The sequence below is a fragment of the Bufo gargarizans genome, chromosome 7 (assembly GCF_014858855.1).
Source record: "Bufo gargarizans isolate SCDJY-AF-19 chromosome 7, ASM1485885v1, whole genome shotgun sequence".
In the NCBI taxonomy this organism is placed as follows: Eukaryota; Metazoa; Chordata; class Amphibia; order Anura; family Bufonidae; genus Bufo; species Bufo gargarizans.
The window spans coordinates 129,099,788-129,243,966 of record NC_058086.1 but is presented as its reverse complement, the minus strand read 5'-3'; the positions used below and the strand labels follow the sequence as shown (position 1 = coordinate 129,243,966).

The window sequence follows — 144,179 nt, the reverse complement described above, 5'->3', positions numbered from 1 at the left end:
TAGGTGCATCAGAGCACAGATTTTTTAGAAACTGGAGAAGAACTCACAAAAAATGTGTTTTAGGTCTCCAAATACTGCACCCGTGTCAGAGAGACAGATACAGGAAGAGTCACCTGGGGAGACAGAAGCCATTCCTAGTCTACGTTCTCTGGTAAATATATTTAATAGAACTCAGCGAAATACTATTTTATTCTCTTTGGGTGCGTACATAAGGGAGGGTAAGCTGTAAATCTGCACCATATCTGACAGAATTCCGCCTCCCAAATGGTTTGGATTTTGTTGTGGAATTCATAGCGTAAGTGGTGCAGGATTGCCGCAGATTTCAACCACTTCATTGCAAAAGGGTGATGGCCGCAGCAGAAATCCGCTGCATACATTGATATGCTGCAGATTTAAGATCTAAACAGCAGGTCAGGGTATTTGCAGGAATTTTCCACAGCATATGGATGTGAATTTTTTAAATCTTCTACAGTATATGCTGTATTTTCTGCACGTATTTATGCCGTATCCGCTCTGTGTGGTCATATCCTGGTCATATCCTTTAGGCCTCATGCACACGACCGTGGTGTGTTTTGCGGTCTGCAAAGCGTGGATTCGCAAACACGGATGGCGTCCGTGCGCGTTCTGCAATTTGTGGACAGGACGGACAGCCTTCAATATAAATGCCTATTCTTGTCCGCAAAGCGCGGACGAGAATAGGACATGTTATATTTTTTTAGCTGGGCCACAGAACGGAGCAACGTTTTTCTTTTGCGGCCCCATTGAAGTGAATGGGTCCGCATCCGAGCCGCCAAAATGGCGGCTCGGATGCGGACCAAAACAACGGGTGTGTGCAGGAGGCATTAAGTTGATTTACAAGACAAAAATTTCAATGTGTTATTTTTTATTTTGCCTAATTAGTAGAAAATAAATACAAAAACATTGTCTCCTGAAATAAGTAGTTTCTCTTTTTACTATAATAGGAAGTCTACAAATGTAAATGATGAAAGGATGAAATCTAGTGATTAGTTTATTAGCTGCACGTAAACTAATTAGGGGGAATGCTCATTAGGGGAACAGTACAAATGTTACTTGCTGTCTTGCAAATCTGTCCGTTAATCTGTTTTTGCATAAATAAAAATGTGGTTGGACATTTGACTTGGAAGACGGAAGGATCACCATGTATCAAACAGCCTTAGAGCTACTGTGACAAGCTCCCTTGTCTTATAATACTTCAGTCAGATGTCAGAGATATAAGGTCCATCCCTTACTTCATCTGCAAGATCAGCAAGCAGTGGCGTACATAGAGAAGCAAGGGCCCCCCACACAGGACAGAAGGGTTTCCGCCTATACCCCTTTCAATGAGCCTTGGGCCAATTTCCCACTGCCTCATTTGCTAAAAGTTGTTCCTTTAGAGGGAAGAGTCCTGACCAAATTTTCACTCCTAGTAGAAGAGGAGATGATCCCAACTAAGACTGGGCCCCCTCTTGCCCTGGGCCAAACAGCAGTCGCATGGTCTGCCGCTATGGTAGTTACGCCCCTGTTTGCAAAGAAGCATTCAGTCCATTGTAAAAGTCTCAAAAGAGGCGACTTCTGAGTGTGTTCTTTGTATATTTTATAAGGAAGACTACTAGATTTAGTTTGCCGTGAAAGTAATATAGCTGCACGCCAACCAAGAAGGATAGTGGAGACCCCAGCTCCCCGCTGTAAAGTGCAAAGGTTTCCCTATAGCACTCCCTGAGGGAAAATGATGCAGTGCACTATTCTGATTTTCCATGTCTTATAAATCTGTCTTTCTATTTATGCTTTTATTTGTTGTCACCGTCAGTGTTTGCATCCTGTTCCTTCTACTGGAATTGTAGTCCATGCACAAGACCCAGCACTCAATGACCACAGCACTGTAAATCGGTAAGCTGTTATATTTTGTTAACATGGCTAAGTAACTATTAAATCGTTAAATAGGCCTGAAAAGTCCTTAAAGGGGTTGTCTCATCATATGCCCCCATTGTCTGATAGGTGTCGACAGACCAAAGTGGTGGCGTCCCCAATGCACGGGCAACATCCGTGCAGATACGCAGACGGATCCTGACCCATTCAACTGGAATGGGTCCGTAATCCGTCCGCACAGCAGAAAAATAGAACATTTTCTATTTATTTGCAGTGCCGAGGCACGGACAGAAAACCCACAGAAGCACTCAAGTGAATAGGTCCGCATCTGTGATGCAGGGTGCACACGGACGGTGCCCGTGTATTGCGAATCGCCTGTTTACAGGCCGCAATACAGGCAGCGGCCGTTTACATGAGCCCTTATTCACACAGTCAGAGTTCGGTCATCGATTTCCATGAGTGATTGTGAACCAAAACCAGATGCAGGTCTAAACAGAACAGCTGCAGAGGTTTCCATTATATCTTATCTCTGTGTAGCCTCCAGTCCTGGTTTTGACAATCACTGATGGCAATCACTGACCACAACACGGACATGTGAATTAGGCCTTAGTGATAATTATGTGATCATGAGCAGAAGTGAGAGCTGCATTTACAGCTTGTCCATCAATTGATTGGCAGCACACTAGTGCGGAACTACCTCCGTAGCAGCTGCAGCGGGCTTGCAGTAGCAGGGGGGCTCAGGCTGTTAGGCCAGTACACACCCACACTAGTGATTACTGGTTTTGTACCCAGGCAAGGCCCATGCCTCATTCCCTGGCCATTCTCTCCCCAGCAGGAGCGATGCAGTAAGACAGTGGGTGGGGGGTTATATGGCAAGCGTGTGCAGTCTTGACTAGTCACGGGGGGCATTCAAAAATTTGCTATGGGACCCAGCCTTTTCTAGTTATGTCTCTGGCTGCCAATTTAAAAATGTTTGTTCCCAATAATCGGCCCGTGTAAAGGGGCCTTTTGTCTCAATGAGAATTGCTGCATGCAATTTAAAATTTATCAGCTGGCCCATAGCAAAATAATACAACATAATAGTTTTAAGCAGTACATTTTGATAACCAGTGCAAATGTTTACAGTAGGTGCTATGCATTCCAGTATGTAGCCTTTCCCAAACCAGGAACATAATTCCAGGGAGGAAATGTTCACAGTTTCGTCTGAAGCTTTGCAATGTGCATGATAAGCTTAGGCTTGTAAGCAGCTCCTCGACCATGGAAACCCATTTCATGGAGCTCCTAATGCCCATTTCTGGTCACTTCCAGAGGCCATCTGTAGGTCTTGCAGTGAGTGATGCAGCAGGGGAAAGGCCATAGACATAGTTCAGCACTACGGCTCTGTAGGTCTACATGGTCTACCACTTTGTGGCCATTGTCTGCAGTTAACCGGGGCAGATCTAGCAGATCTGAAATTATGCAAACTGGCTTCAGTACCACTACCACTGAGACTGCATGGTTGTGTGCTTGATGTTATGCAAGTGTTGAGGCTAAAACACCTAAACTAATTTGTTAGGAAGGACAGTCGCATACTTTTGCCCATATAGAGTATACTGACTTGCAATAAATGTTGTTTGTCCTATAATGAAAGAAAACTACAGAAAATCAGCAGTATGTGGCAATATTACTTTAGGAGCTACAGATACATATTATAATTGAGAAGGCTAGATATCAGGAACAGATGGAAAGGAGATGCAATTTTGACTTCAGAATCTAAGATAGTGAATGAGTCATGTAAGCGATCTACAATTCCTGATTTTCAGTGTCCACCAGCTGGCCAGAGAGGAAACTTCTGTGACCTCCGATGACATTGCTCCTCTAACACCGAGTGGCCAACCCTGCGAACTCATGGCTCAAAGTAAGTTGGTAAAATATTACATATTTAGAAAAAGAATATAATAACATAGAATTAAAATAAGTTCATGTGAAAGGTTCATTGCCAAAATTTTTATGACTCTCTCAATACTCTGACTATGGATTTTGGAGATACATACACAGGATGCAGACACAACCCATCAAATAATTGGGAAGACTTTCAGTCACATACATTTCTGCAACAAATCTGTCAAAAACAACAACATCAACTGTCCTCTCTTTGATTCCATAAAGGGGTTTATACCCCGAAACGCATCGTCTATGTGATATTGTAAATATCTGTAAAGGACTATTAGTATATTATAACCCCATCAATTTTGAACCACATCATTCCTACTCAGAAGCTGCCAGCGCCAAGCAAGATGTCATTCCTTTTGTAATTGTGTTTATGGTAACATACTGTTAGGGCATAAAAACTGACATGTATTTTTGCCATGAAACTCAAGGAGTTCAGTTTCTGCCCTGGTTTGCGGTTTGCACAGCGGCAGTGTCTGCCCAAATGGGCTAAGCCAAATTTGACTACACAAACCCTGCAGTGTCCATGCGGAAATTGCAGCAAGAATTGAAATGTTAGCTTTATTTTTTACACCGTAGAATTTAATTGCCTGGAAAAAAAAAATACTAAACCACTACGCACTAATGGTGAATTTCTTTATTGAAAACAGTGGGAAGCATATTGGAAACTTTTTTTTTTAAATACAGTACAGACCAAAAGTTTGGACACACCTTCTCATTCAAAGAGTTTTCTTTATTTCCATGACTATGGAAATTGTAGATTCACACTGAAGGCATCAAAACTATGAATTAACACATGTGGAATTATATACTTATCAAAAAAGTATGAAACAACTGAAAATATGTCATATTCTAGGTTCTTCAAAGTAGCCACCTTTTGCTTTGATTACTGCTTTGCACACTCTTGGCATTCTCTTGATGAGCTTCAAGGGGTAGTCACCTGAAATGGTTTTCACTTCATAGGTGTGCCCTGTCAGGTTTAATAAGTGGGATTTCTTGCCTTATAAATGGGGTTGGGACCATCAGTTGCGTTGTGGAGAAGTCAGGTGGATACACAGCTGATAGTCCTACTGAATAGACTGTTAGAATTTGTATTATGGCAAGAAAAAAGCAGCTAAGTAAAGAAAAACGAGTGGCCATCATTACTTTAAGAAATGAAGGTCAGTCAGTCCGAAAAATTGGGAAAACTTTGAAAGTGTCCCCAAGTCACTTCTGCTGCGGAGGATAAGTTCATCCGAGTCACCAGCCTCAGAAATCGCAGGTTAACAGCAGCTCAGATTAGAGACCAGGTCAATGCCACACAGAGTTCTAGCAGCAGACACATCTCTAGAACAACTGTTAAGAGGAGACTGTGTGAATCAGGCCTTCATGGTAGAATATCTGCTAGGAAACCACTGCTAAGGACAGGCAACAAGCAGAAGAGACTTGTTTGGGCTAAAGAACACAAGGAATGGACATTAGACCAGTGGAAATCTGTACTTTGGTCTGATGAGTCCAAATTTGATATCTTTGGTTCCAACCACCGTGTCTTTGTGCGACGCAGAAAAGGTGAACGGATGGACTCTACATGCCTGGTTCCCACCGTCAAGCATGGAGGAGGAGGTGTGATGGTGTGGGGGTGCTTTGCTGGTGACACTGTTGGGGATTTATTCAAAATTGAAGGCATACTGAACCAGCATGGCTACCACAGCATCTTGCAGCGGCATGCTATTCCATCCGGTTTGCGTTTAGTTGGACCATCATTTATTTTTCAACAGGACAATGACCCCAAACACACCTCCAGGCTGTGTAAGGGCTATTTGACCATGAAGTAGAGTGATGGGGTGCTGCGCCAGATGACCTGGCCTCCACAGTCACCGGACCTGAACCCAATCGAGATGGTTTGGGGTGAGCTGGACCGCAGAGTGAAGGCAAAAGGGCCAACAAGTGCTAAGCATCTGTGGGAACTCCTTCAAGGCTGTTGGAAGACCATTTCAGGTGACTACCTCTTGAAGCTCATCAAGAGAATGCCAAGAGTGTGCAAAGCAGTAATCAAAGCAAAAGGTGGCTACTTTGAAGAACCGCTAGAATATGACATATTTTCAGTTGTTTCACACTTTTTTGTTATGTATATAATTCCACATGTGTTAATTCATAGTTTTGATGCCTTTAGTGTGAATCTACAATTTTCATAGTCATGAAAATAAAGAAAACTCTTTGAATGAGAAGGTGTGTCTGTACTGTATGTCAGCATAGAAAATGCACCAAAGTCTGTATGAACAAATGTCATGTGAATATAATGTTAGACAACTTTCACAATAGTGTATTTTGCCATCAGTATCACATTCAGATCTGTTATGCAGAAGTATTTACAGGCCTGTATAAAATATTCACATACAGTATTTTAAAAAAGACGTATGTACTACTTTCATCCGTTTTGTGGATTTCATGCCAAGTGGCTACAATGGCCATTAATTTCACATTAAGGTGGCTTTTGATCCACTGGGGTACATTGACTGGACACCACATATAACGTGATGTAGCTGGGAACATCATGTCAGCTTAGAGCTTTGACATAGACCCAAGCAACATTGGACTGGGCAGTACGTTAGAACCTTCATTCATTTCACAACTAGGGATCAGTAACACCATGTTTTGCTGCTGATTCTTTTTTTTCTAGTCAAATCCAGGACTGATTCAAAACTGAGGATGGATATAAAGCTTCCCTTTGTACCTTCCGTTAGGATAAAAAAAAAAAGGAGAACGTTTCATGAATTGCATTAGTCTAGTGTTGCCCAAAACATTCACATTTAAAGCGGATACACACAGTCTGTGGTGCACTAAAATATACAAATATAAATCTATGAACCATAACAGTTGTCGACTTTTTATGTCTTTTTTTGATAGTAAAAAATATTTTTAGACTCTTTTTCCCAGGTGGAGTGTCCTGAAGACTGGATTTTGGCTGAACATTCAGAGTTTGTTGAGGAAAGACAAATAACAGAAAAACTAAAGAAAGATATTGGAGGGCACCCTCTATACATAAGGTATTACTAAGCAGTTGCCAACATGGGATGGAGTCACAGTAGAAGTCCTAGGCGAGGTGACAAGTGGTTAATACATCAGTGATTAATCATGAGCTCAGCTATTGTTAAGTGGATATTTTCTTCATATCATGACAGGTGAGCCATCTATATTTTATTTCCTATGGAACTGCAGGTTCTGCCACATACAGTTTCAACTTGACAATTGTTCTTATGAGAAACCAGAATTCAACGTTTCCTTTATGATGGGTTTCCATGTTCAGGTCTTTTAATGAAATTTTTGAAGCCAAAACCAGCAATGAATTCACAAAGAAAAGAGCTGATATTTATGTATACGTGTCCTCAGTTCATGATCCGTCCTTGGCTTTATTTAAAAAAATGCATGAAAAAATTCTAAATGTAGAAACCCAGCCTTATAGAAGTCAAATTATTGCAGGAAAATACATATGGTTAAATGGAGCTTGGCCACAGTATTGCTGCTACAATAATCGGCATTGCCGTACAATTTTACATCTTATAAATACAGTAACTAGACTGACTTACTTTGTCCCAATATACAACCACTGCTGCATTCACAAATCTGTTGGAAACAGTTTACGGGATTTTGGTTAGATAACGGAACTGCCAGATCCAGCACATAACTGAAAGTAATGGCCCAGAAAAACTCCATTGACTATAATGGAGTCTGTTGTGTTTCCGTTAAGGAGCCCCGCATTTTACCCCAAAAAAGTACAGCATGCACTGTTGATTAAGGAATCTGCAACATAGGTTCCTAGCAGAGTCTATACTGTTAAGTGGTGTTTTACATTTTGTAAAAATTAAAATTTCTTCATAAGGACTCACTGAAAAGCCAAATACCAGACGCCCCTTCAGCACTACCTCCTGGTACCCACGATGAAGACCATGCTGTATATGGATGCCACATTAATTTTCTATAAATATTGTCTCTCTTTCCAAGGCTTGTTAAAAGTCAGATTTTGACTCCTAGAGAGCCACTTCCACAAGCTGATGCTAGAAAGATGGCTCCCAATCCCTTTCCTTTGGAGATACGTCTTTGCATACTATAAATAGTGTGTAATAATACATTTAGAGCCATGATACTTTGAGGTAGCATTTTGTGGAAAGGGACATATTAAAGCAGATTGTACTTTGCCTTTCCAAATATCTAGCAGCTGTATACATGTGTTACACTGTGTAATGTTCTACACTGTTTCATGTAGCTACCAGGAAGATGACATGAGAAAAACTCAAGGAAGCTTCAGAGCACCGAAAAATCTGTCAATTTTTGTTCAAGAAAAGGCTTTAAATCTGGATTTGGGACACTGTAAGTTGTGATAAGCGGTCAATTGTCTGTTATGTTAAACATAAATGTGGATATACAAAAAATGTACCAAATAGGTACCATTGTATTACAGAGGACAGACCACAATTCTGCCACTTCCGGCACCAATCCTGAGTTACAGTACATACAGTATATATATATATATAAAAAAAATAAAAATAATATATATATATATATATATATATATATATATATTCAGTGCAAACTGGTGCACAACATAAGTTTACAATTCACAACATATACAGCCAGGTCCATAAATATTGAGACATCGACACAATTCTAACATATTTGGCTCTATACACCACCACAATGGATTTGAAATTAAATGAATAAAATGAGCTTTAACTGCAGACTGTCAGCTTTAATTTGAGGGTATTTACATCCAAATCAGGTGAACGGTGTAGGAATTGCAACAGTTTGCATATGTGCCTCCCACTTGTTAAGGGACCAAAAGTAATGGGACAATTGGCTTCTCAGCTGTTCCATGGCCAGGTGTGTGTTATTCCCTCATTATCCCAATTACAATGAGCAGATAAAAGGTCCAGAGTTAATTTCAAGTGTGCTATTTGCATTTGGAATCTGTTGCTGTCAACTCTCAAGATGAGATCCAAAGAGCTGTCACTATCAGTGAAGCAAGCCATCATTAGGCTGAAAAAACAAAACAAACCCATCAGAAAGATAGCAAAAACATTAGGTGTGGCCAAAACAACAGTTTGGAACATTCTTAAAAAGAAGGGACGCACCAGTGAGCTCAGCAACACCAAAAGACCAAAAGGAAAACAACTGTGGTGGATGACCAAATAATTATTTCCCTGGTGAAGAAAACACCCTTTACAACAGTTGGTCAGATCAATAACACTCTCCAGGGCGTAGGTGTATGTGTGTCAAAGTCAACAATCAAGAGAAGACTTCACCAGAGTGAATACAGAAGGTTCACCACAAGATGTAAACCATTGGTGAGCCTTAAAAACAGGAAGGCCAGATTAGAGTTTGCCAAACGACATCTAAAAAAGCCTTCACAGTTCAGGAACAACCAAGATCAACTTGTACCAGAGTGATGGGAAGAGAAGAGTATGGAGAAGAAAGGAACTGCTCATGATCCTAAGCATTCCACCACATCAGTGAAGCATGATGGTGGTGGTAGTGTCTTTGCGTGGCCATGTATGGCTGCTAATGGAACTGGTTCTCTTGTTTCTATTGATGATGTGACTGCTGACAAAAGCAGCAGGATGAATTCTGAAGTGTTTCGGGCAATATTATCTGCTCATATTCAGCCAAATGATTCAGAACTCATTGGACGGCGCTTCACAGTGCAGATGGACAATGACCCAAAGCATACTGCAAAAACAACCAAAGAGTTTTTTAAGGGAAAGAAGTGGAATGTAATGCAATGGCCAAGTCAATCACCTGACCTGAATCCGACTGAGCATGCATTTCACTTGCTGAAGACAAAACTGAATGAAAAATGCCCCAAGAACAAGCAGGAACTGAAGACAGTTGCAGTAGAGGCCTGGCAGAGCATCACCAGGGATGAAACCCAGCGTCTGGTGAAGTCTATGCGTTGCAGACTTCAGCCTGTAATTGACAGCAAATGATTTGCAACCAACTATTAAAAAGTGAAAGTTTGATTTATGATTATTATTATTCTGTCCCATTACTTTTGGTCCCTGAACAAGTAGGAGGCACATATGGAAACTGTTGTCATCCGTACTCCATTCACCTGATTTGGATGTAAATACCCTCAAATTAAAGCTGACAGTCTGCAATTAAAGCACATCATGTTTGTTTCATTTCAAATCCATTGTGGTGGTGTATAGAGCCAGAAATGTTAGAATGTTGTCGATGTCCCAATATTTATGGACCTGACTGTACAAAAAAACAACCTCCTCCCTCTCTAAACCCCTTAGATACAGCAGTCAGCATTGACAGTGGCATCTAAGAGGTTAATCTGCTGGCATTATGAGCTTTCAGTGGTGCCGGCATGTTCACCAGGGTCCTGGCTGTCAGTATCAGCCAGGGCCCTGTTTCTGATTAGGCAAGCACAGCTGTACACATATGTCTGGAAGGGGTTACACTTAAACATTATGCCATCATCAGCAAAATCCATCATCAAGGGGACCGGCTGAACAGTCTAATGTGTATTGGGGCCTCCTGACTCTCACTCAAAAGATGACGTTAGGAATAGAAGCGCCTGATTCTTTTCACCTAACACCCTATCTTTTCTGAAGGTTACTGTCAGTGGCTTTGTCCTCCCTTCCTACTGAAAACACTTACATGCTTGGCCTAACCGAGCATATATACGTATATATGGAAGAAATTCTTTTTGTCTTTAATAGTTTTATGCACCACTTCCAGCTATGTCAGTAATATAATGTGAAATGATGTGACAACTCTGGCCTTTAGTATGTTACCTGTTTGCTGACTGAATGCAGTGAACCACATCAAAGGCAATGTGCTGGAAATCTTAAATGCAAGGCCCATCCTATATAGCAAAGGTCACTTTACTTTAGATTGCCACTAATGTTCTTGATAGGAGGCTGTTTGTGGGGCCATAGTTAAATATCTGGTCAATAAATACAATCAACATCATTGTAAAGCAATAAGGCTAGAGCTCAATGGATTTATACAAACTTGATGCAGTGACAAGACAAGCTTAGCCAAGGAATAGGCTTCAAAACTTTCCCTGAGGATATACAACATTTCAAACAATTCAGGGAAGCGGCCACCATCATTAGGTTGCACATCAAACACAGACCAGCTTAACAGGGTCGTGTCATTCGAACAATGTTGCTGGTTACCAATATACACTTAGGGTTAAAGTTTTGGTGCTGGCGACACATCCCAGGTCACAATCACAGGAGTAGTCTCATAGCAGCCGCTGGAATGACACTAGCTGGTATCACCTGGACAAGGTACAAAACTGATGGTCAGAAGTCAGGGCTGGCAGAGTTCAGACAATAAAGTAGACAGACAGAAGGTCAGGACAAGCCAGGTCACAAACAGAAGAAGCCAGGGTCACTGCACACACATGCTAGTAGTAATAATAGAAGACCCAGGGATGGGATCCACATCGGCTAGGTGAGAAGAGGGAATGCAGGGAGAGAGGACGACTGGCAGATCTGAGAGGACACTGGGCAGAGCAGCAGGTAAGTCAAGGAGAGCAGTGGTAGGTGAGAGTGGGATGCTGCTAGGCTGTTACATAAGATATGAACTGATGTTAACTGCTTGATTTACAGTCATCAGCGGAGTGTTCCTTCTCCTTTATAAGTAGATAGAGCCAAGAATCCTGACTTCTATAGTTAATAATGTTAACAGGGTATTTGGTCTCTCTATTTATAAGGTTCATCCCATCAGATTGGATTAAAGGGCATCTGTAAGCAGATTTGTACCTATAAAACTGGCTGCTGACCTGTTTCATGTGCACTTGGCAGCTGAAGGCATCTGTGTTGGTTTCATGTCCATATGTATCTGTATTGCTGAGAAAAGTGATGTTTTAATATATGCAAATGAGCCTCTAGGAGCAATGGGGGGTGTTGCCGTTTCTCCTAGAGGCTCTGCTCTCTCTGCAGCTGCTGCGGACTCTGCACTTTGATTGAAAGGACCAGGAAGGTGTGATGACTATTTCACTTCCTGGCCCTGTCAATCAAAGTACTACATGCACTATCGTTCATTGGATTAACCATTATATATAATGCTACATTTATCCTACAGTGTTTTTAAGATTTAGATATTCCTTCAGTTGTTTTGACTTCCAATACTGGATATACCATCATACTGATCAATGCGGATCTTCATATTGTAGTGTTTTTATGAGATATGTCTCTGTGTTCTTCTCTAGCTAATGGGACACAACGTTCTTTGAACTCTGAGTGGCTGATGTCTTCAAATTCTGGTTTGTTCCAGTGCAGATCAAAAAGCCCCATAAGCGACAAGCCTCATTTGTATGAAGGTATAGAGTGATTTTAAAGAGGCCTCATAATAACTTCCTATAACAATTTTGAAACTGGATTTTACAAACAATGTTCTCCATCCAATTGTTTTTAGCATCATCAAGCTTATTCTGGAAGAAATCTAGCAATGGAAGAGTGCGTACTGCTGAAAGACACAGTAAATTGCCAAACCCTGAAACAGTTATGAAGGGTAAAATTCTTGCTACAACTTTACAATACAACTTCTTATTTTTCTATAATTTGTATAACATTTGAATATGCTTATATTTGTACACAGAATATCCTAACCAGAAGTCATTGTGGCCATCTAAACTTCCTCTATGTGCACAGAAACAGAGCAGTCTACATCACATACGGAATGGTATCAGCCACTGTATCCCATCCAGCAGGTCAGCTGTCTCCTCATGTAAACATCATTTCATGATGTCTCCAACATGTAAACGTATTATTGTCCAATTATCTGCCAATATATCTAATCTATCTGCTAGAGTTGAGTATAATGGGAACTGGCGATCATCCAGCTGCTCCCTGGCATAAATTCTGGGATTCTGCCAGATTCCCACCGGATCCCCTTATAGTCTGTCGGTTGTGGCGGATGCAGCACTATCCGGCTATGCCATATCCGGAGAACTATGGCAGGCTTTTCCCCTGCCAGAACAGCCTTCTGGATTGCTTAAGCACTAATGTGAAACTAGCCTAAGCTAATTTCCTTTCTCTAACGCTAAGGCTAGGGCTTGGTAATGCAATGTTATACTGTAGTTGTGCGACAATAGCATCCCCATATAACCATTGCTTTGGCTGTTTTTCAGATCCAGTGGGCAATCTTCTGTTTCCAACCATGCCGTTTTGGCCAACTCTACTATATCAACCTTACAAAGAAAAAGATGGAGGAATATCAAGCCAAACAATCTGGATTACAGAGACAACATGGTAATAGATTTTTTTAAACTATGAGAACAGGCTGCAGTAGTATCTGAAAAGATCACGTATAGTACAGTGCATGTAACCACCATGTACAGGTCCTTCTAAAAAAATTTGCATATTGTGATAAAGTTCATTATTTTCTGTAATGTACTGATAAACATTAGACTTTCATATATTTTAGATTCATTACACACAACTGAAGTAGTTCAAGCCTTTTATTGTTTTAATATTGATGATTTTGGCATACAGCTCATAAAAACCCTAAAAAAATTAGCATATTTCATCCGACCAATAAAAGAAAAGTGTTTTTAATACAAAAAAAAGTCAACCTTCAAATAATTATGTTCAGTTATGCACTCAATACCTGGTCGGGAATCCTTTTGCAGAAATGACTGCTTCAATGCGGCGTGGCATGGAGGCAATCAGCCTGTGGCACTGCTGAGGTGTTATGGAGGCCCAGGATGCTTCGATAGCGGCCTTAAGCTCATCCAGAGTGTTGGGTCTTGCGTCTCTCAACTTTCTCTTCCCAATATCCCACAGATTCTCTATGGGGTTCAGGTCAGGAGAGTTGGCAGGCCAATTGAGCACAGTAATACCATGGTCAGTAAACCATTTACCAGTGGTTTTGGCACTGTGAGCAGGTGCCAGGTCGTGCTGAAAAATGAAATCTTCATCTCCATAAAGCTTTTCAGCAGATGGAAGCATGAAGTGCTCCAAAATCTCCTGATAGCTAGCTGCATTGACCCTGCCCTTGATAAAACACAGTGGACCAACACCAGCAGCTGACATGGCCCCCCAGACCATCACTGACTGTGGGTACTTGACACTGGACTTCAGGCATTTTGGCATTTCCCTCTCCCCAGTCTTCCTGTAGACTCCAAATTTGCTTTCATCCGAAAAAAGTACTTTGGACCACTGAGCAACAGTCTAGTGCTGCTTCTCTGTAGCCCAGGTAAGGTGCTTCTGCCGCTGTTTCTGGTTCAAAAGTGGCTTGACCTGGGGAATGCGGCACCTGTAGCCCATTTTCTGCACACGCCTGTACACAGTGGCTCTGGATGTTTCTACTCCAGACTCAGTCCACTGCTTCCGCAGGTCCCCCAAGGTCTGGAATCGGTCCTTCTCCACAATCTTCCTCAGGGTCCGGTCACCTCTTCTCGTTGTGCAGCGTTTTCTGCCACACTTTTTCCTTCCCACAGACTTCCCACTGAGGTGCCTTGATACAGCACTCTGGGAACAGCCTATTCGTTCAGAAATTTATTTCTGTCTTACCCTCTTGCTTGAGGGTGTCAATGATGGCCTTCTGGACAGCAGTCAGGTCGGCAGTCAAACCCATGATTGCGGTTTTGAGTAATGAACCAGGCTGGGAGTTTTTAAAAGCCTCAGGAATCTTTTGCAGGTTTTTAGAGTTAATTAGTTGATTCAGATGATTAGGTTAATAGCTCGTTTAGAGAACCTTTTCATGATATGCTAAATTTTTTAGATAGGAATTTTGGGTTTTCATGAGCTGTATGCCAAAATCATCAATATTAAAACAATAAAAGGCTTGAACTACTTCAGTTGTGTGTAATGAATCTAAAATATATGAAAGTCTAATGTTTATCAGTACATTACAGAAAATAATGAACTTTATCACAATATGCTATTTTTTTTTTAGAAGGACCTGTATAGGAACTTAGTTTCAACTATGACTATAACCTTTGACTATGGTGGGTGTGCTTGACTGGTGGGAGGCAGATGATGGTGGCTGGGCCTTCTGCAAGGATGCAGGAGAAGACTGGCGGGCCCAGGCCGCTGTAACAAGGACAGAGGGGTGAGTGGAGTGGTGCCCATGCCGCCTGGGAAAGCAGTGGGTATGGGCCACTGATATAACAATGGGAATTTATTATTCACACAATAGGGGGTCACAAATGCAGTCAATGATTGGATGACCAATCATGTTTTTAGAAAGGGACAGTGAAGAAGAGACCATGGACCTACGTAGCATCAGAACTGGAGTGCTGGGGGGTCTGTGAAGTGAATATGACTTTTACATTATTATTTTTTTCAGTGTTGTGAGCCAAGAAATATTGAGTAGACGTTGTAGAAGTCCAGTGCATATATTTCTGGTTTCGTTCTTACAAGTATCTGTTACGTAAATATGATAAAATATGAATTACAGTATGTGCTCTTGTTATGTTTCTGTGCAGATCTTGAATTATGTTTTGGATAATGCTTTGAGAACAGCTAAGAACATGCAAAAAACTACCGAGAGGATGGCGCAGAAACTGGCTACAGATTTGGTTAATCCCACTTCTCATCGCAGCTCCTTCAGCATGTAAAATAACAGCAACCTTTTATATGCAAAGCTAGAGGAATGACGCTGCTTTAAAAGATGACTCTCTGTATGAGCCACCGTCAGTTGTCCTCCTTCTTTGCCCCTTCATTCCAAAAAATAAGTCATAACTTAACTGGGCTATCCACGAACAAAACTAATGTGTTGTCATAGTACATTGTGAAACACCGGTATTAAAGAGAAGCCAACAGAATGAATCCTATTTAGATTGGATTTCCCTGACGAAATTAACCTGATTTACCAAAAGGGATCTCAGAAGAGGCCTGATTAGCTTCATCCAGAAGTAATGACACTTTGTCTTGCATATCGGAAGTTGCCACAATCCATACATGACAGACTTGTATACAGCTCCACAACTGTCCTATTCCTCTGAATGGGGCTTGCAGAAATCCATATTCTTGCCCTCAAAACAACCACATTCAGATAAACAGGAGTGATTTTCAGTCATAGAAATTTCTGAAATATCTGCTACGTGTTAATAACCCCCTAAATTTGCATGAGCAGTGGTCAGGGCAGTCTGAATATATGCACTGTACATTCATTTACAAATGGATGTCCATACAGAATGGTCCCTAAATCTAGACTGCATTAATTTGTGCATTACAAAAGACAGGACTGGAATTTCTACACTGTACATATAGTTATGCATTAAGGGTTTTTTCCGGGATTTGAATATTGATGACCTATCCTCAGGATAGGTCATCAATATCAGATCGTAGGGACCCAGCACCCCTGCCGATCAGCTGTTTGAAGAGAAGGCTGTGCTTCATTGTTTACCGTTGACATTAAGTGTATAGGAATGAGCCGTCCCATTGAAGTATATAGGACGGCTTGTAATTACACCTGCTAGCCGCTGCAATGTCGACGAAGGACAGGTAAACAATGAATGGAAGGCAGCGCTCACATGGAGAGCGCACTTCTCTTCACACAGCTGATCAGCCTGGGTGCCGGGTCCCTACCATCTGATATTGATGACCTATGCTGAGGATAGGTCAGGTCATCAATATTAAAATCCAGGAAAACCCCTTTAATAATTTATATTGTTGTTATTTGTTGTGTATATTTTTGTGCATTTATTGTATTGTACGTGCTGTCACAGTGATATAAATGGCCTTCCATTTCTTCTAATCTTACAGTAACTGATTACATTGCCACTTTCCAGGTCTTGAAGTTTCTGGCACTGTGTCTGCCATACTCAATAGCACTGAATGCTGGTGCCTTACTCACGATACTTTGCTAGCAGAGGGTTCTTGTTAGTTATGCTCTGCTGAGAGATCAGGTCACAGTTGACCATAGAGGTCTATGGAAATGAGAAAAAGAAGACTAGCTGCTATGATGTCTCCCATATACAACACATAGAAAAAACAGGAGCTCCTGATCCCCTATCTGAAGCACTCTCTCAGTAGCAGCAGCAGCATGTAGGACATAGTACATCAGTAAAGAGTAGTGTATCTCAGAATCCAACACTGGGGTGAGATATAAAACTTAGTAGATCCTTTAGCAGAGTCTCTGTTTGCCTCTTTGCCTCTGTCTCACTATTCCTCCTTCCCTGACCATAGAATTCAATGGGCAGAATGTAACCTGATCTTCCAGTGAAGGTGAAAAGCTGTCACCTCTCTAGAGATGGATTTATAAGTGAATTCAGAGTGAGAGAACAGTTCAGGAGGTGGAGAGGAAAGGAGCCAGGTAACTGTAGGGAAAGGTATTTTTCTCTAATAAGATACATTACAAAGTCTATTTTCATGTACTGTTGATTAATATAAAGTTCTTTAAAATTGGAGGTAGACTCTAATACTAAAGCTATTTTCACACTGGCGTTTTGGTTTTCCGTTTACAAGATCCATTCAGGGCTCTCACAAGTGATCCAAAACGGATCAGGTTTGCCCTAATGCATTCTGAATGGAAAAGGATCCGCTCAGAATGCATCAGTTTGCCTCTGTTCCGCTTTGGTGGCGGACACCAAATCGCTGTTTGCAGCATTTTAGTGTCCGTTTGACGAAACTGAGCCAAACAGATCCGTTCTCACACACAATGTAAGTCAATGGGGACGGATCAGTGACACAATCTGGCACAATAGAAAATGGATCCGTCCTCCATTGACTTTGAATGGTGTTCAAGATGGATCCGTCCTGGCTATGTTAAAGATAATACAAACGTTCTGAACGGATGCAGACGGTTGTATTATCTGAACGGATCCGTCTGTGCAGATCCATGACGGATCCGCACCAAACGCGAGTGTGAAAGTAACGTAAGCAGTGCTGCCACCTCAATCAAGTGATGTTGTGAAGCAGCGCTACCTCTTCACACAGGTGATTGTCGAGAATGCCAGGAGTTGGACCAATGCCGATCTGATATTGATGACCTATTTTTGACAGCACAACCCTTTTAAGCTTTCTGAGACTTAAGTCTGTGAACATTTTTGGAATAAGGAATTAAAGGGATTAGGGCATTTTTATCTTCATACTCACTTGGGTTCCAACGCTGTGCTCGAACAAACCAGAAGTAAAATGCATTTTATGGCTGGTTTATTGGAGCACAGCGTCGAAACGCAAATGAGTATGAAGATACAAATGCCATAATCAGCGTAATTTACACTATACACCACTTACTCTAGTTTGGGTTGTGTTTCGAAGCCGACATATTCCCCTTAATCCTACAGTATTATAAAGTTTTATACGAATCGACTTTGGATGTTTCATCCAAAGTCGATTCGCTCATCCCTAGTGTTAATATTAAAAATGAACATTTTATTGTAGTGGTAAGTTGTTTTACGTTGTAATGTATCCAGGTGGGCACAAGAGGGCAATGATGATACAGAAACAGAAGGGATTTTTCTAGGACTCCATAAATAAACTTATTTAATAGAAAGAGTAATAGAGAACTACAGTCGTGGCCAAAAGTTTTGAGAATTACATAAATATTGGAAATTGGAAAAGTTGCTGCTTAAGTTTTTATAATAGCAAGTTGCATATACTCCAGAATGTTATGAAGAGTGATCAGATGAATTACATAGTCCTTCTTTGCCATGAAAATTAACTTAATCCCAAAAAAACCTTTCCACTGCATTTCATTGCTGTCATTAAAGGACCTGCTGAGATCATTTCAGTAATTGTCTTGTTAACTCAGGTGAGAATGTTGACGAGCACAAGGCTGGAGATCATTATGTCAAGCTGATTGGGTTAAAATGGCAGACTTGACCTGTTAAAGGAGGGTGATGCTTGAAATCATTGTTCTTCCATTGTTAACCATGGTGACCTGCAAAGAAATGCGTGCAGCCATCATTGCGTTGCATAAAAATGGCTTCACAGGCAAGGATATTGTGGCTACTTAGATTGCACCTCAAAATCAACAATTTATAGGATCATCAAGAACTTCAAGGAAAGAGGTTCAATTCTTATTAAGAAGGCTTCAGGGCGTCCAAGAAAGTCCAGCAAGCGCCAGGATCGTCTCCTAAAGAGGATTCAGCTGCGGGATCGGAGTGCCACCAGTGCAGAGCTGGCTCAGGGATGGCAGCAGGCAGGTGTGAGCGCATCTGCACGCACAGTGAGGCGAAGACTTTTGGAAGATGGCCTGGTGTCAAGAAGGGCAACAAAGAAGCCACTTCTCTCCAAAAAAAACATCAGGGACAGATTGATCTTCTGCAGAAAATATGGTGAATGGACTGCTGAGGACTGGGGCAAAGTCATATTCTCCGATGAAGCCTCTTTCCGATTGTTTGGGGCATCAGGAAAAAGGCTTGTCCGGAGAAGAAAAGGTGAGCACTACCATCAGTCCTGTGTCATGCCAACAGTAAAGCATCCTGAGACCATTAATGTGTGGGGTTGCTTCTCATCCAAGGGAGTAGGCTCACTCATAATTTTTCCCCAAAACACAGCCATGAATAAAGAATGGTACCAAAACACCCTCTAACAGCAACTTCTTCCAACAATCCAACAACAGTTTGGTGAAGAACAATGCATTTTCCAGCACGATGGAGCACCATGCCATAAGGCAAAAGTGATAACTAAGTGGCTTCGAGGACCAAAACGTTGAAATTTTGGGTCCATGGCCTGGAAACTCCCCAGATCTTAATCCCAACTTGTGGTCAATCCTCAAGAGGCGGGTGGACAAACAAAAACCCACTAATTCTGACAAACTCCAAGAAGTGATTATGAAAGAATGGGTTGCTATCAGTCAGGATTTGGCCCAGAAGTTGATTGAGAGCATGCCCAGTCGAATTGCAGAGGTCCTGAAAAAGAAGGGCCAACACTGCAAATACTGACTCTTTGCATAAATCTCATGTAATTGTTGATAAAAGCCTTTGAAACGTATGAAGTGCGTGTAATTATATTTCACTACATCACAGAAACAACTGAAACAAAGATCTAAAAGCAGTTTAGCAGCAAACTTTGTGAAAACTAATATTTGTGTCATTCTCAAAACTTTTGGCCACGACTGTAGGTGTGCTCACAATCTGCAATATACACTCATTGACAAAAGATAAATAACGCATTAAGATAGAAATGTCAGATTGCTGTAAACTCGACAAGCAGTTATGTCTCACTCTCAGGCAGATATGTAAATGATAACAGGTGAGGTCTGATTAGACACTTGAGGAGTAATTTATTAAGACAGGCGGTTTAGACAATGGTCTTAATAAGGCCCTGCGCTGGCATTGGATCTGCCAAAATTACGTAGGCACTGGCCTCTACATAACTTCGGCGGATACACCGCTGCTTCATAATCTATGCTGGCTCCCTTGCTGGTGTCGATTTAGATAATTTTCTCTCTCTAAAACAGGTGTAGAAAACGATGAATGAGATGGGCCTGCTAGCCTGTCCCCTTTCCCCACCCACTTTTGTAGACCTGGCGTAAGCAGGAAAAAGTCACAGAATTATGCCTAATATAGATGCATTTCTGTTAGTAAAGCTCCCTTAGTGTAGTGTACCTCTTGGTGCGAGATCGTTGAAGTCTAGACATGCCTCTACAACATACTAAAAAACAATTTTGAGAGAGAGAGCGCATTATTAGACTTAAAAGCAGGATGGTCATGTCGATGATGACTTAACATCTAGGCCATTCTAAGCTAGCGGTTAGGAGGTGTTGGGAAGCAGTGGTTATGTGATGGCACGCACACATGATGAGCAGGCTCTGGACATCCCAGACAGTGGTTATGTGATGGCCCAGACAGAGCACAGGTAGAGAGGACCGCTTGATCCACTGCCAAGCACATGCAGCTCCCACAGTTTTGTTGTCCACCCCTGACTCTGGCGGGACCATTTCCAGGCTCTTAGCAGAAGGTAATTTGGTGTTACGCCTCTAAAGTGTCTTGCCGTTGACAGCCAGCCACTGTCACCTTCGGTTACAGTAGTGACATCAACAAAAAAAAAAAAAACTAAACTGCTACGGACTGGAACCATATCAACTTTCTAATGAATTCACATTGTTTTGGATACCACGATGGTCGGGTTCCAGTGTGGAGAAATCATGGTTAGTGCTTCAATCCTACCTTTGCTTTGGGGCGACGCACTGCCCCCAACTGCTCGTGTGATTATCTGGGGAGCCATCGCATATGACAGTCGGTCATCCCCCTAGTAGTGATACAGGGGACACTACAGCTTAGTGATATGTGCAGGACATACTGCGGCCACATGTGTTGCCTCTCACGGCAGGGCTTCCAGCTGGCATTTTCAGCAGGATAATGTTTGCCTACACACAGCATGGGTTTCCCAGGAAGGTCTCTGCCAGATTGTAACACCTCTTTGTCCTGCGCGGTTGCCATATTTATTGAGTATTTATGGGACCAGCTAGAATACCAGCTTCAGCAACCTACGAGTGCATGATCTACAGACTCAGCTGCAACATCTGTAGGCATGTGTGCTGCAGGATGCCTCCGAGTCCACACCCAACCGTATCTCATCTTGTATCCAGGCTAAAGGCGGTCCAACAGGGTCCTAGAGCCTTCTCTCAATTGTACAGTTTTCCTCAATAAAACGTATCCTTTCACCTACGTATATCATCATTACATTCACACATAAAAAAGTTCATTAGATTCCAACAACTCCTTGGTGCATTATTTTTGTTAATGATCATATTACATGTTGTGCTCACATATTGCACTGCATCAATATAGTGGACCAGATTTACCAATCCTAAAGATGGTGTAAGCTTAGACCAGTACCAGATTGAGGCTCAGGTTGGATGATAAATGTGGTGCAGTGATAACACTTTCCAATACCAACTACTGGTTGGTAGAGATGGCCTTGCGGTTCGCCCGGCGGTAGTTTTGAGGCGAACTTTGCTCGTTCGCGATTAGCCGAACATGCAAACATATGGCGATATTCGCACACGCAATTTTTTTTTTTGCATAGTGCCGAACTTTGACCTATGACACATCCATCAGTTGGGACAGGACAGCCAATTGAGACGTTTCAGCACATGGACGTACCCCCTACCCTATAAATAAACCCGATCGGACATTTACAGTCTGTGTTTTGCCAGTGTAGGGAGAGGTTTCTGTGTGGAGCAGGCACAGACTGTTAGGGACACCAAACGCTAGCCAAAAGGGCCACAAAAGTCCTTTTAAGGACTGGTATAGGTGTGCTATCGATAGGTGTGACATACAGAGGGGTGTGATAGAAAGTATATTATAGTGAATTTGTATTGTGCAGCAGTTGTGTGCAGTTCTGCTGCGATACTGCAGCTAGATAGAGGGACAAACGCTATTGGAATAACTAATTGCAACTGGTGTGATATACCTGTTGCGCCCCAAAAAACTGATTAAGGGGTGCGATATAGCTGCTTCCACAAAATACAGATTGAGGGGTGTGATACACCGGCTTCCACCAAATATAGATTGACGCCTGCGATACACCAGCTTCCACCAAATATTAATTAAGAGGTTTGATTTACAAGCTTCCAGCAAATATTAATTATTGGGTTCTATATACCGGTTTCCACAAAATACTGATACAGGGTATTGATACAGTGCCTCTGATTAACCCCAAATAAAGTTCAGCTGCTCTTGTTGGTCTTTCCTGAAATCTTCTTCTTAGGGCTCTTTCACACTTGCGTTCTTTTCTTCCGGCATAGAGTTCCGTCGTCGGGGCTCTATGCCGGAAGAATCCTGATCAGGCATATCCCCATGCATTCTGAATGGAGAGAAATACGTTCAGGATGCATCAGGATGTCTTCAGTTCCGGACCGGAACGTTTTTTGGCCGGAGAAAATACCGCAGCATGCTGCGCTTTTTGCTCCGGCCAAAAATCCTGAAGACTTGCCGCAAGGCCGGATCAGGAATTAATGCCCATTGAAAGGCATTGATCCGGATCCGGCCTTAAGCTAAACGTCGTTTCGGCGCATTGCCGGATCAGACATTTAGCTTTTTCTGAATGGTTACCATGGCTCCCGGGACGCTAAAGTCCTGGCAGCCATGGTAAAGTGTAGTGGGGAGCGGGGGAGCAGCATACTTACCATCCGTGCGGTTCCCAGGCGCTCCAGAGTGACGTCAGGGCGCCCCAAGCGCATGGATCACGTGATCGCATGGCACGTCATCCATGTGCATGGGGCACTCTAACGTCATTCTGGAGTGCCCCGGGAGCCGCACGGACTGTAAGTATACCGCTCCCCACTACTACTATGGCAACCAGGACTTTAATAGCGTCCTGGCTGCTATAGTAACACTGAAAGCATTTTGAAGACGGATCCGTCTTCAAATGCTTTCAGTTCACTTGCGTTTTTCCGGATCCGGCATGTAATTCCGGCAAGTGGAGTACACGCCGGATCCGGACAACGCAAGTGTGAAAGAGGCCTAAGTCGCATCCTACAGCAAAAGCCATGGTCCACAGAGAGCTTCCAAAGCATCAGAGGGATCTCATTGTTAAAATGTATCAGTCAGTAGAAGGCTACTAAAGAATATCCAAGGCATTAGATATACTATGGAACACAGTGAAGACAGTCATCATCAAGTGGAGAAAATATGGCACAACAGTGACATTACCAAGAACTGGACGTCCCTCCAAAATTGATGAAAAGACGAGAAGAAAACTTGTCTGGGAGGCTACCAAGAGGCCTACAGCAAGTAAATGGCTGTGTAGTACATGTGACAACAATCTCTTGCATTCTTCATACGTCTGGGCTTGCCCGTCAGATTTGTGACTGCCCGACGTGCTGAAACTCCACCTTGTATATGCTTGATAGGCTGCTCTAGCAGAAACATGCCGTTAACGACTACCTGTACGAACTATGCGGCAGGACAGGTTCCGGGGAGCTTAGTTTTTTTTTCACCGCGCCAGTGGCTGCCCATGCGCGACACATGCAGACTTCTGTGGCCATTTGATGAGATCAACTGGTCAGTAGCAGCCAGGGTGACATCGTACCTTACGCCTTCTTTCTGGAGCATGCATTGTGTTGTGTCATTGATCAAGCCGTTGAGGAGCAGGAAGATGAGGAGGTCGCAATGCTGAATTAATTCTCAGGGGGGCTACTCCATCTGAGATAAGTCATCAGGAGTTTGAAGAGGAGGATGGTGCCTGGGGGGAGGAGCAAGAAGAGCAGGCTTTAAACTTTTCTGGGATCCCTGGTGTTGTCTGTGGCTGGGGGGAGGAGACAGAGGACAACATTCTCCTGGGTGATGAGCAGGAGCCAGGGGGCGCTCCACCGCTTCTAATTTAGTGCAAATGGGGGCCTTCATGCTCCAGTGTTTGAAGAGGGACCCCTGTATAAATAGCACAAAGGGCAAGGACCAGTACTGGGTGGCAACGTACTTAGACCCCCGGTACAAACACAAAATGGTGGACATGCTACGAGCATCACAGAGGGCTGTCAGAATGCACCATTTCCAGGCCTTGCTTCGAGAGATGTTGCATTCTGCTGTTGCGGGCGTTGGCAGAGGAATTTCCACCCACAGAGAAACAGTTGCGGGTACCAATCCTACAGTGCATGCAAGAAGAGGGAGGATTGAATATGTGTTGGTCACTTCGGATATGAGATTATTCTTGCAGCCAGCCCAACGACAGCAGCCCTCCGTATCCAGCCTCAGGGAACGCATAGACCGTCAGGTGTACGACTACATCGGGATAACGGCTGATGTGGACGCTCTGAGAAGCGAGGAACCCCTTGACTACTGGGTGTGCAGGCTTGACCATGGAACTCTTGTCTTGCCCCTCGTCCAGTGTCCTGTCTGAAAGGATGTTCAGCGCAGCAGGGGGGATAGCGCACTCACCTAGCTCACGACAGTGTGGACTACCTCACATTTCTAAAAATGAATGTGGCATGGATTTCGGAGGAATTCAACACCTGTGACGACCACGTTTAATCGAATTTCCTCATGCCAGCCCATACATATCCGCCACCACCCAGAACAAATAATGATCCCTGTCTTATGTAAATACAGTAGCATGAAAGGCCTTCTCTGTCCGGTGAATGCCTAATGTTTGGAGCCACGGAGGAATTCAACACTTGTGACGACCACGTGTTATCGAATGTCAACTATTATCATTTGGGGTTTTTTCAAGAGGGGGGAAATTTGTTAGCCATGTTTTTAAACCAATTTTATATTTTTAGTTCTTTTAAACATATGTATTTGACACGTATATATACAGACGTGGACAAAATTGTTGGTACCCTTTGGTCAATGAAAGAAAAAGTCACAATGGTCACAGAAATAACTTTAATCTGACAAAAGTAATAATAAATTAAAATTCTATAAATGTTAACCAATGAAAGTCAGACATTGTTTTTCAACCATGCTTCAACAGAATTATGTAAAAAAATAAACTCATGAAACAGGCATGGACAAAAATGATGGTACCCCTAGAAAACACAGAACATAATGTGACCAAAGGGACATGTTAATTCAAGGTGTGTCCACTAATTAGCATCACAGGTGTCTACAACCTTGTAATCAGCCATTGGGCCTATATATATGGCTCCAGGTAATCACTGTGTTGTTTGGTGATATGGTGTGTACCACACTCGACATGGACCAGAGGAAGCAAAGGAAAGAGCTGTCTCAAGAGATCAGAAAGAAAATTATAGACAAGCATGTTAAAGGTAAAGGCTATAAGACCATCTCCAAGCAACTAGATGTTCCTGTGAGTACAGTTGCACATATTATTCATAAGTTTAAGATCCATGGGACTGTAGCCAACCTCCCTGGACGTGGCCGCAGGAGGAAAATTGATGACAAATCTAAGAGACGGATAATCCGAATGGTAACAAAAGAGCCTAGAAAGACTTCTAAAGAGATTCAAGGTGAACTTCATGCTCAAGGAACATCAGTGTCAGATCGCACCATCCGTCGTTGTTTGAGCCAAAGTGGACTACATGGGAGACGACCAAGGAGGACACCATTGTTGAAAACGAATCATAAAAAAGCAAGACTGGAATATGCCAAACTACATGTTGACAAGCCACAAAGCTTCTGGGAGAATGTCCTGTGGACAGATGAGACAAAAATCGAAGTTTTTGCCAAGGCACATCAGCTGTATGTTCACAGACGAAAAAATGAAGCATATCAAGAAAAGAACACTGTCCCTACTGTGAAACATGGAGGAGGCTCTGTTATGTTCTGGGGCTGCTTTGCTGCGTCTGGCACAGGGTGTCTTGAATCTGTGCAGGGTACAATGAAATCTCAAGACTATCAAGGAATTCTAGAGAGAAATGTACTAGCCAGTGTCAGAAAGCTTGGTCTCAGTCGCAGGTCATGGGTCTTGCAACAGGACAATGACCCAAAACACACCGCTAAAAACACCCAAGAATGGCTAAGAGGAAAAAATTGGACTATTCTAAAGTGGCCTTCTATGAGCCCTGACCTCAATCCTATTGAGCATCTTTGGAAGGAGCTGAAACATGCAGTCTGGAAAAGGCACCCTTCAAACCGGACACAACTGGAGCAGTTTGCTCATGAGGAGTGGGCCAAAATACCTGCTGAGAGGTGCAGATGTCTCATTGACAGTTACAGGAAGCGTTTGATTGCAGTGATTGCCTCAAAAGGTTGCGCAACAAAATATTAAGTTAGGGGTACCATCATTTTTGTCCATGCCTGTTTCATGAGTTTATTTTTTTACATAATTCTGTTGAAGCATGGTTGAAAAACAATGTCTGACTTTCATTGGTTAACATTTATAGAATTTTAATTTATTATTACTTTTGTCAGATTAAAGTTATTTCTGTGACCATTGTGACTTTTTCTTTCATTGACCAAAGGGTACCAACAATTTTGTCCACGTCTGTATGTACTGGCCTGCAGTAAAATTTATATCCAATGATAGTCTAATATACCTCCAGCCACATAATCACTTGTTCTTTTCTGTACAGTGAATGAATAATTTTTGGTGCCTGTACTTCACTGGCCTGAAATAAAATTGATATCCAATGACCGTCTAATATACCTCCAGCCACGTACTTACTTGTTCTTTTCTGTCCGGTGAATGAATAATTTTTGGGGCCTGTAATCTAACTGGCCAACAGTAAAATTGTTATATGGTGACCACCTAATGTACCTCCAGCCACATTATCAATTGTTCTTTTCTGTACGGTGAATTAATAATTTTTGGGGCCTGTAGTCCACTGGCCTGCAGTAAAATTGATATCCATTGACCATCTAATATACCTCCAGCCACATAATCGCTTGATGTTTTCTGTCCGGTGAATGCCTAATGTTTGGGGCCTGTACACCAGTGGTCTAAAATAAACATTTTCTAGGCTCTAGCAGGGCACATTTTTGACTGTTTCCCTTTAAGACGCATAAATGGGTCCCGCCGTGAACTTGCGGTTCTCGAACATTTCATCGCGTTTGCGAATCGTCCCGGCCGATGTTCGTCCATCACTAGTGGTTGGCCTAATTGGAGTCAGGATTTATGCCAGAATTGTGGCACAGTTTTGGCTCAACATAGATCATTTTAGGCTCTATCCCCTTGTTGAGCATGTCAGAAGAAAGTGTAGAAACCCTAGATGAACCAAACTGCAACACTTTTTAGATTTTTGGTGCAGATACATTAGTAAATCTGGGGCAGGTTGTCTACGCCCAAGGAATGTGTACGTTGGGTCTGGAAATTAAATTGCAACATGTAATATTATACATTGTAAATAACATGCATTTAGTCCCAGAATATTGTAAAGGTATGTTCTCACAGCAGATTTTCTAAATCCACCTACAAGATTCAGCACATTTTTGGTGCAATTTTTGATTTTTTTTATGCTTTTTGTTTTTAACCAATGGGTGTTTACAAACAACCCCTTTAACCCCTTAGTGACCACCCATACGTGTTTTTACGGCGGTCACTAAGGGGCCTTAGGCTGGACCGCCGCTGTTTAACACTTTACAGCCGATCCGGGCTGTTTAACATTGGCAATGAGGCCCGCCGCAAGTGCTGAGAGAGGGAGTTGCTCCCTCTGTCTCCCATGGGCACCCCGCAAATGCGATCGCGGGTGCCGATGTGTATGAAGGCTGCCTGGGGTCTGATGTAGGCCCCAGACCAGGCTTCAGTCATTTCCAGCAGGCTGCACCTCTCTGGCGCAGCCTGCTGGTCAATGTCAGAATAGCATTTCCATTAAAATGCAATGCACTATAGAGATAGTGCATTGCATTTTAAAATCAATCAAAAAGCTGTCTGTTATAGTCCCCTTATTGGACTATTAAATGGTAAAAAAAAAAGTGAAAAAAATAAAAAATTATTCAATAAAAAAAATCCCATAGAAAAATCATTTTTTTCCCAATGAAAATATGCTTTTTCATGAAAAAAATTAAAATAAAAAAATGCAAAAAAATAAAAAAGCTTCCCCATATGTTTGGTATTTCCGCGTCCGTAACAACCTGGACTACATAAATATCATGTAAATTATCCCCTACGGTGAACGCAGTAAAAAAAAAAAAAAAAGACAGAATTGATAATTTATTCTTAGTTGCCACCGAAAAAATTTAATAAAAGTGATCAAAAAGTGCCATTTACTTCAAAAAAATAAATTGTCCCGCAAAAATAAAAGCCCTCATAAAGCTATATAGATGAAAAAAATAAAAAAAGTTATAGCTCTTGGAACGCGATTATAAAAAAAAGGAAGAAAAACGCTTAGTCAGTAAGGCCCAAAACAGGCTGGTCACTAGGGGGTTAAAGCCAGTTCACACAGTTTTTTTGGAGCGCTCATTTTGGCATGTTTCTGCCTTAATACAGCCTCAAATGTATTTGAATTGGAAGCTGAATCTCCCATTGAAATAAATGGGAAGCATCAAAGAACTGCTCAATATGTGTCTGTGTGTTTTTGGCACAGACTAGAAAGCATTTCAAAGTCCATACAAACAGAAGAGGTCCACCGTCCTAGTCCTGCTGATTGTGCTCTGTGTACCAGGCCAATTTGGGCAGAACATTTCAGAACTTTTTTTTTCTGTCTACATAGTTGGTTTGGAACCCTAAACCCCAGCTGCATAATGGCATGCAAGTGGTTCTGTGGCCCCGAACTACGTGACTGGTTTTCTTTAAATGGCAAGCTGGTCAATATCCCTTAGGCCCCTTGCAGACAAGAGTTTGTCACGCTGCGAGTCCACAGCGCAGCTCCCGGCCTGACCTCCAAGCACTGACGGGGTCACGTAGCATTATATTGACGCAACCCTTACAGTTCTGGAATGTATTGGATAACACTGGCAGCATTATGTCAGTGTTATCCAATACATTCCAGAACTGTAAGGGTTACATAGCATCATAAATCAATATAATGCTTGGGATGTCAGGCCAAGAGCTGCGCTGCGGAATCGCAGCGTGACAAACACTTGTCTGCAAGGGGCCTTAACCAATAACTCCACTTAAGCAAAAATACAGAACTACAAGGGACTAAGAGCATTTAGTTAGATTAGTAATGCTTGCCCTTCTATTCTTCTCTACCAAAGGACAGAAAACACTGTGGAACCTGATGGATCCCATTATAAGTCAATAAAGTCAGTGGAGTGCCGCTGCTACCCATTAGGTGATGGATGTGGCCGTGTGTTGGATTTATTAATTTTTTTCATTATAAGGGCTCATGCACACAAATGTATTTTTTTTTTGCAGGTCACACGCAGACCCATTCACTTTAAGGGGGCCGCAAAATATGGGGACAACTCACCCATGTGCGGTCAGTATCCGTATGCCTGTTCCAAGGCCTAAAAATAGAACATGTCCTATTCTTGTCCGTTTTATTGGATAAGGATAGAACAGTTCTGTAGACGGCAGCACATTCCATTCAGCAAAATACGGAATGCACGCGGCCAGTATCCATGTTTTGCGAAACGCAAAAACAGCAACGGCTGTGTGCATGAGCCCTTAGGCTAAATTCAAACGTAGCTGATTTTGGACTGTACATCCGCAGCCATGTATAGGACAAAGCAAGTCTATGGAATCTTCTAATCCCCATCTAATTGCTGTGGATTTTTAACATGCAGATTTGCTCATGCAGATCAGACTTCCAAATCCCCAGCATGCCCATTATCTTGGGTATTGTTTGTGGCTTGCTTCCATTACATTCAATACAGTTTAAAGGGAACATGTCACCTCCAACAAACATCCCAGGCCGGCAGCAGTACCTGAGAGTAGCCAGCAGCGTGTTTGTAACAACGATTTTCTTCCTGCATGCAGATGAAGCAGAAGCTGTAAAACGATCTTTAATCCCCTGCCGGCGCGCTTCTCTAGTCAGGCTTGACGTCACGGGGCAGCGGCCTCCTTGCTCCAAATCACGGTAACCACGCCCCCTTCCCCGCCCCTTCGCTGTGACTGACAGCACTTATGCCCGACAGTTCAGCTAGCTTTGCTGAACTCCCGGCTGTCAGTCACAGCGAAGGGGCGGGAAGGTGGCGTGGTTACCGTGACTTGAAGCAAGGAGGCCGCTGCCCCCGTGACGTCAAGCCTGACTAGAGAAGCGCGCCGGCAGGGGATTAAAGATCGTTTTACAGCTTTTGCTTCATCTGCCTGCAGGAAGAAAATCGTTGTTACAAACATGCTGCTGGCTACTCTCAGGTACTTCTGCCGGCTTGGGATGTTTGGAGGTGACAGGTTCCCTTTAAATGCACAATTAAATCTGCAACTACGATAATAAGTGTAAATAAGAGTAAAATAGTTGCAAGTCCCTTAATAAATGACCCCCAGTGCTTTTTGCAAAGGGGGGGGGGGGGTGTCATTTGCAGGGGCCACTGATAGAGATGTGTCTAAGCTCCAAGAATCGTGGACTGGTTACTGATTCGGACCTCATTTTGTTCTAGTGCCACTCCCTTGCTGTTGTGAAACTACAACTCCCAGTATGCTCTTTTCTCTTTCATAGAAGTTCTGAGAACAGCAGAGCAAGTGTGCATGCTGGGAGTTGTAGTTTCACAACAGCTGGAGTGCCAAAGGCTGCTGAACCCTGCAAGGTTGACACACAAAAAAAACAAAAACAAAAAAAAACAACAATGAAGTGTTCAAATAAATGGGATCCAATATGAGCCTCATGGTAAGGGCTCATGCACACGACCGTATGTATTTTGCGGTCTGCAAAAATTATGGATGACATCCGTGTGCACTCTGTAATTTGCGGAACGGAACAGCTTTCCCCTAATAGAACAGTACTATCCTTGTTCGTAATGTGGACAATAATAGGACATGTTCTATTTTTTTTGCGGAACGGAAATACGGACATACGGAAACATAATGCACACGGAGTAACTTCCTTTTTTTTGTGGACTCATTGAAAAGAATGGTTCCGTATACGATCCGCAAAAAAAATAAAAAATATGGAACAGACACGGAAAGAAAATACGTTCGTGTGCATGAGGCCTAAGACTTGACGCGTATTCTACAGACCTCTAAGTGCTCCATTTGCTGCCACCTCTTTGCAAGATGATATTCTCCTGTGGCAGCAGATCTAACTTTTTGGGGAAAATTCCTCTGTAATATGGCATTCAGTGGAACATGCTACAATTGATGCCACATGAATCCTACAGAATATGTTCAGCATGTCTCCATATGAAGTTATATTAGAAAACTGTTGGGAAAGCAGATACAGCATTAGGAGTCATGCACACGACCAGATTTTCTTTCTGTATACGTTCCGTTTTTTTTTGCAGCCCGTATGCCCAACCATTCACTTCAATGGGTCCGCAAAAAATAAATAAATAAATAAATGACGGAACTGACCTTGTGTGCATTCCGTTTCTGTATGTCCGTTCCGCAAAATAATAGAACTATTCTTGTCAGTTTTGTGGACAAGGACAGGCATCCGTTTTTTTTTTTGCGCACTGCAAAATACATACGGTCATGTCCATGAGCCCTTATAATAGTAGACATTCTACCATAATAACACGCTTACTCAACAGCACCAAGCATCATAAAACCTTCCCTGTATCCTGGTGTAGTAATACCAGCCGCCCATCCACTCCACCCTCTCTGAAAGCTGTAACACTTCTGCACATAAAGGATGCTTATTTAACGACTATTGTGATCTTACAAAAGCAGCTGATAAAGTTACAGTTTGCATGGATGTGACTATAGCGGATATGGCCTTTAGATACACCACAAAGACAACATGCAAGGAAATCGCGTATAATGGGATGATACATAATCCAGTATCAGAATGTCTAGAAATATTACAGCTTGGCTGAAAGTATGTGTATTTTTCAAATCAGTCTATTATTTTTAGGCTGTGTTCACACTGGTGCTGGGTTCTGTTCCTTTAATTTTGGGACATCTGTTACTTGTCGGCGACAAGAATAGCAACGTCTCCAGCAAAACCCTGACAGACGCATAATGAGTAAATGGGATCTGTCAGGGCGAGTTTTGAATTTAATCCGTCAGTCACGATTCCAATGAGAACGTGCAGCACACGTCTGTAATGGTGGGGAGGCGCCACCAGCCGTCATTACCACTTAGGGTTCGGCTACACAGCAACCTTGTAACGCATCACGTTGCACCCAAATATCGCAGTGTAGCAGGGCATCCACAGAAAGGAATTGGGTCGCAGCGTGACGCGCACAGTTGCTGCGACTGCTGCTGCTGGACTTCTTGTGATTCTGGGGTCGTGGTCACAGCAAACGTGAGCCTGTTCTGCATATGTACAATGTAGGGAGCTGCTAGGGGTGTGAATACATGGACACATTGACCTAACCTTTTTATACCAGTTTCTATCACAGAGGATGCTGGGGATTAGAAAAAGATGTCATTTAGAACCCCATTCACTTGCACTGTAGTTGTCGGTGTTGTGCACCTCTGCATCCGGCTATATACCAGGCATAATACAATGTATCCGGGTTGTGCATTCAGTTCTAATCCTGGACAACTCCTTTAAAAGAAAAACATGGCTGCCTCCTTCCAGAAACAGAATCACACCTGTCCATGGGTTGTGTCCGATACTGCATCTCAGCTCCACTGAAGTGAATGGGCCCTAGCTGCAATACCACAACCAACCTATGGACAGGTGTGGTGCTGTTTCTGGAAGAAGGCAGCTATGCTTTTATAATCATGGAGAACCCCTTTAAGGGTTTGCAGGTTTGTTCTGTGAACTTGAAGCACGGCTATTGCCGTTTAGCTTTCCGTTCATCAGTTATGCTTCTTTTTCTGTTCTTCTGACGGATCAGAAGAACGGAAAGCTTGTAACTAACAGATTCCACTGTGAATAAGCCGGTTGATAACTCAATGGATTTTTTGAGTGTCCTTATAAGATGTACAATTGGATTTTCATTTTACGGTCAGTTCCTACAGATGTATGTCCCTAGTAAGCAAATCAGAAATGCAGATCTTCTAGAACAATGGGAACATTTACTAATGCGATTGTGCCAAGAACTCAAAAAATGCTCTAAAATTTGTGGCATTTCTGACGCACAACGTTACATGAAGTGTTAGACCAATTTATGAAGCAATTTCTCTAACAAGAAAAATCCACTGCGCCTGACTCACCGGTTCAGGTGACGAGCGGGAATCGCTAAGGATGTGACAATGTGCAGCAAACATCTACTAAAATGGTTTGGGCAAAATGAATAAGCCGATCACTACAGAATTAGACAAAAGTGTCTAGCCACATACCAATTTTATGGTACTCATTTTAATGCTAAAGGGATCCGATTGGCACATCCATAGACTGCCCGTCTAAGTTTACGCTGTCTACGTTTTAAACAGCATTAGTAAATGTGCCCCAATATTCCCTTGCACCAGTGTCACACTGAGCTCAGACCCCCCCCCCCCCCCAGGCTTTATAACAAAGAAACCTGCAAAAGAAAGGCTTGCCACAATGGTGATTGGAGTTTATCATGCCCACCCTTCTCTAAGGAAGGAGGTTGACCCCCAAAATGATAAGCATTTCGCTAAAATGCTTTAATTGTCCGAGTATCACATACCGTTGATAAAAAGCAGGCGGGTTAATAGGAGCCCATTGTCTCTACCTACCAACCAATGCAAATTGATATTTGATTTGCACTGATCACATTTTTTGACCAAAAATTGGTTGTCACTTGTAGTAGAGCAATTGACCTGACACTGAAGTTGGCCACACACAGATAGCTGCCAGCCGAAAGCTCGTTCAGCTTTTCTCTCTCTCTAGTGAGCTGGGCTGAGCATTTGCTGAGAATAGGGAGGAAGGTGAAAGTCGCCAACAATCACCTCTGGCATGCGTCTTATTGGGCATACTGAAATTTGACATACCCATCCCTTCTCTCCCCTGCCATCGGGGGAGAGTCTGGAGACCCCGCATGCACATTACATCATCGGATTTGGCCAATATAAATCTAATATTTACAGGAAGCTTTACTAGTCCTTTCCCTTAACTACTACCATAATACTGCGCCCCATAGAAAACAATGGCACGTGAACTGATAGGCAAACCTGAGTAGCCAAAGAGAATGTAGACTCATCCATTTAAAAGATCTTTTATTTAATATGTAATACTTCTCTTTAGTAAACCACGTTTAGCTCACTACAGCGCGGTGTTCCCTTTTCATCAGTGCCTGGTTAGATATAAAATGACCCTTTTTTCCTTATGTTACAAGTCTTCTGCCAAGCAGAGGTACAAGTTGTGATGAGCAGATCATACACATACAGTGCTGCCAGAAGAGGCAGGTGGTGGCACATCTGGGTGGGATGGCTACAAGAAAATTAAAACTGCTCACAACACTCATCTTTACAATGTTTATGGGTCAGTCATGGAAAACATGGAATTAAACAGTATATCCATAATTCTCAAAAAAGATATACACACATACACAGTATATATTATAGGCAAATCTCAAAGCAATAAAACCTTAAGGGGTTTTCCAGGACTTTTATACTGACGGCCTATGCTTCGGAAGGGCATCAATATCTGATCGGTGGGGGTTCCACACCCGGCACGCCCACTGATCAGCAGTTTTTCAGTAGCTCCGGTACTACTCACCTCCATTCACTGTGTAGTGGACGGAACTGGTTACTGCAGCACCGCTCCCATTCACTTCAACGGGAGAAACGCTGCAGTTACCAGTTCCGTCTACTACTCAGACGCAGCTTAGATATTTATTGCCTCTCCTAAGCATAGGCCATCAATATAAAAGTCCTGGAATACCCTTTTATGCTGTAAAACATTAAACTGTACAAGAATATAATTCAGTGCCATGGTGGTTATTTCATATGGAAAAGGCATTTGGGTGATCCTCTCTGTCAGAACTTCCAGTTTTGTAGATGCAATTGTTAAATGATGACGCCAGATAGCTGGCGGAAAGCCAGGCATCTACACACGTGTAACTCAATGTGCAGACAGGTTACCCTGTAAGAAATGGTCTGAAAAGAGCAGATACATTACAGTTTATGCCATTATGGTAAAAACTTCTTTTGGGACATGAGGTTTTGTGAGATTTTTTACATCATCCAGCATTTTCTCCGGAGTTATAATATGTGTGGAACCTAGGGAGGTAAAAGAAACAAAAACTACTGACAAAGGAAACATAAAAATTCTCAGCTCTAACAAAACCCACGAGACTTCAAAAAGAAAGGCGCCTGTGAATATCCCGAAATTTACAGATTTTGGCTACTCGTGTACAATAACCATTGTGGTTTTTATTACACAGTACGACACCAGGTTCAGTCTACGATAAACCCTCTTAAGTCAAATTTAGCAAATGACAATATAACATTCTCCACTGTCCCAACGCCTGTATTAGAGACCCATCAGAAAGGTAACCATATCTAACCATAGATTCCTATGCAGACTGTTAGGCTACATTCGCACAACAGTGAAAAAAATAAAAACAAAACGGGCACAAAGTCAGTTTTTCATGGAAATTTTGTCTCCATGTGTGCATCCATTTTCTGTCCATTTTTAACAGCAGTTTTGCATCCATTTTTAATGGCCGTCAAAAAATTTTAACCCCCTAAAAGTCTGTTTTTCACTAGTGTACCTATTTTTAACAAACATTAGATCGATTCACTCCTGTCTAAAAGGCCGTTAAAAACGATCCCAACAGTTTCAATGGGGTCTGTCTAGCAGTGAAAACAGCCACAAATGGCACTTCCTATTTTTTGATGGGGCTGAAAATTGGTTCTGAAAATGGATGTGTGACGGCAGTCAAGTTAATGTAGCCTCTTATGCTGTGACCTAAACTATGGCCCCACTTTGGTCCAGCTCCAGGACAGCAATGAAGAAAACCGGATCCCTATTCTCCCAATCAGCGTTGTCACCAAAATCATGCATTTATGGTATATCCCTAGGCTCTATGCAAAGCGGAAAAAAAAAATAACTCTGGAGGGGGATTCTAATTTGGAAATGTTATTTTACTGATTACTCATCCCCCATAATCTACAGATGTGAATAAATATTAAACTATCTACAATATTTAATACAAATGTGCATTCTTAAGAAGTCCAAGGCATGACCATTATCTCGTACTCGCAGTGTAGCCACCTAATGGGTCTTAGGCTGGGTTCAGACTTGAGCGTTTTACGTTCCTACGCGCTGTAAAATGCTCAACAGGCAAGAACCAATGATTCCCTATGGGAATGGTTCTCATCTGAGAGTTTTACAGCGCGTACGATCGCGCTGTAAAACGCCCGACGCCCCAAGAAGTACATGAGCTTCTTTGGGGCGTCTTGTCGCGCGTTCTCGTACATAGACTTCAGCGGGAACGTGCGACAATGGGCGTTCGCTTGTCTCTGTATGCGCAATTGCAAACGCCCGTACAATCGCGCATACAGAGCGCTCCATCGCGAACGCTCAGGTCTGAACCCAGCATTACTGTAGAGACATGTTACCGTGTCTGCAAATAGGGTTTTTTGAGTATGGAATGTAATCTATAGTAGAAAATATTCCTAGGAAAGGTTTTTCTGAAATAAACTAGACACTTGTTGTGTGAAATCTTCAAGCTGCACTCAGCTTAATGTTTTTCACCCCAAGTCCATCGTATATATTTGCTGTTTCTCATGAAAGCGGCATCCACATGCACCTCAATGGTTTTTATGGACTGCAGCTACCAACGGTTTATGTGCAGCCCCATCCTAAAACATGGCCTGTAACAGGCAGCAGGGAGTGGAGGCGAGAACCACTGTTCTACATTATACTGGCCGCTCGTCATCAAACAGCGTCACCAGCAGAAGTTCTGGTCATAGCTCGTGTGCGTCTTTACTCCTCATGGTATTTAAGACATACAAGACTGTATTCCTATGGACCGCAGGGTAAACTGAACTCGTATAATACTCACCAATAATAACCTGGACAAACTTGTTGGCTCGTGACACTTCATAAGCACAACGTATTTCAGAGTAAGTGATCCCACCGATTACAAAAATAACGAGCTTGGAAACTGTTTTCCGATCCTCCCGGTTTAGGGTATTGTGCTTCTGTCGGGCACTGAAAGCAATACATGCATTAATATTTAGGTAATAATACAGCATCATCTCCTGTAAGTTCACACAGACGCATTCATCCTGTGTCAGTTTCTGATGCTCTTTGACTCCCTAAATAGTGGGCGAATCTATTTGAACTGACTCTCTTAGGAAAAATGAGAGGATAAACATATGATATCTATATAACTGTCCTATCAGTCATGGATCCTGTAAAAACTGATTTAAAGGAGTTGTCCAGCTTTTTAGACTTTAACCATCAATCCCTGCTTGCTGTACCTGTTGGGGAAAAAACAAAAACAAAACAAACCCTGCACCCTTCTACTCTGTTCTGGCTCCCTTCACCCATCTTACAGTCCCCGCATGTAAACTTCCTGATGGAAAGGGTCACATGTGGCGCTGCAGCCAATGACTGGCGTCAGTCCTCTAGCAGCACGTCACTGGTGGGTAACATGCTGTTTGGGGACACATCACCGCCGAGTCTAGTCATTGCCTGGAGCAGCTCACATGACATTGTCTGGAAAGATACAGGAAAGGCTGCTGAAGGGAGCAGGAATTAGGTACACCAGCCTGGGGTTGACAGTTAGGGCTCTTGTATTTTCTTTACGTGTCTAATCCGTTTTTTTTTTTTGCGTATACGGAACCATTCATTTTAATGGGTCCGCCCGAAAAAAAAAACGTAAGGTACTCCGTGTGCATTCCGTTTCCGTTCCACAAAAAAATAGAACATGTGCTATTATTGTCCGCATTACGGACAAGGATAGTACTGTTCTGTTAGGGGCCAGCTGTTCCGTTCCACAAAATACGGCATGCACACGGATGTCATCCGTATTTTTTGCGGGCCGCAAAATACATACGGTCGTGTGCAAGAGGCCTTAGGCTCGGGCTACATGTGTAGCATGACAATAAGTGATGCAACATATAGGGTACAACTACACTGTAACATATGCTGCGCGACATATTTTGCAATGCTAGACTACGGTGTCACACTGACATGCTACGACCCGACGGTCGCACAAAAGTCCATCCTGGATGGATTTTTTGCAACTGGCATGTCGCAGTATGACAAACTAGACTAGCATTACAAAATATGTTGCGCGACATTGGTACGACACATGTCGTTGTGTAGCCCTAGCATTAAAGTCCAAAAGCTGGACAGCCCATTTTAATGTGTTAGTCAGCATATATAGATGGCTCCCTACTGTAACCCAGTATGGTGAATCAGTACGGTTACTACTAGCTGATATTATCATGGCAGTGAATTCCCAAATACAGGGTTTTCTTGAAGGGGAAGTCCCATCCCACAACCCCCTTCATATTCCAGCTGCCATGGCGAATGGAATGATAACTCACTCTGGCCATATATTTCCAACATGGCAGCTGAGGGGGTTGCATGGCAGCCAGATGAGTGGAGTCTGTCACAATGCTCTGTCTCATAAACGGGAGTCCTAAGTGGGGGATCCCTTTCTATAAGGGCTCTTTCACAGGAGCGGATGCCGTGCGTGGAATCCGCTGTGTGAAAGAGAGCCAAGCCCCGTTCCGGACAGCAGAGACACGGAGCAGTAACATGATTGATAATGCTCTGTGCCTCTCTGTGACCCTTTTACTACAAAATCACGGTGAGATAAAGTTGTCACTGTGATTTTGTAGTAAAAAGGTCACAGAGAGACACGGAGCATTATCAATCATGTTACTGCTCCGTGTCTCTGCTGTCCGGAACGGGGCTTGGCTCTCTTTCACGCAGCGGATTACCCGCACGGCATCCGCTCGTGTGAAAGATCCCCAACATTCACATGCCTCTCGTAGGGCATATGGACAGGGCTGCACCTCATCAGACAAGCCCTTTAAGCATCACTTGTAAGGTTTTCATAGATTTCTTAACTTACCTGACAGCCCCAGAACCGTTCCACGAAGCAGGACACTCGGAGCAGTACGGCCACTCCCGGGAGTCCAGTTTATTTTCTATATTGTCCTTCAAACATTAAAAAAAAACAAAAAATACGTTGTCACCAGAAATACCTAAATTAAACTGGCTGACATTAGTGATGTGCTAATGTCAGCTAAACCTAACTAGCCTATTCCTAGTTTTATCCATGCCCCCGTTACTCCAGAAATGTAACTTTTGTAATATGCAAATTAGCCTCTGGGAGCAGGAGGGGGGGGGGGGGGGGTGTTGCTTCTGCTCTTAGGGGCTCCGTTCTCCCTCCAAGTCTTGCATGACGGGGCCAGGCAGCGTTCGCATCCTCCTGCCAGCCCTGAGCGCATGGTAAATCTCGCACCTGCGTCGTGCGGTTCAGTATTCAGCGCAGGTGCAGTAAGGAAGTCGGCAGCCAGTGAGTGTCCTTCCTTCACTATGCTGCGCGCCGAATACTGAACGGCACGGCGCAGGCGCGAGATTTACCATGCAATCTATATATAATGCTTTTATTTTGCAGTCTATTACACTTGTCAAGAAAACGCTGACAGGCATTCTACCAGGCAGTGCAGAAAAAGAATAAGCATGCTGCTCTTAAGAGAGTCTGCAGAATGCTCATTTTTCCATGGAGATTTTTCTGCTATATTACATCACATCTGCTGTGGATCTGCAGTGTGGAATCTGCACTACTTACCCTCATAGTTTGAAATAAGTAAGGCTAAATGAATAGTGTGCCTAGAGTTAGCTATATGTATAGCCTAGCCACCATTTAACCACTCCACACATAGAGATGCATGTGCATGCTTGGACTGACTGCATTGGGCATGTTTCTTTCATACCACAGCGCCCCTAGACAAGTTGTCTAATTCCTCAACAAATTTAAATTCCCTCCAAAACAGCCGATATTGAACAACAGTGCTTGGGAAATACTGACTGTGGAGAGATTGTGGATGATATGCATCATTCCCCCTACAATGGATTTTGGCTTTAAAAAGTAGCACATTCACTGGATTTGAGACTTTTCAATGCCATTGAGACTTTTCTAGACGTAACTGGCTTTTTACAGTGCTCTGGCCAATTTTACAAAAAGGGTGGTGTGGCGGAGTGTGGGCAGGGTCATCATTATTTAGGCCAGAAACTGGCGCAAGGACTGCTGGAGGAGGCACGTCATTTGTCATAAGTTACATACCTCCTCCGGCAGTGCAGGCCCCATCAAGACCAGCATAGCGCACACCAGTCTTGATAAATCTGTATATTAGGAAACTAGTGCACTAACTGTAATTTGCTTTAAATGAATTACGGTATAATTTGTAGATTGTTCACTCTTGTCCAATCTGACACTGGATTAATACAAAGACTTTACACAAAACTGAAGAATTATAGGTTTACAATCCACAATATCTTCTAAAAAGCATGGTCTTTGACAGAATATGCTGGCCTGCCACAGTTATGATTATAATCAGCTCAGACAAGCAAAAGAAAGGGTTAAATACTTTTAGCTTTTGTGAAACATTACAAAGATTTACTCTAGAGTCATGTAGTATAGTGTAGTATATTCTTGTAGCATTCGCTACGTCTCATCATGCTACTACCATAGAACAGCAATGAAATCTATGTTTACACGTCTGGAGCAATGAAGACATTTAGAAGCTATAATATAAAATGTCCTCATCAACACCCCGTCCGTCATTCTGACTCATCAAGTGATGAAAGGACAGCTTTCTACCTCACCTCTATTATATCTTTTATCACCGGCGTCCATCTAGACAGCTGAAAGGTTTCTTCCCTTGATCGGTCTCTTCTGTGTGGTTTACGTTGTGAAGACTGAAAATAAATGTTCATTATTTTTTATTTTTTTATTTTTATCAAAAACAGTTTTACCTTTACACAGGAGAATTTATCATCCCATCATAGTAAGCCGGGATAACAAGTTCTCCTATATTATATCAAAAGGACCCCTGTCTGCAAAGATAACAACCAAACACAATTCTAAGAAAGGGATGTATAGCCGAGAAATCTGATGCTGCACAGGCAGACGTCGCAGGGAAGACCTAGAGAGGAACATTGCAGATACTTCAGTTATTAAAGAAAACCTCCGGGTCTTTTTTCACATTCCAGTTGCAGATTCACCAATTCCAGGTCTTCTTTTTTACCATACAAGATGGCTGCATTTCTCAGACTACCAGGTGCATACTGCGCATTTGGTGGCCCTGATCACTTCCTGCTGCCCTTGGATTGGCCACACAAGCACTGCTCGCCAATCCAAGAGCAGGGCTGGAGTAACAGGAAGTATCTTGGACTACCGATGCACATTCTGCATCAGGTAGTCTGAGAACCGGTGCGGCCTTCATGGATGACAGAAAAGCACTGCTGGCCAATCCAAGAGCAGGGCTGGAGTAACAGGAAGTATCTTGGACTACCGATGCACATTCTGCATCAGGTAGTCTGAGAACCGGTGCGGCCATCATGGATGACAGAAAAGCACTGCTGGCCAATCCAAGAGCAGGGCTGGAGTAACAGGAAGTATCTTGGACTACCGATGCACATTCTGCATCAGGTAGTCTGAGAAGCGGTGCGGCCATCATGGATGACAGAAAAGGAGGCTGTGAATCAACAGATCTGCAGCTGAAAAGATGGTCGCCATCTAAGAATTCTGTTTGTTCCCCAGTTAATGTGAGTTTTTCTTGAACCGGAGGGTTGCTTTTACATCACTGGGGAAGAGGTGTAAGGACAAAGCTTGGATAATATTGAATACTTCCATATAATGTCTTGAAGCATGGTTACCAGAGACAGTCTTGGAGAATGCAGTCAGGTAGCCCACAGTTCTTCAACGTCTAACCCTTCTACAGTACTTTCAGGCTGTAGTGATTAAAGGGGTTTCCAGCTTTTAGATTTTTAAACTGTCAACCCCAGCCAGCTGTACCTGTTGAAAAAGAAAAACTCAACTGCTTCCTGCCCCTCCAGTGGTCTTCCCGTGCTGTGAACTTTCAGACAGATGGGGGTCACGCTCTGCTCTGCAACCAATGACCGGCCTCAGTGGTGACGTGTCCACAAGCAGTACATGACCCAGCAGTGACCAGCTGCTTGGGGACAAGACATCACAGAGGCCAGTCATTGGCTGCAGAGACACAAATGACCCCCTTCTGTCTAGCAGTTTCCAGAACAGGGATGGGAAGATTGCTGAAAGGGAATTAAAGCAGTGGGCAGCAGACAAGTATGTTTTTTTTTTAAACAGTTACAGGAGTCTGGGATGGACAGTTAAAGTCCAAAAAGCTAGACAACCCCTCTAAGGGACTGTAGGAGATTAGAAAATCAGGTGCACAGCAGATCCAGAAGCAGAACATCCACAAGAGCGTGTCCTTTGTCCTGATACCATATAACTATTCAGAGTGACGGTAAGGATTTTGTCTGGTGACACGTCACACGTTTGTGCGCCAGGTAATAAAGCCTCATCATCAGTAATCCTGAGGTTCTCCTCTAGGGAGTGTCCTTCAATAATTCCAAATATATCATTGAATATTAATTAAGGGAACCATCTATTACTAAACAGATAAATGGACATGAAAACACAAAGTATCTCAGGACATGGCTAAACACGGGATGGGAACTAAAGCGAGGTGATAGGAGGCATGTATGGCGTCCACATAATACAGCATGGTAAGGAGTATAATTATACTGCAGATGGGTGGTAACAGGCATGCGACGGGATACAAGGGTGCCAGTGATGAGAATAATGTTTATATACACAGTGGAAATAACTGGGCTATACGCTGATGGAAAGGTGTCCCAATCTATGCCAGGAATATACCAATCTAACAGGGTGCCCATAAATATATGATAAATACTCAAAAATGTATTATTTTATCAGTGAAACATGGATAGCTTTTAACTGACCTGGATCCCCAAACCAGGCAGTCTTAAAGGAAATAAAGAAGAGGGTTAGTTAAAGAGACAGGCGAAACAAAAGCAGCAAGCAATAAGAGGCTGTCCAGATTAAAGAGCATTTGTCAGCAGGACAACCCTATTAAACCAGGTAGGGCAGATCCTGCTGAGTAAAATGACACTTTATATACGTCCATTATTGAGTATAAATCATTTTCTATGTAATGGAGCTAATTGGTGCCCTGAAGGGCAGACAGAGTCCCTTGGAGCCCCAGATCTTCAACGCCCTGCTCCTCCCCCGTCCCATTGCTTGCCAGGGCTAAGCATCTTGTCTGGCCCTCAAATCTTGCGTCTGCGCAGTTGCTCGCAGGATTGGTGCATGTGCAGTGCATCCTGCCACAGGAGCGAAATTGCAGGACTAGTCGAGATGTAAAAGAAAGAGTGGCAGGAGGAGCAGGGCCTGGCAGATCCGGTGCTCCAAGGGTTCCAGGCCACTCGCTGGTGCACCAATAGGCTCACATGCAGAAAAAACTATTCATATTCAATAATGGCAAATAAGAGACATAAGAAGGGTATCACTTTAGTCAGCAAGGTCAACCCTATCAAATAATATTCCTGGTTTCATGGGGTTCATCCTGCTGATCGATGCTCTTTAAAAGTCTATGCTGTTCTGAATTATTGCCGCAAATAATCATGAGTGAATTAGTCAATGGAACAGAATTTGCTGTAGGACTAATTTTGGGACAGATGCAAAGTGAGTAAGACAGCCACTAACCACAAGCTACCGTTTTACAAAGAAAAGTGGTTAAATGCTATTGCCGTTCCCATGCCTGTCCCTCAGTGTCTTACCTTGGGGACTATAGGAACACCAAGGTATTTCCAGTTCTTCAGTACATCCCCATCACTGTCAATCTTGACGTGTTGAATCAGTCGGTCTAAGCTCTCCTGAGTTGTTCCTTTAGATCAAGAAACATAAAATGTGAAATAAGAAAACCTTATATAATAACGGAGCCTATAAAACACTGAATGACTGTGGTGATCCCAGAGGGTCCCGGATAGAAGAAATTTTTGCCAGATTCAACTGATAAAAAAGCCGCTCTCTGTAACTCTCACAGACTTCAATCACTAAAAACTTTGGGGAAGATTTATCAAAACTGGTGCAAAGGAAAAATGGCTTAGCTGCATTCATACCTTTAATTTTCCAAAGGAGCTCTATGGGCCACTGTGCCAGTTTCCCATCATACCAGTTTTGATAAATCTCTCCCCTTATCTCACAGGTACTTGGACTTTTGGGTCTGTAGAGTATGGGCAGGGGCGGACTGGCCACGCACCCCACGGGGAAATTTCCTGGTGGGCTGATGCCAAGTGGGTCACCCCAGCCCTCCTCATGGCCGCCAGCCGGGTACACAACGATCAGATGCACTCAGCATTAATTATTGCTGCGAGCATCAGGTACTTCTGCAACTAGGTGACAGTCGCCCCCCTTCAACTGTATTGCCGTCCTCCCAGTTGAATACTGCAGCGAGGGCGGCTGGATTTCGTTCTGCACTCTTCTAAGGAAGTATTCTGTTCTGCTGGGTGGTATTATGTGCTGTACTATGGTACTGTTGGACCCGACCTACTTCTCTTGTCCCTGTCTACTTGCCTTCTGTCAATATGGGCCCACCTACAACATGGGCCACTTTTAGGTTTTTGTTCAGGGCCATTTTAAGTTCCCAGTCCACCCTGAGATGGGGGAGATTATGGCTGTATACCAGTTTGCTGGTGTACTAAACTTGTAAATTATGCCACAGGTGCCACTTTGTGACAAAATGTGGAACTTTTTTTTTAGCTTTTTCTGACACTCTCCCACTTTCCCCCAAAATAGTGGGGCATGGGCAGGAGGAGACGGGCCACGGGTGGGAGCTTCGCAGTCTGATTTAACAGCATGTGCAGCAGAAAACTGGTTACATCACACCTGAAATCTACTCCTGGTCTGGTGCACGGACAGCAGGAGATGTATTCAGAGGCATGAACCTGTTAATAAATTTGTTGCATCTCACGACCGGGGCAGGTAAAGTTAGGAGCGGCGCACACAACCCCATTATTAAAGGGGTTGTCTCACTTCCGTAAGTGGCATTTATCATGTAGAGAAAGTTAATACAAGGCACTTACTTCCTATAGTGGGCAAGCACGACCACCGCTGATAGATTGCAGGGTGGTCTGTAACCATGGAAACGAGCAGTGTATAATGTGATGGAAAAATGAATCCAGCCAGCAAAGCAAGCAATATGAATAACAACAATACATTAGTAAGTGCCTTGTAATAACTTTCTCTACATGATAAATGCCACTTACCGAAGGGAGACGACTCCATTATAAATATGTCTCCACCACACAAACATGCTGTGCCAAGTGCTGAAGAACGAGCACCTCCAGCCTCCAGTTCCCCATCACTGCACTAAGGTATGGGTCCATTTACAGTACAATGACACTAAACTATTGCCCAATTTACTAAACCTAAAAGATGGCGGAAGCTTAGCCTTAGATTTATCACAGGCTGGATGATAAATCTGGTGCAGGGATAGGCACTGTTCACTGACTCCATACAGACTACTGGTTGGCTTACTTTGATTCTTACGCCAGAATCACACCAAAATTGCCCCACCCCTACATGTAAGGGGGTAAAAAAAAAAAAAAAAAGAAGTGTGGAAACCCTAGATATGACATTTTGCGCCACCTTTTTGGCGCAGCTACATTAGTAAATCTGGGCCAATGTTATTAAGCAGAATAATGCGGCTCACTTTCATCATGGGGTGTAAGGTACACCTTTCCTTTAAAAAAAAAAACAAAACTGAAAAACCCTGAAACACAACAGACATGTCAAAAGTTGGTATCTGTAGGGGTCTATGAGCTGAGATCCTGGCGCGGCTCTTAGTGCTGTGCCCCTTTAGCTTTGTAATGTCTGACTGAGTGAAGGGCAGAACATAGACTACAATGGGACTTAATATGCGCTCAAGCACGTGTAAGGATAGCCAGATGGTATACAATGAGGGATTTCTTATTCTGCTTCATAATATTACCTTCCAAGAAGCAGAAGTATGGGACGGGTGATGCTTGCAGCTATCGCTATGTAATCATCGGAGAACGGCGCTCTCTTTAGTGGCGAATACTGATTTAATAATCTTATCTGACATTCTAATCTGACATTAGCGTTCTTGCCTTTAGTATTAATGGTATGTATCATGTAGAATTAAACTGCAATATCACCACATAGTATGGTATATTGGGCACCTTGACTGCGTAACCCATGTTGTTCCCGTCACTCACCATTTTCCATAAAGATGTAGAGAAGTATCGCTCTGATTTTATCGTAATTCCCCACGTCTTTACTGAGCAATACTGGGAGCAGGACACGCATGTATTCCGTCACCTTCTGCCCCTCTGCATTGGTGCCCATTGCAAGATCCTGAAAATATAGTTCCGGCATGAAAGACGGTATGCTATACACCAGTGTACTCACAGGATACAATGCCTGCCACAATTCCCTGCTTCATCATACAAAGACTTACAGATTTTACAGCCGTTATGTTGTAGACAAGTCGCCAATAAAGTCTAAGGATTTGGTTGCAACACAATGGCTCTATAAAAAGGGACATAATAATTGTAATGGTTCTCTTCCCCGTTTGACAAGTGCACATACAAAATATTAATGGAAATTAAATTATATGAATTAAAAATGTGAGGAATTTCTAGCTGCAAGTGTTTGTATCTGTAGGGATAAAGGAAGTTTATAGATATAACAGACAATTGACTAATTCCTGCAACAAAGGGTCCCTATAAGACTACATGCACACGACCATGCCATGTTTTGCAGTCTGCAAATAGCAGATCCGTTAAACACAGATGCCATCCGCATGTGATCCGCAATTTGTGGAACGGAATGGGAGGCCCATTATAGAAATGCCCATGTTTGTCCGCAAATGGGCAAAAATAGGACTATGCGGTCTGTATCTTTTGCAGACCCATTGAAGCGAATGGGTCCGCAACCGAGCCGCATAAAACGAGGCTCGAATGCAGACCCAAACAACGGTTGTGTGCATGAGGCCTGAAAGTGGGTATAGGGTCAGTATGAGAGCAGCGCTTCCACACTCTGGCTTGATCCATTAGCCCCTACAGCATGCAGTCTCTTTTCTATCGACACATCCAAGAGCCATAGCTTTCTAGTGATCTGTACTGATGTAGATACATGAGGGCTTGTATTATTGTGTGATAAGTTGTATTTTAAAGTCACCATTTTGGGGTATATATAACTTATTCCAAGACTTTTATACTGATGACCTATCCTCTGGATTCTCCTTCTCAGCTGATTGGCGGGGGTCCCAGGTGTCAGACCCCCACCGATCAGATACTGATGACCTATCCAGAGGATAGGTCATTAGTATAAAAGTCTTGAAAAACCCCTTTAAAGTTTCTAGAGAGAGGGGGTAATAAAAAATTTTTTTTAAAGAAAAGTTTTTATTCTGCCTCTGTATTTTGGGATGTTTCTGCGTTTACCATACAATATAAATAACCTTACTCTTATGTTACTATTTTTCCACAAAAGAGCACAACAGGTTTTTGCACCATCATCATATTTTGAGAGTCTTTTTCTTTTTTTTTTTTATTGCTTTCTCTGTGCAGTTGATACCATGTATGTAAAGTCTGTGCCGTTTTATATTTTTGCCTTATTACAACTTGTTTTAAATCGGAAAAAACTTGTTTCTTTTTAATACACTTCACTGAAGTCCCACTAGGAGAATTCAACTTTTTATTTCTTTCGTTCTCTAGTTCAGTATAATGCAATACTCCTGCACTGTAATGGGCCTAATAAGTATAGAGCAATAGCAGGCCTGGGGCCTTTGTCGGGGCTCTGTCCGCCATCCACGTGGATGCCAATAGTGCCTCAGTGATTAAGGCATCTTGCACACGACCGTATGGCTTTTTCAGTGTTTTGCGGTCCGTTTTAAACAGATCAGTTCCGTTTCCGTTTTTTGCAGATCGCAAACGGAAACGGCAGCATGGGATATACAGTTTACAGTAATTACATTGAAAAAATGGAGCTGGGCATAAAATTTTCAATAGATGGTTCCGCAAAAACGGAACGGATACGGAAGACATACAGATGCATTCCATATCCATTCAGTTTTTTTTTTACAGCCCCATTAACTTAAATAGAGCCACTGAACGTGATGTGCGGGCAATAATAGGACATGTTCTATCATTGAACGGAACGGAAAAATGGAAGTACGGAAACGGAATGCATACGGAGCACATTCAGGTTTTTTTGGAGACCCATTGAAATAAATGGTTCCGTATACGGAACTAAAAAAAAACAGAACGTAAAAAAAAAAAAATTATGTGCAAGAGGCCTAAAGCGGAGATCGGTTTTATCCCGCCTGTTGCGTGTGATGCAAGCTGTAGTCTTCATTTATGGCACTGTGTGGGCAGTATCTCCCTCCTACACCCTACATCTACAGAGCGAAGAGGTCAAGGTACACAAGAAAGTACACATATGATTTGTTCTGTGCCACATACCAGTTTTACTTACTTGTTCAACTTTGCAAAGCTTCTCCAGGTTCCCTTTGAACTTCCTCATACAATCCTCAGCAAGACTAAGATGTAAAGCTTGCTAAAAAAAATAAAATAAGAATTAGTGATTTTTCATTAGGAGCAGTTCAAGCAACATAACAATTACTGTCTATTAAACCAGCAGCAGAACACCATCATTTTGTGGTGATACATTTTTAGTACACGGCCCTGTTCCCTCAAACACAGAAAATATGGCTAAAATGATGTGGACACCTGACCCCCACAGCTAGAGAGGATTATTGGACATTTCATTCCAAAACCAAAAGGCGTTAAAATATGGATGTTGGCCCCGTTTGGCAGACACGTTAGATGAGAGGGTCTGGCTCGAGCCAATTCATCCTGAAGGCATCAGATCAGACTGCGGTCAGGGCTCTGTGCAGGCCACTCGAGTTCCTCCACACAAACTCAACAAACCAAGGGTAGATTTATCAAAACTGGTGTAAAAGGAAAACTGGCTTATTTACCCATAGAAACCAGATCAGATTGACGATTTCATTTTCCAAAGAGCTCTGAAAAACATTGGTTGTTATGGGCACTAAGGCTACTTTCACACCTGCGTTTAGGTGCGGATCCGTCTGGTATCTGCACAGACGGATCCGCACCTATAATGCAAATGCTTGTATCCATTCAGAACAGATCCGTTTGCATTACCATGAACAAAAAAAATTTTTTTTTTTTTGTTCATGATAATGCAAACGGATCCATTTTGACTTACATTGAAAGTCAATGGGGGACGGATCCGTTTGAAAATGGAGCCATATTGTGTCAACTTCAAACGGATCCGTCCCCATTGACTTACATTGTAAGTCTGGACGGATCCGTTTGCCTACGCACGGCCAGGCAGACACCGTGTCCGCCTGCTGAGCGGAGCGGAGGCCAGACGGTGCCAGACTGATGCATTCTCAACAGATCCGCATCCACTCAGAATGCATTGGGGCAGTACGGATCCGTTCGGGGCCGCTTGTGAGAGCCTTCAAATGGAACTCACAAGCGGAGCCCCGAACGCAAGTGTGAAAGTAGCCTAAGCCAGTTTTCCTTTGCACCAGCTTCGATAAATCCCCTCCCCATGTATTTATAGACCTTGCGTTCTGCAGAGAGGTACAGTCGCATGAGAATAGGAAAAAGCCTTCCCAACTGTCACAATCTTGGAAGCATATAACGGTCTAATCTGTCTCAGTAAGCTGTAACATTGTAGGAGCCATGGTGCGCAGATGAGAACTGTGGCCTCTCCATACTGTACATTGTGTAGCGGTGGTGTTTGATATTGTAGCTAATTTATTTTACGTGAATGGGACAGAGCGGTAGAAAAGCCATGTAACCGATAGTGTGAAGTCACAGGCGGCGGCAGTCACTCCAGCTGGGGGTACGCCAGCAGTCTGACCTCCAACAATCCGATATTAACCGGATACCGGAGATTTTTTTCGTTTTTATTTTTTTCCCCAGACCCTCTTTGCGGCAAAACTTACCTGTGCCCTTCATTCTCTGGGTCATTACAATTACAACGATACCACAAAGGTTTTATATGTTTAAATACAAAAAATGAAAAATTACAACTTTTTAACAAAAAAATATTTTCACCATATTCTGACCCCTGTAACTTTTTATAGTTATGTCTAATGAGCTGCGAGGGGCTAATTTTTTGCTTGATGATCTATAGTTTTTATTGATACCATTTCGGGGTGTGATTTTTTTAAATCACATTTTATTACATTTTTTAGGGTAAGAGAAGCAATGAAAAAAATTGCAAATCGGACATTTTTATATATTTTTTTTACAGTTACGCCATTTGGCGTATTGGATGTTTTTTTTATATTTTAATAGTACGGGTGATGCCCATGATATTTATATATATTTTTTTTATTATTTAATGTATTTAAGAAAAGGGGGTGATTTTTAAATTTTATTTTACATTTTTTTGTACTTAAAAAAAAATAATATTGTAGCCCCTCTAGGAGTTTACAATGTCTACTACTTATTTATTTTTATAGATTACTATACTCCCATAGGGAGAATAATACATGCATTGCTGATCTATATAGGAACTGCAGCTCTAATATGCTGGGTCTCTTCAGAGAGACCCAGCCTAGTAGAATTAATGACAGTTATCCCTGATTGCCGCATGGGTCTTTCACCCTTTAGATGCTGTGATCACACTTGAACAGGTGGCATATTTAAAGGCCGTACATGTAAAGGGTTAATGAGCAATCCTGAAGAAAGGTCATCAATATTTAAATCCCACTGGACTCCGTTACCACTTAGGAGAGACATTTACATCCTTTTAGCCATGTAATGTACCTGTAAGGCTACTTTCACACTAGCGTTCGTCGGTCCGCTCGTGAGCTCCGTTTGAAGGGGCTCACGAGCGGACCCGAACGCAGCCGTCCAGCCCTGATGCAGTCTGAATGGATGCGGATCCGCTCAGACTGCATCAGTCTGGCGGCGTTCAGCCTCCGCTCGCCTCCGCACGGACAGGCGGACAGCTGAACGCTGCTTGCAGCGTTCGGGTGTCCGCCTGGCCTGTGCGGAGGCGTGCGGATCCGTCCAGACTTACAATGTAAGTCAATGGGGACGGATCCGTTTGAAGATGCCACAATATGGCTCAATCTTCAGGCGGATCCGTCCCCCATTGACTTTACATTGAAAGTCTGGACGGATCCGTACGAGGCTATTTTCACACTTAGCTTTTATATGCTAAAATAATGCAGACGGATCAGTTCTGAACGGAGCCTCCGTCTGCATTATTATGATCGGATCCGTTGAGAACGGATCCGATCGAACGCTAGTGTGAAAGTAGCCTAAGAGTATGTACACACGTGGCGGATATGCTGCAGATTTTCTGCCACAGCACAGATTGGAAAATCTGCAATGTATTACAGTAGCAGCAAGGTGGATAGGATTTTACAAAATCTCATCCATATGCTGCAGATTTGCTGACCCAGCATGTCAATTTATGCAGCAGATTTTGATCACAGATTTGCTATGCATGCAGCGTAATCCTTGGCAAATCCAGAGGCAAAATCCAAACGTAACACAAGCAAAATCCGAAATCTCAGCTGCCTACTCCCAGCAATAAGAGCAGTATAGGCTTGTTACATGGTTCAACTACATTTATACATAGAAATGGTCTCTTACCTTGCTCATTTGTTTTCGGATATGAGGCATTTTTTTCATCAAGTTAGATAAGTTGGAGATACTTAGCTGTATAAAAAATAAAAAAGTCTGGCTAAATTATCTCAAATATCAGAGCAAGTCCAGGATGCAATGTTTGGAAATTATAGTGTACACTGCACAGATAAACCATAAACCGATCCACATCATATCATAGTCCTCCTTCAAACCCACCTCCCATTATCCCTCCCCTCTCCCAGGGATGCTGGCCACATAATGCCAGACATTATGGGTTCCATTTATTATCCAGAAATCCTCCTATATTTGGCGTATTCCTGGTGCAGATTGTAGCTCAATGGTTAGTTGTGCCACAATCTGCGACTTTTCCCCGTTTACACCAGGTCTGAAAAAGCCGGTGTGGCGTGGGCCCGATATAAGTGTTATTAAAGGGAACCTGTCACCGGGATTTTGGGTATAGAGCTGAGGAGCTGGGTTGCTAGATGACCACTAGCACATCCACAATACCCAGTCCCCATAGCTCTGTGTGCTTTCATTGTGTGAAAAAAAAAAACGATTTGATACATATGCAAATTAACCTGAGATGAGTCAGAGCTTGAAAATATGATCTTCTCTGGTCACACAAGTAAGATATGACTCTTATGTTAATTTGCATATGTATCAAATTGTTTTTTTACACAATAAAAGCACACAGAGCTATGGGGACTGGGTATTGCGGATGTGCTAGTGGCCATCTAGCAACCCATGTCCTCAGCTCTATACCCAAAATCCCGGTGACAGGTTCCCTTTAAGACCGACGTCTAAAACTTCTTAATAAATAACCCCCTATGTATCATTTCAGGCAAAAGACATGACACTGAGCTGCAACAAGGTGCGAGTAGTAGTAAGTGTAGATGAAACTGGAGTGTTCTGCTTAGGGCTCATGCACACATTGTGGTTTTTGTCTGCATCCAAATTTGCAGATCGTATTTGGACACATTCACTTCAATGGGGTCGCAAAAGATGCAGACAGCCCCACAAAAAGATAGAACATGCCCTATTCCGGTCCGTTTTGCGGACAAGGATGGGACATTTCTGAAGGAGAAAAAAAGATGGTGGCAGACTCTTGGCCAGTATCCGTGTTTTGTGGATCAGTGATTTGCAGACCGCAAAAACACAAACAGCCGTGTGCATGAGCTATGAATGAGCAGAATGTCCACACTCCCAATTTTGCTTATTTTGTACCTTTCCTTCTGTTTCTTTTTTAGTGGAAGAGATTTCTTTAACGAGTTTAGGAATTTCTCTGTAAAATAAATACACAGAATATTAGAATTCTGTCCGTCTCAGCAGAAGACAATACAAAGCTTTAAACTGCAATTCACACAGAGCTCATCTCAGGACAGGCCCCGACATCTCCCCCCGACCTCATCCCACCTGGTGGTCAGACCTATGGGATCGGCAGTGCTGGCTGTCTTACAGTTTTTGTAGCTCACATACAAGTGCATGGGAGTTACCGAAACAGCGTAGCACATTGAGTTACCTCTATTTCCATAACTTCCGAGATGTTCACTGTCCTACACTGTTTCCAAAATTCACATTCACGTGTATGGGAGCCATGGAAACAGTGTACATAGCCCTCTTGGCTAACAACCTTTCAGCTGCCGTACCCAGGTACAAGGGGGTTGAATGGGCCCCATGTTAGATAGGTGAAGGTCCCAGAGGTGGGGGCAGAATCTATTAGCAATCTATAGCACATCTTGAGGATGTGCTCTACATGTCAGAAACCGGAATACCACTTAAAAGGGACATTTCCATAAAAAAAACATTAATAACTTCCAGTCCTGGTTCTTTAATTTGCTCTTTGGACTTTTAGCACAGCAAACAGCCTCAGTCAGACCATTAACTGCCTGTTGTTATCCCTCACAGCAGCAGTAAACTGAAACTGGATTACCTTTCTATAAAGGAGTTTTATTTGTGTGTCGATTGCTACAGAAGGACAGTTTTCACGGGCATAGTACTGTCTAAGGGCTCATGCACACGACCGTTGGTGTCTTGTGATCCACAAAACACGGATATCATTGGCCTTGTGCATTTCACATTTTGCTGAATGGAACATTGGAAACAATAATAGGACCCATCTTGCAGACACATGGACATGGAATGCACACAGTCATTTCCGTTTTTTGACACCCCATTGAAGTCAATGGTTCTGCATATGGGCCTCAAACCCCCCCCCCCCCCCCAAAAAACGGGACAGACATGGGAAAAAAAATTGTTTGTGTGCATGAGCTACCAAAATACCCCTTTATGACTGAAGTGTCCCTCTAAGCATCTGTAAAATTACATAACTTTTGTCGGCAAGAGTAGTGCATCACTGTTCTTGCTGTGAAACTGACTAAAACCCAAAAGTAAACCTGTCAGGACATGTCAAGGTCTGTTTAAAAACAGACTAGCATAGCTTTCATGGCACCAATGTGAACAGAGCCTTACAGAGGGGGTTACCTGTAATTGATGACCTATCCTCTGGCTAGGTCATCAGTATCTGATCAGTACGGGTCTGACACCCAGGAAAACTGCCAATCAGTTTGAGAAGGCCCTAGCGCTACTGTGAGCGTCGCAGCCTTCTCTCTGCTTACCCTAGGTCAGTAACGTCATGACTAGGGATGAGCGAATGTACCATCCAAAGTCAATTCGCTAAAACTTCATTTCAGGATAAATTCAAAGTGCCCACTCTGTACAGTATTAGAATGTATTGGCTCCGATGAGCCAAAGTTATTACTTTGCGAAGTCGCGCGAAACTTTGTTCAGTACCTTGGAACCGAAGTGGTACCTTGGAACCGAACCAGAGTTCTGTACCAAGGTTTTTTACAGTAATAATTAATTCCCGAAGTTATTAAACAAAGTCTTGCGCGACTTTGCGAAGTAATAACTTCGGCTCATCGGAGCCAATACATTCTAATACTGTACAGAGCGGGAACTCCATACAGTATTACAACAAAGTTTTTAGCGAAATGACTTCAGATGTACCATCTAAAGTGGATTCACTCAGCCTTAGTCATGACCATCAGTGTTGTGGCCTGGGCGCAGCTCATGCCCATTCACTTGACTGATGGTTGGGACGTCACTGGCCTAGGGTAAGCAGAGAGAAGGCTGCTTCGCTTACAGCAGTGCTGGGTCCTTCACAAACTGATCAGCATTTTTCACTGGGTGTCAGACACCCACCGATCAGATGCTGATGATCTCTTATCTCTACAAACAGATAACCCCCCCCTTTAGGGAAGTTTCAGCTGGCAGACACCCTATTTTTTTCCCCACCAAAATAGAATGGAAAACAGAGGTTGCCGATTCTAGTCTGAAATTAGTCTATTGTGTAAATGTGTTTAGAAAAGTCGCGTGTACAATTACATATTAGTATAAGTAATTAAAAAAATAAATTAAATTTAAAGGCATTCAATAATAAAGCAATTTGTAAAAGTGAAGAAAGGAAAGATTTTCCTTTTTTTAAGGCTGAAAATGAATGCCGCACACACAGGATTCCAATGTGGACAGCAGTGACTAGAGATGAGCGAATCGAATCCCACAAAATGGAATTCGATATGGATTTCAGGATAAATTCGATTCGCCTCAATTCAATCTGAAATTGTGTAAAAAAAAAAAAAAATAAAATAAAAAAAAACTTTTGCTTGGGCCGCCAGCCTCCATCTTGATTGAAGATCTCGGCCGAAATCCTGCGCGCGGTGACGTAATCTCGCGCTGTGTAAGATTTCTCTCCAGATCTTTAAGCAAGATGGGGGCGGGCGGTCTGTCGCAAACAAATTGAGGCGGTAAGTTTGATTAAATTTTTTTTCAATTGTTAATTTTACACAGTTTTTACACTCGGATGCCGCGATCATGTATAAACATGGCATCTGAGGGGTACAATGACAGGGGTGGAGCTAACGCAGCTCCCTGTCATTGCACCCGCTGCTTACAAAAAACTGTGCTTTGTGACAAAGTAATTCGCCACAAAGCGAATTCTTTTGTAAAATTCGGGGAATCAGCCGAATCAAACTTTTTAATTATTCGCTCATCTCTAGCAGTGACATCAGAAACGCTGGTGCTGTCAATCAGGGTACTAGCGAGGCGTTAGGTGCGGCTGGTAAGCGAGACTGAGTATGTGACAGGAATGGGACTACCCTGTTGGCGCCTAATTTTAATAACAGCTAAAAGTTGCTAAACGCCCTGCCAAGCGATGAGAGCCATTTGATATCGGATATACCCTCTTAAATCTTTACGTAGCCAGACAGGTTATAACATCATACATACTCTAAGACATCAGCAATGTGTCTGTGACGGATTTTCACCCATAGCTCATCTGACTCATCTAAGCGACCGTCCTTGTCCTTAGATGTGGCACCATCTGGTCTATACCTAGCAGAAAACAGAATGTAAATCATTAGTCTTTTCTAACCAAACATTCGGGAATCACAAGTAGCTCTAGATGGTAAAGGCTGAAGACAGTACTGTCCACCAATGACACTAGACATGGTATTGGATTCCTAATGCCTTGCACTACAATGACAATACGGCCACGCATGGCGAGACTGCTGTGGTTTTTCCACAGCGGATCTGTTTGAAATCAACCATCATAAAAACTGTCCAAAATTATCTTTTTTTTTTTTACAGTTTTTGTATTACAAAAGTTTGAAAAACCTGGTTAAACTACAGAACACATTAACATGCTGTGGATTGAAAACGGCAGAGCACGTCAGTCTACGCTGCAGGATTTTTCCTACCCATAGAGGACATTTTTGAAGTCTCATCCACTTTGCTAGTACTGTAAATATTGCCGATTTAGGCCTCTTTCACACTTGCGTTTTCCGGATCCGTCACGTACTCTATTTGCCGGAATTACACGCCGAATCCGGAAAAACGCAAGTGAACTGAAAGCATTTGTTACTCAGGCAGCCAGGACGCTATTAAAGTCCTGGTTGCCATAGTAGTAGTGGGGAGCAGTATACTTACAGTCCGTGCGGCTCCCGGGGCGCTCCAGAATGATGTCAGAGCGCCCCATGCGCATGGATGACGTGTCCATGTGATCACGTCATCCATGTGCGTGGGGCGCCCTGACGTCACTCTGGAGCGCCCCGGGAGCCGCACGGACGGTAAGTATACTGCTCCCCACTACACTTTACCATGGCTGCCAGGACTTTAGCGTCCTGGCAGCCATGGTAACCATTCAGAAAAAGCTAAACGTCTGATCCGGCAATGCGCCGAAACGACGTTTAGCTTAAGGCTGGATCCGGATTAATGCCTTTCAATGGGCATTAATTCCTGATCCGGCCTTGCGGCAAGTGTTCAGGATTTTTGGCCGGAGCAAAAAGCGCAGCATGCTGCGGTATTTTCTCCGGCCAAAAAACGTTCCGGTACGGAACTGAAGACATCCTGAACGGATTTCTCTCCATTCAGAATGCATAGGGATAATCCTGATCAGGATTCTTCCGGCATAGAGCCCCGACGACGGAACTCTATGCCGGAACAAAAGAACGCAAGTGTGAAAGAGCCCTAACTACACACAGTTCAACCATATGTGGTCATACAGTTATAAGTATTTCACTGGCATCGATATCTGAGCCTCTGGTCACAGACACTTGATACTACATTTAGCACTGTAGAACTGAACTTTGCACCAGTATAACTGACAGGAAACACTATTTCCCCCAATTTCCTTGTTGTTTAGTTTTTTTATTCTTATAATTTAACAAATGTAACATTTATTTTATGCAGCCGATTTTGTTCAGTAATTTAAGAATGTGTTTTGCGTTTTAAAGACCATATCAGTTGGAGTGCAATTAAATAAAACATCTGCAGCAAATTTACAGAAAAAATTGTTAGAATATTTAAAAAGAAGGGAAAAAAAAAACCACGCAAAAATGCCACAAAAGAACCAAATGACTGAACAGAAAATGCTGTCTCAGTCGAGGCTTTTTAGGGTACGCTCAAACGGGTACGTGAAAAAACAGCTGGCAAAAAACAAGATTTTTGTACTTACTGTAAAATCTGTTTCTCTTCTGTTCATTGGGGGACAGAGGCTTGACCTTGGGTATAGTTGTTGGGTATTCCCCCCCCCACCTTTGTTGTTTACTAGGCCTCAGCGAGACGCTGGTTCCTTCACCAGGGAAGGAGCGGGTTGTCTCTGCCCTGTCATTACCATTAGGGCATCCGAGGGCCACCAGGGTTTTCTAGGTTCCTGTGTATGGTCATCTCTACCATCGAGAGGTGCCCATACGGAGGCATGACTCTCAAATCCAAAATGTTGATTGGGAGGGAGTGCTCCTCGCATGACGCCTTGAACGGATAGATTTCCCAACACCCCCCCTAACCCCGGAGGCTTTCGTCCGTTGTCAACACCATCCAACAGAGGAAGGAACGAGCGGCCTTATGTCAGCATCGGTGAAACCAAAAACCACCTGAGGGCCCGGCAGGTCAGGGCAGAGAGACATATGGGCCGATCCAGGGAGGCTGGGGACCGGTCCCAATTGGTCAGAATGGCTCGCTAAAGAGTCCTAATATTGAACTGAGCATAGGGAACTGCGTCGAAGGAGACCACGTGACCCAGAGCCCGCATGCAGTGACGAATGGGAAGTGGACGGGGCCGCAACAAGGGAAGAATCTGAAGACAGAGAGTGGATAGCTTCTCCAAGGGCAAGAGTACCTTGGCCTGAAATGTGTCTAGCACCATGCCCAGATAGGTTAGCCGCTGCGATGGATTAAGACAGGACTTCTGCCGATTCAGGATCAATCTGAAGCATTCCAGGGTGTCCAGGACTATGCGCAGGCTGTCCGCCGTCGCCCGGAATGACAGACCTTTTGCCAGGAGCAGGGCAATGACTGCTGCCAGTACCTTCATAAAGACTCTAGGAGCTGTGGCCAGGTCGAGCGGGAGGGCCACAAACTGGAAGTGAAAGGGACCCACTGCGAACCAGATACATTTTTGATGACTGACGAAGATGGGAACATAAAGATAAGCGTCCTTGATGTCTATGGAGGACAGGTACTCCCCCAGTTCCATGGAAGTAATGACAGATTTCAGGGACTCCATCCGGAAGCGGTGGATCCAAAAGGAAGAAGTTGAGTGCCTTGAGGTCCAGAACGGGACTGACTGTCCCCTCCTTTTTTGGGGATCACAAAGAGATTGGAGTAAAACCCTCAAAAACGGTCTTGCACAGGAACCAGGACAATCACTCCCTGCCGCAGAAGTCTGTGAATAGCCTGCAAAAAGGAATTTGCGGCAGAGGAAGAGTGCCACGGATGTAGTAGGGGAGAACACCAAAAAACAACAAGAAGGAAGGGAAAAAGACACTAGGCCTCACCGCTAGGGAAGGAAAAGGGTCACCACCTATAAAACCCTGCTCCTGGCAATAACTCCTATCCGTATGGGCACCTCTGGATGGTAGAGATGCCCATACACAGGAACCTAGAAAGCCCTGGTGGCCCTCGGATGCCCTAATGGTAATGACAGGGCAGAGACAACCCGCTCCTTCCCTGGTGAAGGAACCAGCGTCTCGCTGAGGCCTAGTAAAACAACAAAAGGTGGGGGGGGGAAACAAAATACAACAAGCGGAACACTTAACTTCTGATTCTGAGGCTGATGCATGATGGATGAACAGGACTTCAACTAGAACCACACTCCAGCTCTTCCAAAAACCAAATTAAGCTATCTAGAGCAAGGAGTGATGGGTAAAGTCAGACTAAATAGGGGGAGGTAAAAGGTCACATGATCCACACCTGAACAGGTGGTGTGGACATAAAAGCAACACACAGACAAAGTGAAACCAAAACCAAAACCAAAAAAGAGGCTGTCAGATCACTAATGTGTAGATAATCTTTCAGATCTTCTGAGACCTGTCACAGATGTGACCGTACCCCCCCTTCTACGGATGACCTCTGGGCACCCAGGACCGACCTCATCAGGATGAGCTCTGTGGAATGCTCTCACCAGAAGACTAGCATTAACATCGGTCGCTGGAACCCACATCCTCTCTCTGGTCTGTACACTCTCCAATGAACGAGATTCTGGAGGGATCTCAGGAGAACTCGGGAGTCCACAATCCTGCTAATCTGAAATTCTAAATTGCCGTCCACCATGACAGGAGCAGGAGGCAAGGAGGACGGCTCAACAGGTTAACAACGATTTATGAAAAACTTTATGGATTTTCAATGCCCGAGGAAGTTCAAGGCTACAGGGTTAACAATGGCAGTGATCTTATATGGACCAATAAATCTTGGTCCCAACTTCCAAGAAGGTACCTTAAGTTTAATGTTTCTTGTAGACAGCCACACCGAATCACCCACTCTCAGGTCCGGACCACTAATACGTTTCCTATCAGCCGCACGCTTATACCTGTTGCCCATCTTTTCCAGGTTATTTGGGATTTTCCGCCAAATAGAAGACAAAGAAGAAGAAAATCCTTCCTCCTCAGGAATGCTAGAATTATGAGCACCAGAAAATGTACCAAACTGTGGATTTAACCCATATGCCCCCAAAAATGGTGACTTATCAGTGGATTCCTGTCTACGGTTATTTATAGAAAACTTAGCTAATGACAAAAATGAAGACCACTCTTCCTGATTCTCTGAAACAAAACATCTCAAGCAAGTCTCCAGATTCTGATTAGTGCGCTCCGTCTGTCCGTTTGACTGGGGATGAAAAGCCGAAGAGAAGGACAATTGTACACCCAGACGAGTACAGAATGCTCTCCAGAATCTGGAAACAAACGGAGTCCCTCTATCGGACACCACATCAGAGGGAATGCCATGTAGTTTCACGATGTGGTCGACAAACACCTGCGAGTTTTAGCATTGGGTAGACTAGGTAATGCAATAAAGTGTGCCATTTTACTAAAACGATCGACAACCACCAGAATCACGGTCTTTTCCGAAGAATTCGGTAAATCAGTGATAAAATCCATGGACAAATGGGTCCAAAGTCTGGACGGGATGGGCAATGGAAGCAGAGATCCGGAAGGCAGAGTATGTGTCACCTTAGCACGTGCACAGGTACCACAGGCTGACACATAGTCCTCAATACACTTACGCAACCCCGGCCACCGGAATCTGCGAGAGATGAGATCGACTCCCAGGGTGCCTAGCAAGCACCGTACAGTGATGTTCCTCAAACACCTTGTGACGTAATTCGGAGGGAACAAACAACTTCCCCTGAGGACAAGAATCCGGAGCATCATGCTGTGCCTCCATAACCCTGGCCTCGAGATCAGGATAAAGAGCGGATATAACCACCTCTTCAGATAAAATGGGACTAGGGTCATTAGACTCGCCCCCCCCCCCCCCTTCCCCCCGGAAAGCTACGTGACAAACCATCCGCCTTGACGTTCTTAAATCTGGTGAAAAACAATGACCATCTGGCCTGCCTTGGGTTCAGTTGCTTAGCCAACTCCAAGTAGGCCAGATTCTTGTGATCCGTAATAGGATGAATTGCTCCTTCCAACCAATGCCGCCATTACTCAAATGCCAACTTAATGGCCAGCAATTCCCTATTTCCCACATCATAATTATTTTCAGCAGTCGAGAGTTTTTTTTAGAGAAAAATGCACATTAGCGCCATTTACTGGGTGAAGGACCCTGCGACAATATTGCTCCTACCCCAACCTCAGACGCGTCAACCTCAACAGTAAATGGCTGAGACACGTCCGGTTGCACCAGAATAGGGGCCGAAGCAAAACATTACTTCACAGCAGAAAAGGCCTGTAATGCCGCATCAGACCAGATAGAAATATCAGCACCCTTCCTAGTCATGTCTGTTAAAGGTTTAACAACCGATGAATAGTTAAAAATAAATTACGGTAGTAGTTGGTAAACCATAGAGAACGATGCATTAAGTTGTCCATGCAAAAATCACTCCAATCGAGAATCTGTCTCGTTTGCCAATCGATGTTAGGGTTATGTTTGCTTAACCATGGTAAGCCCAACACCAACGGAGCAGGCAGACCCTCCAACACATAACAGGAGATAGATTCCTGATGCAAATCACCCACTCATAAATGAATGTCATTCACTACCTGCGACAGGCATTTTTGGGCGAGAGGTGCCGAGTCCATTGCAAAGACAGAAATAGTATTCTCCAATGCATTAGTAGTCAACCCGTGAATGCGTACAAACTGTCCATCAATCAAGTTAACTCCTGCCCCACTGTCGATAAATGCTTAGATTTTCACAGTTTTGGACTCAAGCGCAACCTTGGCAGACAGGAGAAAACAGGTACTACCAGTAAAAGACAAAAGTAGGTTTTCTTGCTCCCCACCCACACTACCAATAGTAATTTGGGGATTAAACTTTTTTTTCTTTTTGTTTACACCTTGATGCTGCAAGTACGGACAAATATTCACAAAATGTCCCTTCTTGCCACAACAAAAGCAGACTCCTTTCACATGGCCCAAGCTTTTGCCAGTAGTTCCATGAGTAGCGCCTCCTAACTGCATAGGCTCATCACAAGACACCCGTGTCTCTCCACCATAACTGTCAAAGGAAGCAGTACCCTTATTGGACAGTACGTCCTGAAGGTGAGGACCCCTAGATCTCTCCCTCAGGCGTCTATCAAGACGTACAGCAAGGGACATAGCTGCTTCCAATGACTCAGGATTTTCATGAAAAGCCAATGTGTCCTGCAGTCTCTCAGAGAGACCCTGGCAGAATTAGCTAAGGAGAGCAGAATCGTTCCACTCTGTATCCGTAGCCCATCTCCTAAATTCAGAGCAATAGGTCTCCGCAGAACATTCTCCCTGCCGCAAACCCCGTAACTTGGTCTCAGCCTGAGAGATCCGATCTGGGTCATCATAGATAAGACCCAAGGCTCTAAAGAATTCATCTACTGACCGGAGGGACGGTGATCCGGTCGGCAGAGAAAAAGCCCAAGATTGAGCATCCTATTTAAGCAATAAAAAATAAAAAAATCATACCCACACGTTGACACTCATCCCCAGAAGAGTATGGACGCAGCCTAAAGTATCATTTACATGACTCCCTGAACAGAATGAATTTGTCACTACCCCCGGAAAACCTGTCCAGGAGAGCTACCTTCGGTTCAGGGCAGGCCTGGAACCCACCACCGGAACCAGCAGCCTGTGGACTCTGAATCTGCAAAACTATTGCACGGAGGTCTGCTACCTCTAAAGTCAGATTCTGCAGCTGTTCGACCAGTGCAGTCATAGCATCCATAGCTGCACAGATCAGAACAAAAAATGGCGGTGTCGGCTCTGAATAAAGTCACGGCTGTAGTAGGGGAAAACACCAAAAGACAACAAGAAGGAAGGGAAAAGACACTAGGCCTCACCGCTAGGGAATGAAAAGGGTCACTACCTATAAAACGCTTCTCCTGGCACCAACTCCTATCCGTATGGGCACCTCTCGATGGTAGAGATGCCCATACACAGGAACCTAGAAAACCCTGGTGGCCCTTGGATGCCCTAATGGTAATGACAGGGCAGAGACAACCCGCTCCTTCCATGGTGAAGGAACCAGTGTCTCGCTGAGGCCTAGTAAACAACAAAGGTGGTGGGGGGGGGGGAATACAAAATACAACAAGCGGAACACTTAACTTCTGAGGCTGCTGGATGACCAGGACTTCAACTAGAACCACACTCCAGCTCTTCCAAAAACCAAATGAAGCTATCCAGAGCAAGGAGTGATGGTAAAGTCAGACTAAATAGGGGGTGGTAAAGGTCACATGATCCACACCTGAACAGGAGGTGTGGACATACAAGCAACACACATACAAAGTGAAACCAAAACCAAAAAAGAGGCTGTCAGATCCCTAATGTGCAGATAGTCTTTCAGACCTTCTAAAACCTGTCATCGGTGGAACAGAGAGGTCGGAGGAGGCGACCGTAAAAAAAAAAAATCGGGACGGAGTGGAGGACCTGAATTCCAGCATTGTGAGCCAGCCAGACATGCTGAAACAAATGAAGCCGGCCGCCCACCCGATCAGAGAGTGCCGGAAGCTGCACCTCATCTGTATGACGTCTTGGGGTTATAGGACTTAGTGCCCTGTCGACGAGGTTTGAAGGAAGGCTTGCGCTTCTGATCCGGGGCAGACTTGTTGGCTGGCCTCTTGGGGCTGGAAAAACTCCGAAAGGGGAGAAAAAGAGGCTTACGCTTTTTTGACTTGTTGAAACGAACCCTGTTCTGTGGTAAATTAGTGCTCTCACCACCTGTAGCGTCAGAAATTAGCTCATCCAGGCGCTTACCAAAAAGTCTGCTGCCAGTAAAGTGGAGGGCTGTCAGTGTCCGCTTTGAAGCATTATCTGCCGCCCAGCAGGAGAGCCATAGGGTACGGTGAATAGCCACCAACAGGGCTGACGAGCGGGCCATAAGCCTGGCCGCGTCCAGAGAGGCTTCACAAATATACGCACTGGCATGGGAGAGCTGCAGGGCAATATCGGCCAGTTCCCCAGAGGGGACCCCCAAGGAGAGACCCTTACATAAATTATTTGCCCACTCCCCCAAAACTTTGCTCACCCATGTAGAGGCAAACACTGGTTGCAGTGCTGTGCCCACTGCTTCAAAGGAAGATTTTGCAAAAGCTTCCAGTTTCTTATCCCTGATATCAGAGAAAGAAGCCCCATCCGCCATTGGCAAGGTAGTATGTTTAGCCAAGCGGAAAACTGGCGGGTCCACTATAGGTGAGGACGACCATTTCCTAGTCAAAACCTCCGGAAATGGATAAAGGACGTTTAAGCATTTTGGCAAGGCAAAATGTCTATCAGGGAAATTCCACTCCTTGGAAAGAGAGAAATCAAAATCCTGGTGGTTGGGGAAACACTTGTGCAAGTGACGGGACTTCCTAAAGGAAAAACCCGAGCTGGCCGATGAGGGTGCAGGGTCCTCAACTTGTAACATCTCTACAACCGCTATAATAAGATTGTCCACCATGGAGGACAGTTTGGACAACTGACCCTCAGGAGAGACAAAATCCTCATTTAAAAACCTCTCCTCAGAACATGCCTCTTCGACGGAGGACATGTCGGAGTGAGACCCTCTAGGAGGTGGCGGAGAGGCAGAGTAAACGGGAGACACAGACACCCTTTTGGGGGAGGATGGTCTGGCCCATTTAGCGGGACGGCCGCAATGAGAATGAACCCCAGGATCCCCAGAGTCGGACTGGTCAGAGGCCTGCTTTACCGACAAATGCCCCAATATTTCCACAATAGCTTTGTTGGTATTGGAGACGTCATGTACCATCCTTGACAGGGAACACGCCCACTCTGGCTCTACCATAGCCTGGACAGTAGAGGCGATTGGGTCCGGGCAGAGCCACTTGACGGTGGAGCAGCACATGCACAGCAGAGGGGATCTGACTGAGCGGATGGAAATTTTGCGCGGCACAATGCACAAGCAAAATGGCGCACATTATGAGTAGGCTTGAGCGAATCGCGCTTCGGATCATAGATCCAAAGTAAATTCATTCAAAAACTTTGTGGTTAATGCTGTTTCCCTACAGCATTAAAATGTATTGGCTCAGTGGAGTCAAACTTTGTTTCGCCCGAGACTTCAGTGAATTACTACTATATTCACATCTGCATATTTAAAATAAGCAGATATGAATACAGTAGTAATTAACCGAAGTCTTGTGAGACGAAGTTTGGCTCCACGGAGCCAATACATTAGGAAACAGCATTAACCACAAAGTTTTTGAGCGAATCGACTTCTGATCTATGATCCTGAGCTCGATTTGCTCAAGCCTAATTATGAGCCCCAACAGTGACATCAGTATACATTAATGCTTTGCACAGTGCCTACAGTATAAATAATGCCCCTCTGTAGATATAATCCCCCCCCCAGTGACATCAGTATATAAAATGGACCCCTGTTGTGCACTCAGTACTGCCCCAACCCCCAGATGTGCTATTTAAAAAACAAACAAAAAACCCCAAAACACACAACTAATTTTCCCAGTGCTGTGACGTCAAATGATCACGCTGGAAGTGCCAGGCCCCGCTGCCTCCAATGCTGAGAAAGTGTTCCTTTGCGTGCCTGTGGCGATTTTCTAGTGTACCCATTAGATGGCCAAAAATAGGACATGTCCTATTTTTGGACAGACAGTATTCACGGGCTGTTAAAAAAAAAAACACAAAAAAAAAAAAACACAATAGGCTGCAATTGTTCTGAAAACGGCTGCTGTTTTATGTTATGTTCATGCAAAGCATATTCTATACACGTTCCATCACCATTTCATTAATCAATGTGATCTGATAATTTGGCAACTGTCAGACACCATTTATGTAAAATAAGGGTCCATTCACACGTCCGTTGTTTCTTTCCTGATCTGTTCCGTTTTTTGCTGAACAGATCTGGACCAGATCTGGACCCATTCATTTTCAATGGGTCCTGAAAAAAGATCAGACATTGTGCTGTCCGTTTTTTTTCAGGACCCATTGAAAATGAATGGGTCCAGATCTGGTCCAGATCTGTTCAGCAAAAAACAGAACAGATCAGGAAAGAAACAACGGACGTGTGAATGGACCCATAATAAAATAAAAAACTCTCCTCTCATCTACCTAAGTGTACCCATGATAGCCCTGTATAAGTGAGTAGGCAACTGCTTTATCAAGTTATGTATAGGAGCCAGTAATTGCTATAGTTCTGCAAGAAAACATCATCCCTCTGGTTGGATTTATTTGGTTTGAGACGGAAACGCCTGGAGCCTTAACATGTTCACAAAACCCCCCCACAGCTTTTCCACTTTATTTCAACGATAAGTTAGGGGTTCAGGTGTGGAGACCCCCAACAGATCAAAACTTCTGAAATGTCACTAATATCAGAAGTTTTCTGTAACTGGGGCACACTAAGTGTGTGAACAGATTTTAATGGTTTTCAAAATTAAATTGTGGCTAACATGAAAACATGCAACTAGGTTAGCTGCTTAGTGCCCCTTACCCCAAAGCCTTGATCGAATTATAGTTTGTTCTGTGCGAGTCAGGTTTATACCCGATCATTTTAGCAATTGGTTATATGACTAATTTCAACTAATATAACTTTGACAACCCCTTTAATGAGGCTCTATCACCTGGAGAGCAGCCAATGGCATCAAGGGTGGCGCTAGGGAGGCTCGTCCCGACTGCCATTGGCTGCTCCCGCCCCGACACCAGATGTTTTCATCAATGTGCAGGGAGAAGCAGCAGCGGCGGTGCGGGGACCAGGAGTGGCGTAACTATACTACCGGTGAGGGGCACGCCACATGTGTGTGTGTTTGGGTGGTTGAGAAATTGGATAACCCCTTTAATGGTTAGCTGTGTGGCCACGTATGGGAACTACATATAATGGCAGAATGTAGGTCTCCTGATCCCTTTTTGGCACTCCAGAAAGAATTAGATGAAGCAGAGAAGTGGCCGTGATACATTCAGCTTTCTCTGCGGTTTATGGGAGTAGTGAAACACAAATTCATATAAAGTACAACGGTGAAAGACACACTTTCTGGAGTGCAAACTGGAGAGAAGGACAAGTAAGTTCCTTGATTTATTTTTACGTCTAATCTGAGGTCTTAAGAAAATTGGGGGTCTGATCAAAAATATTTCCGCCTCTAAAACCCTAGATGTGTCTTATGGTGCAGGAAATAGTCGGAATGATTAACAGAAAATGCATGTAGCTATCAGGACTACCTAAAGGTCTAAAATGTCACTACTGCTCAAAAACAGGCTTCAATGAGCTTAATATACAATATTCTCACTGAAAAGGAACACAAATCCAGCAATTTCTCCCTTGATACATTTACCTTCTTTGATCCTACTGTATCTCTTGTTAGCAATGCGAGAAATAGATGAAGAACCCTTCTGTTTGTGTCCCAGGAGAACCGCCCCACCTCATAAACCTGTGTCCATCTGTAACTAGCTGTGGGGGTCGCCTCTCCTCAATGCGGTGACTGAAACAGGAGACCAACAACACAAAGCACTGTCCCTCCCATTCCCCGCTGAAAAAGGAGGTATCGGGTGAAAACGAACACCTCTGCTCTATGCCATGGGCATGACTGTCTTCAATTTCCAGGTTTAGGGTTCCTTGAATAAGCGAATGGTGGAGCACTTACTTGTAAACATCATCCTCAATAGGCAGAACATCATATATCATGGCTTGGAAAGTCAGTTCATGCAGCACTGTAGACACCGGATCAAATCCCCGGTCAAGTATAAGTAACTGGGACTGAGATTTCTCCTGTGTGAGGAAAAAAAGGGACAATGTTCTACCAGGCGTTTGTAGCTTGAAAACAAACCAATTAAAGCATTTTTTGTTGGCCTTGTGTGCAGGGCTTCCAAAGGGCTGTACCCATGTACTTTTAACAAGATGTCATTGGTGACAACGGTCATGATGACATGTAAATGATACATAAAATGCAAGAGAACTTCTAGAGATGTAATAGAATCACTATACTAACTTATAGAAAATCCAGTCTGATCTTGGTTTTAATAGTTTTTGTTCCATGCCATGGACTCAGATTTCTGGATACATTGGGGCACATTTACCAATGTTGTCTAAAGGACTGTTAGACCAGGTAGTCATGAGATGTGTCAAATGTATCACAGTGGAGCGCATCCTGCATTAATTAGTTAGACACTTTCTTACGCACACCAGCTCAAGACTGCTCCAAATTTACACCATATTATGCGCCCAAAACCTGCCACATGCCAACTCAGTCATAGTTTACAAATCCACCTAGCCTCACCAGCTTTTCTAGAATCTTTACAAAAGTGTCCAGTGAGATACAAATGTCTAAAACAGTAAAGCAAGCCTCCAGGTGAAGAAAAGCAACTCACACTAACTGGAGAAGGAACAGAACACTCAGACTGCCCACATTTTCATCTTTTTAGCTGCAGATCCACCAATTTCCAGGCCCCTATTCTGTCATCCAAATGACGCTTTGCTTCTCAGACTACCTGGCGCATACCGTGCATTTGGTAGCCCAAGACATTTCCTGCTGCACTTAGATTGGCCAGTTTGGCCACTGCTCGCATGAACAGTGCTGGCCAACCCAAGAGCTGGGCTGCACTAGATGGAAGCGTCTTGGGCTACTGATTGTGAGAAGCATTGCAGCCATTTTGGATGGCAGAAGAGAAGCCCGACAATTAGCAGATCTGAAAGTAAAAGGATGAAAAGAACCATGTAAGTGTTCTGTTCCTCCCCTAGTTAATGTGACTTTAATTTCTTAAACTGGAGGGTCACTTTAATAAATTATGCACGTGGCATGTACGCCAGAATTCTGGAGCATTTTGTTTAGTAAATCTGCCCCATTGTAATGGGATATATCCAGGTACCACCCTGTCAGGACCTTGCTCCTAAAATACATCACCACAAGGATTGCTGTTTCATGCCCTTCTCAATATAGGGGGAGGAAATACTGCGCAGTGTGGGCACTGCATGCCACTCTCTGTATATGTACAGGATTCAATCAATAGGATGGCGAGTGGGCACTTGTGTGGTGCCTGAGAGGACACTGCACGACTCTGGTAGCCTCTTAGGTGTTTGAATCTAAGTCATACACTGCTCTTTAGGCCCCAGATAATATAGGGTATAAGCTCTGCCTGTGTTCCTTTATTGGTATATTACATGGACATGTTAGCTACAAATCAAGTTAGGCTACTTTCACACTTGAGTTGTTAATTCGGGTACTGAGATCCAGCAGAGGATCCCAATTCCGGAATTAAACGGATCAGTTTTGATTTTGTACATCAGGATGCATCCGTTCCGTTTGGAAGCAGTTGTGTTAAATCAAACCGGAAAAAAAAAAGATCCGTCACTAAATTCATCGAAATTAAATGGGTGACAGATCAGTTTTTTAGGCTCCCATAAAGGAAAAAAGAAAAAAGGCCCTTGCAGCGATTGTGTGTCCGGTCATAAAATGGAATGCTGCCGGAACGGAAGACATCCTGAACGGATCTATTTCGATTCAGAATGCATAAGGACTAAACAGAAACATTTTTTTCCCGGTATTGAGATCCTCTGCCAGATCTCAATACCGGAAAACCACCACGCAGGTGTGAAAGTAGCCTTACACTTGTATGATCACCTGCACTCAATTTTGTAAGTGCTATGCCCTATAAAACATGACATTAAATGTTACTCATATTACCTTACACTGGTTCCGTTCATCTGTCTGGTAGTACTGGACAAGTTTTTCTTCCACCAAGTTGGCCAAATCTTCAGCATTATCCAGGGGGTCTCTACACAGATATACCATTGTGATGAACCAATGACTTTATAATGTTAATACTACAGGACAAGGCATGCTCAGAATTCATATTTTCAAAGTATCTGTATGGAGAAGGATCTCTGGAAGTTACCTCTTGTAGCGGACACCAGGGTTCTCGTCTAGAGTCGCACAGAGCGTTACTATCTGCTGGGCAATGGACTTCATGGCAGATACTTTATCTACTGACTTATCTGGACTATACAGCAGGTGAAAAGCTTCAGGGACATTCAACAGAAACACCTACAGAGAACAAGAGACCTCACTTAGGCACTACATACACCGTATGGAAACAAAGCAGAGGAATCACCAGAATTACCTGAGACTCTTTAGGGAAAAAGGAAATATTAATCTCCTTGCATCTTTTTATTGTTTTGGGCTGGCAAGCTTTTAGCTTCTCGAACAGGCTGTCTGGACAAGCTGAAAAACAAAGGTTGTGAATACAAGCTCACTCTACAAACCCATAAATACCCAATGAAACCCTTTCAATGTTTATGGTGAAATCCAGGGAGTATCCTCAGCACAATATGTAACAAGCAAATTCCACAAAGGAATCACAGATGATTTGTGTCAAAATCCAGAGAGGAAAAAGAGCAAGTGTGGACACAGCCTAAGTGATTACTCAGGTTTTAAAAATGACTTTTGTGGCTTCTGCAACAAAAACCCACGAAGGAATACATAATAAAAGAACTGACAAAATCCCAGGTCTGATGAGGACAAAAAATATGTTTGTTGCATGTGCCCTAACTGTAATCAGATACGCACCTATGGGATCACTACATGACAGACAGATTATTACCCACTGCAAGAAAGCTTTCTTTCAATGCCTGCGAGCATCTTAGAAATGGCAAAACCTTATATTACACAAAGAAAACGATTATTACACTTACCAGAGTCCATGACAGCACCTGAGAGAGGGATCTTCCCCCACAGCTGTACAGAAAGCCTTAAAGCAGAGATGACCAACCTGCAGCCCTCCAGTTGTTGCAGAACTACAGCTCCCAGCATGCCTGGACAGCCTACAGCTATTAGAGCATGCTGGGAGTTGTAGTTTTGCAACGGCTGGAGGGCTGCAGGTTGAGCATCCCTGCCTTAAAGCAGTCAAAATGGGATCACCAACTTATGGATTCCAGAGTAGATCAGGAGGAATCGTACAGATGCATTCTTAAAATGTTACTTTTTATAACTATTTATATATTTACCACACTGAAGCAAAGCAAAGACTACAAGCAAAAGCTAGAGAATAAAAGGGGTTTTGTTATAGGACCTGGAAAATCAAATGACCAGTAAGTAGATTTATTTTTTCCCTCCAGCACCAGAGAGAGGACAGAAATGGAGCTAAACCCTAAGGAGGGACCACCACTTGTAAGATCTTACTCTTGAGGAAGATACAAAGAGACACCGAAAAGTAAGCAGAGGAATGAGCCCTGCGGCCGCCCTCCCCCCACCAGAGCAGAGCAATGAGCCCTGCGGCCGCCCCCCCCCCCCCACCAGAGCAGAGCAATGGGCCCTGCGGCCGCCCCCCCCCCCCCCCACCAGAGCAGAGCAATGAGCCCTGCGGCCGCCCCCCCCCCCCACCAGAGCAGAGCAATGAGCCCTGCGGCCCCCCCCCCCCCCCCACCAGAGCAGAGCAATGAGCCCTGCGGCCGCCCCCCCCCCACCAGAGCAGAGCAATGAGCCCTGCGGCCGCCCCCCCCCCCCCCCCCACCAGAGCAGAGCAATGAGCCCTGCGGCCCGCCCCCCCCCCCCCACCAGAGCAGAGCAATGAGCCCTGCGGCCGCCCCCCCCCCCACCAGAGCAGAGCAATGACCCTGCGCCGCCCCCCCACCAGAGCAGAGCAATGAGCCCTGCGGCCGCCCCCCCCCCCCCCACCAGAGCAGAGCAATGAGCCCTGCGGCCGCCCCCCCCCCCCCACCAGAGCAGAGCAATGAGCCCTGCGGCCCCCCCCCCCCACCAGAGCAGAGCAATGAGCCCTGCGGCCGCCCCCCCCCCCCCCCACCAGAGCAGAGCAATGAGCCCTGCGGCCGCCCCCCCCCCCCCCACCAGAGCAGAGCAATGAGCCCTGCGGCCGCCCCCCCACCAGAGCAGAGCAATGAGCCCTGCGGCCGCCCCCCCCCCCCACCAGAGCAGAGCAATGAGCCCTGCGGCCGCCCCCCCCCCCCCCCACCAGAGCAGAGCAATGAGCCCTGCGGCCCCCCCCCCCCCCACCAGAGCAGAGCAATGAGCCCTGCGGCCGCCCCCCCCCCCACCAGAGCAGAGCAATGAGCCTGCGCCGCCCCCCCCCCCCCACCAGAGCAGAGCAATGAGCCCTTCGGCCGACCCCCCCCCCCCCCCACCAGAGCAGAGCAATGAGCCCTGCGGCCGCCCCCCCCCCCACCAGAGCAGAGCAATGAGCCCTGCGGCCGCCCCCCCCCCCCCACCAGAGCAGAGCAATGAGCCCTGCGGCCGCCCCCCCCCCCCCCACCAGAGCAGAGCAATGAGCCCTGCGGCCGCCCCCCCACCAGAGCAGAGCAATGAGCCCTGCGGCCGCCCCCCCACCAGAGCAGAGCAATGAGCCCTGCGGCCGCCCCCCCCCCCCACCAGAGCAGAGCAATGAGCCCTGCGGCCCCCCCCCCCCCCACCAGAGCAGAGCAATGAGCCCTGCGGGCCGCCCCCCCCCCCCCCACCAGAGCAGAGCAATGAGCCCTGCGGCCGCCCCCCCCCCCCCCCCCACCAGAGCAGAGCAATGAGCCCTGCGGCCGCCCCCCCCCCACCAGAGCAGAGCAATGAGCCCTGCGGCCGCCCCCCCCCCCCCCCCCCCACCAGAGCAGAGCAATGAGCCCTGCGGCCGCCCCCCCCCCCACCAGAGCAGAGCAATGAGCCCTGCGGCCGCCCCCCCCCCCACCAGAGCAGAGCAATGAGCCCTGCGGCCGCCCCCCCCCCCCACCAGAGCAGAGCAATGAGCCCTGCGGCCGCCCCCCCCCCCACCAGAGCAGAGCAATGAGCCCTGCGGCCGCCCCCCCCCCCCACCAGAGCAGAGCAAGGAGGCCCTGCGGCCCCCCCCCCCCCACCAGAGCAGAGCAATGAGCCCTGCGGCCGCCCCCCCCCCCCCACCAGAGCAGAGCAATGAGCCCTGCGGCCGACCCCGCACCAGAGCAGAGCAATGAGCCCTGCGGCCGCCCCCCCCCCCCCCCCACCAGAGCAGATGCAATGAGCCCTGCGGCCGCCCCCCCCCCCCCACCAGAGCAGAGCAATGAGCCCTGCGGCCGCCCCCCCCCCCATCCAGAGCAGAGCAATGAGCCCTGCGGCCGCCCCCCCCCCCCCCACCAGAGCAGAGCAATGAGCCCTGCGGCCGCCCCCCCCCCCCCCCACCAGAGCAGAGCAATGAGCCCTGCGGCGCCCCCCCCCCCCACCAGAGCAGAGCAATGAGCCCTGCGGCCGCCCCCCCCCCCCACCAGAGCAGAGCAATGAGCCCTGCGGCCGCCCCCCCCCCCCACCAGAGCAGAGCAATGAGCCCTGCGGCCGCCCCCCCACCAGAGCAGAGCAATGAGCCCTGCGGCCGCCCCCCCCCCCCCCACCAGAGCAGAGCAATGAGCCCTGCGGCCGCCCCCCCCCCCCCACCAGAGCAGAGCAATGAGCCCTGCGGCCGCCCCCCCCCCCCCCCACCAGAGCAGAGCAATGAGCCCTGCGGCCCCCCCCCCCCCACCAGAGCAGAGCAATGAGCCCTGCGGCCCCCCCCCCCCCACCAGAGCAGAGCAATGAGCCCTGCGGCCGCCCCCCCCCCACCAGAGCAGAGCAATGAGCCCTGCGGCCGCCCCCCCCCCCCCCCACCAGAGCAGAGCAATGAGCCCTGCGGCCGCCCCCCCCCCCACCAGAGCAGAGCAATGAGCCCTGTGGCCGCCCCGCCCCCCCCCCCCACCAGAGCAGAGCAATGAGCCCTGCGGCCGCCCCCCCCCCCCACCAGAGCAGAGCAATGAGCCCTGCGGCCGCCCCCCCCCCCCCACCAGAGCAGAGCAATGAGCCCTGCGGCCGCCCCCCCCCCCCCCCCACCAGAGCAGAGCAATGAGCCCTGCGGCCGCCCCCCCCCCCCCCCCACCAGAGCAGAGCAATGAGCCCTGCGGCCGCCCCCCCCCCCACCAGAGCAGAGCAATGAGCCCTGCGGCCGCCCCCCCCCCCCACCAGAGCAGAGCAATGAGCCCTGCGGCCGCCCCCCCCCCCCCCCACCAGAGCAGAGCAATGAGCCCTGCGGCCGCCCCCCACCAGAGCAGAGCAATGAGCCCTGTGTCCACTCTCCACCGGTAGACTTAATGCCATCTTGCCCCTCATATTACTATACTGGAAGCACAGACTGGGCCTTAGCATAGACTGTTCCTCTGCTAACTCGCCATACTACTCCTCCTACCACTCCACACTAGGATGGAAAGCGCCAGTCTTGATATCCCCTGTGCTACATAAGGATGCGCTTAACCTAGGATGATGCATAAATTAGTCGCATCCTCCTGCAGTCTGTACGTCTAACTAGCAATCTACCACAGGAACAAGACATCCAAGCAGGCACGGCTGCAGAAGCTCAACCATCCAAGCAGGCACGGCTGCAGAAGCTCAACCATCCAAGCAGGCACGGCTGCAGAAGCTCAACCATCCAAGCAGGCACTGCTGCAGAAGCTCAACCATCCAAGCAGGCACGGCTGCAGAAGCTCAACCATCCAAGCAGGCACGGCTGCAGAAGCTCAACCATCCAAGCAGGCACGGCTGCAGAAGCTCAACCATCCAAGCAGGAACGGCTGCAGAAGCTCAACCATCCAAGCAGGAACGGCTGCAGAAGCTCAACCATCCAAGCAGGCATAGCTGCAGCAGAAAGTCATCCAAGTAGGCATAACTGCGGATACCAAACATCCAAGCAGGTTTAGTTGCAGAAGCAAAACATCCTAGTAGGCATAGCTGCAGAAGCCAATCAATAAGTCATACATATCTGCTGTAGCAAGTTATTCCAGCAGGTATAGCTGAAAAAGCCAAATCATTCAAACGAGCATCGCTGCAAAACTCAATAATCCAAGCAGGCATAGCTACTGAGAGAAACGTCTGGGCAGGCACAGCTGCATAATCAATTCTTCCAAGCAGACATAGCTGCAGAAGCAAATTATTCAGACAAACGGGAAAATTTATCACAACTGGTGTAAAAGGAAAACTGGCTTAGTTGCCCATAGCAACCAATCAGATTTTAACTTTAATTTTTCAGAGCTCTCATGGATGCTATGGGCAACTAAGCCATGTTTCCTTCAAACCAGTTTGATAAATATCCCCCACAGAGTCCATAAACTAAAGTACAGTAAACCAGAGGCCTCATTCACACAGTCAGTACTCCGCCAGCGACCGTAAAACCTAAGGGAGCCTACACACGCGGCAGATTTTGTGGCAGAAAATTCGGGGACTGAAAATCTGTTCCACTCACCTTATTGGGACTTGCAGAAATCCATGTGATTGCTGTCCACTCAAATGAATGGAACAGATTTTCAGTGGTCGAGATTTCCGCACGGGTGCAATGCGTGAGGTGAACGCATTGCAACTGCACTGAATCTGGACCCATTAATTTCTATAGGGCTGTGCACATGAGCGGTGATTTTGATGCATCACTTGTGCTTTGCGTGAAAATCGCAGCATGCTCTATTCTGTGCGTTTTTCACGCAACGCAGGTCCCATAGAGGTGAATAGGGGTGCGTGAAAATCGCAAGCAAGTGCAGATGCAGTGCGATTTTCACGCATGGTTGCTAGGTGGCGATCGGGATGGGGACCCGATCTTTATTATTTTCCCTTATAACATAGTTATAAGGGAAAATAATAGCATTCTCAATACAGAATGCTAAGTAAATTAGGGATGGAGGGGTTAAAAATAAAATAAAATTAACTCCCCTCCCCCTCCTCTTGATCGCGTAGTTGCCAATCTCTTCTTACTTCTTTAATCACGAGCTGCCGGCTAAAGGACCTGTGGTGTCTGGACCATGTGATGAGCTCAGTGGCGTCACCACAGGTCCTGAAGAAAGAGCAGAGACCGGCAGCTATGGAGGAGGCGAGTTAATTTTTTTTCTTAACCCTCAATTGACTTCTACTAAGTATTCTGTATTCAGAATGCTATTATTTTCCCTTATAACCATGTTATAAGGGAAAATAATAAAATCTACAGAACACCGAACCCAAACCTGAACTTCACTGAAGAAGTTCGGGTCTGGGTACCACCTTCAGTTTTTTCTCACGCGTGTGCAAAATGCATTGCACTTACGTGGAAAAAACTGCAACATGCAACGCAATCGCAGTCAAAACTGACTGACATTGTGAGCTCACCCGCACGATTTCCCCGCCATGCACCCGCATTCTATCCGGCCCCAATCCGTAAAAAGAAGCCTAAGGGTCCCATTCAGACGTCAAATTGCGGAACCGCAAAACACAGATACAGCCCGCATGTGCTCCGCATTTTGCGGACCACACATAGCCGGCCCTATGATAGAAATGCCTATTTTAGTCTGCGATTGCGGACAAGAATAGGACATGCTTGAACTTTTTTGCGGGGCTGTGGAATGAAACTACGGATACAGACAGCCCACAGTGTGCTGCCCAAATCTTTTGCGGCTTTGTTGAAATGAATGGGTCCGCACCAGATCTGCAGAATTGTAGAACAAATGCGGACCTAGAACTACGAACGTAGTTGCACAGAACAGGAGCAAATCTTTCCATTATACCCCATCTCTGTGGAGACTCCACTCCCCATCATTGACCACCAACCAAACCTTGCAAGAGCTGCAAGCCAACCAGGTTGTGAGACAGCCATAGACAGCGCCATCCGTACCAAACCAAACACAGAAGCTACTTTCACATGAGCGTATCGAAATCTGTCTGTTTTCTGGCTCTGGAATATCCACGGATTCCGGATGATGTACCATCTGTATTGTCATCAGTATGGCTTCAGAGGATTTACTTGAGTATTATTTCCTTCCTGTGTTTCTGATGCACTGCCATAGGCTATAATGGACGTACAAAACTAGGCCATGCTGCGTATTTTAAATACTGAAATTACCGTAAACAATCATGTAAATAGCCTTATTTGTTAACATTAGCAGCGGATTATGGTACATAGTATTAGGCGCCATATATTGACTGCAAATACGCTCATGTGTAAGATGCAAAGTAAAGACACCCAGACTACTAAGCTACTCTCACAACAGAAGACCAAGGGCTCATATACACTAACATTTAAACCAGTCACTGTGTGCATTCTGTTTCCATGTGTCCGTTTCACAAAATAGAACATGTCCTATTATTCTCTACATTATGGACAAGGATAGGACTGTGGGGCCGACTGTTCCGTTCTGCAAAATACGGAATGCACACTGACGTCATCCGTGTTTTGCAGATTTATGGACCACAAAACATCTAATGTGTGCACCAGCCCTAAGCCCCAGGGACAGACTCGAATATTCACTGTATTAACGTGTCCCTTGCTTCATGGCCTCATAAGCCCCAGGCTCCTCTGTCCACAGAACCACTGAAGGAGGACATGGGTGTCACGTATTTCACTGCGCTGAGGCTTCTTGTCCAGCTGTGGGGGCAGATCCCCCTTCTCTCTATGGTGCTGTCATGGGCGAAGGGAGAAAAGCTTTATTTGCTGAAATGATGCTCATGTGAACTATGTAACATAGATGGAGAACCCTCCTTTAATACAGTCTCAAATGTGAACAGCTATATTCTCCAGTGTAAACCAGTAGCATCTGCGTCTTGCTATACTTACCATCGCTGAAGTAGATGTAGGCAGCTTTATACTTGCACGAAGATTTGGATTTGAAGTCCTTCACAACACAGTCTACAGACTGAAATAAGCGACGATAGTGCGTATTAATAAAAGGCAGTTTTATTGGTGGCAGGAAGGGATCTGAGCGACATATTACAGTTGGTAGCCATTTCACAAAAAAATTGCATATTTACTATTAACAATGCACCAGTTTTTTTTAAAATTTTGCACCAAAAAACTGGCATGCATGCTTTGCATAAAATGTACCAAATGTTTTACACTGTTTTCTAAGGATCGTAGCTTAGAAAGAAAGGGGCGTGCACCTCCATGTGCAGAAAAATGCTACTAAATTTTGGCGCATTTTTGGAGTAAAACTACACCGACTTACAGGTGGTGTTAACATAGATATACGTCATCAACTTCATTACATATTTCAACAGATGTAGGCTACTTTCACATTAGCGTTTTCAATTCCGCTATTGAGCTCCGTCATAGTAACATAGTACATAAGGCCGAAAAAAGACATTTGTCCATCCAGTTCGGCCTGTCATCCTTCAAGTTGATCCAGAGGAAGGCAAAAAAAAAAAAAACTGAGGTAGAAGCCAATTTTCCTCACTTTAGGGCAGGGATGGCCAACCTGCGGCTCTCCAGCTGTTTCAAAACTACAACTCCCAGCATGCCCAGTCTGCCTACAGCTATCAGCCTACAGCAGGGCATGGTGGGAATTGTAGTTTTACAACAGCTGGAGATCCACAGGTTGGCCAGCCCTGCTTTAGGGGAATAAAAAATTCCTTCCTGACTCCAATCAGGCAATCAGAATAACTCCCTGGATCAGCGATCTCTCTCTAGTAGCTATAGCCTGTAATATTACGCTCCAGAAATACATCCAGGCCCCTCTTGAATTCCTTTAGTGAACTCACCATCACCACCTCCTCAGGCAGAGAGTTCCATAGTCTCACTGCTCTTACCGTAAAGAATCCTCTTCTATGTTTGTGTACAAACCTTCATTCCTCCAGACGCAGAGGATGTCCCCTCGTCACAGTCCTGGGGATAAATAGCTGATGGGATAGATCTCTGTACTGACCCCTGATATATTTATACATAGTAATTAGATCTCCCCCTCAGTCGTCTTTTTTCTAAAGTGAATAACCCTAATTTTGATAATCTTTCAGGGTACTGTAGTTGCCCCATTCCAGTTATTACTTTAGATGCCCTCCTCTGGACCTTCTCGAGCTCTGCTATGTCTGCCTTGTTTACAGGAGCCCAGAACTGTACACAGTACTCCATGTGTGGTCTGACTAGTGATTTGTAAAGTGGTAGGACTATGTTCTCATCACAGGCATCTATGCCCCTTCTGATGCAACCCATTATCTTATTCGCCTTGGCAGCAGCTGCCTGACACTGTTTTTTGCAGCTTAGTTTGCTGTTTATTAAAATTCCTAGATCCTTTTCCATGTCAGTGTTACCGAGTGTTTTACCATTTAATAAGTACGGGTGACTTGCATTATTCCTTCCCATGTGCATAACTTTACATTTGTCAGTGTTAAACCTTATCTGCCCAAGCCTCCAATCTATCCAGATCCCTCTGTAGTAGTATACTGTCCTCATCAGTGTTAATTACTTTACACAGTTTAGTGTCATCTGCGAAAATTGATATTTTACTATGCAAGCCTTCTACAAGATCATTAATAAATATATTGAAGAGAATAGGGCCCAATACTGACCCCTGAGGTACCCCACTAGTGACAGTGACCCAATCTGAGTATTTACCACTAATAACCACCCTCTGTTTTCTATCCCTCAGCCAGTTACTTACCCACTTACAGACGTTTTCTCCCAGTCCGAGCATTCTCATTTTATATACTAACCTTTTATGTGGTACAGTGTCAAATGCTTTGGAGAAGCCCAGATATACGACATCCATTGATTCGCTGCTGTCAAGTCTAGAACTTACCTCCTCATAGAAACTGATTACATTAGTTTGGCATGACCGATCCCTCATGAAGCCATGCTGATATGGAGTTATTTGCTTATTTCCGCTAAGATGCTCTAACATAGCATCTCTCAGAGATCCTTCAAACACAACAGATGTTAAACTTAGGATCTCAATAGTGGAAAAAAACGCTTCAGTTTTGTCCCCATTCATTGCCAATAGCGACAAAACTGAACTGAACGAAGCGGAATGCACCAAAATGCGGTGCGAGCAGCGTTTTTCTGTCCGCAATGTGGTGCGGAGAAAGATGGATCCATCCTGACACACAATGTAAGTCAATGGGGACAGATCCGTTTTTCTCTGACACAATAGAAAACGGATCTGTCTTGAACACCATTGAAAGTCATGGCTATAGAAGACATAATACAACCTGATCCATCCATGACGGATCCGCAAAAAACGCTAATGTGAAAGTAGCCTTACACGAAAAAGTAAAACTGCGCTTTTGTAGCAACTTCTGAAAAGGTTACAACATCAGCATGTCTTCCTGTATTTTGCAAGAAAAGAAACCTTGCTCTTATACACTTGAATAGGAAGGAGCCATCCCATTGAAGTGCATGAGGAAGCTTACCTGTCCACCGTTGCATCGCTGCAGACGCAGTGGCGAACAGGTCAACAATGAAGGGAAGGCTGTGCTGGCACGGCGCACGCCTTCTCTTCATCCAGCTGATCGGCGGGGGTGCCGGGTGTCGGACCGCTGCCAATCTGATGTTGATGACCTATCCTGAGGATAGGTCATCAATAAAAATAACTTGGACAACCCCTTTAATAATGCACCACGGAAATTTTAAATAAAACCATATAGGGTGCCACTATTTCCTTTAAAAAAAATAAAAAAATGTAATTTAAAAGGCATCTGTCAACAGATCGGCACCTATGAATTTGGCTGACCTGTTACATGTGCACTTGGCAGCTGAAGGCATCTGTGTTGGTCCCATGTTCATATGTGCCTGCATTACTGTGAAAAAGTATGTTTTCATATATTCATCTATGCATAGGAGCAACGGGAGCGTTTTCATTACACCTAGAGGCTCCGCTCTCTCTGTAACTGCTGTGCCCTCTGCACTTGGATTGACAGGGCCGGGCGGTGTAAACCCCATCACACCTGAGCCTGTCAATCAAACTCAGCCAGTCTCATAGGTATAAATCTGCTGACAGATGCCCTTTAAAGCTCAGTAAAGTGTGAGGTAAGTTTGCCATGTCACCTATTATTTCTGGTCCCTCGTTGCACTTTTATTTAAAATCTTAAATATTGGAAATCCACAGCATCAACTGAAATGCTGCAAATTAAATATCCACACCGTAGGCCAATTTCTAGTGCCTTGTGTTACGCTCCTGTGGAAGATACACAGTCGAGTCACATTATGATGACCACCAGCTAGTATCCAGATAACTGCTGTGTGCAGCACGGACAGCAGCTAGACAGTCTGGGAGTCACTCAGTAAGGTCCTGGTAGGTTGTCACAGGTATCGAGCCATGCTGACTGCTGGAGGGTGCGTGGGATCCATAGAGCAAACAACGATCATGGTGGTTCCATGGATACTCAATTTAAGTTTAGGGGACCAGGGTAGTACTTGAAGTCCTGCTCATGCTCTTCCAATTAATGTTGGGCATTTTTAGCTGTGTGACATGTCGTATTGTCTTGCTGGAAGATCCCATCACCCCAGGGAAGATAATGAGCATGTATGGGTGTACGTGATCTGCAAGGGTGGATTCATACCCAAATAAGTTGAGAGTGCCTTCCACATAGAGGAGTGGGTCCAGAGAATGCCACGAAAACAATCCCCAGACCATAACGCTGCCATCACCAGCTTGTGTTCCTCCAGAAATGGCTGCAGAGGGTTTGTTCTCTTAAGTTTCTCGCCTGACACGCCAACGCCCATCCGTTCAATGAAGCAGAAAACGTGACTCATTGGAGAAGGAAATTCTGATACTGCTGTGAACATTGAAGCCTTTTCTGTCAATGCAGCTTCGTTAGCACAGGTGCAGTGACCATTTGTCTGCTTTGGAGCCCCATACGCAGTAGGGTTCGCTGAACTGATGTTTTAGACATGTCTGGTAGCCCCCTGGTTCATTTTGGCGGCGAGCTGCTCCACTGTAATGTGTCAGTCCACCCTTGCGCACCTTCATAGCCACAAGTACAAATCTCACATCATTGGCTCGTGGTGCTTCACAGTTTCCAAGTCACTTATTCGCAATGGCGCCATTTGACTACTCCCTATACACTTTCACCACAGCAGCACGAGAACAGTTCAAAGTGCGCAGTTTCAAAAATACTGCCACCCTTGGGGTGAAAGCAAATAATCACCCCTTTTACCCATGACAGCAGCCTATCACACAGCTAATATACCCACCAAGCCAGCTCACCACACAACGTCAAAAGTAGGAAGTGGTCATAATAACGTGGCTCGACTGTGAAGATCCTCGAAGATCCAGCATTTTAACCAAGAAAAAGTCACTTGAGATTTTTTAAATTCTCCTAAAATATTTTCTAGTCGAGTGAACACAAACCTTTTCACTTGGTGATATGAAGTATATAGCTTTTAAGTCTCCCACCGGTTGTCTTTCCTTATAGATGTCTTCGACAACTAGATAGAAATGAAAATAATGAAAGACCTTGCTTTTATTTTTACATGACGAAGGCTACTATGGAGGAACTGCCGACGCTGGCCATCTGTGGAAAGCATTTTCTAGCAAGGTGCCATCACCATCTATGGTTAGAATTGCCCTTTTAAGACTTTGGCACCATTTCTTATGAGTGCCAGCCAGAACATATGGACTCTGGATTAAGGGCAGAGGTTTTTACGGTCTACTACCGAGGGACTGAATTACAGGTTGCCCATGATCAATCTAAGGGTACTTTCACACTAGCGTTTTTCTTTTCCGGCGCTGAGTTCCGTCCTAGGGGCTCAAATCCGGAAAAGAACTGATCAGTTTTAGCCTAATGCATTCTGAATGGAGAGTAATCCGTTCAGGATGCATCAGGATGTCTTCATTTCAGTCTTTTTGACTGATCAGGCTTTTCAGAAAACCGTAACATGCAGTATTTTTAACTCCAGCCAAAAATCCTGAACACCTTGACTGAACGCCGGATCCGGCCTTTTTCCCATTGACTTGCATTAACGCCGGATCCGGCGCCGTGTGTTCAGTCAAACTGGATCCGGCTTTTGCATGTTAAACCCGAAAAATGTGAAAAAAAAAAAGTTAAAAAGTCCATAAATGGCGGATCCGTTTTTTCCAATGCATTTTTACATTGTGATCAAAATCCTGATCAGGATTCAAATGTAATCCGTTTTCACACGTTTTTCCGGATCCGGCGGGCAGTTCCGGTGTCGGAATTGAACGCTGGATTTAAACAACGCTAGTGTGAAAGTAGCCTAAGATGATTTATTATGGCATAATATCTAGGATAATAAAACATGTCTCATATAAATACATATGTATCTAGTACTCCTGATTTTACCTGTAATCCCCTCCTGGAGTAAATCCGTCATTTTGCAACATGTTGTAAGCAGCTTGGTTGTAAACTGGTCTAGAAGAAGGATCTGAACAGAAAATACAAAATACAACAATGTAATAGTCGTATTGCTTAGTTTTTAATGGCCTATGTGCAGGCTAGGCCGTCAATATCCGATTGGTGGAGTCCGACAGGGAAAATTTCCAGATGGGCCAATGCCCAGGGGCCACTTAATGATGTGCCCTCTTAATGGCCGCCGGCTAGGTACATAATGATCTGATTCTCAACGGCCGCAGGTGGCCTCCTGAACTCAACTGTATTACTGTCCTCATGATGGTGATACAGTTAAATACTGTGATGGGGGCGGCAGTATTTGGTTCTGTTGGGGCGGTATTCTGCATTGCACTACAGAATGGCAGGCCCAGCCTACTACTTATCCCTGCCTACTTGTTTTGGCCTGTCTTCTGTCAGTTTGAACCCACCTACAACATGGGGCCACTTTTATTACATTTTTTCCCAGGCCCACTTTAAGTTCCCAATCCGCCCCTGCCCACACCCCCAATGTAGCTCCAGTGTCGGAAATACACAGGTCAGTCCATTGTGTAGTGGAGAGCGCTGGTTACTGCAGCACTGTTCCCATTCACATAAATGAACATTCATGTGGCATGTGAATACATGGTTTGCCTGCAGCGCACATAAAGACAGGGATCTTCTGCCGTCAGGATATCCAGTTACTACTTTGCTTACAGCTTACCTTATATACTAGACACTGCCTGCAGTTTATTATGATGATTTCATGACCGCCATCATTTGGATTTCTGGTCACAATATTGCTTTATACAACCTTACAGTGGCATGCCAAAGTTTGGGCACCCTGGATTGTTAGTGCCTAGTAGCACCCCCTTTGGCAAGTATCACGCTTGTAAATGCTTTTTGTAGCCAGCTAAGAGTCTCATTTCAGGGATTTTCATCAATTCTTCCTTGCACAAATCTTCCAGTTCCGCAAATGTGCACTCTGAAGGTTTTTACCATGGCCTCACAGTCCCCTTTCTGAACATCAGTGCATGCAAGACGGCCCAGGAGTCTCACAGAGCTGGAGGAGTTTGGAAGAAAGATTGGAAGACTCTTGGCTGGCTACAAAAAGCAGTCTACAAGCTGTGATACCTGCCAAAGGTAGAGCTACAAGGTACTAACCATGCAGGGTGCCCAAACGTTTGCTTTGAGCCCTTTTCCTTTTTTGGTTATTTTGAAAATTTAAAGCAGTGTATTCCAACCAGTGTGCCTCCAGCTGTTACAAAACTACAACTCCCAGCATGCCCGCACAGCCAAATGCTTTCCGGGCATGCTGGGAGTTGTAGTTTTGCAACAGCTGGAGGCACACTGGTTGGGAAACACTGATTTAAAGGATGAAAATAAAAGAAAATAGTTTTTGCTTAAAATACAAGGGAATGTGTCATCTTAACAGTGTGCCTTTTGGAGATCATTTCATGTTAAATCCATATTGCTTCCTTTGCTGGCTGTATTCATTTGTCCATCACATTATACACTGCTCGTTTCCATGATTACGACCACCCTGTAATCCAGCAGCAGTAGTCATGCTTGCAAACTATAGGAAAAAGAACTAGCCTATGGGTGCTCCCACGGTCCTGGCCACTAGAGAGGCAGTCGTTTTTTCCTATAGCATGCAAGCACGACCACCGCTGACGCATTGCAGGGTGGTCTGTAACCATGGAAACGAGCAGTGTATAATGTGATGGAAAAATGAATCAAACCAACAAGGGAAGCAATATGGACAATGACAATACATTAGTAAGTGACTTGCATTACCTTTCTCTACATGATAAATGCCACTTGCTGAAGTGAGACGACCCCTTTAACTGTTCACACTAACAGTACTTGTGACCAGGGGTGCCCAAACTTGCATGCCACAGTACATAAAAATATTACCTACATAGATAATGCAGAAATTGTGCTCCCACTGACAGAAGGCAGTGGCTATATTCAGTCAAAATGTGGTAACACTCCACCTGTCATCACCACAACCATATTGCTTGTGCCAGTGCAGAATTTTGGGAGACCAGTAGAAAGTGTGTGCCAGGCCTGGGTGCCCACACCCACAATCCTTCAGAGACATCCCTAGAATCAATGAAAGATGTTGTGTATAAAGGCAAAAACTGGAGTTTAGGAGAAAAATGAACTTACCTTCCATTCCCCTTCCTTTCTACAGTCATCCAGGACTTCTCTTTTGACCTCTAAAATACATGATAAAACACATGTAAGGGTGAGTTCATTTTAGCGCCGTTTTCCAAGTACAAGCAGTTTTTGTTCGAACAGCGTCAACTACAGATGTAAGGCTACTTTCACACTAGCGTTCGTCGGTCCGCTCGTGAGCTCCGTTTGAAGGAGCTCACGAGCGGACCCGAACGCCTGCGTCCAGCCCTGATGCAGTCTGAATGGAGCGGATCCGCTCAGACTGCATCAGTCTGGCGGCGTTCAGCCTCCGCTCCGCTCGCCTCCGCATGGCCAGGCGGACAGCTGAACGCTGCTTGCAGCGTTCAGCTGTCCGCCTGGCCGTGCGGAGGCGAGCGGATCCGTTCAGACTTACAATGTAAGTCAATGGGAACGGATCCGCTTGAAGATGACACCATATGGCTCAATCTTCAAGCGGATCCATCCCCCATTGACTTTACATTGAAAGTCTGGACGGATCCGCTCAGGCATCTTGCGCACTTAGAAATTTTTCTAAGTTATTAATGCAGACGGATCCGTACTGAACGGAGCCTCCGTCTGCATTAATATGATCGGATCCGTTCAGAACGGATCCGATCAAGCGCTAGTGTGAAAGTAGCCTTAGATGAAAGTCTAGGGAAATATGCAGGACATACAAACAGTTTTTTGTTTTTTTTCAGTTTGGTGGCCTTGCCACTGGTTTGTCCAGCATCTTCTTCCTAATTGTGCTCTTGTGAACATGCAGTGCGAACGAGATCCCGACGATTCCCGCGATGCTAGACGTGCGCGCGATGTTGCCATGCACACGCAGGACGCCTTGCAACATGCAGCTGGAATGTATCGTGACATGATTACTCCTTGGAGGTGCGATCATCTACTATGCAAAGCAAGCATTGGGATTTCTGCCCAATGGGATGTCTGGGTCTGGGGGATGGGTATCTGCCCACACACTGCTGATTGGAGTGGATTGTTGGGGTTGGTATCAGTGTTTTACTATTTATATGTGGAATCAATGGTTGTACATTGTGTGCTTGACAAAGGCTGAGGACAGCCGAAACGTTGCATTATCTGTCTGCACATATGCTTTGAAATACTACAATAAAGGAGATCGTTGGAGATGCTGCTGTAACATCATCATTTTTTACTGTTATCCAGTGCTGGTCTCCTGGGTCTGGGGGTTTACAGCCACTAGATGCCACCCCGGTGACTGTCACAATACCAAAATTTGGGCATTCCATTTCGGTCCCATAAAAAAGTTATACAACTCGATATCATTCGATACCAGATAAAAGAAAAATTAAATGCCAAAAAAAAAAAAAAAAAAAAAGTGTGCATTCCACAATTCATGTAACGTGCGGCCCATACTAGAACAGTCCTATCCTATTTTTTATGGGAGGAGACAAAAAAAAAAAGGAGAATCGTGTGTTTTTTTACATTTTTTTTTTCTGTTACGGCGTTCACCACATAGGAGATATTTTTCTATACTTTAAAGGGAACCTTTCATCAACTTTTAGTGACAGAAATGCTGATTTCAGCGGTGTGTCACTCATGAGCTAACCAGGACTCTTCCCTTTAATAGTTTGGACTTTTTCGGATGTGGCGATACCCAAGGCTAGTTTCACACTGGCGTTTTGGTTTCCATTTGTAAGATCTGTTTCCGTGCTCTCACAAGCGGTCCAAAACGGATCAGTTGCATAGGATCTCACACTCTCCCTGCTGCCCTGGGCTTTGTGCACACAGCAGCAGGGAGATTACCATGGCAGTCAGGGCTTCAGTAGCGTCCTGGCTGCCATGGTAACGGATCGGAACCCCGAGATTTCACTGCTGGGGCTCCGATCAGAAGCTACCACTGCACCATCAATGAAGGGGGAGGGGACCCTGTGGCCACTGCCACCAATGATGATAATACTGGGGGGGGGTTGGGTGCACTGCACCACCAATGATATAATTTATAATACTGGGGTATGAGGGGGCAGACTGCACCACCAATGAATGTAATTAACCCCATAATACAAATATAGACTGCAGGTGCCGGCCGTATCGCATACCCGGCACCCGGTCTTAATGACAAGAAGCAGAGATCCCGCGAACCGAGACAATTAACCCCTCAAGTACGGCACCTGAGGGGTTAATTGGCGCAGTTCGGCGAGATCCCCGTCATAAAGGCCAGGTGCCGGGTATGTGATACGGCCAGCACCCGCAGTCTATATTTGTATTGAGGGTAATTCTCATTGGTGGTGCAGTGGCCCCTCCCCTCCTCCTCACTATTACCTTCTCATTGGTGGCACAGCGGCAGCCGGATCACAGTGGGGAGGGACTCACTCTTTCTCCACTGTGATGGCTGTAATGTGCGCCGGACGTTCTAGAGGCATTTAGTACTGTGACGTGCGACTGCCCCTATGACGTAACTAAAATACCACAGTAATTAAGAAATGGCGATATCGCCGTTTCTTAATACCGTAGTATATCGTTAATACCGGTTTATTGCCCAACCCTACTTTAACTCTATCCATGTCACACGAATCCCATTCCTCTGGGGAAGCATTGGCTTCTGTAACCACAGACCTATCTGTCCAGGCCAAGCTCCCCGACTAGTAGCGCTCAAAAACAGAAAATTCTTGCATGAGAATTTAGTACTAAATTTCCAACTTTTTCAATTTTATACCACTCTTTTCACTTCTGAAAAAGGGGGTAGGGCTAATCAGGGGGTGTGGCCTCCCACGGCCCAACAGATTTACTATAAATTCATGCCAGAAACTGTTATAATTTATAGTGCACATCTATACCAGCTTCTAGCTCACATAAATTTGCTTTTCTGGCGCAAGGACTGCCCGATGTGTCAAATTTATTATTCAGCTTGTGCCACCATCTTTTCTACATGCAAGCCTGCGGTATGTGCGTAACGTGTGGTCGTACCCTTTCTGTTCAGCCAGAGCCATACCAAGACTATGTTCTGAGTTTTTGACCCACATCTGGTTTTGGCCTCAAAATCACTGATGGAAAACACTGACCAAAAGCTGGAGTGTGAATAAGGCCTATGGGTGCAGCCACACGGTCAGGTTTCTGCAGGCAGTTTTGGAAGCCAAAATCAGGAGTGAATCATAAAAGGAGAGAAAATATAAGAAGGACCAGACATCGCACTATATTTTTTGCAGAAGAGTAAAAATTCTCTTAGCATTTTTGAGGAATATTTTTAGCCAAGGAAGAGTAGGAAAGCTTTAGTAATTCACATACATAATACAAAGGCGACCTCTCCCCTCTCCTGACAGGTCTGTTGTGGTAACGACTTCCATTCCCCATTTAGTAACAGACTGCGGCAATTTATTTGTAAACTCCTAGCAGGAATAATAGAAGAATGGCACAACATAGAGTGATACGGGTAGATGCCCCAGAATTATTATTACATGGGGAATGCAAGAAGTTACTAAAACACAGGTCTAGAGAGGTGACAGGTCCTCTTTAAGGGTACTTTCACACTTGCGGCAGGACGGATCCGACACCCGACGATCTGTTCACCCTGTCGGATCCGTCCTTCCGCTGTTTCGCCACGCCGCCAGACCGCCGCTCCGTCCCCATTTACTATAATGGGGACGGGGGCGGCGCGCCGGGGCAGTACGGCAGTGCACAGCGAAAGGCCGCCGGACTAAAAGTCCTGCATGTCCGACTTTTTAGTCCGGCGGCCTCTGACCGCGACCTTCGCCGGAGCACAGCCCCGTCCCTATTATAGTCAATGAGGGCGGAACGGCGGTCCGGCGAAACAGCGGAAGGACGGATCTGACAGGGTGAACAGCCTGTCGGATCCGTCCTGCCGCAAGTGTGAAAGTAGCCTAAGATGTTGCCATTTCTGCCATCACTCGTCTACTCCACAACGGTCTTCCATGCATCAGCAGAAAATCTGAGAGAAGATAAGGCTACTTTCACACTTGCGGCAGTGTTATCCGGCAGGCAGTTCCGTCGTCGGAATTGCCTGCCGGATCCGCCGATCTGGATGTGACTCAAAGAATTTGTGAGACGGATTCTGATGCGGATCTGTCTCACAAATGCACTGCAAGAACGGATCTGTCTCTCCGCCTGTCATGCGATAGACGGATCCATCTTTTTTTTTCAGTTTTCAGGATCCGTCCTTTATGTGTTTCTTAATGCCGGATCCGGCACTAATACATTTCAATGTAAAGTAATGCCATTCCGGCAACTGATCAGGCATTTTGGATGGAGATCATACTGCAGCTTGCTGCGGTATTTCCTCCGTCCAGTCACTGAACTGATGACATCCTGAACGGATTGCTCTCCATTCAGAATGCACAGGGATGAAACTGATCAGTTCTTTTCCGGCATTGAGCCCCTAGGACGGAACTCAAAAGAAAAATGCAAGTGTGAAAGTACCCTAAGGCTCCATTCACACGTCCGCAATGTGTTTTGCGGATACACAGAGCCACGGATCCGCAAAACACGGAAAGCGGCAATGTGCGTTCCGCATTTTGCGGACCGCACATTGCCGGCACTAATAGAATATACCTGTTCTTGTCCGGAATTGCGGACAAGAATAGGACATGTTCTATTTTTTTGCGGAAACGGAAGCACGGATGCGGAAGTGCGGATCCGCAAATGTGGATGCGGACAGCACATTCCGGCCCCATTGAAAATGAATGGGTCTGCACCCGTTCCGCAAAATTGCGGAACGGATGCGGATCCATTTTGCGGACGTGTGAATGGACCCTAAGACTGAATCTCTACCTTTCTGGAGGTACCGGATCTGTCACTGAGGGACCTGAGCAGTAGAGCGAGCAAAACTCATCACACTGACAACTGAGCAGAGAGGTCTGGTGGTGGCACTGGGTAACAGTTGGAGGACTGGAGGCAGCAGTGGTGTCTGGTGGCACTGTGGTAAAGTGACATCAGTGATGGGATGGAGGAACTCAGAGTAACTAATGCTGTACCTCCAGCCCCTAGTCGCCTCAGTAACCGTGTTAGGATAAATTCAGACAGTGCAGTCAACTCACTGTTTTACTGTGACTGCCACAAATATTATACTGCGAGTCTGCAACTACCGCAATGTGTCCTGTATTTTCATGGCAGTAACAATAAAATTTGCAACTTTGCTTTACCTTTTGAATATACCTGTCCAGGGGCTTATTACCCTAGCCAGTGCCACCCAGGGTAAATCGTTCACTAGTGCCCACTACCCACCTCTTACAAGAGCCTGCTTACCCTGCCAGGCCACCACTCCACTGCCAGTAGTGATAAAGATGGAGGCACCACTGCACAGGCGTCTTCCTCCACAGCAGTCTCACAGTGGTGCGTGGAATGGTCCAGCAGCAGTAAGATAGGGAAGTATACGCTGCTGTGCCAGCTGTAGGGCTGAACTCCAGTTCCTGCTGCCATTCATTGCTGAATGCCAATGCCAGCTCCATCATGACAGTAAGCACCGTTCCTGGCACTTTAAGAGGGCACTGTGGCAGTCAATATTTAGGGAGGGGGGTACCAGGGCTGTTACTATTTTGTGGCATTGTACCTAAGCTGCTGCTATATTTGCGGGACTCTGGCCAGCACTGTTATGGTAGCACTGTAACTATCGCTCTTTAGGGGGCCCTGGGGACAGCAATGTTATGGGGGCACTATAACTATCGCTATTTGGGGGGCACCAGGGTTTTCACTACTGCAAGCAGCCAAGTACAATAAAGTCTGATACGAGAGCGGCACATAGTATGGTACATGCAGATATTCATTTATGACACCGCCATACACCACTACCGTGGACTGTGGAAATCCACCCTGCAGAACCACAATACCCAGCATGCCCACTCTGGACACGCCACAGACAACTCAAGGTTTACAAGAGGTCACAGTGACAATTCTCTACACCTCGTGGCCCCCTACTGGTCAGGTTGAGATGACACTAGAAGCCAATTCCTATTGGTTGGCGGTGTTGACAGGTCGCAGCTCATTGGCTGATGCAGAAAGACCTCCCCCTGGCTTAGTCAGTGTGAACATGCAGAGCACCAGGTGGGCATGATGTACGGCAAGCTGCAATGGTAGATGAAGACCCAAGTGGTATGACACGGCCGGGAGTTCTGATCATCATGTCTGCCGTTCAGGGCACGACGGTATACAGCAGAGAAAGTCTCATGTGTGGGCAGCACAGTGGCTCAGTGGTCAGCACTGGTGTCCTAGGTGTGAATCTGGCCAAGGACAAAGGGTTTGTATGTTCCCCCCGTGTTTGCGTGGGTTTCCTCCGGGTACTCTGTTTCCTCCCACACTCCAAAGACATACTGATAAGGACCTTAGATTGTGAGCCCCACTGGGGACAGCGTGCGATGATAATGGCTGTAAAGCGCTGCGGAATATAGTAGCGCTATATAAGTGCATTAAAAAAAAAAAAAGGCTTTTGGGTGTTTTTTTTTTTTTTTTAGTAAAATTTCCTGTAGAGGCGTCTATGACACTCGTACAGTTGTCACTGCAACCACTGTAAAAGGACAGATACGACCAGGATCAGGAAACCTGACCGCGCAGCCGTACCTTTACCCTGGGTTCACACCTGAGCGTTTTACAGCGCGTTCAAACGCGCTGTAAAACGCTCAAGACATGAAATCCAATGCTTCCCTATGGGAATGGTTCACACCTGGGCGTTTTACAGAGCGTACGAACGAAGTACTTGAGCTTCTTTGGGGCGTTTTGATGCGCGTTTGTGGCCATAGGACACTGCAGTCAATGACACAAACGCGCGTCAAACGCGCGTTTACTATTACAAAAAACGCGCATAAAAACACGCGACAAAAACGCGCGTTTGCGCAACGCTCAGGTGTGAACCCAGGGTCAGGCACACATTGCGGATTGGTATGCAGAAAATCCCTATGAAATCCAAATCATAAAAATCTGCACCATTTATCGCGGTTTTGGTGCATTTTGTGTGTGATTTTTATGCAGTTTTTGTTGCAGGTTTTCTGTTTAGGTTAACAACTTCATTAAAAGTCTATGGGGAAAACCATTACATATAAGCTGCGGAATCGCACAATCACTGCGGATTTTATAATCATGTTTCCGCACACACAAAAAACTAAGTGTACATGAGATTTGAGAAATCTCATTCACTTTGCAAATTTTTCTGCACAAATATCTGCTAGGAAAAACCATATGTAATCTGAATCATGTGCAGGTAGCCTAAAGGTACGGCCACTCCGTCAGGTTTCCTGATGCAGGAAGCCAGGAATGGATCATAGGAGAGAAAATACAATGGACTGCTCTTTTATGAATTCACTCCTGGTTTTGGCTTCCAAAACGGCATCAGAAAACCTGACAGAGTGGCCGTACCTTAGGATCGGTGGAGCCAGCACTCTACTGACCAGGAAACCTGACAGAGTGGCCATACCTTAGGATCGGTGGAGCCAGCACTCTACTGATCAGGAAACCTGACATAGTGGCCATACCTTAGGATCGGTGGAGCCAGCACTCCTCTACTGATCAGGAAACCTGACATAGTGGCCATACCTTAGGATCGGTGGAGCCAGCACTCCTCTACTGATCAGGAAACCTGACATAGTGGCCGTACCTGAGGATCAGTGGAGCCAGCACTCTACTGATCAGGAAACCTGACAGAGTGGCCGTACCTTAGGATCGGTGGAGCCAGCACTCCTCTACTGATCAGGAAACCTGACATAGTGGCCGTACCTGAGGATCAGTGGAGCCAGCACTCTACTGATCAGGAAACCTGACAGAGTGGCCGTACCTTAGGATCGGTGGAGCCAGCACTCCTCTACTGATCAGGAAACCTGACAGAGTGGCCGTACCTTAGGATCGTGGAGCCAGCATATAAAAGGGGTTTCCACTCTAGAAATTATTCTCCATACAGGTCCATCAATATCAGATTGATGGGGGTCTGACATCCAGCATCTGCCATAAATAATAATGGACGGAGCCAGAAGCAGAAGGCTGCGGCCATTGTGTGGTGGGCATTGCCAGCGTACCGCAGCTCGCTTCCCGTGTGAATGTAACCCAGCACAGCCTCTATACCGCAGACGCGCCTTCTGCTGCCAGCTCTGACGAAAGCAGCTGATTGGCCCCCCACTGACCTAATATTGATCATTAATATCTGAAGAGTGGAAAACCCCTTTAAGGGCTTGGCCAATGTTATCTTGTAGCCTCCAGTCAATTCTTGCATTGATGCAATCTAGGGAATACCGCCAGAATCCTGCACCAGCGTCACACACACCGCCATGTTCTCTGTGATCGCACAGAACATCCCAATATGGGGAATGGAACAGTTTTACTTTTCTACACTGGGTCCAATGTAGGCGGGCGGTGGACACGTGTAAATAGGTGCCAGCCCTTAATACCATGGTGCACTCCGAGCACATACACGTCCTCCTATAGATGAGCTCGGCAGTGGTCTGCAATGTTCAGCATGATGGGAGCTGTAGTCTCCCCACAGCTGCAGACACCACTGACACACAGGCTGGGCAGGAAATGTCCCCCTCTCCACCAGTACTGGACTATACTGGAGCTATAACAACCGCTGTGTGTGAAGGGGGCTGTAAGTGACGTCCTGTGACGTCATCTGAGCTCAGTGTACACCCAGTGGTGACCCGTCCATCTACTCACTCTGCCATGCTGTATATTTCAGTCCCCTATCAGTCGTCATATCTGTTGCCAGAACCAACGTCACTGGCACCGGGCTCAGCTCTGGAACCGCTTCTGGGCCTGTGGGAAGGAACTGAAGTGACGGGCAGATACGTCTCCGCTCGGCACTGCTCAGCCTCTGCTAGGGAAATTTACTGTCTGCAAATAATGACTCCGAGAAAATGGCGGCCCGAGTACCCGCCTACATTTCATTACGGGTTTGGTGGGGGTCAGTCGCTGTCTGCGCAGGCGCTGTTGTGTTTCTGTGCACGGTCAAGGGGCAGTACCGCTGCATTGAGGCTATGCGCTGAGCGGGCTGGCCATAAACCCTGCTGGGATAATTCCTGGGGGAGTACATAGCACCCTGCAGCTTACTCTGGGAGAATCATTATCCAACCCCTATAATGACCCCCCAATGCCTGCGTGGTTCCTGATCCCCTCACAGCCACCGCTGCATCTACCTGCGATGCCATTGGCTGCCCCAATGTTCTGAGATGCAGCGGCAGCCATAGGGGATCAGGGAGCGGGGTGAGTATACCCTATATAAGGGGCCTGGGCATTGCAGGGGTCATTATAGCGGTTGGATCACCCCTTTAACCACCTCAGCCCCGCTAGCTTAAACACCCTTAATGACCAGGCCACCTTTTACACTTCTGCACTACACTACTTTCACGGTTTATTGCTCGGTCATGCAACTTACCACCCAAATGAATTTTACCTCCTTTTCTTCTCACTAATAGAGCTTTCATTTGGTGGTATTTCATTGCTGCTGACATTTTTTCTTTTTTTGTTATTAATCAAAATTTAACGATTTTTTTGCAAAAAAATGAAATTTTTCACTTTCAGTTGTAAAATTTTGCCAAAAAACCACATCCATATATAAATTCTTCGCTAAATTTATTCTACATGTCTTTGATAAAAAAAAATGTTTGGGTAAAAGTTATAGCGTTTACAAACTATGGTACAAAAATGTGAATTTCCGCTTTTTGAAGCAGCTCTGACTTTCTGAGCACCTGTCATGTTTCCTGAGGTTCTACAATGCCCAAACAGTAGAAAACCCCCACAAATGACCCCATTTCGGAAAGTAGACACCCTATGGTATTCGCTGATGGGCATAGTGAGTTCATAGAACTTTTTATTTTTTGTCACAAGTTAGCGGAAAATGATGATATTTTTTTTTTCTTACAAAGTCTCATATTCCACTAACTTGTGACAAAAAATAAAAACTTCCATGAACTCACTATGCCCATCACAAAATACCTTGGGGTGTCTTCTTTGCAAAATTGGGTCACTTGTGGGGTAGTTATACTGCCCTGGCATTTTAGGGGCCCTACAGCGTGAGAAGTAGTTTGCAATCAAAATCTGTAAAAAAATGACCGGTGAAATCCGAAAGGTGCACTTTGGAATGTGTGCCCCTTTGCCCACCTAGGCTGCAAAAAAGTGTCACACATCTGGTATTGCCGTACTCAGGAGAAGTTGGGGAATGTGTTTTGGGGTGTCATTTTACATATACCTATGCTGGGTGAGAGAAATATCTTGGCAAAAGATAACTTTTCTCATTTTTTTATACAAAGTTGGCATTTGACCAAGATATTTATCTCACCCAGCATGGGTATATGTACAATGACACCCCAAAACACATTCCCCAACTTCTCCTGAGTACGGTGATACCACATGTGTGACACTTTTTTGCAGCCTAGATGCTCAAAGGTGCCCAAATTCCTTTTAGGTGGGCTTTTTTTAGACATTTGGATCCCAGACTTCTTCTCACGCTTTAGGGCCCCTAAAATACCAGGGCAGTATAAATACCCCACATGTGACCCCACTTTGGAAAGAAGAGACCCCAAGGTATTCAATGAGGGGCCTGGCGAGTTCATAGAAATTAATTTTTTTGGGCATAAGTTAGCGGAAATTGATTTTTTTTTTGTTTTTTCTTACAAAGTCTCACTTTCCGCTAACTTGGGACAAAAATTTCAATCTTTCATGGACTCAATATGCCCCTCAGCGAATACCTTGGGGTGTCTTCTTTCCAAAATGGTGTCATTTGTGGGGTGTTTGTACTGCCCTGGCATTTGAGGGTCTCCGCAATCATTACATGTATGGCCAGCATTAGGAGTTTCTGCTATTCTCCTTATATTGAGCATTTGGGTAATGAGATTTCTTTTTTCCGTTCAGCCTCTGGGCTGAAAGAAAAAAATGAACGGCACAGATTTCACATCGATCAATGTGGATGAAAAAATCTCTGCCAAAAAAAAAAAAGGAGGGGAAAGGCGTCTGCCAGGACATAGGAGCTCCGCCCAACATCCATACCCACTTAGCTCGTATGCCCTGGCAAACCAGATTTCTCCATTCACATCAATCGATGTGGATGAATAAATCATTGCCGGGATTTTTTTATTTTTTTTTTATATACAAAGTGTTTGCCAAAGCATAGGAACGCTGCCTCCTCCTCAGCTCGTATGCATCGGCAAACGTATCTTTTACTGCAGAGGAGAAATCTCGTCTTGCAGCGCCGCATACACCGACTTGCGTGTAATCTGACAGCAGCACAATGCTTCTGTCAGAATGCACATCAGTGCTGCAGCTAGTCGATCGGTTGGTCCACCTGGAAGGTAAAAAAAACAGGCCACAACGCAATAATTTTATTAACTTTTGAACAAAACATATAAACTTTAACTTTTGGAACTGAACATTAACCTTTTTGCTTACTGGTGATTTTATTTTTATTTTTTACCTTTATAGGACAAACCTCTCCTTTCCCATGGGACAATGTGCAAAGCGCAAATCGCCCAGAGATGTGGTGAAGTACATTATGCACTTTGTCCCAGGTGAAAGGAGAGGTTTGCAGCTGCTGTGAGTGAATGGGCCCTAATAGCCCTGTGTGCCTGTCCTGTGAGATGTGATCCCTATGCTAAGGTGTACCTGTGTGTGGTACTTCCAGAAACACTCTCCAAAGCATAGGTCAGGGTGGTCAGGGCAGTCAGGACAGAAATAGCATGTGTCACGCCTTATTCCACTCCTGCTACAGACACAACATCTTTTTCGGGGTGACGGTTGGGTTGAGGTAATGGCAACGACATTGGGGAAATGTCGCTCGTGTAGACGGCTAACTACACTGGTGGATGGGGCCACGGAACCTCCTGGATACAGGAGGTTCTCGATCTCTTCCTGAAATTTGAGGAAGGATCGTGCCACCGTACCAGCTTCAACTGCCCTTCTGGTGCTCGCTACTTCACCAGGTTGTACGGCAGTGCTGGTACTAGGTCCAGGGAGGGCTGTGCTGCTGGTGTATGCCTCACCACGTAATCCGACAGCGTCAGCCCCACTCTGCTGCCCTTGAAGTGGATTCTGCGCAACCTGTGGTCTAGTGACACGGGGCCAGGTACGCCTGGTGGTATCAGGGACCTCAACCTCCTCGTCCGAACTTTGGATCAGAGAGCCACTGCTTTCTACAGGTTCGTATTCTGACCCACTGGATTCGTCAGATGAGGGTTCCCATTCCTCATCTGACTGGGTCAGAAGCCTGTAGGCCTCTTCAGAAGAATACCCCCTGTTTGACATTTGGGCAACTAAATTTAGGGGGTATTCCCTGAGACTACCCAAGAAAAAAAAGCAAGCCTGTCTTACAAATGGGAGGCTAGCGAAGTACCGGAGGCCGCTGCGGTTGATAAAAAATATCAAAACTGATTTTTTTATCGCCGCAGTGTGTGTAAAGTGAATGTGCAGTGATCAAAAAAAAAAAATTTTTTGTCACTGCGGCGGGGCGGGCGTGGGCGAACGCACGTGTGGGCGACCGATCAGGCCTGATCGGGCAAACACTGCGTTTTGGGTGGAGGGCGAACTAAGGTGACACTAATACTATTATAGATCTGACTGTAATCAGTTTTGATCACTTACAGATACTATAAAAGTACAAATGCTGATTAGCGATACGCTAATCAGCGAATAACGGACTGCGGTGGGCTGGGCGCTAACCGATCGCCAAACTACCTAACCAAGGGGCCTAAACTATCCTAAAACCTAACGGTCAATACCAGTGAAAAAAAAAAATGACAGTTTACACTGATCACTTTTTTCCTTTCACTAGTGATTGACAGGGGTGATCAAAGGGTTAATTGGGGTGATCTGGGGCAAAAGTGTAGTGTTTGGTGCTACTCACTGTGATGCCTGCTCCTCTGCTGGATCCAACCGACCAAAAGGACCAGCAGAGGAGCAGGCAGCCATATAACACATCATATTTACTAATATGATCTGCTATATGGCTTCTGATTGGATTTTTAAAAAATCATCAGCTTGCCAGCCACAATTATTGGCTGGCAAGCTGATGACGCGACCCCCCTGGAAGAAATGCCGGGCCGCGATGCGCATGTGCGGGCCGGCTGAGCGCGTATATGCGTCACTCTGCCTACAGCTGCCGCCTCCGGACCGCGAATCTGCGTTAGGCGGTCCGGAGGCGGTTATGTACCCGGCCAGTGGCCTCTTTTTGCCCTCCTGAATCAAACATTTTCACTGTCCTCAGGACAGCAGGACACTAGGGAGGTAGGTTGTGCTGCACTATAGCAGTGCCGACCCCACCTACTTGTCTTGGCCCCTCTACTGGTGTTCCTGTAAATTTGGAGCTGCTTTCAACATGGGGCCACTCTTAGGGCACTTCCACACTTGCGTTATTCTTTTCTGGTATTGAGTTCTGTCACAGGGTCTCAATACCGGGGAAAAAAATGATCGGTTTTATCCTAATGCATTCTGAATGGAGAGCAATCCGTTCAGGACGCATCAGTTCAGTCCCTCTTACATTTTTTGGACGGAGAAAATACCGCCGCATGCTGCAGTTTTCTCTCCGGCCAAAAATCCTGAACACTTTCCAGATCCGGCATTTTTTTCTATTGTAATGTATTAGTGCCGCATTGACGGATTCATTCTGCGCATGCGCAGACCTTTAAAAATGTAAAAATCAATAAATACCGGCTCTGTTTTTCCAGAAGACACAGGGAAGACGAATCCGGTATTGCAATGCATTTGTGAGACGTATCTGCATTCGGATCCGTCTATAAATGGTTTCCGTTGCATACAGATTGCCAGATCCGGCGATGGAACTGCCTGCCGGAATCCAGCAACGCAAGTGTGAAAGTACCCTTAGTTTTGTTCCGGGGCTACGTTAAGTTCCCAGTCAGCCCCTGGAATCGGCTCAGTTATTCTGCTACAATCTGTAATGAACAGCTCCAGAGAGCCAAGAACGGGGGTCCGCTCCGTACAGAGTGCGCTATTCCTAGTAGTGGCGGAGGTGAACCATGGGACACGGGACATGAGGATTCGCTTGCGGATGCTCAGTGCTGAATAGCTCCAGCACTTGGCTCATGCTACAGCTCTTCAAAACAGATTTTAGCAAAACGTCTAGATCAATTCAAGTATGTCACCTGCAGCGAGCCCCGTGGGAGCCAGTGTAGATGATGGGAGTGGCAGTGGACCTGGTGTAGTGTAGTTGTGCCATGGTATCCTACCTCTGGCCATTGCTCCCTGGGGCTCAGTGCAGTAAAAGAGATGAAGATGAATGAGGGTATGACAGGCCCAGTGTATCTCTTAGGCCCCTTTCACACAGGCGAGTTTTCCGCGCGGGTGCAACGCGTGAGGTAAACGCATTGCACCTGCACTGAATCCGGACCCATTCATTTCTATGGGGCTGTGCACATGAGCGGTGATTTTCACGCATCACTTGTGCGTTGCGTGACAATCGCAGCATGCTCTATTACGCAGGCCCCATAGAAGTGAATAGGGATGCGTGAAAATCGCAAGCATCCGCAAGCAAGTGCGAATCGGGTGCGATTTTCACGCACGGTTGCTAGGAGACGATCGGGATGGGGACCCGATCTTTATTATTTCCCCTTATAACATGGTTACAAGGGAAAATAATAGCATTCTGAATACAGAATGCATAGTACAATAGGGCTGGAGGGGTTAAAAAATAAATAAATAATAATTTAACTCACCTTAATCCACTTGTTCGCGCAGCCGGGATCTCTTCTGTCTTGTTGTGTGAGGAATAGGACCATTGATGACGTCACTACGCTCATCACATGGTCCGTCACATGATCCATCGCCATGGTAAAAGATCATGTGACGGACCATGTGATGAGCGTAGTGACATCATCAAAGGTCCTATTCCTCAAAGAAGAAGACAGAAGAGATGCCGGCTGTGCGATCAAGTGGATTAAGGTGAGTAAAATTATTTTAATTTATTTTTTTCTAACCCCTCCAGCCCTATTGTACTAAGCATTCTGTATTCAGAATGCTATTATTTCCCCTTATAACCATGTTATAAGGGGAAATAATACAATCTACAGAACACCAATCCCAAGCGGGTCTGGGTACCACAGTCAGTTTTTTATCACGCGCGTGAAAAACACATTGCATCCGCGCGATAATAACTAAACATCGGAATGCAATCGCAGTCAAAACTGACTGCAATTGCGTACCTACTCGTGCGGGTTTGCCGCAATGCATCGGGACGCATCCGGACCTAATCTGGACACGCTCGTCTTCAATGGGCCTTAGGGTCTGTGTCACCAATTTATGCTGCCCTCATATAGGCTAGCATAAAACTGGTGACAGATTCCCTTGTAATATACAGCATGCCCTGTAGGTCACAGATTTGCCACGGATTTTGTTTCAGGATCATGTCTCAACACACCTTTACTAAGTTCTCACAATTTAGGCCTCATGCACACGACCGTATTTTGTTTCCGTGTCCGTTCCGTTTTTTTTTGGGGATAGGATGCGGACCCATTCATTTCAATGGGTCCGCAAAAAACGCAGACAGCACACCGTGTGCTGTCCGCATCAATATGTCCGTTCCGTTGCTCCGCAAAAAAAAATAGTGCATGTCCTATTTTTTTCTAGTTTGTGGACAAGGATAGGCATTATTACAATGGCTCAGCAAAAAAAACGGATCCGCAAAAAAAAAACGGATGCATACGGGATGTCATCCGTTTTTTTTGCGGATCCGCAATTCATAGCAACTCATAGTGTCATGGCACCACACACGTAAGGTTTAATCTCCATCCTCTGCAAAACTCTCGCTCACTGTCCTGCTCTAGTAGACACTCGCATGTGACAGATTAGGGATGAGACCTTGGTCTTCACCATGAGACAGGTGATTGAGAGTCCAGTTGGGATATACAATAGTATCACACTGCGGTCACAATTTTACCACAGCAGGATCAGCATACCCATTGCTTACCTATTAGTATCTGGCTGAACGCTAGCAGATCCCATTATAGTTGATGGAGATCCTGCAGTATGCGGCTATGCTGGATATGGTAAACTCCGGTAGTCTGTTGCTCTGCTGGAACAGACTAATGAAGTTGTTACCGCAGATGTGAACCTACCCTAACATACAGTACATACAGGTCTGCTTATGGTTCCATGTATTAAATCTTATATGCTCTCGCTCTCTTTTAGGCCTCCTGCACACGAATGTGTGCGCCCCGTGGCAATGCAGGAACACCGACCGTTTTGTCCAATACAAAACGGCTCCCAAGTGCCCTGCTGGGCAGACTTACCTTTTCCAAGTGCCCAAGCTCACCTACCTTCCCCTCTGCTAATCCTCTAACCACCCAAGAAGGAGAAGCCTTTAGAGGGGTCACTTTGAAAAGGAAAGTCCGTCCAGCTGGGCATTTGGGAGCCAAGGTTTGGTTATAATGCTCTTACAACGTTCTGATGGCCATTGGTGATAGTTATGTATGTTAGCGAAAAATACATGACACGTTCCCTTTAAACTTCTGACTTATATCCTCTTATCAGTAAACCAAACTATCATAAGGGCTTGGAAATCGTCCACTCTGCCATTATGTGGTCAAAGTTAGAATGAATAAAAGTCATTATAAAAGACATACGGAAATAGAATGCACATGGTGTCATTTCTGTTTTTTATGCGGACCCATTGAAGTGAATGGATCCACATACGGGCCGCAAAAAAAAGGGGCACAGAAAAAAAAACGTTTGTGTGCATGAGCCCTTAGGGCTTGTTCACACAACCGTGCCGTTTTTTGCGGTCCGCAAAAAACGGATGCCGCACGGGTGCCTTCCGCAATTTTGGAAAAGAATTTGCCGCAAAATGGACAGAATAGGACAGGCCACGGAACAAAGCAACAGATGCGGACAGCACACAGAGTGAGAAAACGCAGAAAACGTCCCGTATACGGAACGCAAAATACATTTGTGTGAACGAACCCTTATACAGAGGTATACACTGTATCATTTTCTGTTCAGTTGCAAACTTAGCACATACCGGACAGTTTTTTTTATCATATAGACAACTGCACACTGTTCACACAGAATAGGTTTTTATAACACCTTAGGCCTCATGCACACGACCGTTCAGTTTTTTGCGGTCCGCGGATCCACAAAAAATGGAAGCCGCCCGTGTGCCTTCCGCAATTTGCGGAACGGAACGTGCGGCCCATTGTAGAAATGCCTATTCTTGTCTGCAAAATGGACAACCTTTTTTTTTTTTTTTGCGGGGCCACGCAAAGGAACAACGGATGCGGACAGCACACAGAGTGCTGTCTGCATCTTTTATGCCCCAATTGAAGTGAATGGGTCCGCACCCAAGCCGGCTCGGATGCGGACCACAACTGCCTAAGGCTACTTTCACACTTGTGTTTTTCTTTTCCAGCATAGAGTTCTGTCACAGGGGCTCTATACCGGAAAAGAACTGATCAGGCATATCCCCATGCATTCTGAATGGAGAGTAAGGCTACTTTCACATTTGCGTTTGGGCTCCTGAACGCATCTGTCCAGCCCTAATGCATTCTGAGTGGATGCGGATCCGCTCAGAATGCATCAGTCTGGCAGCGTTTGGGCTCCGCTCAGCAGGCGGACACCTGAACGCTGCTTGCAGCGTTCAGGTGTCCGCCTGGCCTTGCGGAGGCAAACGGATCCGTCCAGACTTACAATGGAAGTCAATGGGGATGGATCCGTTTGAATTTGACACTATATGGCTCAATTTTCAAACGGATCCGTCCCCCATTGACTTTCAATGTAAAGTCTGGATGGATCCGTTCAGGCTACTTTCACACTTAGAATTTTTTTAACAATATAATGCAGACGGATCCGTTCTGAACGGATCCATCGTCTGCATTATATGAGCGGATCCGTCTCAGACGGATCCGCTCTGAACGCAAGTGTGAAAGTAGCCTAATCCGTTCAGTTTGCATCAGGATGTCTTCAGTTCAGTCATTTTGACTGATCAGGCAAAAGAGAAAACCGTAGCATTCTACGGTTTTATCTCCGGCGAAAAAAACTGAAGACTTGCCTGAATGCCGGCATTTTTTTCCATAGAAATGTATTAGTGCCGGATCCGACATTCAAAATACCGGAATGCGCAGACCTTTAGAAATGAGAAAAAAAGAAATACCGGATCCGTTTTGCCTGATGACACCGTAAAAAACGGATCCAGTACTGCAATGCATTTTTCTGACTGATCAGGCATTTTTCAGACTGATCAGGATCCTGATAACTCTGAAAAATTCCTGATCAGTCAGAAAAATTACATGCGTTTGCATACAGTTTGCCTGTTCAGGCAACAGATCTGCCTGCTGGAATCAAACAACGCAAGTGTGAAAGTACCCTTATAGGCAACTGCACATTTCACATTGGATTTTTTTTGTAACTTCATATAAACAGCTGCACACTGTTCACACTGGTTCTTACTGGGATCTTGTCTTTCAAGGCTAAGGCCTCTTTCACACGGGCGTCAGGTTTTTTGCCCGGATAAGAGGCGGGTGCGTTGCGGGAAAATGCGCGATTTTTCCGTGCAAGTGCAAAACATTGTAATGCGTTTTGCACTCGCGTGATAAAAATCGCGCATGTTTGGTACCCGAACTTCTTCACAGAAGTTCGGGCTTGGGATTGATGTTCTGAAGATTGTATTATTTTCCCTTATAACATGGTTATAAGGGAAAATAATAGCATTCTGAATACAGAATGCATAGTAAAATAGTGCTGGAGGGGTTAAAAAAAGAAAAGAAAAAAGTTAACTCACCTTATCCTCTTGATCGCGTAGTTCCCGGTCTCTTTTTACTAGCTGTGGGCTAAATGACCTGTGGTGACGTCAGATCACATGCTCCAATCACATGGTCCATCACCGTGGTGATGGAGCATGTGATCTGACATCATCAAAGGTCCTTTACCTGTATTTAATGCTCACCACAGGTCCTGCTCAACAAAGGATACAGAAGGAGATGCCGGGCTTCGCGATCAAGTGGACTAAGGTGAGTTTAATTTTTTTTATTTTTTTTTAACCCCTCCAGCGCTGTTTTACTATGCATTCTGTATTCAGAATGCTATTATTTTCCCTTTTCTCCATCCCGATCGTTTCCTAGCAACTGTGCGTGAAAATCGCACCGCATCCGCACTTGCTTGCGGATGGTATGCGATTTTAACGCACCCCATTCACTTCTATGGGGCCTGCGTCGCGTGAAAATCGCACAATATAGAGCATGCTGCGATTTTCACTCAACGCACAAGTGATGCGTGAAAATCACCGCTCATGTGCACAGCCCTATAGAAATGAATGGGTCCGGATTCAGTGCGGGTGCAATACGTTCACCGCACGCATCGCACCCGCACGGAAAACTCGCCCGTGTGAAAGGGGCCTAAAGAGTAAATAAATAAAAATATAAGATCACCCAAAAACGGCTGGGAAATGCTACTTATGGGTGGGGTTTGCATAAGTCCCACCCATTTTGACCCATGACAGGCTGAATTTGCCAGGACTGTTGGCAACTATGTATGTATGATAACTATTTATTTGTCAGGATATGTTATTACTTGTTACAACTTTGTATATGTATCAAGAAACAAAGCACAGAGTTCAGATAAAGCGCCTCTCTTCTTATGTACAAGTAACGTCTTTGAAAACAAGCATACCTTTAGGCTAGGTCTGCGCGACACATAGCGCACAACTACACTGCAACATATGTTGCGTGACAACTTTCATAATGGTAGTTTATGGTGTCGTGCTGAGTCTGTGACGCGACAGTCGCAGAAAAATCCATCTTGTCGCGGCGCAACACCATAGACTACATTATGAAAGTTGTCACGCTACATTGGTGCAACAAATGTTGTCGTGTAGACCTAGCCTTATAGACCTGCCTATTTATATTATTACATGCCATGTGTTTTGCAGATGGCACAAAGTGTGGAGATAAGTTTGGGTTCTTTCACACTTGCTGGATCCGGAAATCCGTGTGCAAATGGATAGCATTTGTAGACTGATCCGGATGCGGATCCGTCTAAGAAATGCATTGAAACCCCGGATCCGTCTCTCCAGTGTCATCCGGAAAAACGGAAACGGTATTTATTTATTTTTGCATTTTTAAAAGTCTGCGCATGCATTTTGCCGGAACACTTGGTGCTGGATCCGGCATTAATGCATGTCAATGGAAAGATATTTTTTTGGGCCTAAATACAAAACACTATGGGGGTCATTTACTTACAGATATATACCACGTTTTGTCATATATCTGTTACTGATTACGGCGCAATCTAAATCCTATTGAGAATCTGTGTCCAATCTGACTGAGCTTCAGCTATTTTGCAAAAATGTCAGCCTCTAGCTGGTAGAGACATACTCCAAAAGACTTGTCGCTATATTTGCAGCAAAAGGTGGTCCTAAAAAGTATTGACTCAGGGGGGCTGAATACAAATGTACGCCACACTGTCCAGATTTGCATTTATAAAATCTTTTGAAAACCATGTATCATTTTCTGTTCACTTCACACATACTTTGCTACTTTGTGTTGGTCTATCACATACAATCCCAATAAAATAGATTTAAGTTTGTGGGCGTAGCATGGAAAAATTCAAGAGGTAGTGTAAGGGATCGTCTCTTTTTCGGGGGTCATTCTCACAGAATTATCGCTGACAACCGTGTTGCATGTCCAAACAGTGCATTTATTGGACAGTATTCAGACACAGCACGACACAAATAGTACAAAACAATGAACACTGGCCCCGCTGGGCTCTAACTAAACATATCACCTAATCCCTGACTCGTCTACATAATGCAGTTCACACTTGGACTCAGATGCGGCTTTCTCAGCCAATCGCCCAGCAGCCTCCAGGCTGTAGCAAAACAGTATGTCAGGGGAACTAGGGCCCAGAAGTCCGCCTGACTCTGGCCGTGCAACCAGGCTCGGACTGGCCCGCAGGGGTACAGGGAAATCCCCCGGTGGGCCCCTGAGAAAGGTGGGCCCCTAGTCTCCCACCCCCTGCACAAGTGGCACATAATACATTAGATTTAGTACACTACATACATATATTCAATGTACAGCACCTCAACCAGCTTATGTTCATAAAAAAATCTTGTTAGATTATTTATTATATTTGAATGTATCTGTACGGTGGCCCCCAAAATAAATTTTACTGGTGGTCCCTAGGTACCCCAGTCCGACACTGCGTGCAACCCTATCACTGCAGGCGTCGCGTGGTCCCCCAAACTCCAGGCTATTCAAAGCCTTGTGGCCCCTCAGTCCTCCTGACGAAGACCACACACAGAGCCTCTGCAGGACTCTGCTTCACAGACTGACATACTGGGGGGTGCTTTATGCTGGCCTGATTACAGCAGGCCTCAACTGGGGATCCCTTCCTGCTAGGGAAAATCCTGCCCGGACTGGGGGGTGGATTGGGAGGTCCCACTGCCAAAACCTACCATCCCAATCCAAGTAAAATCCAGCACTGATTAAATAAAGAAAATAGCTCCAGCACCATCCTGGATTTCACCCACCTCAGCCACTTGAGAAACCGAGAAAAGATATACCCCCCTTCTGGGACTTTCGCATGCATTTTACTGTTCACATTGCCACAGTAAGAATACGTTTTAAAGGCATTGTATATCCCAGATGGTTTTGTATGGGCAACGGTTAGTTAACACTAGCAGTGTTAGCCCAGTTTCCAGGGTTATGGTCTGGTTCCGACCCCTGGTCAGAAAGTGTCTAGTCATCAATGCTAGAGGCTGCACATGTATGTGTGAGCTCTTAAGATGTAGTCCTGAAGAGAAGCCTGGTCCAGGGAATCTTTATCCCTGAGACCGAATGCTGCCAGAGATCAACCTAAGGGCTCATTCACACGGCCGTAGGTGGACCGTTCCGTGCATTGGGAACTGCAATTTGCGGTCCCCAATGCACGGGCAACCTCTGTACGTCCACCGGGATGAATCCAGACCCATCCATGCATTCATCCATTCCACAAAAAGATAGAGCAAGTTCTATCTTTTTGCGGAACGGAAGTACGGAACAGAACCCCACGGAAGCACTCCGTAGTGTTCCGTTCTGTGATTCTGTTCCGCATCTCCGGGCGGATTTCCGGACCCATTGAAGTGAATGGGTCTGCATCCATGATGCGGAATGCACACGGAACGGTGCCCATGTATTGCGGATCCGCGAAAGGGGATGACTGAAATACTACCTCTGAGGCGAGGAGAACAAACATTTACAGAAGGTTTAGAACCACCTTGCAAGGTGGTGCTGGAATCAGACAGTAAGGTACCATACGTTTATGGTAATACTTTACTGCTTGTGGAAAGGGTATATTGCGTTAGCGCCCATCACACTTTACCATGGTCTGGCCATCCAAACTAAGATCTGCTCACCGCAGCCTGGGAACTGCAGAAAATGTTAATGAGAATGGAATTGCGCGCCTCTTTTTATTTGGGAAGATTGCAAAGTGTACTCAGAGTGAGACTCAGGGAGGATTACTACCATCATCATTGCTGCTACCTGTACACAGCTATTGGGAGAAGACTACACTGTAATATACTTTGGAGCTTTGCCCGTTGCTATTTGTGCTACTACTACCACCATCATCAATTTAATAAAGAAAGACGTTATTTATTGCAATCAACAGGCCTGGTCATTGACTCCACCATTCATCCACCAGCTCCTACATCTGCCCTCCTGCTTTTTAGGTTTTTTTTACACATTGCAGAATTTTCTGCAACAAAAGCTGCAGGTGCAGAATTTCCAAAGTTGTGTTTTTTGTTAGGGATTGTGATGCAGATTTTGTGTGTGATTAACGTTGCGGATTTCTTTGCAGATCACATCTCCATTCAGCTACAGTAAATCTGCAAAAAAATCTTTATTTGCATTCTTTCCGTTGTTAATTCTGCAGCAGAACAGGTATTGTTCTGTTCCCATTCCCATAGGCTAACATGGGGGCGTCTTTATGCTGCATATGTTGTTGCAGAAAATGCAACATGTAAAGGTACCATAAAGGGGACCACTGTGTGCCTGTATGTGAGGAGTGATCTGAAGACAAGTGTAAAAGAGGCAATTGTGGGTGAGGATGTGGAAACCTTATGGGTGGAAGTTCAAAGGGATATAAACACTGAAAAATGATACTTTGTGTACCCCCTAAGATACTTTGTAGACCCCCTAACATCACAGAGGAGATAGAAACGCAACTGTGTAACCAAATAGAGGGGGCGGCACAGGCTGGTACATTGACTGGGGTCATGGTTCTGCCTCAACCGCAAAGGGGAGAAAATTCCTCAACTTGCTGCAGGACCACTCTATGGGCCAGTTTGTAGAAGCTTCCACTAGGGGCGATGCTCTGTTGGATCTGGTAATTTCTAATGATGCAGAGCTTGTTGGTAATGTTACTGTTCGAGAAACACTAGGTAATAGTGACCACAATATAATTATATTCCCTGTGGAGAAAATATCCTCGCCACTGGGTTTTGGAGGGGCCTGTTTGCCAGCCTCTTGCCTCAGGATTATGGCCCATGTACTAACTTTGAGGGAGAAGGCAGACCGGCCGCACAGCCCAAATCTGTGGAACTGTTTTGGGCAGGAAAGCCATGCTTGCGGTCGGTCAAATGTGACTTCCATGGAATTTGGGAACCCCTGCTCAGATCTGGGTGATTTTTGGATATGTTGTTCACCCAGATCAGAGCTATCCATGGATGTATATTTGTTTATTGGGATATGTGGGGTTTTAAGGTGTTTTCTGTGTTTTGGGAAAAATGTGTGTTTTCTACCTGTGAGTGATTGTATTTGTTGATTGCGTCAAAGACAATGCCCATTGTATTTTGTTAATTGTATCACAGGCAAGGGGGGTTGTGCACATTAGCTGGGAGTGTCTAACTATACAATCTATGTTGATTGGCTTTTGTGACTTTGTGTCCTGTGCTCCATAAGGTCCACGTGGATGGTAGTCTTGTGGGGAAAACTGTATATAAGAAATGCTTTTGTGCTCATTAAACAGACCTGCTTTACCCCTTCCTGAAGTCTTGGCTCATGTTTGGGGGATGGGATCACTACACTCTTGGCGATTGCTATATCACAATGCTCCCCTGAGTATAAGCTCTTGTAACAGCTTGTTCCTGGTTCCTTATCTCTGGATTTAGGAGAGGTTCACCCACTGGAAGCTGAAGCCCAGTCTTGGGTCCAGCGTGGGTAGAGAACGGCGAGACCCCAACCAAGCTGCGGCGGTTTGTGGGGTCTGTGGTGGTTACGGTTTTGAGCGCAGTGCTTGGAGCCCTCGGGAAGCACTAGGAGCATCCATCAACGGAGGTACCCAGTCGGGGTGCTAGGAGATCTGTTACATTCCCCCTAAACTATAAGAAGCAAACTCTGTCAGGCAGAGCAAAGACACTGAATTTTAAAAAGGCTAATTTCCCTTGGTTGAGGGCAGCATTTCAGGGCATAGACTGGAAGCAGCTATTGTTACATAATAAGGCCTCCTGCACACAAGGTCTTCAACCCCCAATCTGATCCTCAGTATAGGTCATCAGTACTGAAGTCCTAGAAAATCCCTTTAAAGAGCATCTGTCACCATGATCAATCCTATTAAAGAGGTTGTCTCTCTTCTGCAAATGGCATTTATCATGTAGACAAAGTTAATACAAGGCACTTCCTTCTGCAAGCATGCCCGCTGCATGGCTGGTGGCTGTTCTTGCATGCTATAGGAAAAAGCTTTGACCTCTTTGGTGGCCAAGACCACAGGTATAGGCCAGCGCTTTTTCCCATAGTGTGAAACCACAGCCACCACTGCTGGATTCCATGGTGGTCGTAACCTTGGATACAAGCAATGTATAATTTGATGGAAAAACGAATCAAGCCAGCAAAGGAGGCAATATGGACAATCACAGTACGTTAGGAAGTGCCTTGTATTAGGCTCCTTTCACACCTGCGTTCAGGTGTCCGCTCGTGAGCTCCGTTTGAAGGGGCTCACAAGCGGCCCTGAACGCAGCCGTCTGGCCCTAATGCATTCTCAGTGGAGGCGGATCCACTGAGAATGCATCCGCCTGCCAGCGCTCGGCCTCCGCTCCGCTAAGTGAGCGGACACCTGAACGCTGCAAGTGCGGAGGCGAGCGGATCCGTTCCGACTTACAATGTAAGTCAATGGGGACGTATCTGCTTGAAGATGACACAATATGGCTCAATCTTCAAGCGGATCCGTCCCCCATTGACTTTCAATGTAAAGTCTGAACGGATCCGCTCAGGCTACTTTCAGAATTTTTCGAAGTTATAATGCAGACGGATCCGTTCTGAACGGAGCCACCGTCTGCATTAATATGAGCGGATCCGTTCAGAATGGATCCGATCGAACGCAGGTGTGAAAGTAGCCTTAAAGAGTTTGTCCTATGACAAATATTCAGCAACTTTCAGACCAGCCCTGGATTTGAATACTTTTATTATTGCATCTAATTACAAATTTTGCATAGTGTCTGAGTTCTTCAATAGAATGTTTCCGTATAGCGCAACCTGCTGTTTTTTCTTATTTCTCTTGCTTAGGTGGACGCACATGCTTAGTTCCATCCATCAACGGCCTCTTGAACGGTTTTAGTAAGAGAGCTGCACCAGAAAGAACAACCCTCCCCCCAAGCTGCCAACTTGATATGAATCTAGCAGAGCAATGAATGGGGAGATCTCTGGATCCATGTGAGGTACAGGGCTGGTTCTAGCTTTGTTAATAGGAGATTGTCATGTATTATATAATGTCCAATTTTCATTAATCATGAGATAACCTCTTTAAAGGGAACCTGTCACCGGGATTTTGGGTATAGAACTGAGGACATGGGTTGCTCGATGGCCGCTAGCACATCCGCAATATCCAGTCCCCATAGCTATGTGTGCTTTTATTGTGTAAAATAACCGATTTGATACATATGCAAATTAACCTTAGATGAGTCCTGTCCCTGACTCATCTCACATACAGGACTCATCTCAGGTTAATTTGCATTGTTTTTTTTTTACACAATGAAAGTACACAGAGCTATGGGGACTGGGTATTTCAGATGTGCTAGCAGCCATCTAGCAACCCATGTCCTCAGCTCTGTACCCAAAATCCCAGTGACAGGTTCCCTTTAACTTTCTCTGCATGATAAATGGTGTTTGCTGAAGTGAGACAACCCCTTTAAAACGGGCATACTGCCTGGTAGGGTTGAACATGGTGAATAAAATGAGCCTTCTATTGCTGCAGACCATTGCAGTATAATTATGCAAATGAGGTGATAGTTATGCAAATGAGGTGATCAGAGCACGGAGGGGCTGGCCTAGCTCCTTGGAGCACCGTTTAAGCTCCACCTCTCCCCGTCATCACTCCCCCCTATGATTTGATTGACGGGGCCAGACATCCTCACTGTTTGGATGCCTGAACCTGAAATCCCATGCTTGCACAAGCTTCATTGGTGCATGCAGGGTTGATCTCAGGAGGCTCTCCTGGCTGAGATTTGCACTGTGTTGGCACCAGTCTTGATTCTCCTCCTGGAAGAGAAGACACTTGGCTTGTGCAGTGCAGTTCTCAGTGCGGAGAGCCTCTTGAGATTATCCGCGTAAATGCCCATAAAGTCTTTTGGTGCAAGAGTTCTTGGCCAGACATCCAAGCAGTGAGGATGCCTGACATGTCAATCAAGCCATGAGCTGGAGTGGTGACAGCGGTGAGGAGAAGGTGAGCTGGTGCTCAGAGGGGCTAGACCAGCTGCTTGGTCCTCTGATTGCCTCATTTGCATAAAAATAAAAGTAATTGTGCCGGGGAGGGAAGCCCGGGACAACACTCTTAAAACCCTCGACATCATCCACTATGCCAAATCTAAAAAGGTCCCCCTCATGGTGCTTTCCCTAGACGCAGAAAAGGCCTTTGACCGGATCTCTTGGCGCGCCATCCAGGAGACCCTTTCACATATAGGTTTGGGCCCGATATTCCTGTCAAAGATCCTGACACTGTACCAACGCCCCACCGCTAGAGTCAAAGTGAATGGTGCCCTCTCCCCCCCCTTCCCAATCCATAATGGGACACGGCAGGGATGCCCATTGTCCCCTTTATTATACGTTCTGGTCATGGAGCACCTGTTGGCCTCTATTCGTGCCAACCCGGACATAACGGGAATAAAGATCGGATCACGAGAGTATAAATGCGCGGCGTTTGCTGACGATCTCCTTCTATACATAACCAACCCACGTATCTCCTTGCCGTCCTTACTTCGAGAAATATCTCAATTTGGTACCTGGTCCAATTTTAAGATTAATATGTCCAAGTCGGAGGCCTTGGACGTCACTCTGACAAGTGAAATGACCCAAGCTCTCAAGGCTTCCTTTCCCTTTGCCTGGCCACCTAAGGGCATAACGTATCTGGGGATTAAATTGACAGCAGACCTCTCACGACTTCATAAGTTGAACTTTGCGCCCCTCCTCTTGCAGTTCCAAAAAGATTTAGACGGATGGCGTAAACGAGACTTTTCTTGGTTTGGAAGGATTAGTATAGTAAAGATGACCCTTTTGCCGAAACTATTGTACCTTATACAGACTATTCCCCTTCATATACCGTCTACTTTCTGGTCCCAACTACGTAGGTGCTTCACACAATTTGTATGGGCCCCTGGCCGACCGCGGATAAAATGGGAGATAATGACCCGCACCAAGGAAACGGGAGGGGTGGGTCTTCCAGATTGCAGGCTATACTATCATTCCGCAGCATATGCCCGACTGTTGGACCTGACACGTGCTGATTCTCCCAAGGAGTGGGTACAAATTACTAGGGATACTTCAGTGTGCGCGGTTTCAACCCTCCCATGGCTAGTAGGCTCTCCACGTCAACTGTCATTACATTTGTCATTCTCTGCTCACCATACCCTTGCAACTTTAGCATCCATTAGCCGCTCAACCTCATTGATTGACCCTAAAGGCCCTCTGGTGCCAATCACGGACCATCCTAGATTCCCTCCAGGACACTCCTCTAAACATTTCCTTCAAAGCTCGAGAACCCGACCGATCAGGTTCTGCCATGTTCTCTCTGGCCCCACACTTAAACCCCTGGCCCAGATTTTAGAGGCTCCACTAACCCGCAATTCCTTTGAATACTTACAACTCCAACACTTTTACACTTCTCTGAGGGGAACTCACACTCTGGCCAGAAAACTCACTGAGTTTGAGCGGATGTGTATCTCCTCCTCAGCGACCTTACACCCCATATCCGCAGTATACAAACTACTGATACACCAGCGATCCTCGTGCCTTCCTCCGTATTGTCAAGCCTGGGAGCGGGACTTGGGGACTCAGTATACCCCAGCCCAGTGGAACAGATGCTTCCTTCTAGCACACAAATCAACGGTTTCGGCCAAGGCTCAGGAAACGAGCTACAAAATTGTATCTAGATGGTACAGAGTGCCAGCACTACTCCACAAATGGTTCCCGACGGTATCGGACCGTTGCTGGAGATGTCTTAAAGAGGAAGGCACGATGATCCATGTGTGGTGGAACTGTAGCGGCTTGCGGCCCTTCTGGAACTTCGTTCATAGAATAATTAAAGAGGTCACAGGTGTCCCTATCCAAAACTCCCCAGAAGCTCTTTTGTTATTCGATAGTGTCCTGAATGTCCCGGCATATAAGAAATCCCTCCTAAAATATATGGTTCAGGCGGCAAAGGCAGTGATCCCCAGGCATTGGAAATCCCTTTCTCCCCCTTCGCCTGAGGAGTGGTTTGACGAAATTTCTCTGTATCAGAGGTTGGAAGATCTCATTAGCATTTCGCCCGCAGACACTGCACGATATGTGAGGATTTGGGGCCCGTGGGAAACCTTTCGCTCTTCAGCCGCATTTCGTGATGCGCAGGTTTAGCAGCTTCAGCAGAAATTGTACCCTCCCCCCCCCCCTTTCCTTCCCCCTACCTCCTTGTCCAGCGTCTTGTATGTTTATATGTTACTGAAATTTTACGTGTTCATTGGATATGTCTACCTCATATTCTTTCATGAGCTGCACTGTGTGATGATGGGTGTATGCCCAACACAGTTCTGTGGACATCGTGTTTGAACTGTTAACATTGTTTGAATGTGCACACGTCTCTATTTTTGTTGTACCAAAAATTTCAATAAAATCTAAATTGGAAAAAAAATTAAAAAAATAAAAGTAATAATTATGCTACATCCGTAGATCCATTTGCAGCCACAGAGGGCCCAATTTATACACCATGATCAACCCTATTAGGCAGAATGCCTGGTTTAATAGGGTTGATCATGGTGACATATGCTCTTAAGGCTAGGTTCACATTTGCAGTAAAATAAATTGAACAGTGCTGGCATCTGCCTGAACCCATTGACTGTAAGGGACTCTGTCGGGATATTGGGATGGATGTTGCCATTCTGCCAGAAAAATACCACTGAATGCAGCAGCATTTTGACTATTTTTATTCAGAAATTTACGATGGAGTCTCTTGCTGTAATGTCCCCTGCAGATGTGAACCTAGCCTAACTAATTACAAGACGCTAGATACTGTTTTCAACATTTTGCTTTTGAATTTTTATCTGACAAATGAAAAAAACCAACAAAAAAACCCAATAAAACTGTGAGAAATCATCATGGTCAATAAAATCTCTAAAGCTGCCTAGATTCATCTAGCTGGATCCTTATTCCGATTTTCTTACAGCGTACGACTTTCTATGTGTATGATGGAGCGTGAATATTTCTCTTTTTCCTCACACAATAGCTTGGTTTTCTCTTCAGAAGAGGTTTGTTCACCTTAGGATACAGTATCCCACAGTATATACCTTTGCAGCCTCCACCCACATTCTATCCACAACCTTAGAGCAGGAGCTGAGACGTGGAGAGCCTCCTTTATAGCAGCTGTGCGCAGTGTTTTAGGAAGGAATAGATGAAATTCAGGTCTGAAAATGGTAACTAGAGCCTCAGCTTATCTCTCGCTCCTTCATCTTCTGCTTCATGGATCCATAGAGGTAAGTAACAACCTTTCTAGTTGTGCGCAGTGTGTTGTCAACAGTCACCATTCACAATAGAACAATAATTAGTAGAACATTCCATTTACTACAACAATATAAGTTTATGTAATAAGTGAAGAGTTAACTATTAATCTTTACCTGACTATACTGTACATTATGTGCAATACTCCATCAGTGGGTGAAGCTGATACATTTTTAGTTAAAACAGTGCATTTTAGGTGCAAGTAGAATACTTTGTAATCCACTGAAATAGAAAACATGCACAACCCAATTCTGTCTTTTTGTAGGTACTTTATATAGTGTTTTATTCTGCTTAAGAAGTTCTAACTAATGATGACAAGGACTTTGTGATATTAACTTTCTCATGACAACTGTTCTTTGTTTCCTCTCATACTAATTGTCGGAGCTTGCGTCTTATAGTGAAGTTGCTATCATACTGAGAGTTTGTAAAATATCAACATGCTTTCTGAAAGATTTCAGGTCTCACATAGGGGCGGTATTTCTAAATTGTATTATATCACACTGTCTAATCCAGGGGAAAACATTCCTTTCAGACTTTAATACAGAATCAGCATTTTGTATGAAACACCCAGACCCAGCTATACCTGGTTACATTTTACCAAGAGAGGACATCAACTGCAATAGAATTTTTGGGTAAATTGTTCCCCAGCCTACCTATACAGGTTCACACCCATGCCATGTTCTAATACTTGGACAGTGAATCTCTATAGGTCAAAACTTTAAAGAGTAACTAAACTTTTCTACAACTTTGTATAAAATTGTTATTTCTAAACGCCCTATTGTAAATTTTTGTAATGTACTATGTAATTTTTTTTTACTGTTTTTTAGGGACCAAATAGGAACCCAAAGTTCTGGGTGTTTATAGCACTTTTGAATGCGTACACTAGATCACCGATGACATGTATGTGGTCTACAGGTGTACAGATTCCAGTGTACTGCAGGCACAAGGCCCTGAGTGAGCACTGTACAGACAGGGGCACACATCGCTGCGCCTGCACCGCTCAGCTGAAGCCTGGCATAGCACATTGGTGCAGAGTGTCCTGCACAGATGTGCTACGCAGAGCATAGCTGGTAAAGGGAAGAGCTCGACGTAGAACATCGTTGCTCCTGCTTGTGTCCGCTCCCCTCCGCTAAATGTTCTTAATAGCACATTGGTGCAGTAGGCACAGGCTAGAGCAGCGAGGGGTGCGCCTGTCTGTACAGCACTCACTGTGGGCCCTATGCCTGCATTACACTGGAATCTGTACGGCCATACCCCAAATATGTCAGCGGTGTACGAGTGTACGGATTCAACACCATTGTAGACAGTAGACACCCAGGACTTCAGGTGCTTATTTGGTCCCTAAAACATAAAAAAAAAAGTATGTTACAAAAAATTATAATAGGGAATTTGGAATAATTTAAAAAATAGTTGTAGAAAAGTTTTGTTACTCTTTAAACCCAAGATTAGTGTGCTTGCCACCTTAAAAGGGTTGTACAACTCATCTTGTCGTGTTGTATTCTTGAGCTACATAAAATGACATGCGTGCCAGTGCTCCTCTACCCTACCTCGAATATCGTGTGCATTGAAATATTGTATATTAATCTCTGTAGGAGTGCAATCACAGATAGGAATCCGCACTACTCACAAACGGTTAATTAAAGAGGAACTTTCGCAGTTTTATAGTTGTTAAACTAAGTACTTTACAAGCAGGGTATGCCCCGCAGAGGCTGCTATAACTTTTCTTTTTTTTTAAATGCCCCTCAGCTGCTCTGCTGAGCCCCCTGTTCTGTTTTCGCTCCCTGTATGCTAATAGCACCAGTACCACTTCTCAGTGGCGTCTTCTTCTCCCCGGTTGTGGCGCGGTCCACTGTGATTGGGCCTCTCCACAGCCAGGGAGAAGGAGATGCCCACTGAGAAGTGCTGGGGTATGTATCCTTCTCCCTGTACCGATGCTATCTATTAGTGTACAGGGTAGAAACGGGACAGGGGTACAGCGGGGCAGCCAAGGGGAGTTTGGAAAAAAAGAAAAGTTATAGCAGCATCAGTGGATCACACCCTGCTTGTAAAGGTACTTGGTCTCCCTGTCTCCCACTAAGGGAAAAACATGCGAGTAGGGAAGTACCACTTTTTTATACAGAGTTATTATACTCCCAGAATCAGATATAGAAAAGGCACATCAGTAAAGCATTACTCCATTCGGATCAGCCTGACCAAGTTTTCACTTCATCGAGGGGAACCATATTGTTCATTCCCTTACCTGCACTTATATACACACTCCATTACTTCCTACACATTGAGCTGTGTGCAGTACCGCAGACCTGAGGGTATCTGCAAGGTTTGGTTTGTTATGTAATGTTTGTACTGTACACCAGCATGTGAGGTATGGTTGGCATCAGGAATGGGGCTAACCACCCCACGCCTCCCTTCTTGGTAGGAGTGGGCTAGTCCTACTTCCTGCCTGGAGAGGGTAGTGTTAGCTAGGATAGTGAGGAAGAACATCTGATTGTTCCTGCTCCAAGTGCCTTAGGGACCAGAGAACTAGCTCATCTGTGAGGCCACTACTCTAAAGGAACTGAAGGATTCCAAAACGGCAGATATCTGCAAAATTACTGCGTTTACAGTCAGCAGAGTGACCATCAACCACAGCTATACAGACCCTGCTGCAGGTTAGGGACTACGGCTCAGACACCTATAACCTTAAAACATATCCAAGCCAGGATAACTCAGAAAAGCCTGCATTACACAGTGGACACCTACAGCCACAAGTACCTTCTTTCATCTGTTATCCAGAAGTTCAGGAGAGAGACATCAGCAAGATAGCATACCAGAGTTACCATTATCTGTCAATTATCCACCGTACCTCATCATCTTGGGAGAGCAATTGCACTGTGTCCAACTACTGCTGGATGTACTAAAACTCCTATTTTGTACTAAGTAAAGACTTTTCTTCTTTTACTTCTGGCCTGATTAATTAAGCCTCCATTTCACTGCATTGGTCCCCAGGGAGCAATGGCCAGAGGAAATACACCATGACACAACATCTCCTCAGGGCCACTACCACTCCCATCCTCTGCTCCAGCACCTCAGGGACCCACTGCACATTTATAATAAATCAATAAAAAAACAATACATTCCATCTCAAATACATACGTTATTAAAACCCACACATAAACTACGATAAGCATCATAAAAAGCTAAAACTATAGGGGTCATTTATGATCCAGAAATACGCCTACTATAGTAGGCATATCTCTGGCACAGATTGTGGCGCAACGGTTAGTTGCGCTGCAATCTGCGACTTTTCCTCGCTCACGCCAGGTCTAAAAAAGTGGGCGTGACATTGGAAGGGGACGGGCTGGCAGGCCCGTCTCATTCATCATTTTCTACGCCTGTTTTAGGCATTGAAAATGGTCTAGATATTAGCCAGCTAGGAAGCGGTCTTACTTTTAGACTGGCGCTGGATTCGCAAAAATGATGTAAAGACCTGTGCCCCTTCATTACTTCGGCGGATCCACCGCCAGACATAGGGGTTATTAAGACCAGTGCCTAAAATGGCAGTCTTAATAAATGACCCCCTATATATGTGAAATTTATAAGAACCTCTATTTCTCCTTATCACATGACCACATCCAGAGACGAGATTCCCTCCCCTAAATTAATGTCACTGAAGGGAAACTACTGCCAATCGGTGTGAGGTATCTCCTCTTTCAGAATCTGGAAAGTCACACGTCTTCTTCAGCTAATCAGCAAGGGGATTCCCTCCACATCTCTCGGCCAGCTTCTATCACTCATACCCTTAAGTTAGACAAGGTTTTAAATCCATATCAATGTTTAAGCTACAAGGGTGGATAGTGTCTGGATAGGAGCGGATTTGATGCTTTTTTCCCCTGTTTCCCACTAAGGAGAAACTGGGAGAGCATACTGAGGAGTGAAGTTGCCCATAGCAATGGGTGAGCTGTGATTGAAAGGAGATTCTGCATGTGGAAGGCTGGACACTATTGTAGTAATGGAGAACAACTAAAATGGTCCATACTTAATTATCCATTTGTGAGCAGCGCAGATTTCTGTCTGTGATTGTCTATTTGAAGGTGACCTACCTTATCCTGCAGCTCTCTCATTGTAGATACTTCAAAATGGTGAACGTTTGTTTCTTTTGAAGTGCAAATATAGCATTTTGCTAATGTTATTACCTGTGTCATAAATGTTAGTTTTTCTGATCACAGAATGGATATTCTTCAACCATACAACCTTATGCTAGTACAAACATGAAATTAATATTATTTATTTGAAAGCGACATTAATTCCATGGATATCTAGGGGGTATACATACATAACATAAAACAACACAAGTACAATGTGCATGAACTTATGAATTCCATGGACATCTAGGAGGGGGTATACATACATACATACATAACATAAAACAACACAAGTACAATGTGCATGAACTTATGAACAGCCTGGTAGAGAGGGGGGAAAAGATCCTGCCCACGAGAGCTTACAGTCTAGAGTTACAAGAACTTCAAAGATGTGAAAACTGACTTACATAGTATCAATAGACCCTGTAGGGCTGTTTGTTCCTTATGCAGCCAGTAAGGTAAGTGACTCTAAGATACAACACAATTTCCGGGTACTTTCCTTACATGAATCAGGCAGGTAAAGAGGACTTCCAGTGGTAGAACAGATCCTAAGGAAAAAGTAGTGGTGGGAAGTCTTAGACAGTGTTTTTCTGTAATCCACAAGTTTTTTAAAATAAATGATGGTACATTTATAGAAGTAAAATTAAAAGCTAGCCCAGTGGTATACATGTATGCCATGGACATTTTCTGTTGAAATTGACAATCACAATTCAAGAACATTTTAATTCATTTGTGTTGCAATAGTTGACTGGGATGCACTTCTGTATTGTCAGTTATTAAAAGTTAAGTTTTTTTAAAATATTTACACATGGTCTGTTGCCAGAATATGCCATCAGGTGCTGATCCACTGGGACCACCTCTGATCACAGAAAGTGTTGTGGCGGTGGTTAATGCCCACTGCCACTCCTCTCCAGCTGGCGGGCACAGCTGCTCCCTTGTTCACCCACTTTTAACTTCAGTGATCCGGCGGCCCTATCCCATGGCATCTCCCTCTCCCTGCCTAGTGGCCCCGGCTGCCAGGGTAGAAATTCTCCTTCCCCAAAGTCTGCTTCCTGCAATGCCTCTCCCTGCCCTCTCCGGCTCTTAAAGGGCCAGCGTGCAAGCCACCTGATTTTGCACAGCCAATAGCTGGTTACCCTGGGGCACTTCAGGCACATTCTACTTTCCTGCAGAGTGCCATTTGTTCTTTTGCCTGTTCCCTGTACCGATTTCTGCCTGACTTCTGGAACCGATCCTTCATTGCCTGACCTGACCCCTGCCTTTTCTCCTTTATGACCCTGAGCTGCCCCCCGACCATGGACTGTTTATCATACTTCTCGTACTATGCCCGCCCTGACCTTGGACTGTTTATCATACTTCTCGTACTCTGTCTGCCCTGACCTTGGCCTGTCCTTGACTACAGTTTTGCCTGATCTCTCAGTGCTCTGCACCAGTGTCTCTTGACTCCTGTGGGTCAGCCGTCACATAAACAGAGACTACTCTAGGAGGTAGCGGCCTGGTGGTTCAAGTGAGACTAATGGATCCACATCCACTCCGTTATAGTGCATATATAAATCAAAGGAACAGCATATATACAATCTTATCCATTCAAGCACCTTATTTGTTGGCAGTTAATTAATCATTAATGCCAAGTTTTCTGAATATAAAGGGTGGAGAAAGATTTGCCAGGAATTTATCCTAAGTTTAAAGATTATCTTTACTTCCCAAGATATGGAACAATGAAATAACTAGATTTGTAAAGGCCTCCAGCTGCCCTAATTCCTTATGAAAAATGACAAGTATATTCTAGCCAATGTAAGAGCACTTGGGCGGGGAGAGGTACTGAATCCTACAGTATGTAATACCGTGACTGATCACTGCCATTAGTAGAGGTATTAGTAGATATCAAGGCTTCGTTTGTTAAAAATTACAGTAGGAAGGTGGAAAGGTCATTTCCTAATACTGAGCCAAATCTGTATTATCTGGTCTGTCACCAGATAGGAACTTTCTCATTTTCATGAATAAGCAGATTCAGAAAACAGCTATGCAGCTGAAATATTTATTCAGTACCTTGTCTACATCTTACCCAGGCAGCTGAGATGTATCATTCCTGTCGGTAGGACTGCTATTAATCTTTTGCAGGATCTCACAATGCAACACACACACATAATGAAAAGCTGTATTAAAAACATGCATTATCAAAGCATGTTCAGTTTTGCAGATAGATAAAAATGTCTATATTGTATTAAATTGCAAACCAAAAATAATCATCTAACTGTATCTACTGTGACCCCAAAGTGCCAGTCAGGGTCAGGGATCCTGAACTGAATGAGCCTACTTCCCTCAACACCTTAGAATAGGCTCTGCTGAATGACTGAGCAGGTGCACAGAGGTGACGACATGCTAGTTCCCAGCGCCTCTCAGCAGCCAATCACGAAGCTGTCTAGTACAACTGCCCCCTATATTTATTAAAAAGTTCCCTTTAAGGTGATCAGGCTGATGTGGTCGTTGGGAATTTTTAAAAATTATCATAGCAATTATTTTTCCTTTGTTATTGAGTTGTAGTATGGTTGTATGTTTAAAAATGCTAATAAAGTATAAATATGAGCATAGACAGTGTATAGAGTAATATTTTATAGTAGCCTATAAAGACACATAAAAGGAACTCTAGGCTGAACTGAATGTGGGTGTGAGGGGGCGATGCTTGACACAAGCCTAGAGTGTTTCTTCAAAGAAGGCTTCTGCCTATACAAGTGCATTTCAATAAATTAGAATCTGTTGTTATCCCTGTTACTTTTTCTACCAAACTTTTTCCTTCCACAAAACTTTCCATTAATATGCTTGGATACGGCACTCTGTGAGAAGCCAGCTTCTTTAGCAATGACCTTTTGTGGTTTGTGGAGGGTGTTAATGACTGTCTTCTGGACAACTGTTAAGTCAGAAATCTTCCCCATGATTGTGTAGCCTACTGAACCAGACTGAGGCACTATTTAAAAGCTTAGGAAACCTTTGCACATGTTCTGTGTTGATTAGCTGATTAGAATCTTGCATGGCAAGACCACTTACTGTTATCTCACGTATATATTTTTAGGATTATAGCCAAATTTACCACCCTAACTCTTCCCACAGTTTTTACACTACATAGACAGTAATATACCGAAACGTGCGGATTGTTCCCAATTGGTGTGCTATTACTATGTGGAATGTTTCGCCAAATGGTTCACAAAATATCAGCGTTTTTGTGGCGAAATTGGTCTCATAAAAATGAATGGCGGAGTGTTCAAAACTAGAGTGGGAGCTGACAAAAGCTAGAGTGTGAGCTGAAAAATCAGGGCATGATTTCTAAACTGCCACTACTCCCTCAGTTTCTTTTAAACTATAACAGTTTGAAGATGGCAACCGCCAGTGAAGTGAGCAAGTTGGAGCAGTTTGTTTTTAACCGCTCTTCTCTGCCCTTGCTGTAGAGTGAGTTGCCAAAGGAACCCAGGTGTGTGAGCAGCCAGCAGAGGGACAAAAGCTAGAGCGTGAGCTGAAAAATCAGGACATGATTTCTAAACTGCCACTACTCCCTCATTTTCAAGCCCACCTACACAAATCGTCTGCTAATGTTTTTATAAATGTATGTTTTAATGTAACTTTGAAGCACTTTGGGCAACAACATTGCAATTAAATGTGCTAAATAAATAAATAAAAATTGAAATGCATTTCTCACTCTATCAAGCTTGCCATGTGCACTTTTTAAATTTGATCAATCAATTGGTTAGTGTAATGTTTACTATCTTTACTCACTCCAAACACTCCAAACAGTTACTCTGCCCACTCCATAAAGTTACTCTGCCCAGTCCAACCTTTCAACAGTTACTCCAGCCACTCCAACCACACAACAGTTACTTAAGCCACTCCACCCAGTTACTCCACCCACTCCGGTTGTAGACTACTGGTGGAGACAAGAACATTTCACACAATTTCCCCAGAAATTTTAGCTTTTCTAGTTATATTCTAATTTATTGGAATGCAACTATATACATATGTACTATATTCTGTATATGCCTTGTGTGCAACAGAAGCAATATTTACTGGTAATAATCGACTGATGAGGCAATCTCTGGTGGGGATCTATTAAATATTTTATTTTCTATTTTTTTTAGGTGGCTTCTTATGATACAGGTAAATCAAACTATCTGTCTATCTCTGTCTATCTGTTCATCTTCATTATTTGCCTAGTATTTAGCACTATATACTTTATTTAGGATTATATTATTTTTGTTCTATACATGTTGTACATTCTATACCATCTTTTTTCTTGAGTGAAAAAATAATAATTTCACTCCATTCATAGGCATTGTATGTAGTTACAGTAAAAGTCAAAAGTTTGGATGCACTTTTTTATTTCATGTTTTTTTTTTCTGTTTTAATGATATTTTCTACATCGTAGATGCATACATAAAAACGATGAAGTAACATGTATGGAATTAAGTATTGGAAGGGTTGTGCAGTGGCGTAATATTAATGACCTATCCTCGTCAATATCAGATTGGTTGAGGTCCGCAAATCAGCTCTTTGAAGAAGTTCCGGTGTTCTTGCGAGTGCTGCGTCGTCTTTAAAGGGAACCTGTCACCTCCAAAAACCATCCCAAGCCCCCAACAGTACCTGACAGTAGCCAGTAGCGTGTTTCCGACGATAATTTTTTTCCTGAAGGCCGATGCAGCTAAGCTCAGAAAACGTTCTTTTATCCCCTGCCGGCGCGCTTCTCTAGTCATGCTTGAAGTCAAGGGGGCAGCGGCCTCCTTGCTTCGAGTCAAGATAACCACGCCCCCTTCCCTGCCCCTTCTCTGTGACTGACAGCCGGCAGTTCGGCTGGCTTTGCCGAACTCTCTGCATAAGGGCTATCAGTCACAGCGAAGGGGCAGGGAAGGGGGCATGGTTATTACTCCTCCACTGATCTGATATTGACGCACACCATCCTTCCAATCATCTACATTATTTGGCTTTAGAAAATCAGTCAAGTAGAAAGTCACGTCTTGATGGGTATGAGGGTTTGTGGAGAATTTTGGCACCAAACATTTTATCATCTCGCAGTATCTTCCTCTTCTTCACTTCTTCCTGTTTATTTTTTATGGATAAGCAATAGACAAATCAAACTAAGGACATGACATAGTCGGTGTTTACAATAAGACATCTATGTTCTTTTTCAGATTTCTTAATCTCCACATATGATGTTACATCAAGAAGTATATATGTTAAATGGACAAAAATTGCTGGTGCCACATCCTATGGAATTACTGCATCCCCTTTCATGTCAGCAGCCCAGTCTTCATTTGCTGTATTTAATCCAGCCACAATTATAGGAACTTTAAATACTTTGCTTCCTAACACCAATTATACAGTAACTGTAGAAGCCAAGGACAAGGATGGTAATACTCTTGCTCAGGCTCAAACTCTGCAGCTTACAGGTTAGTTTGTTATTTACCCGTTTTTCCCCTATCAAGCATTTATTTGTTGACTTCAAAACTGTTCCTGGTTCCCATTTCTTGCAGCTCCAGAAGTTCCCATTATTGAACAGGCATATTCCAAGCTGAGCAGTAGTATCACAGTGGAATGGGCTGAGGTGTCAGGAGCTACAGGTTACCAGGTCATCGCTCAGTCTGGACAGTTGTTTTTTGAGTCTTTTGTCACCAGTTCCCCAGGAACAGTCACTGGTTTGCAAGCCGCTACGTCCTACAAAATCACTGTGAGATCCATCAACTTAGCTGGAAAGAGCCAACCTTCTCCTCCTATGTGGGCAGCAACAGGTAATTCATGATTGTAAAACAAATTAATAGCAGAACTGTTGCAAAAATGAAATTGTGCCCTAATCATAAACCAATATAACAATATTTTAGGCGTAGAAATTTATAAATGAGAAGGGCCTGCTGACCCGCCCCCTTCCCTGTCCATACCACGCCTCCTTCCCCGTCCATACCATGCCCCCTTCCCCCTCCATACCACACCCCCTTTTTTAGATCTGGCATGAACGGGGTAAAGTCGCAGATTGCGGAGCAAACAGTCTGCAACAGATGTACAACAGAAAACTGGTTCTTACCATAAAAAAGGAAGTCCATACAATATTAAGTATGGTAAGGCTTTACTGCACTGCACTCTCCTGCATGATAGTTGTAGGAGAATTCTGCCGATGGTGGTAAACTCGCCCAATTATCTTTGCAAGATATTTTTTTTGAAAACTTGTTCAGTTTGGCCATTAGACTGCAAATCTTAAGCCAAGGAGAATCTGCATATAAACTGACTGCCAACAGTCTCCAATACAGTATTCTTCTCTGCTGGAAAAAATGCTTTAGAGGATAAAGTGCAGGTAAAGCTTTTCCCCCCTACTCCCCCATAGTGACACAACTGCTCTAACACATACAAAAGAAGCTTCATCCTCCAAGATGAAGGGCTTAGCGGTGTCAAAACAATGAAGAAACGCGGCGGAGAATAAGGCTTTTCTAACTCTAATAAGGCTGCTTACGCTTGAGGAGTCCATACCTTTCTTGGTTTGAGCAGTAATAGCTGTGACCAGAGAAGAGGGAAATAAACTGTCGATAATAATTGGAAAGTCCCTGGAGTGGGATCACTTGCTGGATCATTTGTAGACCCTGAGGAAGAGGCCATTTGAGCACATCAGATAGTTTCTAGGAGATCACATATCCTAAAAAAGGCAGTTTAGTATTCTTCAAAATGATTAGTGGTAACATAGTAGTCAGTAAGTGCAGATAGCAGAGCTGAATTTGATGTGTGGCATGCTGTTAGTGGTGATGAATATGTTGGGCAGAGAGCATGACACTGAAAATCTATTTGTTACTTTATTTAACTCCAGTACTTCACTATTCCTGTGTCATACCGTACGGTTACAGGACGGAAACATCTGAACTAATTTCCAAGAGGGGAATTATTGATGTATTTCCATGGCCAATACAATAGAAGCTCTATTGGTACAGGAATAGGTATAGGAATAGGCAATATAGCTCTCCAATTTATGAACCCCACCCAAAAGCTCTCCAGTTCTCGGCTTCCTGGACCCTTGTGAGAGTTCTCCAGGAATTAAGAAAATAAAAATACTTACATATTACTTTATTATAAATATATTCCCAAATACCGTTCAATAGTTTAATGGCTCGTTTTGTCTGGGGAGCAATCATCAGGAGAAATAAAATGGCCGACAAAACGAGCTATTATAACTAATGAAAGTTAATTGGTAATATATTTAAAATAAAGTAATATTTAAGTATTTTCATTTTACTAATTCCCAGAGATATCTGCAATTATACATGATTTATTATATATTGCACAAGCCTCCATGTTCAATATATAAAAGCTGTACATATACCTGCAGTTCCAATAAATATGCAAACATATAGTACTGTATCGTTGTACTGTCTCAAAACTCAGGCCAGACCTTTGCTATACTTAGGAGACTACATCTGTAATAGTGTACAATCTGCACAGTAGGTGTATCTATGTGTTTTTCACTCAAATATTTTTCCCCCTAATAACTTAGTGCTAGCAGCTCCATCTGTTACGGTGGAATCTTTAAGCAGTGACTCTATCGGTGTTAGCTGGCATCCAGTGCCATCAGCGGTTTTGTTCTCGGTTTCTGTAATGAGATCAGATGGATCTGGCAGCAGATGGAACCAAAACACCACAGCCCTGTCCCTCGAGTTCACATTATTGGATCCAGGCACTATATATACTGTTAAAGTTCATGCATGGGATGCCAAAGGGACCCCAGGAGATGATATCACCTACAACCAGATAACACGTAAGTCATTTGTGTCAGATATTTTAGTTTAGTTTACCTATACAGTACATGTACATTTAGCCATTTTAAAATAACTGTATTTGCCATATTTCCAACTTGCATTTAGATAATAGGTCTGTTTTCCTACAAATGTATATTGTTCTTTAGTAGCTAGGGGGCTGGCCCCATGGCATATGAGTAATCCTTCAATCTACACCTTAGCTAATAAAGTATTTTGTCTGTTTCTGTGGTATTTCTTGTAGGCCCGCTTGCTCCCTCTGATGTTCAGATAGCTTTCAACAGTGGAGCTTTGGAAGCCACATTCTCAGTACCTGGAACTGAAGCCCTGACCAACATTACAGTTCTTCTTTATAGTGGGGCAACTACAGAGGCCAGTGCTAACTGCACAATGTCAGGGTCTCCCTGTACAATCTCCACATTGCATTGTGGGATAGAATATACTGTGTCTTTGTTAGCAACCAATGAAGCTGGATCTACTCCATCTGCAAAGACCTGGAGTCTTATGTCAGGTATGTTTTTGTTTCCAGAATATAGGCTGTGCATCTTGTAACCAGATGGATGCTTGGAACAGAAAACAAGACTTCTTCCCAGCACAGCCTCTCAAGGATAGACTGAAGTTCTACTTTTTACTGAATTAAAGTTTTATTTGCAATGTTTTAAAATAATTGCTATCTGGTTAGGACCGAAGGCAAGATCAAGTAACAAACACTGATGTAGGGCTCAGTCCAAGCCTGAAACTTGTTACAATCCAAATTGACTAAAAAGTGGAACTCCAGTCTGTTCATGAGAAAGGGATGGAAAGAGGTCCTGTTTTCTGATCCACTTATCCATTGCCTAACTCTAGACCCCAGTGGCAACACCAAAGAGGATCAGTGAATCGGAGACTTGGGGAGAAAATAAAGGCCCAGTTACTCTACTAGATTTAGCAGACAATTTAGCAGAGAGTCTTTTGACAGCACAATCTGCTGCTAGCAAGTGCTGGTTTACGTAGGTGTCCGCAAAAATGATCTTATTACCCGATAAACGAGCACTTCACTGCACCTTTACCCCAGGAGATAATCGCTAACTAGTGTTCCTACTAACGCTTGTTAGCGATTATCTGGCTGATGCTCGGCTAGTGTAAAGGTTCTTTAGGAATTCTGCCTTATCGCACAACCACCCAACCTCCAAATATGGTCCCAATCTTCCTTGGCTGGGCCATCTAAGCACCAAAACTATTTTGTACATAAACAACTTGACCATAATTTTCTTGGGTTTTGTTGTAAATACCTGAATATAGCAACTCCTCTCTATGCTTAGTTCCATGTGCACCAAGCGGAATCTCTGTTGTGGAAGAAAATCCTGGCAACCTCACAGTGTCATGGTTTAATGGAAATCTCTCTGAGTATTACGTTGTGTTTGTGAAGAGTGATGACGGCTTTGAAGTTCACTGCAATACAACCCAGTCACCATGCTACTTTCCAGCTGAGTGTGGATTCATCTACTTTATGAGTGTCTTTGCCTATAATAAGGCAGGACAAAGCCCTTTGGGTGAGATTTTTAACTACACCACAGGTGAGTAATTGTAACTAATATATACATCTAGTCTGATGATTCCTAGTTTGAAAGCAAAATATAATTAATCCCATCATATGCATGGTAAAGGTCCATTATAATAATTATTGTAGACCACAGTCACTTTGAAATATATTGCCATTGGAACAACACTTAACTTTTGATGAAGCAAAAAAAGGGGTTCTTCTTACTGGCCTCACCGAGTTTTCCACTTTAAAAACCAACTACCGAAGTTATTCAACGAAGTCACGTGGACTTCGCGAATAACTTACTTCGGCTCATCGGAGCCTATACATTCTAATACTGTAGAGAGATAGATCTCCATACAGTATTATTCCGGAGTTTTGAACGAAACGACTTCAGATGAAGCATCCGAAGTTCGCTTCGCTCAACACTAGTCCCAACCACTGGAACCTATATGCAGGAGGCTATTTGGAGACCATTGCTAATTAAAGGCACTCTCTAGGTATAATGGTGTACCCTGTGCTTGGCTTTAAAGCAGTATTCTAGGAATTTGTTATTGATTGCCAATATTCAGGTTAGGCCATCATAGTAACATAATTTATAAGGCCGAAAAAAGACATCAGTCCATCCAGTTCAGCCTGTTATCCTGAAAGTTGATCCAGAGTAAGGCAAAAAAAAACTTGTGAGATAGAAGCCAATTTTCCCCCACTTAAGGGGAAAAAAATTCCTTCCCGACTCTAATCAGGCAATCAGAATAACTCCTTGGATCAACGACCCCTCTCTAGTAACTATAGCCTACAATATTATTACACTCCAGAAATACATCCAAGCCCCTCTAAAACTCTTTCAGTGAATTCACCATCACCACCTCCTCAGGCAGAGAGTTCCATAGTCTCACTGCTCTTACCGTAAAGAATCCTCTTCTATGTTTGTGTACAAACCTTCTTTCCTCCAGACGCAGAGGGTGTCCCCTCGTCACAGTCACAGTTCTGGAGATAATTAGAGGATGGGATAGATCTCTGTACTGACCCCTGATATATTTATACATAGTAATTAGATCCCTAATTTTGATAATCTTTCTGGTTACTGTAGTCCCCCCATTCTAGTTATTACTTTAGTTGCACTTCTCTGAACCCTTTCCAGCTCTGCTATGTCTGCCTTATTCACAGGAGCCCAGAACTGGACACAGTACTCCATGTGTGGTCTGACTAGTGATTTGTAAATATAATATTCTATTAATATCAATCATTGAGGGTCTGACACCCTGCCCATCAGCTGTTTCAGATTACCTCTGGCAGTGGAAGTCGGTGCTGGAACTACTAAGCTCCATCCACTGTGTAGTCAATGGAAGCAGTGCTGCAGTAGCCAGCTACCACTGCACAATGGACAGAGCTCTAGAGCTGAGAGCTCTAGTGCAAGAGGCTACTAACAGTTGATCGGCTGCAGGGTGTCAGATACTGATGTCCTATCCTGAGGATACCCCTAGAATAGTTGTGGTGGCTCATGAACATGGGGCTCAATGGACATCCAGTAGAGAATCTTTGTGTACATGCCCTCAGGTCTTGCGGTTTTGCTCATAGTGTTCCTTTAAATGAAGTAGGGCACTGAACAAATATACAATACATGAACTAAACGATGATGACATGTTCTCATCTTCATACAGTTGTATTCTTCTCAGCAATATATTGAACTAAGCATTTCTGAATGTTCATGGTTTTATCTACAGCACCCTGCTGTCCAAGTGATTTCAGCACAGCTTATGTGTCGAGTGACACGTTAGAGATTGTCTGGTCTGCTGTGCGAGGTGCAGAAATGTACGAGACCAAGGCTGATGACGGGACCAACGTAATCCTGTGTAATGACACAGCTACAATGTGTGCACTGTCTGGTCTGCAGTGTAACACCCAGTACAATGTCACTGTGTATTCATACAGTGAAAACAGGGGCAGCAACACCTCCTGTTCATCAAAGTACATGAAAACAGGTATGTAGATGTGATATGATATCGATGATATACTCGTTGTTAGTGGCTCTGCTCTGGCTAATAGAGAAGAATGGAAGACCATGATGTCCATTAGCCACAGTGGAACATTTGGAAAGTGGATGTATTTATAAGACAACACCTTAAAAGACGTTCTTTGGTTTAAAAACCTTCTACTATGTCATGTGGTAGAACCCCGTTGTGATGATCTGAACCAACATGATGAGATTGCTCCTTTTAGCTCTAATGTTGTAGATTTCTCTAATTCTGTATGGATTCTCTAAAAAGCCCATTGATTTCAAGGATATGAGGCCCAAAACGCAATAGCAATCTGTCTTTAAAGAGGTTTTAGATTTGCGTCAATATCGTTTAAAAAAACAATTTCTGAAGCGGCTGGTCTTGGCGTTCTGGGTTGTGGTCACATGTCCATGTACATGCAGCTCTTTCTTATTTCCTGTGATATTATGTCCTTGTACATGTCAAAGCAGCAACAGGGACAGTGATAGGGGAGCTTCTGTGTAACTAGCTGGGTGGGGGGAGCTATAAACTAGCTGGGTGGGAGGAGCTACATGCAGGATGGAAACTAGAGAGTGATTTGTTATATAGTAGAAATAGGTCAGGAGAGTCCAAATTGAAAAAAAGCATGGGGAAGATGTATGTAAGGTAAGCAACTACATAAGCATATCTGTTAAAATCCATGAAAAACCTGGAAAACCCCTTAAAGGCTATGCACACCTTTGGGGGCAATTTTCTTTTATTACTGCATTGTACTCATTTTGAGCTAAAAATAATTTTTTAAACTGGTATTTATTAAGAATATGGCGTCCATTTTTCTGTACAAAGCTGACATGCGCTGGTAGCACCCTGTGGATTTTCTGTCTGTTCCGTTATCTGGGGTGCAGATGGACTCCTTATCTCTGCTCTCTGACCTTATAATAAGTTCTTATCTTACTGATAAGCATGTGGCTTAAATAAGTGTTTATGACCCCTCAGTAGTTTAGAGATAAGGTTTATTAGATCACCGCCACAAAGTGAAAGTATCAGTAACACAGCTAGAAAAATAGGTAAGGCCTCTTTCACACTTGCGTTGTCCGGATCCGGCGTGTACTCCACTTGCCGGAATTACACGCCGGATCCGGAAAAACGCAAGTGTACTGAAAGCATTTGAAGACGGATCCGTCTTCAAAATGCTTTCAGTGTTACTATGGCAGCCAGGACGCTATTAAAGTCCTGGGTGCCATAGTAGTAGTGGGGAGCGGGGGAGCAGCATACTTACCATCCGTGCGGCTCCCGGGGCGCTCCAGAATGACGTCAGAGCGCCCCATGCGCATGGATCATGTGAGCCATGCGATCACGTCATCCATGCGCCTGGGGCGCCCTGACGTCACTCTGGAGCGCCCCGGGAGCCGCACGGATGGTAAGTATGCTGCTCCCCGCTCCCCACTACAGTTTACCATGGCTGCCAGGACTTTAGCGTCCCGGCAGCCATGGTAACCATTGAGAAAAAGCTAAACGTCGCATCCGGCAATGCGCCGAAACGACGTTTAGCTTAAGGCCGGATCCGGATCAATGCCTTTCAATGGGCATTCATTCCGGATCCGGCCTTGCGGCAAGTGTTCCGGATTTTTGGCCGGAGCAAAAAGCGCAGCATGCTGCGCTATTTGCTGCGGCCAAAAAACGTTCCGTTCCGGAACTGAAGACATCCTGATGCATCCTGAAGGGCGGACTGTCCATTCAGAATGCATTAGGAAAATCCTGATCAGTATTCTTCCGGCATAGAGCCCCGACGACGGAACTCTATGCCGGAAGACTATAACGCAGGTGTGAAAGGGCCCTAACCCTTTGTGACAGAACAATTTTAAAATATTTTTAAAACCAGTGGAAACAAAATGATTTTTAGCCAAAAATTAGTAACATGCAATCATAACAAAAAAATTGCCTCTGAAGGTTGCTTTTTTTGTATGCTGAAAATCTGCATCAAAACTACATAAAAAAGTAAACATAGAGTCACACTATCTATTGCATTTTATGTATGGTTTTATGTATTATTTTATGTGTTTTTTGTTGTAGATTTTCTATTATTTATACCCTTAATATAGCAGTTTCTATGTTCACCATTCTGAGATCATCTATGGTTCAGAGCTAAGGGTACTTTCACACTAGCGTTTTTCTTTTCCGGCATAGAGTTCTGTCACAGGGGCTCTATACCGGAAAATAACTGATCAGTTTTATCCCAATGCATTCTGAATGGAGAGTAATCCGTTCAGGATGCATCAGGATGTCTTCAGTTCAGTCATTTTGACTGATCAGGCAAAAGAAAAAAACGCAGCATGCTACGGTTTTATCTCCGGTGAAAAAACTGAAGACTTGTCTGAATGCTGGATTTTTTTCCATAGGAGTGTATTAGTGCCAGATCCGGCATTCAAAATACTCGAATGCAGGATCCGTCTTTCCGGTCTGCGCACGTGCAGACCAAAAAACGGTGAAAAAAGTAAATGCTGGATCCGTTTTGCCGGATGACACCGGAAAGACGGATCCAGCATTTTAATGCATTTTTTTTGACTGATCAGGCATTTTTTTGACTGATCATGATCCTGATCAGTCTTACTAATGTCATCAGTTGGCATACGTTTTGCCGGATCTGGCAGGCAGTTCCGGCGACGGAACTACTTTCCAGATCTTTCTGCAGCAAGTGTGAAAGTAGCCTAATAAGATCAAAAAAAGGTTTGGTCATTTACGGCCAGGATCAGTGCGGGTGCCAGTTCATAGTATAACATCAGAAGTTTCTGAAGAAATAGTGAGTCATGGATTTTCTGGTATTCATAAAATGTGTAAATTGTGTTTTCATACCATAGTTTCCTAAGATTATTTGTCTCACTTTGCTTCGTGTATCTCGCGTTCTGTCATATAATGCCAGCTAACTACTTGTTCACCTCCAGCTCCCTGCAGTCCTGAAATCACAAATATCACAACAATTGATGCGAGCACATATATTATACATTGGGATTCCAGTAACTATAATGCAGTGTACACGGTGACTGTCAAAGGGGAGAGTAGACTATGGAATTGCACCAGCTTGGGCACTTCTTGTACTCTGGAAAGCCTTCCATGTGGATTAATATACATGGTCAGTGTCGGGGCATCTACAGCTGAAGGAATAAGCCTGCCCAGTTACAGCGTGCCTTTGGAAACTGGTAATGTATTATGCTATCTTGACTACAAAATTATACTGTATATTGATTACATACAATATAAGCATAAAAATTACCTCTTCAGAGTACGACCTGCAATTTATAACAAAGTTCTATTTCTTTTAAAGCTCCTTGCTGTCCAACAAACCTTAGTGTTGTCCAAATCACACAGTCTGTGACCAACGTAAGCTGGTCCACCGCCACAGGAGCACAGACATATACTACAAGGCTGCAATCACCAAGGGGAGAGGCCAAGTGCCACACTCTAGAGGAGCATTGCCTGCTGGGATGTATTACGTGTGGAACAAGTTACTCTGTATCCCTCAAAGCAGTGAGTGAGACGGGCCTTGTGTCACAGTGTTCTTATCATGGGTACTCATCCAGTAAGTCACTCTATTTGTATTTCCAATGTAGAGTTTCAATGTTATAGGACCTCACTTTGACAGCTACAAGGTGTCACCATGTAGCCCACTAATAAAGGTGTCTGTCAGCTTTCAGGATTTTGTGACAGCAAAAACAGTGCTTCATGTGAACAGATCCTTTATTAAAGCTGATGTTCCTTGAGGTTGCCCATCTCACACTTTGGTGGTATATTGTTAGGAAATGCCACCATTGTCTGATAGGTGAGGGTCCAACCTCTGAGATCTGCATCTATCTAAAAGGAATGGGGCCCCCAAGGATGGGAATTCCAGAAACAACCGAGTGCGCTTGCTTGGCTGTTTCTTGTAACTCCCCTAAAAGTAAATGGAGAGCACGCTATGCATGTGCGGTACACTCTCTTTTACTTTTAGGGGCCCATTTTAGGGAAAGGCGCAGGTTTCAGAGGTGGGACTCGAACCTATTGGACATTGATGCTGTACCCTAGCGATATGCCATCAAAATGCGAGGTGGAAATCCCTTTAAAGTGTCATACACTTTTAATAACTGTTGGCTGAACGTTTGTATATCTAATAGCTATTCTATCAATTCCGCTATACACACGCATGTGTATGTGTTATAAATGGGCAAAGGGGAGTAAGCTGGTGCCAGACACCTCTGCCAGTGGCTTTTGGATCAGACATTGAATTTCAACATGCCCCATCCTTCATTTTCCTGACATCATATGTCGGGGAGAGTGGGCATACCCCGAGACACGAAAGATAGTCAGTCCGTTCCACCAACATCAGGGGCTTTAGCCCACTTTATGGCTTGACCAGCAAAAGGCAGAATTTTTATTGTTGATACTAGGTATGTTGGTTTTTTTAGGTAGCAGCTTGTTTGTCGAGAGTGACGTGCCTATCATAGAGCTCTTTTCTAGCAGGTTCTTTAGAGATATATACTAACTTTCCTTCTGGATTTCAATCCACCCATAACAGTATGACAATTGTTAAAAAGTCCTTTGCATGCAAAGAAGCAGATATTAGGATGCATTGTCTTGATAAGATGGTTGTGGGCCCCTTTTCCTACTGGGCCCCTATGCAGCCGATCTTATTCCAAGGTCAGCTCCAAACTATACTGTCTTCTTAAAGACTTTAGGGGCCTTGTTTTGTTAGAGGTTCTTTAGTGTGTCAGAGCTTTGGACCACCAGATTATTCTTTGGTACTCTGGTGGGCTAGGCTGACCCTGGACTGGTACTTTAAATTTGAATCACAAACATTGTTATCCAGGTAATGATCTGATTCAATGAGCTTGATCATTGTCATATAGGTGATCCGTGCCTGCCACTGTCTTGCTCCTCTGGGCAGGCATAGTCATTGCTCCACTTATCCTGCCGCTTATGTGGGCTGGCAGTCTGGATCCACTGGCCCTCTTCTTCCCTACAGCAGTCGGCTGGCCGACAGAGTTTCATGTGTTCCTCTCTGCTGTCTACTCTAGGTCCTGGCCTTCACACCCAGTCTTTTTTTATAGGGCTCTGGCACTCCCTCTGGCCCTTAAAGGGCCAGCATGCGCACCCTAATTCGTTTCCAACCTATGGATGGGTGCTTAAGGCACTCTCCAAAATCAGAGGGTGCCGAAGCAATAGATGTTTCTAGCTTGCTAGTCCCTACCTAAGGTGTGCTGTTCTTTTCTGATCACAGATTTTTGACTCAGATTCTCCACTGTCTGACCTGACCACTGTCTGATTACCGTGTTGACCCTTTGCTGCCTGCCCTGACCTTGGATCACTTTACCGTATTGCAGAAACTCTGCCTGCTTGGACTTCAGCCTGTCCCTGACTACGATTTTGCATGTTCGTTCGGTGCTATGCATTGGTGTCGCTGACCAGCCACACAGAGACTACTCCCAGAGGTAGCAGCCTAGTGCGTTTCCTGCAGCGAAGTCCAAATCCCTGTATGAGGGTTAAAGGTGAAAATTAGGGAATCACAAGGATAACGCCTCTAGGTTTAGCCGTAAATCAAATCTGTTGGTTGGCACAGTTTTTCCACACCCACTGTCCGTAACAGTCATTTATACTCATTTACGTATAATATGACTTATGTGCAGCAGTAATGTCTCAATGGTTTAGTTTGTCATGAGAAAGATGAATTGAGGATCGTTTAAACTAATTAGCTAGGAACAGAAATAGATTCTGCATGGAAGATCGCTGACAAGAAGTCCACTAGTTTCTTTGTATTCCACAGGTGCTTGCTGTCCATCCGGAGTGAAGCTATATAGACTGTCTAATACTGGCATCCGAGTTACTTGGCGAGCATCAGCGTCTCCAGACAACTACACAGTCAACATCTATGGAACAAAAGGAAACTTTACCTGTAGTCCAAACAGCAGCTTCAGTTACTGTGATGTTACCGAAATTCCATGTGGAGATGTCTACACTGTGGTGGTTTCCCCTGCCAGCGACGTAAAGAACCAGATTCTATTCTGCCCTCAAAAAATATATTCTGGTAAGATGTATAATCTTTGCAGTGAGGCCCTGCTGCCACCAAGATTCCCCAACATTGTCAAGACATTACTGTCTTCCCAGTTTGAGACCTGGCGTCTGTCATAGCATGATTCAGTGTTCGCTATGATGTTCATTTATCTTTTATGCTTTTTATATTATCAGTAAGTGTAAGACAAGGCATATTTACTGTATATTATACACTGGGTCAGCTGCTGATGTTAGTACACTGTATGTGTAACTACGTAACTCAAGGCCCCTTCATACAGACCGATGATCGGGGCATTTATTCCTAGGAATGCCCGTTCCCAATTATTGCCTTGTGTAAAGGTGCTGTCGATTACCTGATGATCAAGCAAGACCTTGTTCATTGAGAGAAATCTGTGGACGTCAAAATCATTGTTTCGCCTAAACAGTGATTTGCTGCCCAGAAACTATGAATTTATATGGGGAGGAATGATCACAATTGCTTCCCTATACAGAGGAGATGATTGGTGCATGTAAATTCAGCCCCTTATCTCTGCTGACGAGCAGGCAGTTATCAGGAGCAAGAGGTTCTTTCCCGATAATCGCCTGCTGAGTTGGCTTATATAAAGGGGCCTTAAAGGGCTACTAAACCCTGAAAAACAAGAACAAAAGCATAACCTGTAAGTTTGTCTTTAGTTCTTTCTCCATGGACATCTGCAAGCGGCTACAGAAAGCAGTTTTCATGCAGTCAGAGAAGTGTCTCCTTCCTACCTGCCTCCATATTCAGCTAGGGACCGTCTCTGTGCCCTAGCCTCACCTCATAGGCAAACAGGGTGTTTGGGGAAAGCGCTTAACACTGTGTTCACTTAAAAGGACGCCCAGAAAACTGTGAAAGAGCTGGAAACGGCAAAACATAGCAGCTTTTTCAAAACCTCCCCTGTATGTGTGCATGTACAGGACAATGGCACTGACACTATAGAAAGTGCTACCCAGCTTTCCTGGGTGTCAGAAGGTCAAGTTTGCCTATGTAGGAGAGTTTTCTCAGTGTCTGTCTAGGCAAACCTGACATTCATCAGTGCAGCAAAGCTGGATTTGTAATTTGTTATTCTTTGCTAATTCTTAAATGACAATTTAACTTAGTTAACTTGCAATTTTTGCTGCAGATAGTAAAGTGTCTGTGACAAGCTGGACATACAGTAGGTAGCAGGAAATAGACATTGCTTATCAAGAAGCAGCTCCCTGATGGCTCTCAAGGACATTTCTACCAATTTATAAACCAAGGGGGTCATTTATTATACTGAAGTATGTCTAAATTAGGCTTATTTCAGGCGCCGATGGCTCACGCCAGGTCTACAATTGTAGGTGTGGTGTGGGTGGGGAAGGGATGGGCTGGTAGGCTTGTCTCATTTACTATTTTCTATGTCTGTTTTAGGTGTAGAAAATAGTCTACATGTAAGACAGCTCGGAAGCTGGCTTACATTTAGACTGGCTCCGGATGCCGCAAAGTTATGGGAAGGCCGGCGCGGCGCGTCTTCATAACTTAGGCGGCTCCACCACCAGCTATGGGGCTTTATTAAGACCGGCGTCTAAATTGCCAGTCTTAATAATTGTGGCCCCAAATCTCAAGTCAAAGTGCCAGTTTTGCTTAAGGGGCTGTAATCGACTAGTAATTGTTAGTCATGGGGAGGCCTTGCCCTCTACATGCTATCAGTAAGACAGTAAACAATGCATATTTAGACCTACTATATTCAAATAAAAACCTCAGTTTATTACTTTTCTTTTCTTATTTTATTACAGTTACGTGTTCAGGTAGCTCTCTTGGAATGGGTAAGGTGACTTTTTTTTTGTAAATTATTGAACTTCAAAGAATTTTCGGGACTTAAGTATTGATTACATATGCTGGGTATAGGACATCAATATCTGATTGGTGAGCGACGCAAACTCTTCCTAGGCTTGTAACGTCACATCCATCGGTCACATCGCCTTTGTGCAGCTCAGTCTTCTCCAAGTAAATGAGATTAAGCGGCAATACCAAGCACAGTCACTATACGATGTACGGCACTGTGCTTAGTCTAGTAAGAAGAGGTACAGAGGGCCCTTCATGCAGTGCCGGGAGTCAGATCCACACTGATCAGATACTGATGAGCTATCCGAGGGGAGGTCATCAATGTTTAAGCCCTGGAAACCCCCTTTAAATGAATTGTCAGCTTAGTAGTTGCATTTAGCTTAGGTTGTCTGTTCACACATGGAAGATTAATTGCAGAAATCTCTGTGACTGAAAATCTATTCCATATATCTGAATAGCATTGTTATTGCTGCATATGTGTGTGTTATTTTTATAAACTCCTTTCAGATGTATGGAACAGTCACAGAAGTTTTTACATGAGAAATCTGCCACATGTAAATATACCGTAAGAGGCCTGCCCTGCTCTAATAAACCTTCACGGTCAGCGCCACATGAATGTTCTACTGTGTTGGTATTGTGTGTTTTAATCTTTATTATGTTGTAACTACATTGTGCGTGCTTTATCTAGTGATCTATAGAGGAAAAAGAAGCATCACATAAAATAATGAAAACTCTGCATATTGGTAAGTAAATTATGTGCATACTACATTATACACAGTTGGGGAGATTTATCAAAACTGGAGTAAAGGAAAACTGGCTTAGATGCCCCTTGCAACCAATCAGATTGATCCTTTCATTGTACTGCATTGTACTGCATTGAAACAGGGATCAAACCCTGAAAAGTTGAAGTCCCACAGTGGGACAAAAATAAAAAGTTAAAAAATGGGGAAAAAAGTGTTTTTTAATAATAAAAAATTACAGTTTCAAGTAAAAAAACAACAACGCCCTTTCACCTTATAAAGTCATGTACAATAAATGAAAACAAGACATATTAGGTATTGCTGCGTCAATAACCGGCTCTATAAAAATGTCACATGATCTACCCTGTCAGGTGAACGCCATTAAAAAAATATATAAAAATGGTGCCAAAATAGCCATATTTTGTCACATTGCCTCATGAAAAGTGTAATAGCGAGCGATTTAAAAATTATATGTACCCGAAAATAGTACCAATGAAACCATCACCACATCCCAGAAAAAACGAGCCCCCACATAAGACAATCGCCATAAAAATATGGCTTTCCGACAATGCCAACTCAAAAACAAGATTTTTTCTTTTAAAAAATAATGCTTTTACTGTGTAAAACTTAACAAAAAAATAAATAAAATACACATATCTCCACATCTGTAACGACTGGTTCTATAAAAATGTCACTTGATCTACCAACTCAGGTGAATGCTAAATAAATAAAAATTGTGTCAAAATAGCCATTTTTGGGTCACCTTGCCCCAAAAAAGTGTAACATAAAATGATCAAAAAATAATATGTACTGAAAAATTATACCAATAAAAACACCAGCTCTTTCTGCAAAAAACGAGCCCCTAAACAAGATGATCGGCAGAAAATAAACAAAATGTAGCTTTCAAAAATGCTTTATTATGTAAAACTGAGAAAAAAATAAATAAAAATACACATATTTGGTATCATCATGTCCATATCAACCTGCTTTATAAAAACAAAACATGAGCTTTCCTGTTAGGAGAACTCTGAAAAAAATAAACGGTGCCAGAACAGCCATTTTGTGGTTACCTTGCCTCACAAAAAGAGTAATATGGAGCGATAAAAAATCATATGTATCCAAAAATAAAAAAACAATAAAACTGTCACCTTATTCCGTGGGTTCTAAAATGTCACTTTTTGGGGGGTTTTACTCTAGGGGTGCATCATGGGACCTTCAAATGTGACATGGCAACTAAAAATTATCCCAGGGAAATCTGCCTTCCAAAATCCATATACTTCCCTTCTACGCCCTGCTGTGTGCCTGTACAGCAGTTTATGACCACATATGGGGTGTTTCTGTAAACTGCAGAATCAGTGTCCATTCACACTTCCGCAAATGGGTCCGCATCTGTTCCGCAATATCGGGAACGGGTGCAGACCCATTCATTCTCAATAGGGCAGGAATGGATTCGGCCCCGAACGTCCAGGCCGCGGCTCCGCAAAAAAATAGAACATGTCCTATTTTGGACCGCAATTGCAGACAAGAATAGGCAGTTCTATGGGGGTTGCCGGCCGGGTGTATTGCAGATCCGCAATACACTACGGACGTGTGAATGGACCCTTAGGGTAATAAATATTACGTTTAATTTGGCTGTTAACCGTTGCTGTGTTACAGGAAAAATGCATAAAAATGGAAAAACTGCAAAAAAGTCCTCCATTTTCCTTTAATTCTTATGGAACACCTAAAGGGTTAACAAAGTTTGGAAAATCAGTTTTGAATAATTTTAGGGAGTGAGTTCTAAAATTGAGTCATTTATTGGTGATTTATCCTATGTAAGCCCCACAAAATGACTTCATAACAGAATTAGTACTTAAAAAAGTGAGTTTGGAAAATTTCTTTAAAAGTTTAAAAATTGCTTCTAAAATGCAAAACCTTCTAATTTTCCTAAAAAATAAAATGACATTTACAAAATGATGCCAACATAAAGTAGACATATGGGGAAAGCTAAATAATAACTACATTATGAGATATTACTATCTGTCTTAAAAGCAGAGAAATTCAAATTTAGAAAATAGTGGATTTTTCAAAATTTTCTGTAGATTTGGGAAATAAAGGTAAAACATATTGACCTCAAATTTACCACTAACATGAAGTATAATGTGTCATGAGAAAACAATTTCAGAATTGTTTGTAAAAGTAAAAGTAAAAGCATTCCAGATTTGATACCACATAAAATGAAACATGTCAGACTTGCAAAATGTGGCATGGTCCTTATGGTGAAAACTAGCTTGGTCTTGAAGGGGTTAAACACATTTTGATTCTAAAGCCTCATGCACACGACAGTGAAAAATAGTTGTGTGATGATCGTTTAAGTAAAGGCCGTCACAAGGCCATTTTTAGCACCAATGAAAGTCACGTGGCAGTTCTTTCAATGGCCAGTGAATAGCGTCCGTCCAAAAATAAGACATGCCAGACGGGCCCCATTAAAATCAATGGGACCGTTTTTAACGGCCGCTTAGACAGGAGTGCATTCATCTAATGGCCGTTAATGCTGGGGCATTAAATTAAAATTAGCAACACCATGGGGGACATTATTTTAGCTGGGGGCCAAATGGTTGTCATTATTAAAGCTGTAGGCAGTATATAAAATTATTTAAACAGTTGGAGACAGTTTTTTTGCTGGGGGCACTATGGGGACATTATGGGCACCATGAGGGTCATGAAAAATGGATGTAAAACGGACATAAAAAATGGACACACGGACAGAAAAAAAATTCACAGACTGATGCAAAATGGCCATGAAAAACTGACAGTGTGTCCGTTTTTTAACTGACTTTTTTTGTGCATGTAGCCTAACTGGCTTTTTTTTATCATATATTTACTACAAATGTGCTTTACTAACATTTCTTTTCCTCTGTTTAGATCTTCATGTTATCTCCCTTATAGAATTCATGACAACAATTATAGATGGACAAAGCTGGACAAATGCAAGAAATACATATGGCCAACAGTATGGATAAATGTGCATACAGGACACAACAGCAGCATGTTCAAGAACTGTTTGGTGCAACATCTCATTGACCTCGAATTGTTCCCATTTCAGTGCACGATGGTGACCACTGGATAAACACTGGATAGTATTGGTTATAATTTCCAATAAAGTTATTATTAGTACAGTTGACAGGTTTCAGAAGAACTTTGCTCTGCTTGTGTAGGTGTAGTGGGAGCCTTCTTGGGCACAGTGCAGAATCTTTGTCTGGATCATCACTTGATCTCAGGCAGCAGATATACCTTTAGGCCCACTAAAGCCCGGGGATAATGTCAACCTCTGCACCTTTTATATCTAAGCCACTGATTCTAAAATGTTATATTATACAATATGGGAGGTATTTATGAAGACTGGCACTTTACATTCCAGTCTTGATCTAGTTTCCGCTGCCATGAGATGCACCAAGGTTAATAAAGTTTTTTTGGGGGGCTTTTACTGTTGATGTCCTATACTCAGGATAGGTCAATATCAGATCGGCGAGGGTCCGGCACCCCCACCGATCAGCTGCATGAGGAGACGGCGTGCGCACTGCTCAACTGCCGTCTCCTTTCTCTCTTCCTGTCTGTTGCTGCTGTCTATGACAAAGACCATAGATAGCAGCAGTAAGCAGGAAGAGAGGAGGGAGACGACACGTAAGCACTGCTCGCACCGTCTCCTCATGCAGCTGATCGGCCGGGGTGCCGGGTGTCGGACGCCCACCGATCTGATATTGATGACCTATCTTGAGGATAGGTTATCAATAGTAAAAGCCTGGACAACACCGTTAAGAGGCACAATAATTATTTTGGTGCATCTTGGGAGGCCCGTGCACAAGAAACGGAGATCTATGCCATCTAGTAGCTGGCATAGATATTAGATATCTATTCGCCCTCGTAGATCTCAGTCCCTTTTTAGAAAAATTATGAGAGTGGCTTCAATCGGCAAAAAGTATCAAAATTTTGCACAAAAGGGGTTTGCAGAAAAATATATTACTTTTCTGGTGCTGTTTTTTCTGGTGCTTTTCTTGAGGGGATGCTCAATAAATACCCCCCTCTCTTGCAGACAAATATGTTCCTTCCAGCCATTTTCATTTTATAATTGACATCATAAGGCTTGCAGGGTCTTGGCTGTGTTTGTTACATATTATAAGAAAAGATAAGATAATTTGGTGACTCTAAAATCATGGAATTAATAATCAAGGTGCAAATAAAATGTTGCACTGTTTAGAGGAAAGGCTCAGTTTTGTATAAATTGCTTCGTATCACATGAACTTGATCCTACCATATATGTTCTTGAATGTTCTACATCAGTTTTATCACTAGGAAGCCATAGTTTGATATGCTGTTAATGCACATTTATACCTAATTTATTACTCAGCAAACCATAAAGATGCAAATGCAATCTCATTTCATGTTGGTTCAGAGATTCTCTGTAATGTTCTGTAGTTTGTAGAAATAAACCTACTGTAACGGCATAATGTCGAGTTTGTGTTGCCTTTGTCTTTGTAGCAAGCAAATACCAGATAATACAAACTATAATGGGGTAGGACATGGAGAATATCTAATTTCAGGCATATTTGCTTTGGCAGGGCCATTTACATTTGTTTTCTAAAGGAAGGGGCATTTCTGGAAAAATTTAAGTTTCATAAATAGGACACAAAAGCAGTAAATCTAGTAACACTTCTAAACAATGGTATCATTCTCTCTGTGACCTAAGTACAGGAAGCACCTGGGGGGATTTTCTCAATAACACAATCTAGTTCACATTTGTATTCTGATATCCTCAGACGGTTAAAGGTATGCATAGATAAAGGGTTCACTTTACTGTAGCATGGCGGAAATAATCTACACACAGGTCATGATTCTAAGGGCATTATCCTGGCAGTCCCCTGTTTTTCACCCTTTAAACCCTATACAGGGATCTGGACATTGCTTTAGGGAAGCAACCAGGACTTTAGCTCTTGGAGTAGTCACTGTGTGATTGACAGCTGAC

At 44.4% G+C, this 144,179-nt stretch overlaps 2 protein-coding genes across 2 annotated transcripts; one reads left to right on the top strand and one right to left on the bottom strand.

Moving 5' to 3' along the window:
• Positions 1-34,446: 34,446 nt before the first annotated feature.
• Positions 34,447-94,069, bottom strand: STXBP3 (syntaxin binding protein 3). Its single transcript, XM_044300707.1, has 19 exons — positions 93,914-94,069; positions 85,292-85,341; positions 83,096-83,177; positions 82,144-82,220; positions 77,640-77,718; positions 70,200-70,300; positions 69,975-70,123; positions 69,764-69,854; positions 67,727-67,851; positions 55,957-56,061; positions 52,897-52,954; positions 51,679-51,744; positions 48,506-48,586; positions 46,246-46,384; positions 43,786-43,892; positions 40,786-40,878; positions 39,026-39,111; positions 36,998-37,146; positions 34,447-35,207 (listed from the first exon to the last, which is right to left on the bottom strand). Exons 1-19 carry the CDS (start codon positions 93,951-93,953, stop codon positions 35,110-35,112), a joined length of 1,776 nt encoding a protein of 591 aa, XP_044156642.1. The 5' UTR covers positions 93,954-94,069; the 3' UTR covers positions 34,447-35,109.
• A 7,139-nt stretch (positions 94,070-101,208) lies between these two features.
• LOC122944193 (fibronectin type III domain-containing protein 7-like) lies at positions 101,209-142,113 on the top strand. The gene is made up of 15 exons (XM_044302419.1): positions 101,209-101,244; positions 101,387-101,614; positions 123,431-123,449; positions 124,478-124,735; positions 124,820-125,074; positions 126,817-127,077; positions 127,320-127,586; positions 128,377-128,631; positions 130,322-130,579; positions 133,516-133,770; positions 133,896-134,150; positions 136,368-136,628; positions 138,389-138,418; positions 139,126-139,180; positions 142,082-142,113. The coding sequence occupies exons 1-14, from the start codon at positions 101,209-101,211 to the stop codon at positions 139,155-139,157; spliced, it is 2,670 nt and encodes an 889-aa protein (XP_044158354.1). The 3' UTR covers positions 139,158-139,180; positions 142,082-142,113.
• The last annotated feature ends 2,066 nt before the right edge of the window (positions 142,114-144,179 follow it).

Bases quoted from the DNA above. Each gene is read 5' to 3' on its own strand.
- STXBP3 (XM_044300707.1), bottom strand. From the start codon at position 93,953: ATGACGACTGATAGGGGACTGAAATATACAGCATGGCAGA. The intron at 85,342-93,913 runs GTGAGTAGATGG...CATGTATTTTAG, and splicing joins GAAATATACAGCATGGCAGA to AGGTCAAAAGAGAAGTCCTG. The intron at 39,112-40,785 runs GTGAGGTAGAAA...TAATGTTTGAAG, and splicing joins TGATAAAAGATATAATAGAG to GACAATATAGAAAATAAACT.
- LOC122944193 (XM_044302419.1), top strand. From the start codon at position 101,209: ATGGAGATCCTGCAGTATGCGGCTATGCTGGATATG. The intron at 128,632-130,321 runs GTGAGTAATTGT...TTTTATCTACAG, and splicing joins GATTTTTAACTACACCACAG to CACCCTGCTGTCCAAGTGAT. The intron at 136,629-138,388 runs GTAAGATGTATA...ATTTTATTACAG, and splicing joins CCCTCAAAAAATATATTCTG to TTACGTGTTCAGGTAGCTCT.